Here is a 128,022-nt window from a genome sequence, read left to right as displayed (position 1 = left end):
AGTGAGAAGATTACAAAGAATAACATTCTCCATCATGATTTTGCCTTGGAACACCTGCTGATTTAGGTCAATTCAACAAATATTTATGAGGTATTCTATGTGTGCCATATATATACATATGTGTGTGTCTATATAAATACATACGTGTGTGTGTGTGTGTGTGTGTGTGTGTGTGTGTGTATGCCATCAAACCCATCATGCCGGAGGGGCAGTTAAGGCATAGCTTGTCCAAAGTTGCACGGATGGTTCATGATGGTGCTGGGATTTCAATCCAGGTATGTTGGACTTGAAAACTGCAATCTTCCTACTGTGCTACATAAAACATACCTACTACATGCCAGCACTGGGGACATAAAGGTGATTTAAACATGGCCCCTGCCCTCGAGACGCTCCCAGTGGACTGGGGAGGGGGAGATAGAAAGGAACCAGCTCTCTCAAAATCCTACAAAAAGCTGAGCAACTTCCAGTGAGCTTTGGCATTGTTTTAGTATCTGTGGTCCCTTTTTGCCTACCCCTGAAGCTCAGCAAGTCAGCCTGGCTATGGAAGGCTAGTTGCAGGGAGACTCTGGGCCAGCATGGGCCTTGTCTTCCAAGAGCCACAGAATCACAAGTGGGCAGTCTTTCAGAAAAGGGGTGTGACCAGGGTGCTGTGGGAGCAGCGGAGAGGGTGCCAGTGCATCATGCTGTGAGTGAAGGCATCACAGACACAGAGACAACTGATCAACCCATGACACCCAGAGAACTTGCTCAGATGTCAGATGGACTCTGATTTTTATGGCAGCCAAAGTCTGAGAGGAATTTCCCAAAGGACCACCCGGATTTGGCCAGAGCTGCTTACACTACTCCTTGCCTTCTTTAGTCTTTCATTTCTACACTTATGAGCCAGACACTGACTCCCTCCCATCCCACCCCTTAAATGCAAATGCAGAGCTTCACCAGGAAGTGAGAGCAGTAGGCATGCTCTAGCCCACCCATTGTAAAGCCTCTGCTTGAGCCCAATTACTCAAACCAGCCCCACTTCATTTGCAGCCCAACACCTACCACTGACACCTGTTGGCCACAGCCTGGAACCGATGAAGCACTCAGGAGGAAAAGCCTATCTCAGAGATGCGCAGCCTTACAAAAGGTCGAGAAAGGAGGGTAGGGAAGGCAAGGCAGTGGCCATGGACCAGGGCAGCTCATTTACTGGCTGCAGACTTTATACTAGGTCTTGTATTGAATATTTTGCCAGTTTCTTCAGGAAACAGAAAGGCATCACCCAGCCCTAAGACACACACACACACACACACACACACACACACACACACACACACACAAGCACACACACCCTGGAGAGATACCTCAAACAAACTACAAAAACTGCTGTGGCATCCACATGGCCTGGCAGCCAGGAAACTGCCTCGAGTGAAACTGGGCACAGCCCTGAGGGGCTCCTGGGTACAAGAACTTTTCTGTGTCCCCCATTTCTTGTTCTTAGGAAATGGGCCTCATTCAGCCACCATGACCTTCTCTGGGTTCCTAAGGACAGGTTCAGGCAGTTGCTGATCTGGGAAGGTAGGAACAGTTAAGCAACAATAGTACAGCCTTAGGGCAGGATCCTGGGTCCCTCTCAAGGAATCCACATAATAACATGGGCATCTTATACACTTACGAGAAAAGCTATATTTGTTATGCTTCTTTTAGAAACGAATACTTTAAAACTGAACAGCTTAGAGTCCTTCCTTGTCCTTCTCCCTGGCTTAATTGCACCCTTTAGCTTAATTGTAAGCTAAAGATTAGGCACCCCACGCATAATTGCCTGTGGGTTAAAATTATTAGCACATGATGTTTTTCAGGAACTTTCCCAGTTCGTTCTAATCTCTGATCAACATGCCCTTTTCGCAAGCACTCTTGTTCTAGGCAATAACCCAGAAGATTACCGTCATGATCATACTGAGACTCCCTGACTCCAGCTTTGGTGGCTAAGAGTCCACCAAAGAAAAAGGAACGCATGTTTATTCCAATCCTGATTCCTATCTGAAAACCTGCTTTTCTCCTTTGTACTGTAAAACTCCTTGCAATTCTTTCCAACATTGGTGCGGGGGGCGGGGGGGAGGCACAGTTTTTAAGGCATTCACCTGCTGTGGCCCCCCTTTGCCTGGCAAAGCAATAAAGCTATTTTTTCTCCTTTACCCAAAACTCTGTCTCTGCATTTCAATTTGGCACCTGCAGACAGAGGCCAAATTCTGGCAACAGCAGAAACTTCATTTGCTTCTGGCTATGGCCATGGGGATTGGCCATGCCCTAGCTGACTTGACTACTTTGAGTTGCTCTCCAAGTTTTCAACACTTGCCAGGCTAGAAGGGTCCTGGGCAGAGATAGAGAAGCAGGCCCTCTGCCATTTTGTCACCTGGGCCCCAAGGCTAAAGGCATCCTATCAGCTTCTGCTGGTAGCATCCACCTTCCAGGTGGCCTTAAAATCAGCCCAGGACACCTGGACATGAACCTTCTGCACTTCATCCTCCTTCATGATTCTCTTTGCCAGGCTTTGCCTTTCTTCCACTCTCCCCTTCATTGGTACTTAGATGCAAGCATCCATGCTTATGAAAGAGACAAACAGGTAGGGAAGGAGGTACAGAGAGAAGAGTAAGGATTGTCTCAAAAAACAAGCAACTGCTGTTCAGAATTCCTAGTTGAGGATATATTTCCTAGTTTCCTCTACAGTTCTCTAATCCTATCCTGACAGGTATTATTTCATCAATTTTACAGACGAAGAAACTGAGGCTAGGAAAAATGACTGGTCAATGGTGTTCTTTCCATTCTAGCAAAATGCCTCCATTTGCCTTGGATGTGCAGAATTTTTATCTGTCTGCACTGAGCAACCTGCAGGCCCAGCATAGGGGGAATGTGGTCTAGAGCTTCTGAAGCTTTTCAGAGAGCACAGATAGGGCTGTCACAGTCTGGGCCAACACAGGCTATTTTCCACTCTGAGGCCATAACTCACAGGCTGATTTAGATAGTGGAAAGTGTTTCCCAGAGACAAGCTATGTGTTTGCAAAATGAATTGCCCTCTCACTCTCTATTCTACATGGTATTTTATGACTATCTATCTTTGATAACAGAATGCTACAATTAAGGTGAAATCCGCATATGCAAACTTAACAATTTTTTGGCGTTTCCCATTCATCTTAGAACATTTTGGCTGAAAGCAGATGAGTGCCCTGCCCCCATCTCTCTCTCTCTCTCTCTCTCTCTCACACACACACACACACACACACACAAACACACATGCACACATTCCCTCCCTGTCTCTCATGTGCTCACTCACTTAGTCATAGAGGCAGGGAATGATCCCATTTGACTTGCCTTCTCTATTGATTCTATGCTGTTACTCTCTCTCCATTCATTTTATTTTGCTATCTTTGTCCCCCAGAAGTGATAGTCATTCTCTGAGCTAAGGTGTAATAAACAGAGAACCAAACTTGGAGCTAGAAGACTCAGGCATTAGTCCTGATAACACTGCTTAATAGTTGTTTGACAAACCAAAAACAATCTCAGGGAGTTTCCGTCATGGCTCAGTGCAAACTAATCTGACTAGCATCCATGAGGATGCAGGTTTGATCCTTGGCCTCAGTCAGTGTGTTAAGGATCTGGCATTGCCATGAGCTATGGTGTAGGTTGCAGATGTGGCTTGGATCCTGTGTTGCTGTGGCTATAGCTATAGCCTCAACTGTAGCTCTGATTTGACCCCTGGCCTGGGAACTTCCATATGCTGCAGGTGTGGCCCTAAAAAAAAGAAAAGAAAAGAAAAAAAAACAAGGAAATCTAGAAACAAACTTACACATTTAAAAATAAATAAAGCTATGACTCTGAAATTCACCAGCTGTGTAACTGCAAACAAATTACTCAACTACTCTGAAACTCAATATCCTCATTTTCAAAACAGCACTATTATTTCTGGTCTTGTAGGATCACCATGATGATTAAATATATTAAAAAAATATTTTTTAAAAACATGAAAAGTGGCAGGCGTAGGGCCTGGTACTCTCTATATATTCTTCCATTTTCGATCTTAATCAGTCTCTCTGACCCTCAGGATTCCCTTCAGAACAATGATATTTATCTCACAAGGTTATTTTGAGAATTAAATGAGAAATAAACCTGAAACTATTATGACATTGTAAAGTATTTTTAGTCCTTTGCTCATTCACTCTATCAACCAATATTTCATAGTGAAGTCAGGGTCAAGGGATAGAAGTGAGCATAAAGAAGAAGCAGACATTGAATTTACCCTCAAGAAACTTTCATTCTGAAAACCTGCCTACTCCGTTGGAAGAATATAACATGAAGCAAAAATGAAAATTGCTGGGGATGTGCTCATAAGGTTCAAAGATAAAAAAGAGACATCTCCCCAATGGGGCCATCAAGCCAAGGCTCCAAGATGGACCTGCTCTTTGAGAGGAGGGTAGCAGCTCGTGGATAAAAGTAGTTCATGTTCAGCATGAACAAGATCCCAGCAGTGAGAAAGTGTGAGCAAGGTAAGTGGAATCTAGCCTATAAGGTGGGGAATAATTAGAGGAGTGTGGCTGATAAGCTTGCAAAGATGGGGCGGGACCCATTTCTGGTGGAATTTGGACTTCTAATCTTACAGGAAATGGGGGAACTGAGGAAGGTTTCTGCACTGGAGAGTGATGTTTTCATAGCCAGCTTTCCTGAAGACAAATCTCCAGAGAGGTTTGGAGTGGGGATAAATAGAAGCCCCCTAGGAGTCTGTTATAAAAGTTTCAGAGAGAGAGTTGAGGCCCTGAAAGTGATCCAAGGGTGAGAATGAAGGAGAGAAGCTTGAAGAAAAAACATTACAGAAGAAAAATGATAGCATTTAAATGACCAAGTTGGGGAGAGGTGAGTGAGAGAGGTGAGCAGAGGTTAAGGAGGAGTCCTGCCTGCCACTGACATCTTGGATGAGAAGAGGCACCTCAAGAAGAGATGGTCTCAGAGTTCCCATCGTGGCTCAGTGGTTAACGAATCCGACTAGGAACCATGAGGTTGCAGGTTTGATCCCTGGCCTCGCTCAGTGGGTTAAGGATCCAGCATTGACATGAGCTGTGGTGTAGGTCGCAGATGCGGCTTGGACCCACATTGCTGTGGCTGTGGCGTAGGCTGGTGACTACAGCTCCAATTAGACCCCGTAGCCTGGGAACCTCCATATGCCACAGGTGCCATCCTAGAAAAGACAAAAAGACAAGAGAAAAAAAGAAGAGATGGTCTAAGGAAGGCTGCCTATACATAAAAAGAAGAAGAAAAATAATTCACCAGAATTCCAGGGGGCAGGGAAGACAGACCAGTCTTTCTGTGATCTTTCCCAGTCTTGGCACTACTACACTTGGGGCCAGGTAAGTCTTTGTTGGGAGAGCTGTCCTATGCATTTCAGGTTGTTTAGCATCCACTGGATGCCAGCAACCCAACCTCCCAAGTTGTCTCTGGACATTTCCAAATGTCCCCTGAGGGGCAAAGTCATCCCCCGTTGAGACCCCTGTTGTAGGGAGAGGCCTGGTCCCCATAAGAAGAACCACGGAAATGCCAAAGGAAAATCTGAGCTATACTCCCTTTGCAGGAGGCGGGGGGCAATGGACCTGTGTCGGAAACTTGGACTTTGGATGAAACAAGGAGGGAGCTGGCTAAGGAGCTTGTGGAAAGAAGTGGGTTCCAGTTGTGCCACCCTGAGCTTCCTCAAAGGTGTCCCGATATCACCCCCATCACATCCGTATCTTCAGTAAAAGCATTAGGAGGGATCAGTCATGACTGGATTACTTGTGGCGAAAGGAAAAAAGAGAGTTTTTCAAATGGGTCAGACAGAATGTAAAACTGCAGCCACGAGAGAACCCAGACATCAAAAGCCAAAGCAAAAGGGAGGAAGAGAGACTCAGCAATCCGGGGCTGAAGGGGCTTTCCAGGACCTGGAATGGGTATTGACTTCTGTCGACTCTCCCCTCACTCTAGAAGAAATGAAGACCACAATGACTGGCTGCCACGTTTGCATTTGTACACATTTCTAGCGTGCACAAGTTATCCAGTACCTTTTTTTCATAACTTTGAGATTGATAAGGCCAATCCTGCTAATGAGAGAATCTAACTACTGACAAAGGCATCAAGATGGCTCCATTCTCGGGCAAGTTAGCTGACCTCTCTGGATCTTCATTTCTTCAACTGCAAAATGAAACGAATCCTTTCCATTTCATAGACTTGTTGTGAGGAGTAAATAAAACAAGACATGTGAAACGTCTGCCACATGTGCAGTGATTGTCTAGCCACCTCTCCTTATTTAATTAATTTGTGGCCATGTCCGGAACAGTAAGAGAATGGATGTAGATATGGTTTCATTGGTCCCATGATTGGTTGTTATTAAAGCTCTAGAGAATGCTTCTGGAGGTGTTCATTTAAGGCATCTGGTTTCCTGAAGACACAAATATTCTAGATGGTAATGATACTGCAAGTCTGGATGAGAAGTAGAAAGTCCATTTCAATTACCCACACTTCTCAGGCTCCAGGTGTTTGGCAATAAATTGCAGAACTTCTCCATTTGATGGTTAGTGTTTTCGATATTTTGCTGGAAGTTTATGGTTGAGTCAGTATTAGCTTTGTTTCAGCCAAGCAAAACAAACTCATCTGAGCTCAGAAGTCCCACGAGCCTGTAAAAAGGGCCACAAACTCTGGAGATATATGTTGGTTTGTCTTTTGCCTCATTCTGAAAATAAGATCCCTTTGCTTAGCTGAAATAAGTTAAATATCCTCCTCTCCTCAACCCTATGGATATTGCTTTTCAAAAGGTCTGAAGGACAGTGGCCTTTGGTGTCTAGAATTTTAGGGTGTTTGGCTAATCAATATCCTAGTAAGTAATTAACCACATCTGAATGAGAATCAAACAAGTTCTGTTAGTTTCAAACATTAGATAGATCTTCTAGGTCCTGGTCTGTAGACACCTCTTACTTCAACTCCCTAAGTAGTTTTAGTCCTTCTTTGTAATATAGGGTAGTGGCTTCTGGATGAGATGTTGGCTGTTGCTTTTTTCATCTTGTCTTTGATGACTTGTCAGCCTGGGGTAACCATACAGGAGAAGGTGAACCGGTGAGTTGGCCAAAAGACTCTGAAAAATGTGCACTTAGGGATTACCTGGTGGGGAACTAAGATACTCTCATGTTTGATACAGGCTATTTTAGGATGGAATGTGGCCTCTTTCCGTGTTATTACTAGTCCAGGAAGCAGTCCAGACCAGTGAAAAGAGCATCCACTTAGAGTCAGATGGGCCTGTGTGCAAATCATAGCTCTAATACTTAGGAGCTGGGTCATCTGGAGGAAATTGGTCTCTTGGAGCCTTAGTGTCTCAATATGTAAAATGAGAATAAAAATGCCTCTTCCATAAGAGTTAATGAACCTGAAAAAAGACCCTAGGTATAAAATATACTCAAAAAATAATAGTTCTCTTGAATGATATTAGACAATTAACCTCTGCTTATTTATTTGTGAATTATAAGAATACTCATCTCATGTTTTGGGAAGATACAATTAGATAATACATGTAAAATCATCTTGGGAAAGGCAAGATGCTGGGTCATTTCCTTCTAGAAATGAATTTTACCTTTTGTTATGGAGTAATGAATGAAAGTTATATTTTCATATGTACAGTGCATTTTACCCATTCCGTTTCCTTGAATATCCCAAACTGCCTTCATGCTTTTTTTTGTTTTTTTTTTTAATCTTAACATCAAGTATTTTGTGGTACTTATATAGCCCCTTATTTTGCCTTAGGGATAGTTTTAAAGTACTCCTTCTCTCCCAAACATTGCCAATTTTAAGTAGAGTTATTTCATTCAAATTCCTGTTGGATGATTCAATTTTGAATCATTATTGCCTTTTTTTTTTTTTTTTGACTTTTTAGGGCTACACCAGCAGCATGTGGAGGTTTCTAGGCTAGGGTCAAATTGGAGCCACAGCTGCAAGCCTATGCCATAGCAATGCAGGATCTGAGCCGTGTCTGTAACCTACATCATAGCTCACAGCAACGCCAGATCCTTAACCCACTGATTGAGGCCAGGGATGGAACCTGCAACCTCATGGTTCCTAGTCAGATTCGTTTCCGCTGTGCCACGAAGGGAACTCCCATTATTGCTTTTGAATGCTGGAGCAAGAGATGTTTCCTCTAAGCAACAGTTCAGAAGGGGGGAAAGGCATTTTTACAAGCAGTTAATTTTCAACTTGTATTTAAAGCAAATACAATTTTGAAAAATCAGAAAAGTCATCTCTAATAATTAGAAACTGTGGTAAAGGAAATCTCTGCTGAGATACTCTTAATTATAAAAGCTTATCATTGTAATCCTTTTTGAAAATGAACAAAGAGTCTTGATGTTTGATGAACTTATCAAATAAGACAGACCAGTGAAGAGGCAAATTTGAAGTCAAGGCAAAAGAGAACCAATTAAATAGGTTACAAAGTGCTGAAGTAGGCAATCACGAGATCTTTGTGTCTAATGCCTGTGTGTCTGACCCTGGCTTTGCAAATGCAACGCTACATGGTGAAGTAATATTACTGGGCTCAAGTTCTGGCACTAGCATTTATTATTTGTGTGATCTTAGGCATGTTAGGTTTTCTGAGCTGTAAAACAGGAGGCAAGTAAGAGGAAGAATTAAATGCACAAAAAAGTGTGTAGAACAATGCCTGATACTTAGTAAGCATTCACTGAAAGCTGTTGCCAGTGGTGTCATGTGAGTGTTGTCATTTTTGGATACTCGTGTTTTCTCTGATGGTTGACAAAAATTAGAATAAACTTGCAATGCGCCAAATAGTTTGGATCTTTTGGATTAGTCTTTAATTTCAAACTTTAAAAAATTTAACAATGGTACTTATTTTTCCCAAATAAAACCTTGTATAAACTCTAACAGATGAAAACAGATGATATACATTTACATTTTAATGGTATACATTTAGTTTTATAAGCTTATGTTTACTATTATGATAAAGTATATTGTCGGCGTGTTATTATACCATTAGTATAAAATCTTAGAAAAACGGGGTTGTTTGAGAAAAATATTTTAAAACAATGTTGAAGAGGAGAAGTTATATTATTCAGCCTCCAAAGTCAATGGATCTCTCTTATGTGCCTTATAGAAATAATACATTTTAGTATGTGCGTTGCTTTAAAAAGTTTAAAACATTTTCCCAACCTTCACATTTACTGAGATTGGTTTTATGGCAAAGACTATGATGTGTCTTAGTGAATAGTTCACATGCACTTCAAGGTGGGTATTCATCTGTTGTTGGGTGTAGCTCTAAAACATTAAGTCAAGTTGGTTGTCAGTGTGGCACAAGTTTTCACCTCCTTGTTCTATCAGTTATGGAGGGAGGGATGTTGCAATCCCCAACTATATTTGTGGATTTGTCTATTTCTCCTATTAGTCCGATCAGTTTTTGCTCCATGTATTTTGAAGCTCTGTTATTATCTATCCATCTATCTATCAATCTATCCACCTATCTATCATCTATCTATCAATCTATCCACTTATCTATCTATCTACCTCTATTATAGAGGTTTGTTGCCCCTCTATGAAAGGCTTTCATTATCCCTGGTATGTGCATGGTGAGTTTTTTTTCCAAGATTTTATTTTGGAAATAAAATCTGACTCCATATTTTAAACATGCTTCATGTAGATGGCATATAGATGAGTCTTACTTCATTATCTAGTCTAAAAATCTCTGTCTTTCAATCACAGAATTTATACTACTTATATAAGGTATTATTACCGATACATGTGGGTTTGGATCTATTTGTTTACTACTTGTCTAGTATTCATTTTTCTATTTGTTTACTATTTATCCCATTTATTCTTTGTTTCCGTTTTTCTTTTTTGTCATCTTTTGGGTTTCATGTTCTTTTCTAATTCTAAATAATGTGTTAGCAATTTTACTTTGTTTACTCATTTATTTTGGTTGTCACCCTAAGATTTGCAACATTCATAATTAATTCATCATAGCCTACTTTCACATAATATCATAATGCTTCTGATATCATTTAGATTCTTCTTGAATAAATATGGTGCAGAATGAATTTTGGTGAGGGAATTATCCATTTTTGTTAGTCTGAAAAATTCTTTATTTTACCTTTATTTTGAAGGATAGCTTTGAAAAATACAAAATTCTAAGTGAATAGTTTTCTCTTTTTTTCCCACATCACTTTGAAGATGCCCTTCCATTATCCTCAGCCTGCACAATCTTTGAGGATAAATCTATTTTGTTATTCTCTGTGTGTTATATTTTTAAAAAATCGACTGCCTTTAATTTCCAGCCGTTTGATTATGATGCGCCTTGGTGTGGTTGGTTCTATGGATTTATAGTCCTCATCAAATTTGGTTAAAATTTTTGCCATTATTAATTCAAATATGCTTTCTGCCCCTATTCTCTCCTTTCCTTCTGATAGTCCAGTTGCAGAGACATTAGATCACTGATGTTATCCCCACAGATCATTGCAGCTCTGGTTTTTGTTTGTTTACTTGTTTTTGGCAGAATTTTTCTGTTTCATTTGCTAAAGCTTCTATCACTATACCTTCAAGTTTACTATTTTTTTCTTCTGCAATGTTTAATCTGTTTTTTAGCCCAGCCAATGAATCTTTCATTTTGGTTCTTATAATTTTTCAGCTTCAAAATTTCATTTGGTGCTTTTTATATCTTTCACTTCTCATCATGGTCACAGTTTCTCTTATTTTAATATACTTTAAAAAACTCTTTTAAAATCCTTGTTTGCTACTTCTGCTACTTTTATTTCCTAGGTCTTTAGAATTACAAAGGATTCTGGTATCTACTTTAATCCACTCATGTTACAGATAAGGAAACTGAGTCCCAGAAAGACAAGGGAGTATTAAATAGCAAACAGGCCACTCCTCTAGGTATTTTATGAATATTGATCAATTTAATCTTCATTCTATCCCTCTAAGATTATTGCAATTATTATCCTTCCAGTTGAGGACCTGAGAGGAAGCAAAGCATTTTGATACGTAAATCACTCAGCGACCTAGAGGCACAGTCAGGTCTTCTAATTCCCACATCTGTATTATTACCACCATGACTGCTACTCACACATACCAGAAAAACCATCTTCCAAACAGAGCACCCATTTGAGTAAGCAAAACAAATATTTAACTTGGAATTAGGATACCTACACATTTTTCAAATAACGTTTCCAACCAAACATTTCCACTGATGAAGGACAAACAAAACTCAGGGGAATTAAAGAAATATGAGTGAAGACCTCAAATGTAGAGGAAAACCACAGGGTCTGTTTGTTTGTTTCTTTAAATAGGCCATATAGGCAGTGGCTCCTAATGAAATTTAAATCACAATCCTTTTTTTATTTTCTTGTTTTCATGGGCATCAGAGTGTATCCTGGGCCAAGGCCATGTGAATATTTTCTATAGTTGTCTACATGACTGTAAATCAATATGCATTCAGGCCACATGAAATTTTAGCTAATATAAACAACTGAATTAGTGGATGTGACTCAAAGTGAATCCTGTAAATACAGGCACTTATATTTGGGGTAATTAATCTTTAGCTATACTTCAGGCAATTCTGGGTGTGGACTTTGGTGTGAGATCAACCAGGGCTTAAGTCCTGGCTTCACCACTTGTGCCTGTGGAACTTGGGTAAGTTACTTAAAATCTCCAAGACTCAACTTTCTCATTTATAAAACAGAAATAATTCATATTTCATAGAGTTCCTGTCAGGAGTTAAAAGAGTTATTATATAGCACTGAGCACAGAACCTGGCACATAATAAGCTTTTTAGAAAATTATAGATTCAGTGCAATTCCTATCAAATTACCAATGACATTCTTCACAGAGCTAGATCAAAATATTTTAAAATTTGTGTGGAAACACAAAAGATTCTGAATAGCCAAAGCAATATTGCAAAATAAAAATGGAACTGGCAGAATCAGGCTCTTGGACTTCAGCCTATACTACAAAGCTACAATCATCAAAACAGTATGGTACTGACACAAAAACAGAAATATAGATAAATGGAAAAGGATACAAAGCCCATAAGTAAACCCAAGCACCTATGGTCAATTAATCTATGACAGAGGAGGCAAGAACATACAGTGGAAGAAAGACAGTCTCTTCAATAAGCAGTGCTGGGAAAACTGGACAGCTACATGTAAAAGAATGAAATTATAACATTCTGTAACACCATGTACAAAAATAAACTCAAAAGGAATTAAAAACCAAATGTAAGGCCTGATACTATAAAACTCCTAGAAGAAAACATAGGCAGAATGGTCTTTGACATAAATCACAGCAACACAGCAACATCTTGTTTGATCCACCTCTTAGGATAATGACAATAAAAACAAACTAATGGGAGCTAATTAAACTCAAAGTTTTTTGTGCAGAAAAGGAAACATTAAAAAAACAAAAAGACAACACACAGAGTGGGAGAAAATCTTTGCAAACAATGCAACTGATAAGGGCCTAGTCTCCAAAATATACACACAACTCTTACAACTTAACAACCAAAAAACCAAACAACCCAATCAAAAAATGGGCCAAAGACCTAAACAGACATTTCTCCAAAGAAGATACAGAGATTGCCAGTAGGCACAGGAAAAAAATGTTCAACATCACTAATTATTAGGGAAACTCAAGTCAAAACCACCTCACACCAGTCAGAATGGCCATCATTAACTTGTCTACAAGTAACAAATGCTGGAGAGGATGTGGAGAAAAGGAAACTTTCCCACAATGTTGGTGGGAATGTAATTGGTACAAGTACTGTGGAAAACACAGTATGGAGGTTCCTCAGAAAAGTAAATATAGAACTACCACATGATACAGCAATCCCACTCCTGGGCATATATCTGGACAAAACTTTCATTCAAAAAGTTCATAGAAGCACTATTCACACTATCCAAGGCATGGAAACAACCTAAATGTCCATCAACAGATGAGTGGATTAAGATGTGGTATATATATACAATGGAATACTACTCAGTCATAAAAAAGAACAAAATAATGCCATTTGCAGCAACATGGATGCAACTAGAAATTCTCATGCTGTGTGAAGTAAGTCAGAAAGAGGAAGACAAATACCATATAATATCCATATAATATGTGGAATATAAAATATGGGACAGATGAACCTATCTACAAAACAAAAATATACTTGCAGTCATAGAGAACAGACTTATGGTTGCCAAGGATGGGGGAGGAAGTGGGATGGATGGGGCACTTGGGGATAGTAGATGCAAACTATTACATTTAGAATGGATAAGCAATGAGGTCCTGCTGTACAGCACAGGGAACTATATCCATGATGGAAGATATTATAAGAAAAAGAATCTATATGTATGTATTGCTGGATCACTATGCTGTACAGCAGAAGTGCCACAACACTGTAAAATCAAGTATAATCTAATAAAAATAAAATTAATGAAAACAAATAAAAGGGTGGAAAAAATTACTTTTATTACTCTATTTCCCTTCTGTCTGATATCCTTTATAGTATATCGTGGAATGCTTTTAAAAATGCATAGATTTTGGACTCAAAAGAGCTGTGGTTTGAATTCTTGCTTTACTACTAACTAACTATGTAACTTTAAGTGCATTATTTTACCTTCCTATGAATATATTTTACCAATCCATAAAATAGGTATAACAATTTCTACCTCACAGGGGTCTAGTGAAATTTAAATTATATAACATAAGATTAAACGAGATAATATATTCATGCAAAAGTTTTTTTTTGGGGGGGGGTTCCCACTCTATGCCAGGTACTGTGCGTAGCACTAGGGGACCATGGTAATAAATATAGTTATGACTTCTGCCCTGAAGAACTTGCAGTCTAGGAGTGGAAATAAAGTGGGAGAGGCTCTACAGATGTGGGGTTATATTAATACAGGGCAGGTAGGTCAAGGAAATCCCTTTGGAGGAAATGACACTTAACTGAACTGAGAAGGTTTGGCCAGATGAATGAGATGTGATTACTCGGTGTGGAGGAGACAGCACTATGCATACACTTCAGGAGAGCCTGGCACATGTTCAAAACTAGAATTTCAGTGTGGAATTCTATGTGTACTTGGAACAGAGCAAATAATTCTTTTCATTCATTCCTTCATTCATTCCTCTTCATTCATTCATTCAATGCATATTTCATGTATGATAGATGCTAGGTGGTGAACAAAACAGATAATGTCGCGACTCTCATGGAACTTACCATGTAGTGATGGAATAGTCAAGAAACATGTGAACCAAATGTTTCACTCAAAATTGTGATAATAGTATGAATGAAACAAATTGGGTCCTCGGATAAAGAATATCAGAGCAATCTAAAGATACATAGTTTGGAAGAAGGTTCTCTGTGGAGGTGAATTTAAGCTGAAATACGAAGGATAGTGAGGAGAAACCCTAGGAAGAGCAAAGGCCTGGACAGGATCATACTAAGTAAGCCAGACAGAGAAAGACAAATATTATATGCTATCACCCGTATGTGGAATCTAAAAAAAAAAAAAAAAAAAAAGTGATACCAATTATTTTATTTACAAAACAGAAATAGACCCACAGACATGGAAAGCAAACTCAAGGTCACCAAAGTGAAAGGTGGAGGGGAGGGATAAATTAGGAGTTTGAACGTGCACCCGCATGTTCATTGCAGCACTATTCACAATAGCCAGGACATGGAAACAATCCAAATGTCCATCGACAGATGATTGGATTCGGAAGATGTGGTATATATACGCAATGGAATACTACTCAGCCATAAAAAAGAATGACATAATGCCATTTGCAGCAACATGGATGGAACTAGAGAATCTCATACTGAGTGAAATGAGCCAGAAAGACAAAGACAAATACCATATGATATCACTTATAACTGGAATCTAATATCCAGCACAAATGAACATCTCCTCAGAAAAGAAAATCATGGACTTGGAGAAGAGACTTGTGGCTGCCTGACGGGAGGGGGAGGGAGTGGGAGGGATCGGGAGCTTGGGCTTATCAGACACAACTTAGAATAGATTTACAAGGAGATCCTGCTGAATAGCATTGAGAACTTTGTCTAGATACTCATGTTGCAACAGAACAAAGGGTGGGGGAAAAACTGTAATTGTAATGTATACATGTAAGGATAACCTGACCCCCTTGCTGTACAGTGGGAAAAAAAAAAATTAGAAGTTTGAGATTGACAGATACCCACTACTATATATAAAATAGATAACCAATAAGGACCTACTGTATAGCACAGGAACTACACTCAATATTTTATAATAACCTATAATGGAAAGTAATCTAAAAAAGATACATATATATAAAGTATGCTACTATGTACAAAAATATATATCATATATATATATGATATATATATACACAAGCATATAACTGAATCACTGCGCTGTACGCCTGAAAAAACACAACATTGTAAATCAACTATACTTCAATAATAATTTCTTTTTTAAAGCAAGGGGGAGTTCCCATTGTGGCTCAGTGGTAATGAACCTGACTAGCATTCATGAGGACATGGGTTTGATTCCTGGCCTTGCTCAGTGGGTTAAGGATCTGATGTTTCTGTGAGCTGTGGTGTAGGTTGCAGATGCAGCACAGATCCCACATCGTCGCTGTGGCTCTGGTAGGCCAGGAGCTGTAGCTCCAATTCAACTCCTGGCCTGGGAATTTCCATAAGCTATGGGTGTGGCCCTAAAAAGCAAAAAAAAAGCAAGGAAAGTGGAGAGGTGAGCACCTGATAGGACCCTCTTGTGGGAAATGGCTCATCCTATTCATGGACCTGCAGGATGGGAGCAGTATGAGAACAAGGGATTGTGTCCTGAGAAGTCATCAGAAAGGAGGCCAGAGGCCAGATCACAGAGTACCTCAGGTGCCATGATGAGGAGTTTGGATTTTAGCCTATGTGCAGTGAAAAATAATAACAACAACAACAAAATCACTGGAGGGTCTTATAAAGAGGGGTATGATCGGTTTTCTGATTTTAAAAAATCATCCTGGCATTCCCGTCGTGGTGCAGCAGAAATGAATCTGACTAGGAACCATGAGGTTGCAGGTTTGATCCCTGGCCTCACTCAGTGGGTTAAGGATCCGGCGTTGCTGTGAGCTGTGGTGTAGGCTGCAGACGTGGCTCGGTCTGGCGTTGCTGTGGTTGTGGTGTAGGCCAGCAGCCGTAGCTCTGATTAGACCCTTAGACTGGGAACCTCCATAGGCCATGGGTGTGCCCCCCCCAAAAAAAGAAAAAAAAAACATCCTGGTGTATTTGCTGAGAAGGGGTTGGAAGAAGATGTAGTGGAACATCTTGGGCAATAGGAGCCATAGCAATTATCTGCGTGAGAGATAATGGTGCCTAAAATTGGATGGGGGCAGTTGAGACAGGTAGAAGGGAAGATATTTGAGGTATATCTTGAAAGCAAAATTGAGAGCGATTTCTAAAGGACTGGATATGGAGGCAAGTGGAAAGGAATGAAAGACCACTCTTAGGTATTTGGTTCGATCAACTGTGTTAGGTTGGTTTCACTTGCTGCTGTGGGTAAAATTGAGAGAGGAACAGGTTGAAAGGAGAAAATCAAGAGTTTAGATTTGGAGCCATTAAGTTGCTCATGCCTGAGAGGCACTTAGTGAAGATATCAAATGGGGCAGGTGCATAAACAAGGCAGGATTTCTGGGGAGCGGTCCCAGTTGAAGATCTGGATCTGGGAGGTATGAGCATAGGTGGTATGTGAAGACCAAGAAATGGATCTCACCTCTTAAGAGTGAGAAAAGCAGAAAGACAGAGAGGCAAGACTGTATCCTGAAGAGTTCTAGTTTTCAAAGACGTCAGGAGTTCCCGTCGTGGCGCAGTGGTTAATGAATCCGACTAAGAACCATGAGGTTGCGGGTTCGGTCCCTGCCCTTGCTCAGTGGGTTAACGATCCGGCGTTGCCATGAGCTGTGGTGTAGGTTGCAGACGTGGCTCGGATCCCGTGTTGCTGTGGCTCTGGCGTAGGCTGGTGGCTACCACTCCGATTGGACCCCTAGCCTGGGAACCTCTGTATGCCGCGGGAGCGGCCCAAGAAATAGCAACAACAACAACAATAACAACAACAACAAAAAAGACAAAAAAAAAAAAAAAAAAAAAAAAGATGTCAAAGAAAACTGGCCATGGAGGTCGGAAGGAAGCAAGAATGTGTGTTGCAGAAGTGTGAGAGAAGGAAGATTTCAAGAAGGAAATAGTGGTTAACAGAGGGCAATTAAGACCAAGCCGGAAAACTTCCTATTGGATTTAGCGACATGGAGGGTCCTTGGAGACTCAGTGCTTTCAAAGTCAAATTTTAAATACCTCCGTTTCATGATATAAAGTCCATGTAACTGAATGGGAGTGGCTCGAGGTTGTGTAATGATGACAATCAGCCTTGAAAATAAGCTGGGCCAATTTATTAGGATCACCCACTTGAAACAGTCAGGGTTGGGCCTTCTGACTCTCTAGTCCAGAATGGGTAGCTAATTAATAAATTGCTGAAGTGGGAGTTCCTGTCGTGGCTCAGAGGTTAATGAATCTGGCTGGCATCCAGGAGGACACAGGTTTGATCCCTGGCCTTGCTCAGTGGGTTAAGGATCGGCGTTGCTGTGAGCTGTGGTGTAGGTCACAGACGCAGCTGGGATCCTGCGTCACTGTGGCTGTGGCTGTGGCTGTGGCTGTAGCCAGCAGCTACAGCTCTGATTTGATGCCCTAGCCTGGGAACCTCCATATGCTGTGGGTGAGGCCCTAAAAAGCATAAATACATGACAGCTAGCTAGCTGAAGTGGCCACATTCTGGGTTCAAGCATTTGATTCACAGATTACATGTTCAACTCCAGGTCCTTTGTCTAAGACGCCACCCTATCTAAACAGGCAGATGGGCAGTGCCTCCCTAGATTGCAGCCCTTTGTGGCACAGGCATTCAACACATTCTTGATGCAGATGGAGAGGTCTGATGCGCATGTCTGGGGTTGAGAAGCCTGGAGGGAAGAAACTGACATGTATGTGAGGCCGTTGCCTGGGGCTTTACATACATAATCTCACTCCATATTCAAAACGGTCTCACAACGTATTATTCTCCTTGTTGTTTGGCTCTACGAAAATGGAAATTCAGTAAGTAGCAGAAACTGGATTTAAATGCATGCTTGGCGGACTCCAGACCCTTTTTCTGTTACATCGGTGTTTCCTCAGCTGTGTTACATAGTCTTACAGATATTATGTGAAAAAAGAAATGTCATGGCTCAGTAGTAATGAACCCGACTAGTATCCATGAGGATGTGGGTTCGATCCCTGGCCTCGCTTCGTGGGTTAAGGATCTAGTGTTGCCATGAGCTGTGGTGTAGGTCGCAGATGTGGCTTGGATTCTGTTTTGCTATAGGCCAGTGATTTGACCCCTAGACTGGGAAATTCCATACGCTACGGGTGTGGCCATTTAAACAAAAAAAAAGAAAAAAATGACCTGTGGTCAAAAAATTGGGTAAATGCTGGGCTAAGTAAATTAAAATGCAAAACTTCTCAGAGCCTCCAATGTGTCGAGCATTTTAAATCTCCAAGAGCAGTATGTTGTATGCAATTTTGTCCAAAAGTATTCAACCAGGTAACTTTACTTCTTTTCCTCCTCCACCTCTGGTGCATATCTCAGGAACTAGTAATCCACAGAGCACATTTTGAGAACCCTGCCCACAGCATGGTATTCCCTTATGGTGATTCTACAGATGAAAAACTTAAAAGCCAGGGAGTTAAAAGAAACTTGCTCAGTGACATAGTGAGGTGGCCACAAACTAAAGACTAGACTCAAAAGAATCCTGAATCCTAACGCTCTACATGAAAGGTCTTACTGCTTGAGTAAATTTTCAGTAGCTGGGAGATGCTTTAAAACTATTTGCTAAGATTTCTGAGGCCAGAGATTTATTACAGGTTCCTTAAGTAACTGAAAAATTGATACAGTTCTTTAGGAAAGCCACTTGGCCATATGTGTCATAAACTTTAAAATCATTTGTATCTTTCAACTTGGACATCCTATTCTACAAGATACATCTTCAGAAAGTAACTTAGAATCGAGAAACCCTGGGCACCCAACATTCTAGCTGTGTGATGTTAGGGGAATGGAACAATGCACAGTCATCACAGATAGTTTACATTTCTGCTCTAGTATTGAATGGAAACATAAGAATATAAAATGCACTATGGGTATGATCTCAATGATGCTGTGAAAATAAAGAGTGAAAGGAAATACAACAAAGTATTAATGGTGGTAGAATTGGGGGCACCTGTTTTCTTTTATAATCTTTCCTGTGTTCTCTTTAGGAGAACGCATGACTTTGACAATCAGCCCAAATCAAACTACATTTAAAAATTCATTGGAATGATAAGAGAAAATGCTGCCCATATTGATATTGGCTAATAGGTTGGAGCCCTGTAATGACTTAATGAATGGGCCCTGTGTACCTTCTGTACTTCTGCTTCAGTGATACCATTACTGTGTGTGCTTCTGTCTAGACATCATGTCACAAAGCTTTTAAAACTACAGCAACACAGAGCTGTTCTGTCGAAGCTTTGCTTCCCTCCATTAATACTGTTTCCTTCCATTTTGACATCATAATGCAGTCTCTGTGGGCTTACAATGACATTATCTTGACAATTCGACAGTGAGATGCAAAGCTAACACTAGAGTCATTTTCTGCTCCCACACTTCGCCCCGTACCTTCTCCCCCACCTTTTGATGATCAGAATCCTTGTTTTTTTCCATGTCCCTGTGCTTCAAACTTTTATTATTAGGACAGTCTATCAGCAGAGTGACACATGGACCAAATCTTGAGCCATTTGAATGTCTAGACACCAGGATTATTTAATAAGATGCTAACTGGAAATTAGGTTCAAAGAGATTTCTAAACAATGTCATTCTATTTTGCATAAATTGGTTTCATTCTTTCCATCCCCTTCTGATCCTTCCTTATTCCTTTCTTCATTCCTCCCCCCCCCCACTGTCTTTTCCTCCTTCCTTTCCTTCCCTTATTGTTTTCTTCTTTTCCTAAATATTTACTGCGCATCTTCCTTGGGTCTGGCACCAGGATAAATGCTGAGAGTCTAGCAGCAAACATATGAACAGTACGAGTACCTGCCTTTATACAGCTTATGATCTGGTGGACAAGGCAGAAATTATACAAATATTACAAGTGTGATAATTGTTCAGAAATACGTGCCGAGATTGACCAAATCATATGAAAGATGGTATCTAAGTCTGGGTATTAAGGAATATTTCTCTAAGGAAGTGATGTTTATGATGGGACTAAAAGATACCTAGGAGTTAACCAGGTGAAGAGAAAGATAGTGGGATTTTTTCAGGATTGGGTCTTATAGGTAGGAGTGATCAAGAGATCAGTGGGTTCCAAGAATTCAGGATGATGGATCATGAAATCAAAACTGATGATAACAGAAAATGAAGGTAGGAAAGAGAGTTCTTATAGCTAGAGAGAAAGTTCAGGTGTCAGTGGGGGCCCCATTGAGGTCCAACAAACGTGCATGGGAATCCTTGAGCTTGTAGAAATAGAAGAGACTTTGGGGCCCCAAAGAATGATTCGCAGGTGATTCATGAATTAGTGATTTGGAGGAAAAACTCTCATAGAGTGAGAAAGTTCAGGATATAACCACAGAAGATAATAGAGTCAAGAAAAAGGTCATTCGAGAGGAGGAAAAGGAGCAAATGAGAACACAGAACATTGGATGGTCCATTCATAGGATGCTGAAGTCTCCTAGGGTGATGAGAGGAACTGGAGTAGAAGGGAAGATGGTGAGCCGAGCGCTGAAGTTTTCTTTGAAGGGATAACAGGGCTGGTGCTCCATACTAGCATCATTTTATAGATCAGAGTTTTCTAAGGTGTGGAGTGCAGATTCCAAGGAGTCCCAAGATATTTTCAAGGTAGTCTGGAGTTCAGAACAATTTTGTAGTAATACTTAGACATTACCTGCTCTTTTCACAGTGTTTATGTTTGCACTGATAGGATAAAAGAAATGAGGAAGAAAACTACTGTAGCCTTGGTACAAATCAAGGCACTGTCATAAAACTCATAGGAAAGAAATTGTTTTACTTAGAAAAGTCCTTCTCAAAAGAGTAAAAAGTGTTAATTTTATTAAACTTCAATCTTTGAATATATGTTATTTAAATACTATTTGTGGTGAAATGGGAAGAATGCATAAAGAACTTTTACTGTCCCTAGGTATGACTGTTATCTTGAGAAGAAGCAATTGTTTGAACTGCGAGTCAATATTGATGCTTTTTTCCTGGAACATCGTTTTTACTTGACAGAATAACTGCCAGAGAGACTCTGGTTATTCAGGCTAAGATACTTGGCAGACATTGTCTCAAAAAATGAGCAGAGGGCCTATTACTTCAAGGAAACAAATAGCATTATTTGTTACCAATGACAAAATCTGAGCTTTCAAATGAAAATTAAAATTTTGGAAAACATATTCATTACTGAGAGCTTGAGATCACTGTTAATATTAATGCATTTGACTTTTTAATATTTTTTAGTTAAATGTGTGAATATTTTTAAGCTATGCACACTCAGTGAACCATTATTTCCTGAATTACCAATTTCTGATGTTATAAAAGTTATTTATGGGTTCCAAATCCATGGATTTTAATGTAACAATATAAAAAATTTCATTTATAGGCCTTCAGATTGCAATTGCAACTAACTTAAATCACCATTTGTCAAGTTTTGGTAGAGGATGAAAGAATATCCACAGTTATCTCAGAAGACTGCTAAAACACTCCTTAACCAAATATTTTTTCATTTACATAACTGCATGAGGCTGGAGTTTCTTCATAGATTTCAACCAAAGCAACACAAAGCAACACATTGAATAAAGAGGCAGAAACGGCAATCTATCTGCTTTCTACAAAACCAACACCAAAGTGATTTGCAAAAAAATGTAAAACAACAGCACTCTTTTCTATCATTATTTATCTTAGAAATACATTTTTAAATAAACTTATATATGGTAACATGTAATGGTCTTATTGTAATTGTAATCACATAAAATAAGTATTTTTTTCATTTCTCAATTTTGATTTTGGATTCAGTGAATATTAGTAGACCTAGTCCCCTTAAATAAAACTCTTTGGAGTCCTCCATAGTATGTTAAAGTACAAAAGGTTTGCAGGACCAAAGTTTGAGAACCAGGTTAAAGGTAAACAGTCCTTTCCTCCCAATCCCAGGGGGCATCATTCATCTTGAGTAGTAGCTGATGGCATAATTAGCACGAGATCTGAAGCACTCCAGCAGCAGCATCCCTGCCATTCTTGCATATGGTAGAGGCACAATACATGTTTATTCTTCATTTTTAAAACTGTGGTTGAATGTGTGTGTGTGTGTGTGTATATATATATATATATATAGAGAGAGAGAGAGAGAGAGAGAGAGACAAAGAGAGAGAGAGAATAATTAAACATTTATAATTTAAAAACCTATGTGACTGAAGGAGAACATGCACAGATTTTTTTTTTTTTTGCTTAAATTTTATCACTCGAAATTGATGCAGGGAAAGGAAAAGAGTTATGAAAACCAGTGATGGTGGCACAACAATATCAAGGTATTTAATGCCACTGAACTTAAAAATGGTTAAGGTAAAATGTAAATTACATTGTTATGTATATTTTACCACAATAAAATATTGGGAGAAAAGAAAGACCAATAGGGCATATATCTTTTATTTTAAAAATAACTCGTGAAATTCTTAAGGTGAAAAACAGAATCATTCACATATTGAAAGTACTTGTACAGTCAGACATTCCAAGTAAAAGTAACTGTGCATTTAAGAATGTTCCTTTCCTTTCCTGCTCCATCCCCACTCCCCCCTCCAAATAAACTGAAGGTTAAAGGAATTTATATTGTGGTACTGCTTCATATTCTGCAGCCACATGGACCCAGATATCCAAGTCAATGGGGAACCCTTTACAAATTAAAAAATTAAGCACCTATTCAGCCATACAACAGAAGAAAATCCTACCATTTATGACAACAGGAATGCCCCAGAACACTGTGCTAAGTGAAGTAAGCTAGATGAAGACAATACTGCATGGTCTCACTTTGATATGGAATATTAAAAAGTCAAACTAGCAGAACCAGAGTAGAATGATGGTTCCAAGGGGCTGTGGGTGGGAGACAGGGAGAAGGTTGGTCACAGGATGCAAACTTTCAATTGTAAGATGAAAAAGTTCTGAGGTTCTAATGCATGGCATGGTGACTGCAGTTAGGAACTGTGCATTGTACACCTGGAATGCGCTAGAAGCATAAATCTTAGGTGCTGTTAACACACACACACAAAAGGTAACTATGGGAGGCAATGGATATGTTCAGCTCTTGATTGTGATAATCATGTCACACTATGCATATTAAACCATCATGCTGTGCATCTTAAATATACTGTACAATTAATTGTTGGTCAATTAGGGCTCCATAAAACTGGGGAAAATTCAGCATCTGTTTTCATATTACTAAGATACTTTCACGTTAAAAGACCTTTTTGAAGTTATAATTACAAAAATGAAAATGATCACAATAAAAATGTTAAAAATCGAAGCAGGAGTCTTTTCTTTTTTTAGGAGAGTCAGTCGGGCTGTTCTGAGCTCCACCCCCACAGCCGTTTCCTGCCAGCTAAGCAACTGGGCAGAGTGGACAGAATGCTTCCCATGCCAGGACAAAAAGGTGAGACATTTATGACCAGTACTGGAGCACTGAACATTTGAATTGGGCATGCAGCATTCAACTGGAGATAAGAAATTGGGTCTATAAATCTAGAGTTCTGGGGAGAAAGTGAGTTCAGATATAGGTATTCAGAAGCCAGGTGCTCATGGGCAGCGGAACTTATTTCTGCCTCTTCTGATTTTGTTTATAAGGCATTTAGATGAGGCTGCAAAAGATGTGTATGTCACCATTGAGATGCGGAAAAGTTGCCCACCAGACATGGATGAACCGACCCCCTCTGGCCTCTGCAGGTCCTGGCTAATCTATTATCCTCTAGTGAGGGCCATTTGGAGGGAATAATGGCTTTGGAACAAAATGCCAAGCTTTCTGTGATCTATAGGGAGCTGAGATAAACCAAAGCATGCTACCCAGGTTGTTCCTGAGGATTTCACGTCCATGCATAGAGAAGGTGGACACACCCAATGAACAGATATGTGTCTCTCTCACCCATCCAAGTAGTTTTCATCGGTCCAAAATGATCACTAAACTCAGAGGCATAAGAAGGTTGGGAGCTCTCTGCTCTGGCAGGGAGGAGTATTAAAATTCTCCATGTTCAGAATCACTGGCTCATGGTGAGAACAAAAAGAAGGCTAACTTCTATTCTGCCTTATTATTTTATTTATTTTTTATTTTTTTGTCTTTTTTTTTTTGCTATTTCTTGGGCCGCCCCTGTGGCATATGGAGGTTCCCAGGCTAGGGGTCAAATCGGAGCTGTAGCCACCAGCCTACGCCAGAGCCACAGCAACACGGGATCCAAGCCGCGTCTGCAACCTACACCACAGCTCACGGCAACGCCGGATCGTTAACCCACTGAGCAAGGGCAGGGACCGAACCCGCAACCTCATGGTTCCTAGTCGGATTCGTTAACCACTGCGCCACGACGGGAACTCCCCTGCCTTACTATTTTAAAATCTCCTCAGACAACACATGCCTTCGCTGGATGCACCCAGGGTGGGATGTCTTGAGGCTCCCGCCTTCCCTACGTGGTCCACCACTGCCTGAACCTTGTCTACAAGCCCATTGCTGTCAAGTCGGTGTTTCGGCTTTGACTCTGCAGTTTAGATTCTGGCTTTGCACCTTCTTTGCTGTATTACTTTGGATATATCTTTTATCCTCTCAGTGCCTCTGATTCCTAATCTCTAAGTGGGAGTAGAAACAGCACTTACATCACAGTTTCTGAGAGCATTAAATGCATAATGCCTGCAAAACATTTTTCAGGGCATCTGGCACATAGTCAGTATATATTAGCTGTTTCTGTACTTCCTTTTTGTGCCCTGCTCTCCAACTGCACTCCCATTTTCTTGAATCAAGCCCTGTTCTTGTCTCACTGGAGCTGTCGCAGAGTCTGCTGCTGTTCCTTCTGCCTCTAGACCCCTTCCTCAGTGAGACAAGAAAAAGCGCCTTGTAAGAACCACACAGCTTGGACCTAGGTTAGTCAGCTTCCAAGGCAGAAATTCATGATTTTGCCTCTCCCATCTTTGGGATATGCCAAAGAATCTTAGATGTCCTGGTTTAAAAATATCTGGCCCCCCAATTCTCATTCTGCTTTGACATCGTGGATTAGTGTCCTGAATCTGCTGTAACAAATGGCCACACACTGGGTGGCTTAGAGCAGCAGAAATGCATGGAGGCCAGAGGTCTGAAATCAAGGTGTCGGTAGGTTCAGGTGCTCTCTGGAAGCTCTAGGGGAGAATCTTCCAGCTTCTGGTGGCTGCCTTTCCCTAGTCTCTGCTTCTGCACCTGCAAAGCCCCTTCCCCTCTGTGTGACTCCTTGCTGCCTCTATGTGAAGCCTCCCTCTGCTTCCTCCTGCAAGGACATAGTAATGGCATTTAGTGCCCACTGGGGTCATCCAGAGTAATTTCTCAAAATGAATGATGTCTGCAAAGATCCTTTTTCCAAAGAAGGTAACATTTAACAACGTTCTAGGACAAGGACTTTATTTCTTTGCATGGCCCTTATTCCACCTATTATACATTTAAGGTACATCCTAAAGCTACATTTTTTTTTCTCTTGGGTTGCAGTTTAGATAGCAGACACCACAGGTGAATGATTTACAGTTTAAAACAACATCGATGACCTCCTTAGTGACTCGAAAAGACATGTGTCTTTAAAGTAATCTTTAAAATGATTAAATTCTGTTAATTATATAATTGAAAGACCATCTGAGTTTTTTATTAATTTGTTTCTTCCTCTCAAAATTACCCAAACAAAGATGTGCATTTCTGGAAAGAAACATTATCTACTAGCTAGAAAAGAAAATTATGTCTTAATGATACCAACCACAGGCAATGGCACGGAGAAGTAAGTCCCTAGGGGAGTATCCTTACCAACCTTTCTACAACACAATGTCTTCATTATTTGATAACGACCTAGAAAATAGGGAGCTGGTGGGAATGAACCCCATGTCTGACCTATCATGCCAAGTATAGAAACCGCAGGAAGGATGATAATGGCAATAGCAGTCCCCATTTATTAAATGATTTCTATATACCAAGGACTGTGCTAATGCTTTAAGTAAATCATCTTCTTATTTGATTTCTGTGGCCAGGAGTAAGTGATAGATTCTATGCCTAGGTTGCCCATTAAGAATGTGACTGAGGCTCAGTTTAAAATTCCGTCAGTCTGATTCCAACAGGCCCATGAGCCTGACCACTTCACTCTACCGCCTCTCCCTGAACTTTATGGAGAGTAGTAAATGATATGAGCTGTCCTAATCTAATTCCCACCCAGTCATAATCCTTCTAGAGTAGCCCAACAGCTGGCTGCAAGAAGGATGACGATGTTGACAACTGTTATTACTACGTGCATACTGGGACCACTCTGAGTGCTGATGTCTTTATACACATGTTATCACTAACCTTCAGAACCCTCAGACCTCACTCCTCTTAGAGATGAGAAAGCTGTGGGTCAGAGACGTTAAGTAACCTACCCAGGGACACAAATACCAAAAGGGGCAGAACTGGAACTCTAACCCAGCTTAAAATGGGGTGGTTAACAGCACCTAACACCCTAGACTTGTAAGGATTCAATGAGATGAAGAGTGTAAGGTGTTTAGCCCATAGTAAGCCCTCAATAGTTGGTAGCTATCATCACCATCACCATCACGCTGGTGATAGCAAGTCTTATAACTGATGTAATTTTTTAAGGGTGAGAAAGAGAATTGGCTCTACCTTGGCATGAGGAGCTCGCCTTTATTTACTGCATTGTGAGGTGAAAGTGTGGATAGGAAATTAAAATATGCCAGATACTCTCATATTCTCAAATTGATCATTAATTATAATCTCTTCTCACTAAGGTTACAAACCTCTTACTGCCATTATTACCTGAGAGGCAGGGAAGGCAGATGGACAAATTTGATCCTCACCTCTTTTTGCTACCTCTTTGCTAATGAGCAGTTAAGTAATGAGCAGTGAAGTGGGTAGAAGTAGGCAAGAGGAAAGAGAGGGGGCACAACACTGCTCCATGGTTACCCACTGGAAGCATCTGGAAAAGGCCGCATTAATAATGATAATGATGTGGAAACCATTTCTGTTTTTGAAGCACCAACGATAGGCCAGGCACAGGGCTATGTGTGTCCTCATACCTTCTCTCACTTAGTTCTCACAAAACCCTCTCGAGGTAAGGTGTCATCACACCCACTTTACATGTTAGACAACAGATACTCAGAAAAGATAAGTGACTTGCTCATGGGCAGTTGGTACATGAATCTAGGGTTTGGACCCCAGTGGGTCTAATTTTCATGATTGTGCTTGTCCCACTCTAGGACACAGGTGGAGGACTCATTCATAATTGTGATTGAGGAGGTCTATCTGGCCAACCACTTCATTTTACAGGTTTGGAAACCGAGGCACAACCAGGCACTGATACTTTATACAGCAAATATGAGATAGATTCAGGTCAGGAGCTCGATTCTTTGGCTTCTCAAATCATTGCTTTTCTACTTACTTATTAACAGTCTTGAAGGAAGGGCCTGTCAGCTGAGCCAAAGTAAGAGGCAGCCGAAAACATGGCACTGATTGACTCCCTGCATGCAGCTCTTTGCACAGCATGTCCTATTGTCATATATACATATATTTTTATCTCCTCAACTACACTCTAAGCTTTTTGAAGACAGGGATGGAAACTCAATTTCTTGGAATATCTTAGTGTTCAGCTTCCTCCTTATACACTAGGGCCTAACACTGTACGCCCTATAGAAAACAGCATCATAAACATATTGAAACCAAGAATGGGAGGCATTTTTACTCTTTCTTCCTTCAACAAGTATTTATTCATCTGCAGTCAAAGCTGAGCTCAGGGCCTTAGCTGAGGCCTTCAGAGCTCTCTTTGTCTTTCTATCTTTTGGATGGGCTTTTTCTACATAGTAGGAAAATGATCACTTGCTACCTGCAATTTCCTATAACTTCAGCTAAAAAGAAAATATTTTTCCAATAGTTCTGAGAGAAGATTCCCAGCGAAGACTACCGTTGCCCCAGGGTTGAGTCCTGAACCAATCATAGTAACTTGGCAGATGCAGTCTCTGGTTGCCCCGCTTGCTTCATACCCACACATCCCTGTGACTTAAGGGGGGACATCACCCCGCCTAAACTACATGAGATATGTCACAGGGGAAGAGGGGAAGTCATAACCAGAAGAAATTCTGCAAAGGAGAAGCAACAAACATCTAAAACTGCCTTCCATGTATCTGATCACAGATGAAGTGCCAAGTGTAGGAAGCATAATAAGACATGGTCCTCCCCTTGGCAACTCTAACCCCTAGGCAAACTGTTTATAGTGAGAAAGGCAAACAAGTAGACAATCAATCACAACCTTATGTGACAAGTGCTAGGAGAGAAGGTACAGAGGGAATTGGGAATATATTATGTAGGGAAGCTTTTTCCCAAGGAGGTAAACCATGAGTCTTGAAAGATGAATAGGTACTTACTGGTTTCAGAAAAGGGAGATAGATGTCCTTGATAGAAAGTAGGAAGACCCTAGAAATATCTTGTCCAAACCTCTCATTTGATTTTAGAGGCCCTATTCAATATTCCAGCTGGTGATGGTGCCACCTCTGTTTGAGCACTACCATTTATAACACGCATCCCCTCAAAAGACAGCTTTGCAGGCAGCTCTCAATCATCAGACAGTGATTCCTTATGTTGAGCAGAGACCTGATTGCACACATCTTGGTTGATTGATAGACAATGAATGTGTCTGGTTCCAAATCTGATTTAGTACAGATACCGGAGCCTCCTGCAGCCAAACAAGTTTGGGGGAGCCATCTGCAGTGGGAACGTCTGGGACCAAGCCAGCTGTCACAGCCCCACAGAGTGTCTGAGGCAAGCACAGTGTGGACAGGATTTCCAGTGTAAGGAGACAGGTGAGTAGCATTTCAGCAGGATAACAGCTGGGCCTGTCAAACTTAATGTGCAAGACGGTTATCTAGGAATTTAAAATGCAGACTCCTGAGCCCTTTTTCTAGACGCTCTCATTCTGGAGGTTTGAGATGGGGTCCAAGAATCTGAATTTTAAGCCAAGCCAGCAGCCCAAGTAATCCTGACACAAGTTTGTAGAAACATCTGTTGATTTAGAAAAGGTACAATTGACTCATCCATCCATTTGTGGAATAAATACTGAAATAAAAATAAATACATGTTATGACCAGGCAATGTAGTACCTGCTGGTGATGTAGAGATGAAAAACTCATGTGCCTGATCTCAGAGTACTCCTAGCGTCTTTGGGAGACAGATCTACAAGGAATCGGTGACAACATCCTGTGATAGCAAATGTAATGGGTATACGTACAGTGTCCAATGTACAGGCTCTCTGGCAGGGGTGTTCATATCTGCTATGGGGTGTCAGGGCAGGATGCAAAATGGTACTTGAGCTAAGACTTAGAAACTGAAAGAGTCTGCTAGGAGACAGAATGTGCAAAAGCACAGGGATTAAGGGACTTGTAATCAGTCCAGAATAAGTGCTTTGGGAAGAGAGGCAGGGGATGGGCCAAGCAGATGACCAGCGGCCAGACGGTGACATCTGGAAGCAGAGGAATGGGAGGCTCTGAAAGATGCAGAGTGGGGGATGACACAGCCAGGTCAGTATTTTAGAAAGACCCCAAGGGCTGTGATGTGGAAACTGAATTAGAGAGAGGGAACCTGGGGCAGGGTGCAAGTGCAAGCTGTGGAGGTGGGATGGAGACAGCGAGGCTGGGAGGAGGGTGGAGGCAGTGCGGATGGAACAGGATGGAGAGGACCGAGGGGCTGTTTCAGAGGTGGAAGGACTTGGTGACCACAGACGCAGGCCCTAGGGGAGAGGGAGGGGTCTTGGAGGCTCCAGAAACACCTACCACACTTCCTCCCTCAGGGCGCTGCCTGAAACGCCACCTCGTGTGTAACGGAGACAGGGACTGCCTGGATGGCTCTGACGAGGATGACTGTGAAGATGTCAGGATCTTCGAAGATGACTGCAGCCAGTATGACCCGATTCCAGGATCGGAGAGGGCGACCTTGGGGTGAGTCCCTGCCTGCTGGCCGTTTGGGGGCACAGGATGATTTCAATCATGAGTATTAGTTTCAGGGGAAGAAAAGGGTCTTTGGGGGAGCATTCTCTGGAGGGCATCCATCCTGCGAGGCAGCCTTCACCATCCCCCTAAGTGCCACAGTTTGTTTGAGCTACTCTAACAAAATACCATACGCTGGTGGCTTATAAACAACAGAAATTCCTTTCTCACAGTTCTGAGGCTGGATGTCTGACACTAGGGTGCCTACCTGTTCAGGGGAGGATGTTCTTTCAGGTTTCAGACTTCTCGTGTCATCATATGGTAGATGGAGCTAAGGAGCTCTGTGGGGTCTCCTTTATAAGGGCACTAATCCTGTTCCTGAGGGGTCCACCCTCATGACTTAAGCACCTCCCAAAGTTCTCCCTCTAAATACCACTACATCAGGGGTTTCAACATGTGAATTATGGGGGGATATATTCAGCCCATAACAGGTGCCTTGTCCGGTCCTATCTACATGGCATAGCTCACGTTTTCCCCTCTATGCCTCTGCCCAAGTGTCCTTTCACCCCTTCCCTCTCTACTGCTCATTCCTCTTGTCCCAATTCAATTTCCAAATCCCACTGAAGAAGCTACATCTTCCTTGAAGGCTTCCCTGATAGCCCCAAAGACAGCTCTTCTCTGACCCAAGTGCCCCAGTAGCCCTATTCATATTCTGCTTTGCACTGGAGTTGCTGACATAACCAAGGCTGACACTGCGACTCAAGCAAAGTAAATGGCTTGAGCATGAACAGGGTGGGGCTTGACGGTCCACTCTGCCATGGTTGACATACCCTCTCAGGCCACAGTTTCTTTATCTGTTGAGACTCAATTAACCTTGATTGTAACGTTAGCTCATTGTGTACCTTATGTTCAGGTGCAGTCCCTTGTACACAGAACACTCTTTTCTTCTGATCCCTAATAAAGTTAGTTCCGTCTTTCTGGAATATTCTTCCCCATATTCTTAACTAACTTTTTACCTAGTGTTACGTGCTGAATCATATCCCCCCAAAACTTGTATGTTGAAGCTCTAACCCCAAAAGTGACTATATTTGGAGATGGGGCCTTTAGAGGGATAACTAAAGTCAAATGAGGTCATACAGGTGGGGCCCTAATCCAATAGGACTGGCTTCTTCTAAGAAGAGGAAGAGACACCAGAGAGTGCTTACTCACCTCTCACCATGTACACAGAGAAGGGATCATGTGAGGACACAGTGAGAAGATGCCTGTCTGAAACCCAGGAAGAGAGGCCTCATCAGAAACCAAGCCTGGTGGCACCTTGACCTTAAGACTTCCAGCCTCCAGAACTATGAGAACATAAATGTCTATTCTTCGAGTCACCCAGGCGCTGGCATTTTGCTATGATAGCCCAGCTAAGACACCTAGGCATCCCCTCCTCACCTCCTCTCCACAGTGTCTAGCCTCCTCCCACCACCCCCAGCATCCCTGTGTGTCCTCCTCTTCCAGCACTTATCCAAAGGGCATAGACCTCTGTTCCCCAGGCTAAGGGGTCCTCATCATCTCTGCTTCTCCAGCATCCAGCAGAGAGCCAAGCACATCCTCACACATGGTGTTGTTAGTTCCATGACACTTTGTCTTTGCTTTCGGCCTTGTCCTCTAACTTGAATATAAACTCTTAGAGGGCAGAAGCTGCTCTACCTCATCTCTTTCATCTCCTCAGCCCCTAGGTCGGAGCTTTTCCTAGAATAGCCTCTTTCTGAGTATTGGTTGATGCGAAACAAATCAGTATGACCAGGTGGATCTTCAGAGATGAGGAAACAAAGAGAGGTGGCAGCCATCACACAGTAACCAGGCCACATGCAGCCCACTCAAGGTCAGGTGTAGGTTCTGTGAAATGTAGCTTGCATTCATTACGGTTTAATTACATTGATTTCACAGCCCACCTACCACATAGGGCAGAAGCCTATAAGTGCATATGAAAAGATGATCAAAGTTGTATTCTTTTAGACCAAAAATACCAGTTTTCTTAGACCGCCATAACCAAGTGCCACAAATGAGGTGGCTTAAGCAATAGAAATTTATTCTCTCAGGAAGCTAGAAGTCTGAAATGAAAGTGTCACCAAAACACTGTCAAATTCTGAGGTTTTAGGAGTCAGAACTTCAACAGGTAAATATTAGGAGGACAGAAATCAGCCTCTAACACCAATCAAAGGGGAGTCTTGTGGATTTTGAAAGTGACTGTGGGATGAACAGAGTACAAGCATGAAATGCTGACATGTTGGTTTCAAAAAAGTTTCCCTCCTCATTGACAAAAAGATCACAGACCATGACCCTGCTTTCAAGTGATGCAATCAGGAGCATTTCAAATATACTTGTGGGTCGTGTGTTTTGCCCACGCTGACCACTGGAATCAGCAGAATGGACCCACCTGCACTCCCAACAGCGGACATGAGGGTAGTTTTTCCATTCATCTGAAGATCTCAGAAGCCTTTCCTGATATGTTTTTCCTAACTGAGGCATTTCCTAGTTTTTAACTTTTATTTATTGTTACATAAAGAACATATGTTTTAGGTAAAAACTGAAAGTCCTCCTTCACTGTCCCCTCTGCTCCCATCCACTCACCCTCTCTCACTTTCCTCTGTGGAGCTGATCCTTGTTAACAGTTGGGTAGAGGTACTTCCAGATCATGGTAAAATGCATTGATGATCTTCACTGTATGGCAAGATACATATATGTACTGAGCATTATAGATATAAGTATATTTTACATAAATGGAATCATACTATACATATCATCTGTGACTTATTTTTTTTTTTTTGCTTAATACATTTTGGAAACTCCCTCCCCCAATATCTTCTACCATCTTCTTCTAAGCAACACAGTGTTGCATAACAGGGGTTAGCAAACAATGGCCCAAAAGGCAACTTCAGCCTGCTGTCTGTTTTAAAGTAACGTTTCATTGAACACAGCTTTTGCTCTATAATGGAAGAGTTGAACAGTTGCAACAGAAACCTATATAGCCTGCAAGGTCTAAAGCTCTTACTATGTAGCCCTTTGTGAGAAAAATGTATTCCAAATCTTTTTCCTATTGTACAACTATGTGATAATTTATTTACTTACTTCCTACTGAAAGATAATTAGATTCTTTCCCATTTTTTTCCTCTTATAAGGAGTGCTGCAATGACCATTCTTATACATATATTTTTGGACATGTGTGTGAATATTTCTGCATAGCACATTTCCAAAAAGTGGTAGTTCTCTCTTTTTATTGTCTCTGGGGCTTCTGCAATCAGATTTTCCAAATTTATGTAGGTTTTACTTAGGGTTAGAGGTTACAGTATAGTTTTAGGGCTTACTGGTTTTTTCCCCTTTGGCCCATTAGAGAGACTATACTTATAAGCTATAGGCAGAAATACATTCCACAGGGAGAAAGATAGAAGCTGCAGGGTAAAGAGAAAGAACCCAGATTGCAGTGTCGAAAAAATGATCTAGGAAAAAAAATCCAGCTGTGACTATAGGCAAATTACTTAATTTTTCTGAGCTTCAGTTTTTTGCATTTGCAAAATTGTCATGAGGTTGAAAGCTAATGTATGCTAAATGTCTGGTAGAGTGTGTATTTAATTCATCATTGCTATTATTACATCACTTCCACTAATATGAAGAAAGAGATGGAGAAAGAAAGAGCAGAAGGAACTTAACTTACATCGAATTTCGACTATGTGCCAGGTGCTCTATAATTATCCATTTATTCCTTCAAAATAGATTTTATTCACAATTATTCCCCTGCTCATCTGTCTTTGTGCCTTTTCACAGAGGACATAAACAAACATGACAAATGCTATGCCACAGGCAGTCTGAATGTCATGGGAATACAGAGAAGGGACAACTGTCTTTCCAGGATAATCAAAGAAGGCGGTACAGGGGAGGCAACATTTGACTTGGGTCTTAAAGGCTGAACAGGAGTTTGGGAGGCAAAGACATGCAATCATTTATTATCTACAACATCAGAGGCTTGGATTGTTAGGTCTTAGACCTCTTAGCCAACATTAAATGTTTGTGTTCTGTTAACTTTCTCTTTTTAGGAAAGAGAAGTTATCTTTCACCTGTATAACATTCTTTTTACCTAAATACAGTCAAACCATTCATGACCTAAAACAGAGACCTTGGGCAGCTAGATATGAAATACCCCAGAGAGGGACGTATTGGAAAATCTTTCAGGAAAGGTATTGGGCAAAGGGAAGTGAAGTATCATTGCTGAGTGCCTAATACGCAGTATCAACTCTACTTCTGTCTTACTTTAATACTCCCATTTAGACTTCACAAAACCCACCAGAGGTAGCTGTAGGATGTCTGTTCTCCAAATGAGGAAAATGAATTTCAGAACATTTCTAGACTGTGTCCAAAATCATGCAGCTAGTAAAAGAGGGCTGGGAAGGAAGCAGAAGTCACCCTGACTTCACACTGTGCTCCCTCTGACACCCCACACTGTCTAGATGACAATGACTTTTCCAAGGATTAGATCCTCAGCTTAGTGCTATAAACTACACCCAATATTTCAATTTTTTTTTAGCAGCAGAGTCCTTTTCTGAAATAATACTAGCAGAAACAACAACAGCAATATTTCTCTAGTACTTTGTACATGCTAAGCACTGTTATGATTCCCTTACGTGATTTATCTTATGTTTCACTCTGTGAGGGCAGTAGTATTTGATGCTTTTTTTTATACATAACTAAACTGAGGCACAGAGATGTTAAATGGGCTGCCCAAGGTCACACAGTTACATGTGGCAGAGATGGGAAACAGGTCCAGACTGTCTGGTTCCTGTGCTTAGACTCTTGATAATTATGCATATTTTTCTTTAGTTTATTCAACAAATATTTAGGGGTGCCTCCTATATGGGAGAACTCAGATGCTGAATGGAACTGTCTGGCTGATCTGGTTTAAGGGAAACTGGGGGCCCCAGCCCAGTCCACTCAGTCTCCCAGTGTTAGCCAAAGTGATCCTTAAGGTACTTCGAGGAACCCTAGGACTCCACAAACCACAGTTGGAGAAACCACTGCCCAGTCCCCCAGCCATGTCGTCTTCCAGAGGATATTTGGGACATCTTTGCCTTTTCAATGTGCTCTCCCAGAAGCTGCTTGCCTTTTCCACCCAGGTACAATATTCTGACCCAGGAAGAAACGCAGAGTGTGTATGATGCCAGGTATTATGGGGGCCAGTGTGAGACTGTCTACAACGGGGAGTGGAGGGAGCTTCGGTATGACTCTGCCTGTGAGCGTCTCTACTATGGAGATGATGAGAAGTACTTCCGGAAACCCTACAATTTCCTGAAGTACCACTTCGAAGTAAGTCTCAACAGGGGATGTTCCTAGGCTGCTGGGTGATGGCAAGGACGGGGAGCCTGTGGGTGGAGATGGATGCCTCACTCTGGAAGATTTCCCATGAGGCTTGCTGGTGGCTGAAGGTCCCGTTGCACCTGCCCCCACACATGCTCAGTGCAGAAGAGACAAGGATGGGGCCAGAGGGCTGCATACTATACATAGGACCCCCACAATCTGCTAGATCTGGGCCAAAATCAGTAAAAGAGATCAGGGCCCTATTTTCTGGGTTGCTGGTCAGAAGCGCTATTTCCAGGCTGTGGCTCTATTAGAATAGAAATATGTCAGGGAGTTCCCGTCATGGCAAAGTGGAAACGAATCCGACGAGGAGCCATGAGGTTGCGCGTTCAATCCCTGGCCTCACTCAGTGGATTAGAGATCCAGTGTTGCCGTGAGCTATGGTGTAGGTCGCAGACACGGCTCGGATCTGGCACTGCTGTGGCTCTGGCATAGGCCGGCAACTACAGCTCCAGTTAGACCCTAGCCTGGGAACATCCATATGCTGCAGGTGCGGCCCTAAAAGGACAAAAAGACAAAAAAAAAAAAAAAAAAAAAAAGTATGTCAGACCACGAGCAGCTCACTGCCCCTCCTGGGCGCAGTTTCCTAAGATGTAAAGTGGGGCAGGATAGGAGGGGGCTGAGGGCCCTCAGACCGGTGGCCCTGTGTTCTCAGAGCAGGTGCTCACTGATCACCTTCATCTCTCGGCCTTCTGCACATGATTTTATTTGAAGAAAGGGTTCTGCTCTTGAAAAGGGCTTGCACACTGCTCATGATCCCCAAGATTCTCCCCATCTCTAAAATGTCATGGTCTCTTGGCCACCGAGTAGCTCACGACCAGCTCCAGAGCCTGCTCCTGACCATTCATTTCCTTACCCTTCCCCCTCTGGGTGAGCCGTCCACACAGCAAAGGTCACCAGATACTTGCCACGCTCCAGATCTTCTATTTTCACAGAAGTTGTCCCACTTGAATCCTCATCACAGGACAATGGGATAGATATTATCATTGGCCCATTGCAGACATTAAAAACCCCCAGAGACTTAGAGGAATAAAGTGTCAGGTCCAAAAGGTGGCAGAGACAACATTCAAATCCAGATCTGTCTGAACTGAGCCTGGCTATGAGTCATTTAGAAGGGAGGATAGATGATGCAAATTATATCTATGTAGCATACACATCCCACCTACATTCTATCTATAGACAGAGATGATAGGATTCCAGGATTCTGAAAAATTATCCAGTTACATCCCTCTCCCCCAAGTTCCGCAAGAGAAAAGTATTGACAGAGGACAAGGCCAGGCTTATAGAGTCTGTTTTTTAAAAGTTGGCTCTCACTATTCACAGTAGCCAAGACATGGAAGCAACCTAAATGCCACTCAGTAGATAAATGGATAAGGAAGATGTGATACACACACACGCACAAACAATGTAATATTAACCATAGAAAAGAATGAAAGAATGCCATTTGCAGCAACATGGATAGACCTAGAGAATATTCTACTTAGTGAAATAAGTCAGAGAGAGATAAATACTGTATGCTATCACTTATATGTGGAATCTAAAAAATAATGCAAAAAACAAAAATTAAAAATAATGCAAATGAATATATATACAAAACAAACTCACAGACATAGAAAACAAACTTATGGTACCAAAGGAAAGGGGAGGAGAGAGGGATAAATTAGGAATATGGGAGTAACAAATACACACCACTCTACAGAAAATAGATCAGCAGCAAGTGTATACTGTATAACACAGGGAACTATATTCAATATCTTGTAATAACTTAGAAAAGACTCTGAAGCTGCACACCTGAAACTAACACAATATTGTAAATCAACTATAGTTAAATTGAAAAAAAAAAAGAAGAAGAAGAAGCTGGATCTCCCTGCCCCCCACCCACTGTCACCTCTGCAATCAGGCCAAGAGTAACCTGAGCTGGAAGATGTAGACGACACCATTTTCCTAACCTCAGAGACAGTCCAGGGCCTACCTGCCAGGCAGGATAGACTAGGCTATGCTGTGGCAACCAAGGATTCTGAAACCTCAGTGCTTTAAAGCAGCAAAGCCCTGCTTATACTACTCGCCTGTCCTAAGGTGGAAAGGAAACTCTCATCATCACAGACACTCAGGACCAAAACTAATGGAGCCTCCATCTCAACACATGCTCCTGTAATGGCAACGCAGACTAACACACCAGGCACAGGCCCCTAACCCTTGCTTCCTCGGCTCAAGCAAGGCCCAAGACCACACCTCAGGTCAAGCTGGTAGAAACATGTAATCCTATGGTGTGCCTGGAATGAAATAACCAAGCATGAGTGGGTAGCATCTGAATTTACCTCTGCCTAGAACCTTCACCACCTGCATGCCTTCCTCTGACCCTTTGCTCCCAGGTCCATGCCCTTTGACCCTTTCCTCCCAGGTCCATGCCTAGACATGGCTTTATGCATCTCTCCACTGCAGAGCCAAGTGACCCTTTCTATAGGAAGGATAAGCCTGCGGGAAAGAAATCCACATTCAGGACAATCCAGCATTTTATCAGAGTCATGTGTGTGTCTCTAAACATTTTTATCAGTACTACTCAACACTAAATATTATGTATTTCTATATATTAATAAGTATCAATTTAGAATAGCCTTTTAAAAGAATTATTTCTAATAGTCTGAAACTTTAGATAGTTTACAGAGCAAAGATTTAAACATTAAATATAGATTGCACTTCTGTGTACACACAGGCTAACATCTGTGTTTCCTTTCAGGCCCTGGCAGACAGTAAATTTTCCTCAGAGTCATACGATGATGCAAATGACCTTCTTAAAAAAGTAAAAAATGAGAAGTCTGTGTCAGCTGGAGTGACCGTTGGTATAGGCCCTACAGGTAGCCCATTTACAGCAAATGTGGGCTTATCAGGGTCACGAGAGTCTGCGTTCTTGAACAAGCTAAGCAAGTATAACGAGAAGGTACTGAAACACAATGCCCATGCATTCCGTAATCTACGCCAAGCACGTATTACCTTAACTGCATTAAAAAGTACAGTAGTAATTGAACCTTTATTTGCTCATGTAATTGGAAATGTCTGATCAGTGGTAATCATGTTTGTTTTTCGTATTACGCTTCTGCGCACAGAATCATCACAAAGGGAATAAAACTGCACGATAAGACTAGTACTCTTATCACTTTCCCCATCCTTTTTCATGGTTACCTGGAGCATATAGGGAAAGACTGAGAATGGTAATGTCTTAAAGAGAAACAGCCGAGCCCTATAAACTAGACTTAGAAAAATTCTATAGCATGCCTTGCTTTTCCAAATAGATTGGCGGGCTGCCCCGCTCAATGAATCTCTCCTTTAGTCATCATACATTTACTGTTAACTGCCTATTGTCTTGACAGGTCAGGCACTGCTTCCTTGAGGAAGTTAGGAAGTCTGTCTAAACTCAGATCTGAAGACTAGTGCAATATGTCTGGATGAAGGGAGGCACAAGCTCACAGAAGGTGGTTCTAGACCTGGGAAACACTTGTGCAAAGGCCTGGAGATGAGATACTTCCTCATACACATTGGGGATTGAAAGTACTTCTGCTGAAGCACAAGATGGGCAGGGAAAGCAGGGAGTTATGAGGATGGAGAGATAATCAGGAACCAGCGAAATATTTACCAAATTGATCAGAAATTTACCAAAAAGCCTCAATACATTAATATCAGAACTGGGAATTTAGCTAGGGCTCAAAAATTATTTTGGATGAAAAAAAATACAGTTATAAAAATTAACTTACTCAACCAACATAAATTACATTCTGAACCATAAATAAGCTATTGATCTGAAAGTATCGTTCTGAGATCTGGCTATCCCAGATTCAGGTGGACTTTTCTAAAAGGAGGTGGCCTCTTCCATTTTTCACTGTTACCTTGGGTCAAGGTTTACATTCCCTGCAAATAAAGGCTCATACCTGACCTTTTCCTCTTAACTCTCCTCTTAAGTCAACCCAGACTCAACCTGGTCCTGTTTCTTTTTTACTACACCAGGACTCTGCTTTCCTCGGTTACTTAACAGTAAAAGATTACCACTAGAAGGTCAGCTCCATGAGAGCAGAGGCCGATCTCATTCAAGATCATGTCCTCTGCACTTAGTGAAATGCATGTGACGAGAGGCACTGATAGGTACTTGTTCAATAAATCCAATATTGGCATTTTTCCATGTCATCACAAATATTTCTAAGCCTAATTTTGAATGGATACCTAATACTTGTGTAGGAGGGTGCATAATCCAGAGCTTTAATTAGAGCAGGGAGAGATGTGGAGGTGAGAATGGGCTAGGGCTGGGATAGAGGCAAGGAACATGGTGAAACACGTTGTAGCAACGAACCCAGTGAGAGCTGATGAGAACTTACCCTGGACAGGGGCCATGGGAACAGAGGTCAAGGTGTGGGAGAAGAAGCCAGCCACACACAGGTATCTAATATCTGCTTGCAAAATGTAAATGTAATAATACCCCATTATATGTATTTATGTTCACACAGTTATAGGTAAATATAGATACATTTCCCACAGGTACTAAATGCTGACCTTTTGCATTAGCCTATGTGGTAAAATGTATCCTCTCTTCGTTCTTTTCTCTCATTCAATGGCGGTGGTTGATGCTGGCAGAAATACAGCTTCATCAGGATTTTCACAAAGGTACAGACTGCTAGTTTTAAGATGAGGAGGGACAATATTATGCTGGATGAAGTTATGCTGCAGTCATTAATGGAGCTTCCGGAGCAGTACAATTACGGCATGTACGCCAAGTTCATTGATGACTACGGCACCCATTATATCACGTCTGGATCGATGGGTGGTGTTTATGAATATATCCTGGTGCTTAACAAAGAAAATATGACAAAATCTGGTAAGTAGAACAGACCCTTGATGCACACAGGGGTCCATGCATATACCACACATGGTTTTCTATTTTCCAGGCACTGACTGGAAGCCATACCTGATCTCATTCAGTCTCCATGACAACTCAATAAGGTAGCATTAGTATTATTATTTACAGGGACTTGTGGCCCAAAAGGGTGAAAGGACTTGCCAGGAAGCACCACAAAGAGAATTTGAACTCAGACTTACCTGCTTTACAAACCACATTTTGTTTTTTTTTTTTAACCAGTTGCCTCTTTAATAATAAAGGATCTCTGGGGGTTTGCTATTCAAAATGTTAAGGAAATGGAACTGCCATCCAAAGAGTCAGTGTTGGCAGAAACCTGGAGTCACCCCAGATCCCTCCTTCCCCTCCACCCCTGTGGATATCTAAGACCCTTCAGTTCCCTCTCCTGAATAGTCTCATCCACCCCTCCTTCTGCAGTGGTAGGCTGGATTCTCCTCTTTCACTCATTACTGCGTCTGCTCCCTAGTTCTCTCACAGAGAAGACTTACCCCTTCTGATCCATTTTCAACAAGGGCCACCAGAAGGATCTTTCTATTTCACAAATCGAATGATATCACCAATCAGTGAATGGCTAAGAGTAAAGTCTAAACTCCTTAGATTGACATCAAGAGCCATTATGGTCTCACTCCAAAGGGCTAGAGCAGTTCTTAAGGTGTGGACACCAGCATCAGCATAACCTGGGAACCTGTTAGAGATGCAAATCCTCATGCTCCCACCCCAAATCAGCTAAACCAGAAATTCTGGGAGTGAGCCTAGCAGTCTGTGTTTTGTTCTTTTTTGTTTTTGTTTTTTGTCTTTTTTGCCTTTTCTAGGGCCACTCCCTGGGCATATAGAGTTCCCAAGCGAGGGGTTGAATCAGAGCTGTAGCTGCCGGCCTACACCAGAGCCACAGCAACGCGGGATCCAAGCCGTGTCTGCAACCTACACCACAGCTCACGGCAACCCCGGATCCTTAACCCACCGAGCAAGGCCAGGGATCGAACATGCAACCTCATAGTTTCCAATCGGATTTGTTAACCACTGCGCCACGACAGAAATGTCCATAGCAGTCTGTGTTTTGATGAGCACTCCAGGTGATTCCGGCACTCAATACAATCTGCAAACCACTGACCCAGTCAATGAGAAGTATAGTGTAAGAGATGTGTATCCGTATTTCAAAGCCAAGTTCAACTTCCAGGTTTCAGGAAGTTTCTTTGGTTCCACCAGCCCAGACTGGCCACTTCCTCCCTTCAACATATTTATAGAATTGACACTGTTTAGTCTTTCAAAAACGATTTTCCAAATGTTAGTTTTCCTCTTCTCATCTAGATAGCAAGATCCTTGAAAGTAAGCAACGTGTCTGATACTTTTCTGACTCTTCAACACTCAACAGAGAGTTGAGTACATAGTGAATGAGCAAAACAAGACATGGCATTTGAAAGCAAGCATTAATTTAGATTCCTGGCTAGCATCATTCTTTAATTCATCCATCTATCCATATATTCATTATTTCATAGTTCAGATATCTACTGAGTATCTATTATGTGTTCATGCTGGGAACACAAAGGTGAGCCAAGCTAAATAAAGTCTCCATCCTCTTGCAGCACAATACTTTGCAAACTGCATATTGAAACCCAATGATAGGTCTTAAAATCAATGTACAGATCACAAACATTTCAGACAACAACAATACAGACCAGAATGGAAAATACCTTAGTGGGTTGTAGGCAGTGAAGATAAGGCATTGCTTCCAGAAACTTTTTCCAGTTAAAGATATGTAGGTGTAGACAGAGTCAGGATATAAAATAAACAGTTCAGGATGGATAAGTATAAAAAAAGAGTTAGAAAACTTAATTCAAGTGGATCTTTTTAGAGTCATCCAAAACCATGAGGGAGGACAAAGATCTAACATTTGTTAAGTACGTACTAAATTCTAGGTACTCTGCGTATATTCTCATTTAATTTTCTGGACGATATTTGGAGGTTGGTGTTATCAAAGTGTTAGCCCCCGCAATGAGGCTCCTCAGGGAAGTTAATTACTTGGCTGGGGGCTGCAGGAAGCTGGCATCAGAGCCCTGGACCTATGGTCTTTCCACCATGTGGTCATGGTAGAGCCTTTCATTTGGGCTCTGTCTTTGGTGTTGGATTACTAATTAATTGCCTGGGGTATCTGGAGCCCCTCCTCTTTAAAATCTGTGAGGCAGAAATGGGCTTCCAATGTGGTTAATATTCAAAAGGAACCCACCAACGAATTGTCCCAGGAATAATTACCTCAGCTCTGTTTATAGAAAACCATATGTCGATAATAGCACAATTTGCTATTTGTGAAGAGCTGATTTTCTATAAATCTGGAAAGTTAGTGTTGCTTTTCTATAAATATGGAAATGTGCTAATCATCACCTCATCTGCTGGAGACCGCTAATAAATCAGAATGCCATTTACATATTAACCTACAAAGAACAAAAACATCTACCTTCCTCCCCTTTGACAAACAGAATCATGCACCCCCTCACTCCATGTTTGATGTGTGTCTAATTTTCTCTCTGTCTCGTTCTCATCCTCTCTCCCACTCCCTTTCTTTCTAGGTGTTTCTCTCTCTCCTCTTTTTCAGTGTCTTTTTCTCTCTGTGTATCTTTGATCTATATGACTTTAACAATATTTATATTCTATTAAGTGCTTGTTTCTAAGAAACACCCCGTGTAGTACCCTTTCAGGTCCTCAAAGAGCAAAGCTTGGAATGGAATGATTTAAGCACACACACTGGCTGGTTTGCTCTGGGGGAATCTTTTGTCCTTCGGTTCGCCTCAGATCCTCTGTGGGTTTGTCCCAGAGGATGTGTGCAAGGCTGTTTTCTTCTAATGTATCCTTTAGATAAAATGCTTTTCCCCCAAACACGGTGTGAAACCATGCATCAAAAATCAAGGGACATCTTGGATGTTGGGGAGGTGACGCTAGACTTCAGTGGGACCCTAGACTTTCCTCAAGGGCTGCTGCTGACAGCTTTCTACCTCCTACAGGAATCAGTATGGTTTGGGGCTTGAATTTCTAGATTTAGATTTTTTTTTTCCTTCATCCCTTCTTTGGAGCTCCTATTATTCATCTTTGTATAAAGATAGGACAGAGAGAATAGAGCATTCTCCATCTGGCTTCTCTGGAGTCTGGCCCTATTACAGAGCTGATAATTTACCCAGGGCAGGTCAAGTACTTCAGTGATACTGTTCCATTCATGTGTGTTTCCTGCCTTCTTTTGTGTGTGCTGTGCCGTCAGCCTCTGAAGCGCCTTCCTATCTTGCCAACCTGATAGATTTCAAGTTATCTTTCTGATCCCTGCATTCCCACCTCTGTGAAACCTACCCTGATGTCCCTCTGCCCATCCTTCCATCGTTTTGTTCATTCAGACATGCGTTCATCGACCCTGCTTATTGAGTATATACAACATGCCCTGTAAACAAAATTAATGTGGTTCTCATAATGGCGAAGCTTACTAGTGGAGGAAACTAAATAAACAGCCCAAACTCCAGAAATCACCCTTGGTTCCGCCTTTACTTCCTGCCCCTCATCAGCGGGTTCTGTTATCTTTACGTCTAAAGCATCTGTAGCTTCTGTCTTCATCTCCATTACCATCTAACTAGTCCAAATCACTAGCATCTTTCATTTGACCACTGCTAGAGTGTTATGACTTTTCTTTTTTCTTTTCTTTTTTTTTCCTGTTTTCCTTTCCATTCTTTTTTGTTCTTTCTTTCTATTCTTGTCTTATTATTGTCAGCATTGCTCTTCTGCTTACACTCTAACACACCAAGCTTATTTTTCACCTACATTCTCTCTGCCTGGGCTCCCTGTCCTTCTGATGTTTGCACAGATGTATGCTAACCATTCAGATCTCAACTTAAATGCCCCCTTTTCAGAAAGGCCTTTTCGGACCATGTAGCAAATCCCTCTTTGTGATAGCACCCTATTTTAACTCTCAGAATATCACTACCTATTTAGTAATTACTATGTTACCATGCTTGTTTATTGTCTATCTCCTCCTTCTTGTATGCAAGTTCCGTGAGCGTGGGGACCACATATGGTTTGTTCCCTGCTGTATATTCATTTTCTAGAACAGTGTTTGGCACATGGTAGGGCCTTCATAACTTTTGTTGAGTGAGGGAATGAATGGATAAATATATAATTGCAAATTGTGATTAGAGTCATGTGGGAAATGAACAGGTTGCAGAAACAGAATACCTATGGAAGGAGAGGAGACATTCACCAAGTTTAGGATGATCTGGGACACTCTCTTAAAGGGATGAAATTCAAACAGAGATGGGATCCAAAGGAAGGAAGGAGACTCCAAAGATAAGAGGGAAGATGTCCCGGGCAGAGCAGACAGGCTGGCATGTTTGACAACTGAAATAAGGACTGTGTGGCTGTGTGGATAAGGGAGCGTGGCAGGAGGTGAGGTTGGAAGACGACGTGGTAGGTCTTGCTGGCCATGGTAAAAAGCATGGACCGTGTCTGCAGGGACATGGGAAGCCACTGAAGGGTTATTAGCAGGGCAGTGCCATGGTCTAATCTCTGCATCAGTAGATCATTCCACTGCTATGCAGAGCACTGATTACAGGGTGTGAGACTGGGCTCTGGGAATGTAGTTGGAAGACTCTTGCTGATATCCAGGTAAGGAATAAAGAATGGAGATGAAAGATTATGATGGATATGAGATATATTTTGAAAGCAGAGTTTAGATAATTTGCAGCTGGCTTGAGTGTGAGTGAATTTTGAAGTGTAAATACTCCTAAATTATATGTCTACCACACACACACACACATGCACACACACACACACACACACACACACATTAGAGCAAGAAGAACATGATGACTTTGCCTGGGAGGACCAGCTTCCTGGAAGGGATGCCTCCAGGTATTTGGAAAGATGTCAGGGATTCTGGAGCCAAGAGAAGAATCCAGTATATGTGGACTATATGTATAATTCATACACTATACTAATTGTAATTACCCGTGTTTGTCTCATCTACTAGACGATGAACTAGATCCACCCCCTTTTTTTGGCTAATGTAGATAGGTCCTGACATATTTGGCTCAGCTTATGTGAGCTTTGCCTCTTAAAATGCAACATGAAACAGCCTTTCTTATAGGTTAAAGAATCTAAGAAGTCTGAGAGAATATCTCCATCAGGGATGCTGGGATAGAAACCATGCATGGAATAGAAGGTAAACAAATAGTCCTCAATGCTCTAAACACTCCTGATTCTACAGTTTGGGGCAATATTGAAAGGGCTCTGGAAAGACCTTACAGGAAATGACTTCTGTTGACCCTCTGCTTACGAAGAAAGCCAGTAACATTGTGTGGCCCCCATAAGAGCCAGCAGGCAGTGTGGTAGTAGAAAGAGTTCTTTTTACAAAGATATCTTTGCTTTTCAGGTAGGTTCTGCCACTTAAAAGCTAATACTTTGGAAAAAAATAAAATAAAAGCTAATATATCACATCTCTGAGTCTCAGTTTTCCCATAACTAATAGACTACTTCAAAAGGCTGTTGTGAGAATTAACCAAGAATTCTTACAAAAAGCACCGTGATAAATAAAACATAGTCTAAGCAATAGCTACTATTATGGATTACCATTTTAAGTGGGGTCAGCAAGCAGCAAAATCATGTGATCAAAGTCTGTGGAATGAAGAAATATGCTGATGACCTGGTAGCAAGGAATCCACACTTCAGAGTCAGACACATCTGGGTGGGGATCTTGATTCCACCATTTAGTAGTCACATGACCTTGATCAGCACATTCATTTCTCTGAACCTCAGTCTTTTCAAGACCCAAATAGGAATGATAACAAGGATTTGTTTGAGAGTAACTCCAAGTACATCTTGCATGGGAAGTGTTTAAATAGATATGTTTTCCCTTTAACATATTAGGGAAAGGTATTAGTATAAATATAGCTAAGGTATTAATATAGCTTAGGGTTTGGAAACATAGGTTCTGTCACTTATTAGACATGCGATTACTGGCAGATTATTTAAGCATTTTAGGTCTTAATTTCTTCATCTGTTAAGCTGGAAGTATTTTTTTTTTTTTACATTTTATTTATTTATTTATTTATTTATTTAGGCTGCACCTGCATCATGTAGAAGTTCCTGGGCCAGGGATCAAACTTGAGCAGTGACAATGCTGGATCCTTAACCTGCTAGGCCACTAGGGAACTCCATGGGATTTACTTTTTTTTTTTTTTTAATTTTCCCACTGTACAGCAAGGGAGTCAGGTTATCCTTAGATGTATACATTGCAATTACAGTTTTCCCCCCACCCTTTCTTCTGTTGCGACATGAGTATCTAGACATAGTTCTCAATGCTATTCAGCAGGATCTCCTTGTAAGTCTATTCTAGGTTGTATCTGATAAGCCCAAAGCTGGAAGTATTAATGACATTCAACCCATAGAGTAATTGTGAGGAATAAGTGAATTTATCCACATAAAATATTATAGCGTAATACTCAGATTCTAGTGAGAACTCAGTAAGTATCTATTGCTGAAAGAGGTTCTAATTCAGATTCCTTGGCTTCAAATCTCATCTCCACCACTTATCAACCATGTGACCCTCCGGCAAATTAACCTCTTCACGCCTCAGTTTCCTGTTCCTCAAAATGAGACAATGACAGTAGATCCTTCGTAGAATCGTTATGAATAGTTAATGAAACAATCTATGTGATCAGGTGGCCCAGTGCCTGGTAAGTTTTTAAATGGTACCTATTTTTTTTTTTTTTGTCTTTCTGTCTTTTCTAGGGCCACACCTGAGGCATGTGGAGGTTCCCAGGCTAGGGGGTCTAATCAGAGCTGTAGCCACCAGCTTAAGCCAGAGCCACAGCAACGCCAGATCCGAGCCGTGTCTGCGACCTACACCACTGCTCACGGCAACGCCGGATCCTTAACCCACTGAGCGAGGCCAGGGATCGAACCTGCAACCTCATGGTTCCTAGTCGAATTTGTTAACCACTGAGCCATGACGGGAACTCCTTAAATGGTACCTATTAGTGCTGTACTATGTTGACACTATTATCACCACATGTTTATTATTCCCAGCTTTCAAGTTTTTAACTCTATAATGTTAACTCTCCTCTCATCTGTAAATTGGAGATAATAAGACATCCTATCTCATAGTGCCCTGCAATTACTCAGCTCTGAAACACTGTTTAAATGGAAGAGAAATTATTATCATTGTGTCCAGCCTGCAGTAGCCAGAATTTTTGCTGTAGACGTGGAGTCTCAGCAATCATGCCTCCTCCCCCATCTGCCCATTTTTTAAATCAAGGTCATTCATTTCTGTCCCTAGAACTTCATCCAGTTTTGGAGGGACCATTCCTCCCTTTGGTCAAGGTCACTGTGAATTCTCATCACTGTCTCAAAGTGCCTGTATTCCATCATTCCTCCCTGTGATGGATGCCAGATAACAGTGACCCTTGTAAAGACCCTTCCAGTGAGAAGACAGTACATTCAGCCCATCATTGATCATCACCCTCCAGCTATGGTCCTTGGACCAACTGGTCTACCACCTAAAACAATGGGTAGAAAAGGCCACAGGGATACGACTGATATCTCACAAAAGTTAATGTCAGTTATAGTTCTACATTCTGTTCCTCCATCTTCCTTCCCTCTATTTATTCATCCCTTTAGCTTTTTATTCAACAAATATTAAGTAAGCACACATAACATGGTAAGAACTGTCTAGAGTCTATCATGGGTCCTCTTACCTCATATGGAAGGTAATGGGGTTTCTGTCATTACCAAATTATAATCTCTACATAGATTATATCTATAGTCTATAGATTATAGATTTTACAAATGAGGAAAACTAGTCACTGAAAGATAAAAATGACACATCCAAGGTGACACCACTAGTTAGAAGCAGAAGGAGCTTTGAAATGAGGATTTCTAATTCCCAGTTCAATGCTTCTTGTGGATATTGATTTCATTATTTTTTTAAACTATGAAACTGCTTGTGATAACTTTAAGTGATTAAATTAGGTTTTAAAAATAATTACGGAAGTATTATACTCACTATTCACTCTAAAGGACAGTATTGGGTCAGTTTGGCCATTGATTGGGAATTGTAGCAGAGAATTGTTAAAGGTTAAACTGACCAGCTTCCGATGTTCTGTTCTGAAACTCAGGTACATTCCCAGAGCCAGGAACAAACATGGTGTGCTGGCCTTCAGGGCACTTAAGGATGCAAACTCATAGACTAGGAAAAGTATGTAAGTCAGCAATGGCAGGTGGTTTTTTGTTTGTTTGGTCTTTTTGTCTTTTTAGGGCTGCACTCGCAGCATATGGAGGTTCCCAGGCTAGGGGTCCAATTGGAGCTGTAGCTGCTAGCCTACGCCATAGCCACAGCAACCTGGGATGCAAGCCATGTCTGTGACCTACACCACAGCTCACGGCAACACGGGATCCTTAACACACTGAGTGAGGCCAGGGATTGAACCCACATCCTCATGGATGCCAGTTGGTTGGGTTCGATAACTGCTGAGCTACGACAGGAACTCCCAGATGGTTTTAATAGCAAATGCTACCAGGACCGCTGAGCTGAGGATTGTGACACCGGATACAGGTCAGCCAGAAAGCACTGTGGTCAATTAGTGATGTCTGTTAGAGGCAGAGGTTGACCCACAGTAGAACCTCAGTGTCTTTCTAGCTGGGGTAATAAAGAATCCTCAGTCCCAAGCATCCCCTGGAGCTTTTCCTTACACTCTGCAGATCCAGGTGGATTCCTAAAAGGTCTGAGCTGGGATTGAGAGCCCCTGGGCTGCAGCATGCGGAAGTTGCTATAGGGATAGAATTGGAGCTACCAGATGCCTGTCTACACCACAGCCACAGCAATGCAGGATCTGAGCCATGTCTATGACCTACACCACAGCTCATGGCAACACCAGATCCTTTAACCACTGAGCGAGGCCAGGAATTGAACCCGCATCCTCATGAGGACTAGTCGGATTTGTTTCTACTGAGCCACAATGGGAACTCCCTGGGCTATGTCTTTTCTATTCCCTTCCTAGACTGAGACAGAAGCTGCCCAGATGATTAAGCTATGTATAGAGAATAATTGGGGTGAGATAGGTGTATAATTTAAGTCCCTCAATTTTTTTTCATATGTTCCATCACATTTATCTATTATTGCTGTTATTTGCTTAAAATTCTCTTTCAGGAAGATTCTGAGTGGAGCATTTTCCCTTATTAGCCAAAGCTGGAGTCAGAAAACAATCTCCAAGGAAAATCCTGATGATAATCTAATCTCCAACCATTTATCCATCCACCTGGTAAACACAGAGAGTCCATGATTTCCAGGGACACAAGGGTGAAATACATAGATCCCCATGCTGGAGAAATGTGTAGTCAGTTGGGAGCTAAGAATAATACAGTGAGATAAATGCTTGAATAGAAATAAAAACAGTAGATGCACAAAGGAGAGAGCCATCCTCTTTCTGCTTCTCACATTTTCTAGTCTCTAGATACATTCAGACCTGGTCTTCTGAAGTTAGTACTAGCAGGAGCTTGGCCGGTGGAGAATGGACCTGAAGCTTTCTAAGAGGAGAGAGCTGCATGGGAGCAGCTAAAGCAGCAGGTGGGTGAGGACAGGTAGTGGGAGATGAGTGATTCATCCAAAGGCCAAACTCTTTGTGGAAGGCTTGCCCCTGAGCCCGGTGCCTAAATGATAACCATCCGTGGGAGTTCCTGTTGTGGCTCAGTGGTAATGAACCTGACTAGCATCTATGAGGACATGGGTTTGATCCCTGGCCCCGCTCAGTGGGTTAAGGATCCAGTGTTGCTGTGAACCGTGGTAGAGGTCGCAGACACCACTCAGATCCATCATTGCTGTGGCTGTGGCATAGGCCAGCAGCTATGGCTCCAATTTGACCCTAAGCTTGGGAACTTCCATATGCCATGGATGTGGCCCTAAAAGACAAATAGGAGAGAGGGAACCATCCTGTCGCTGGATTATGGCAGAAAGAGTGATGGTCTCACTAAACTGGAAAGGGCATCAGTGTTGGCCTCCTGGGAGCCACAGAGGATGACAAGCTGCAGAATGGCCAGCTGCTAGAGCCATGCAAAGGCGAACACTGAGATAAGAGGGTCTCTGCCACTGAACAAGATGGCCAGCATTCAAGGGAGCATGTGCTGGCCCTGCTCAGCGCCCCCGCTCTGCTTACCATGAGGCTATGTTGTAATGAGCTACTTGCTGGTCCCTTGACTTAATCATACTCACTTTTTTCTTTGTGCTGTTCCTTCTACCTGGAACTCTGCTCCCCTCCCCTCTCCCCTTCTTCTTCACCTGGCTAGTGCTTATTCATCCTTGGTCTCTTCCTAGGTAGATTTTCTAGGCAGTCTTTCTGTTTCTCCAGTTCTGGGCTGGGAGCCTGTCTTAGGTACTTGAGTGTAGCCAGGATGGAGTTCTATGTATCACACTCTTGGAACCATCTGTTTCCATGGTGCCTCTTGGGACTGATATGGTGCTGGCGTTTTTCCCATAGGCTGAGGCTGACTCACAGCACAGGCTCAGTGTCTTTCCAGCAGGGGTGGTTCAGAATCCAAACCCACAGAGACTTGGTATCCTCTGGAGCTTTCTTGACACTCTGCAGAGTCAGGGGTGGATTCCTAAAGAGTCTGAGCTGGACTGAACCACAGTAATGGTGAGGTGGACAGGAACATGATTGTGAAGGGTCTTACATTCAGGGCTGAGTGGTCTGGGCTGGCCCCAAAGGTCTTTTGCTATGTCTGCTACCCAACCAATTATCCTGAACAGACAGGCACTAGACTCTAACAAGCTCCAGGCCTTATCCCCCAGTTACCATGACAACCAGGCTTCACAGTGATGGATGGTATTGATTGACTGACAGACTCCTGGTGTCTTGGCTCTGTCCCCAACCCCCTTTAAGTCATTTGCATACACATGGAACTGAGGCTCTCAGCACCATCCTCCTGATTTTGTCCTGATTCTGACTTTCCACCTCTATCACTGAAAACAGCCTCAGCCTGAAGGGAGAAAAAGGTGTGATGGTGTCAAAATTACTCCCAGGGCCACCCTTAGCTCCCTGTCTCCCAATATATAATTTATAATGTGATAGCACGTGGCAAGGAGAAAATGGTCTTTGGACACAGACCTTGGTTCAATCCCGGTTCTACTCTTTACTTACTGTGTAGCTTTGGACAAGTCACCTAAACTATCTAAGCCTTGATTGGCCCATCTCTAAAATGGGCATAGTTGTATGCATTGTGGAGGGATACGTGAATGTTTAAGAACATGTGGAAAATCTGCCCAGCACATTACGTGGGTGTTTCCTCCATCCTCTGCCTTCACTCCCTCTCAGCTTATAATTCAGCTTACTTATACTGCAGAGACATTAAGAAAACTGGGGCTCATAAATTCCTCATCCTCCCCCATTCTCTGATTTTCTAGTTCAGAATCAGGAACCAACAGCTCAGTCTATGTCTGCGGTGGCTGTTCTGGCAGCAGTAATAATAGTAATGCTGGACAGTCATCGTTAGCTACAAGCCAGGCACTATTCTAAGGGCAATACATGGCACAGGCTAACTCACTTACACTTCACAGAAGCCCTATGAGGTAGCCAGTGTTAAAATCCTCACCTTACAGATGAGATAACCGTGGCACAGATAATAGGTGCACATGGAGATCTCCAGCTCTGCCAGTGTCCTTTTCAGAGCCTGGCCCTCAGCTATACATACTACTGCCTCTTGTCTTGGCCAAAATCATCTGGAAGGGCCAGGATCCCTGCAGGCAGCCCCTTATTGGGGCAGGTGGAGGGTGGGGGAGTGGAACCTGAGACCGTGGTCCCAACATTGCCCATTGGGAGCGTGGATTCCTTTTCTGAGCAGCTTCATAGAATAAGGCAGTCATGGAATGAGGAGCCTGGTGAGGCCACTTATGCCCAATGAAGAAGCTCTTTCTGCAGAGTAAGACTGGTTGGATCAGGTGGAGTGGGCACTAAGTTTGGGGAGAGTGCACCTTGCATCAAAGCCTGATCCTTGGGCTTATTAGTCATGGAACTTTGGGCCAGTTACCTAACATTCATAGCAACAGCTAGCAAGATTTGTTGAATGCTTAATGGTAGCAGTCACTGTTTTCATAGACTCATGTTTAGAAACCACTTTCATCTCCATTGTCAAGTGGGGGAAATGAAGCACAAAGAGGTTCAAAAACTCACCCACAGCCACACTCCAGTGAAGGCTGGAACTCTGACTCCAGAGCTCACATCCTTAACCCCCAAAGTCATTGCCTTTTCCAACCCCAGGGAGCCTATAAAAAAGTAAATTCTTTTATGTGCCATAAGATGAGAAGGCAGGTCTGCTCCCCATTATGCTACCAAAGCATGCTGGTCCCATCAGCTTGTTGTGAGCCTTCAATGAGGTAATGCAGATGTAAGAGCTTTATAAAATATCAACTCTTAATCAAGCATGAGATATTACAAAGATGTGATTTGCATCATTAGCCAAAAATAAGACCTGGGAATCTCAAAATACTTTAGAGGTATTGTCTAGATGGGCTGGACTCAGTCCCTCCCCGAGCCCTTCTTAGGGAGCTGTCACATGCCAGGCTCTGTGCCAAGCCTTGTAAACCCAAGAGATGACTTTGGAAGTTTGCAGGATAATTGGAAGAACAGACTAAAAAATTAACAATTAGTATGATGTGCTAAATCCTATGCTGGGGGAAGGCATGGGGGTACCAGGAGGGACACACGAGAATATCATGAGGACACGGATAAGGGATCCTGGATAGTGAGGGAATGCCTTCTAGAACTGAGTGGGAGAAACTCAGTGAAGGAGCTAAGGGGACTTTCAGAGGGAACAGCATGTGCAAAGGCACGGCTGTGCTTGCACTATTATTCTCAGGTGGTTGGGAAGAAACAGGTATTTTAATAGAGAAACAGAAACTCAGAGGGAGAAGGTGAGCTAGCCAACACTTCCCAGCTCCTACAGCCACAGACCAAACCATCATGTTTTCCAATGTTACGACATGAAATAGACCCTAGGGTTCTTCCTTTCCCTTCTGAGGCTATCTTTGGGGGAAACCAGTGTAGCAAAGCCACACAGCACAGAGATCACAGTAATCTGAATGGCATTTGTTGGTTGCACAGAGATAAATAATGCATTACGCCTACTGTTTTCCACCTGATGATTTTAATCTGAGGATCGACAGAGAATCGCTGATTCTGGCACCTCAGGAGTCAAGCTGCCTGTTTCTGCCTTGGAGCCACACGGATGCAGCACCTCCACGGAGGTGCGAGGCCAGCTCTCACACCTGCACCAGAGCCAAGACTAGGTGTGAAACCAGCAGTAGACATGGTGGTGAGAGGCATGTCCCCTGGGCTTCTGGTCTGACAAGAGGGCACAACCACAGCTCCTCTTGGGACCAGACTAGAGTGGGAAAGAACCCAAGCATCTCCCAGTACTTCTTTGACTGATTTGCATCTTAGCTCCCTCTTTTCTACTCTTGAATTTAGACCGACTCAGCCATTCCTGAGCAGGATCCTGCTGCTGGGGACACAAGCTCTCTGCAGGCTTCTCCCTCTGCTCTCAAGAGCCTCCTTGCTTCGTCTGGCCAATCCCTACTCCTCCTTTTACACCTGCCACTGGTATTTTTCCCCTGACCCCCAAGGAAGACCACCCTGATCCTGCTGCCTTCTTTCAAAGTCTTCATCACACAGAACAAGAATTGTCTGCTTTCCTGTCCATGTCTTCACACTCAACTGTAAACTCACTGACAGCAAACACTCCTCGTGGCCCTCTCTTTCTCAGATGCTCAGCACACAGTAAGAAACCATTCAGTATGTACCCAAGTTATCTTAAATATTCCTCATGTGTTCTAGTGTGTTTTTTTTCTTTTTTAATTGTTTTGTTTTGTTTTGTTTTTAGAGCCGCACCCGCAGCACATGGAGGTTCCCAGCCTAGAGGTCAAATCAGAGCTACGGCTGCCGGCCTACGCCACAGCCACAGCAATGCAGGATCCAAGCCGCATCTGCAACCTACACCACAGCTCACTGCCACGCCAGATCCTTAACCCACTGAGCGAGGTCAGGGATCAAACCTGCAACCTCATGGTTCCTAGTGGGATTGGTTTCCGCTGTGCCACAATGAGAACTCTGTTTTTTGTTGTTGTTGTTGTTGTTTTTAAAGCTCCCCCTGTGGAAGTTTGCAGGCTAGGGGTTGAATCAGACCTACAGTTGCCAGCCTATGCCACAGCCACAGCAATGCTGGATCCGAGCCACATCTGCAACCTTACACCACAGCTTGTGATCCTTAACCCCCTGAGCGAGGCCAGGGATTGAACTCTTATCTTCCCAGGGTTCTTGACTCCTGTTGCATTCTTAACATTTCAAAATCATGACTTTCGAGGACACCTTAAAAGACCACTGGTCAAGTCCTAAACCCTTCTATTCACAGGCCAATGACCAGCTTCTGCATGGCATTCTCCAGGTAGGGGTGCTCACTGCCTCATGAGACAACTCCCATCTCCTTGGCCTCTGAGTGTTGTGGTGATTTATGTCAGGCTGGGCCTACACTTGTCTCCCTGTAGTATCTGCCCTTTTGATCCTAATTCTTGCCCTTGTGACCACACAAACAAGCCTAAGTCTTCTTCCTCAGGACAACCCTCGACAAAGCTGAATCTAGTTCTACTGGTCTCTCTCTCTCTTTTTTTTAGGGCCACACTTGTGGCATATGGAAGTTCCTAGGCCAGGGGCTGAATCAGAGCTATAGCTGCCAGCCTACACCACAGCCACAGCAACACTGGATCCTTAACCCACGGAGTGAGGTCAGGGATCGAACCCACATCCTCATGCATCTAGTTAGATTCATCACCACTGAGCCACAGTGGGAACTTCTCTCCGGGCCTCGTGGAGGTAAACGTCCTATGTCCCCTCAAACATTCCCAGTTTCATCTTTACTGTGGTAAGAACAACATGGGATCTACTCTTGTAATGAACGTTTGTGTATAATACAGAATTCTTAACTACAGCAACAGTGTTGTACAGCAGGTCCCCAGAAATTATTCATCTTGCAGAGTTGAGATTTTATGCCCATCAATGAGCCACTCCTCATTTTCCCAACCCTTCCCCCCAAAGCACAATTCTATGCTCTGCTTCTATAAGTTTCCCTACTTTCCATACCTCAGATTAAGTGGAATCATGCAGTCTTTGTCCTTCCGTGACTGGCTTATCCCACTTAGCATAATGTCCGTTGTTGCAGATGGCAGGATTTCCTCATTTTCAAAGGCTGAATCATGTCCAGTGAATACCCTCTCTTATTACTTCCTTTTACAAGTGTGGCTCCCAGAACGTAGCACCAGGTTCTGGGCTTCTCTGGCGTCAGAGGGGCTGAGCCCAACCCCTCCTTTACTTTATTCATTACAGTTTCCACCTGGTTCCATTGCCCTGCTGAGCTAGAAGTCCTCAAAGACTCTTGGGCCTTTTCTCTCATTCTCCTGCTAAATTGAGTCTATTCTTACTGTGCTCAAGCACGTGGTACACTGTCCCAGGACGAGATGCTACGTACGACTTTCCCAACTGAGTCTCATTCTGCTGTGTCTACCCATCAGCCTTCTGAGGGGCTTTGGGATCCTGATTCTTTTTCTCATTTCTTCCTCTGTGTAGGTTCAGTGAGCCTGGATACTAAGTCCGTGCTCAAGACATTGACAAAGACACTGACTTGGACGGAACAGAGGAAGGACAGGACAGAGCTCTCTGTAGGAGCATAGTATGCAATATCTGAACCTAGATGCACTCCATACGCTTCATCTGGGAGACTTGTTTAAAAAGATTGTTGACATCTTAGAAAGGCAGAATCAGAATGGATAGAGGTGGGGCCCAGGAACCTGTATTTTTAATGAGCATTCCAGATGACCTCCATATGTGGCCGGGTGTGGCAAACATCAACTCCAGTTTACTGAGTTCAAAAGCCTGAAACAAATGCCGGTTTGATTTGGTCCGAAGTGGATACCTAAGGAGGCAGCTTGATGAGATGGGGTGGGGCCTTGGCAGAGTATCACCTGGTTCTATAATCTGTCCCCCATGCTGTGTGCCTACCTGGGCAAGAGCTACACAATTGCTGCAGTCCTTTTTCTGCTCCTTCCCTCACCCCCGCCTCTGCTCTTTGCAGCTGTCTCTCTGGTTCTCTGTCTTGGCTTCTAATACCAGCTTCAACACCTGGATTTTGCTACCACCTTTGATCTCTTCCATCCCCACCCCAGCTGGCTGGTCTTGGCTCCCCATGGATGCTTTGTAGAGAGCTCTGATTTGGCAATTCCCACCACTTCTGGTGAGTGAGTCCTAGCCTTGGCGTGCTGAAACAAGCAACTCTAGGATCCAAATGAGCTTTCATTTAATGTATTGCCCCACACCTGCTGGCTTCTCAGGGCCCAGACCTTACTTATTCAGATTTGCATCTCATTCATTTATTTTTCTATTTTGGCTACCCTCACAACATACGGAAGTTCAAAGGGGTCGAATCCAAGCCAGAGCTGCGATCTACACCAGAGCTGCACCAAACCCAGATCTAAGGCACTGCACTGGGCTGGCGATCAAACCGGCACCTCCACAGGGTCAAGTCAGGTCATTAACTCACTTCACCAGAGTGGGAACTCCTTATTCATGTTATTTCTATTTTCACGGTGTCCACCTTGTCCACCACACAGGGTGCTGGGGGTGGTACATAGTAGGTGCTTACTAAATTTTTCAGCAGAATTTTTTTCTGATGTAATAACTTGAATTAGTGAAAGTACCACTAATTCTTCTAAGCAAGACAGACTTGTGTTTGAATCTCAGCGCCACTGGTCTTTTCAGCTGTGGCCTCAGACATAATGATCGACCTCTAAGAACCAAGGGCATCTCAATTAAACAGGAGAAGAGTGAGGTAGGCATCTAAGGACACTTTTAGCCCTCAAGTTGTATGGTTTTTAAGTCACCACACCCACCTTGCTGGCTGGTACCCTCCTTCAGGGTCCTTGGGAGGCAATTCTTTGCAGCCAAGTCGTGCTGCTCATATCAAGCTGGAATTATCTGCTCCCAGCAGCACATGGCAGGCTGTCAGCAGACCCTTCATGAGCCTAATCACTCCACAGGCATCCTTCGCCCCCACAAATCAGCCCATCCCATCACTGATTCAGCAGCGCTCCACCACTCACCTAAGTGATCGCTCTGGCTTCTGCCTGTGAATTCCTTTCATCCACTTTTGTTTATCACTGTTGAAGCATTTTTTAATCAAAACAATTAAATATGCTAAATCTTCCTCAATTAGTAATGCATTACAAATTAAAAGTGCTTGAACGGAAACAGCAGAAGCAGCCCCGTGCTTGGTGCTGAGTGCTGGGGGTTCCCAGGCACTGTCGGCTTGGAGTTATTCTGAAACTGCGGGGCAGAGTCACGGAGGGCTGTGGGCAGGAGGGCCTTGGGATGAACAGCCAGTCCAAACCTTTCTCTCCGTAAGTGGGAAATTGAGGACCAGTGAGATTATAGGCCCTTTCTAAGTTCACACAGGATGTCAGGGACTGAGATTGTTTTAACTTTACCTATCTATCTATCTATTTATTTTAGGGCCACACCCGAGGCATATGGAGGTCCCCAGGCTAGGTGTTGAACTGGAGCTTCAGCTGCTGCCCTACACCATAGCCACAGCAACGCCAGATCCTTAATCCACTGAGTGACGCCAGGGATCGAACCTGTGTCCTCATGGATGCTAGTCAGATTCGTTTCCACTTAGCCATAATGGGAACTCCTATTTTGTTTTACTTTAAAAAATGTTGTATATATTTAAGATAATTTGCTATCTATAGATATATAGAGATAGATATCAGATATATACACACAGTGAAAATGACTATTATAGTCAAGCTAATTAACATAACTTCTCACACAGATATGTGTGTGATGAGAGCACCTGCAATCTACTCTCTTTGCAAATTTGCAATATTCAACACAATATTATTAAGGAGAGTTGTCAGGCTGTACATTAGATTTTTTTCTTTCTTTTTTTTTGGGGGGGGGAGCTTTTAGGGCCTCACTTGCAGCATATGGAAGTTCCTGGGCTAGGGGTCTGATCAGAACTACAGCTGCTGGCCAATACCAAAGCCATGGCAATGTGGGATCTGAGATGCATCTGTGACCTACACCACAGCTCACAGCAACGCCAGATCCTTAACTCACCGAGAAAGGCCAGGGATTGAACCCACGTCTTCATGGATACTAGTCAGATTCATCTCTGCTGAGCCACAAGGGGAACTCCCATGTACATTAGATTTTTATGCTGATTCATCCTACATAACAGCAACTTTATGCCCTCTGACCAGCACCTCCCCATTTCCCTCACCTCCCCACCCCAGCAACCCCCTCTCTACTTCTGCTTCCATGTATTTGACTTTTTCAGTGTTCACATGTAAGTAAGATCACAAAGTTTTTTTTTTTTTTCTTTTTAGGTATGGCTTATTTCACTTAGCATAATGTCCTCTAATTTCATCCACATTGTTGCAAATGGCAAGATCTCTTTATGTTTTAAGGCTAAATAATTATTTTAAAATATATATATGGGATATATATAGCATATAGACATATACACACACATATAATATACAATAATTATATACTGTTATTATAGATTTATTTTATATATTTAGATAATAATTATTTATATATAATTATAATTGCATATATTTAATAACTTATCCATTCACCTGAGTGACTGGGATTTGAAGTCAGGACTTCTGACTTCTACAATTTCCATCAGAAGCCCTTACAAAAGGACTCGTGGCATTCATTTAAGCACTCATTTTTTTTCATTCATCAATTATTTATTCTGAAAATAGTTACTGAACTCCTCCTCCATGGAAGACATCATGCTGCGAGGCTGAGGAGAGTGTGAATGAGATGCCAGTCCTTGACCTCAAAGAGTCTGCAGCTTAATGCAAATGCAGGCGAGTAAACTTGCTGCTCGATACTCCCTTGAAAATATTGACTCTAATCCTTTGCTCAATTGAATTACAACCTAAATTATTTTTCCTTTGTGCTTGCCAGAATAATACACTGATTGGTAATAATTATTGTATACATGCAGTTAAAAGTAATGACATTGGAGTTCCCGTCGTGGCGCAGTGGTTAACGAATCTGACTAGGAACCATAAGGTTGCGGGTTCGGTCCCTGCCCTTGCTCAGTGGGTTAACGATCCAGCGTTGCTGTGAGCTGTGGTGTAGGTTGCAGACGCAGCTCGGATCCCGTGTTGCTGTGGCTCTGGTGTAGGCCGGTGGCTACAGCTCCGATTCGACCCCAGCCTGGGAATCTCCATATGCCGCGGGAGCAGCCCAAAGAAATAGCAAAAAGACAAAAAAAAAAAAAAAAAAAAAGTAATGACATGGTGAAAATGCAAACTCCAGTTTACAACCTTCAGAAGGCTTTGGCTAAAGAGGAACTTGAACTCTGCAGCAATGGTCACTAACTTGCTCCAGTCTACTTTTCTAGCCTTATCTTGCCAGCTGACCAAGGGTTAGAAAATCAGCTCTGTTTACCTACAGATTATGGGATCAAGGCAAAATGACATCACGGCTTTGAGCATTATGTTCCTCAGCTGCAAAATGCAGATTCCACAGTGACTTCTTAGATATAGGCAAATGCAGAGACAGCTAATGTGCAACTCACAGTTCTCAAAGGGTCAGAAGTCAGGCAGCTTCTCCATGGAGATCCATCCATCTTCTGACAGCACTCTGGCCCCTCTGGGGTGCAAAGAGGACCTGGGCAAAAATAACTGGGGACAAATATGATCACTCAGGCAAACAAAGCATATGAGTAGCTCTGAAGAAAGAAATGTTCTGATCCAAAAATGCTTCATGGAACTAGAGACTCTCACACTAAGTAAAGTAAGGCAGAAAGAGAAAGACAAATACCATGTGATAGCATTTACATCTGGAGTCTAATATACGGCACAAATGAAACTTTCCACAGAAAAGAAACTTATGGACCAGGAGAACAGACTTGTGGTTGCCAAGGGGGAAGGGGAGGGGGAGGGAGTGGGTTGGACTGGGAGTCTGCGGTTAATAGATGCAAACTATGGCATTTAGAGTGGATAAGCAATGAGATCCTGCTGTGTAGCACAGGGAACTATATCTAGTCACTCCTGATGGAGCATGATGGAGGATAATGTGAGCCAAAGAATGTATATATGTGTGTGTGTGTGTGTGTGTGTGTGTGTGTGTGTGTGTGACTGGTTCACTTTGCTATACAGTAAAACCAGCCATTGTAAACCAACCATAATGGAAAAAATAAAAATCATTTAAAAATTAAAGAAAAACCAATGGAGTTCCTGTTATGGCTCAGGGGAAACGAATCTGAGTAGCATCCATGAGGACGCAGGTTTGATCCCTGGACTTGCTTAATGGGTTAAGGATCCGGTGTTGCCGTGAACTGTGGTGTAGGTTGCAGATGTGGCTCGGATCCTGTGGAGCCGTGGCTGTGGCATAGGTCAGAAGCTACAGCTCTGATTGGACCCCTAGCCTGGGAACCTCCATATACCGTGGGTGTGGCCCTAAAAAGACAAAAAATAAAAAAAGAAACACACACAAAAATGCTTTGTGGAATAAATGGTATTTGAATTGGAACTTAAAGAGACTTTAGAAAGACAGTGGAAAAGGAGCGAGGAAGGGGCAACATGTGCAAAAGTGGTGCTGGTCATGGGCCAGGCACTATGCCAGGCACAGGGGTACATGGAGATGCATGAGGTAGAATCACTGTCTCGGAGTTCCCATCATGGCTCAGTGGTTAATGAATCCGATTAGGAACCATGAGGTTGCAGGTTCAATCCCTGGCCTTGCTCAGTGGGTTAAAGATCCGGCGTTACCATGAGTTGTGGTGTAGGTTGAAGATGCAGCTTGAATCTAGCTTTGCTGTGGCTATGGTGTAAGCCGGTGGCTACAGCTCCAATTTGACCCCTAGCCTGGGAACCTCCATATGCTGCGGAAGTAGCCCAAGACATGGCAAAAAGATAAAAAAAAAAAAGAATCACTGTCTCAAGGAGGGTCAGTGGAGAACATGCAAAGGAGAGGGGATTAGCACTTTTGACCAGCTAAGTGTGTGCAATACATATTTCTTCTCATTTCAAGACTCTGTGCCCTGGAATAATACAGAAGAGAACAATGAATTTGGGTTAAAGAATTGGGATTTCAATCCAGATCTCTTAGACTGCAAAATCAAAGCTGGCTCACACTACTGTAAACTAGCGAGCTATGAGCTACCACCACGAACTGGTTGCCTATAGTCACTGTCTTTCAGCGTCTCAGTGTTCTGTGTTTCTCTGCTTCCTGATGCAGGTGTTACCAGCGATGATGTCACATCATGCTTTGGAGGGTCTTTTGGCATCGACTATGACTATACAGATAACTTACAAATTACAGGAAGTTTATCAGGAAAACATTGTAAAAAACTTGGAGGTGGCCACAGAGGCAAGTACTGCATAATGTGTTTCCCAAAAAGAGAAGCCAGATTTTCCCTTGGACACATGATCCGGGCATGTCCACTATCCCCTCCTCCCTCAATTGATTCCACTTTGGTCAATGGTCATACTGCATATCTGCTGAATACCCCTATCCACTGACCTTCAGTGGTCCAATTTTGAATTCTCCATGGGCTGAGATCACCTTAGAAATGCATGACTTCATATGGTGCAACCCTCCTAAATTTCAAACTAGACTAAGTAAGAACTGGGATGAAAGGAAGGTGCAGATGGCACTGGGAAAGTCAACTGCTGAGATGAAGGCCCATCAGGTACAGTCCAGAGGGAGGAGATGAGTTTGCCAAGAGAGAAGAACGTGGTTACCAAGGCCAAGCTCCAAGAATAGTCATTAGAGAAAGATTGTACAAAAACATTTTGTGGTATATAAACAGGTCATGATGAGTGTTCATGCATTCATTCATTCATTCATTCATGCAACATGTATTGAGTATTTTTTCCCAGGTGGGAGACACAGAGGATGCAGGGATGATGAAATAGTTTATAGTATAGTGGAAGAGCAGATGAGGTTCAAGTTATCCCCCTTGCATTAGGCTGCTCATGCATGAGGTCCTTAAGTCAAATCCTTCTTCTCTCTAATGCCCTTCCCTCCTAGCTCCATTTACCTGCCACAATGTATCCACTCTTCCAGACAGCACATCTTTTTTCCTTACCACTTCCCCACCCATGCTATAGATCTGACCACATATTTCTCTGGACCACTACTGAGTCCCATAGAGAAATCTGTCATAGCACCCACAAGATTTGATTGAAACTATTTGGCATAGAGCAGGCACTGAATAAACATTTGACATGTGAATGAATGAATAAATGTATGAGTGAACCTTCATGTATTTTTTAATTACTTAATGAATTTTTTTACATTTATCGGCGTACAACAATCATCACAACCAAATTTTTACAGCATTTCCATCCCAAACACTCAGTGCATCCCCTCATCCCCCAACCTGTCTCATTTGGAAACCACAAGTTTTTCAAAGTCTGTGCAACAGTATCCGTTCTGCAAAGAAGTTCATTGTATCCCTTTTTTAGATTCCACAAGTCAGTGATAGCATTTGATGTTGGTGCCTCATTGTCTAACTGACTTCACTTAGCATGATAATTTCTAGGTCCATCCATGTTGCCAAAAATGCCGATATTTTGTTCCTTTCATGAACCATCATGTATTTTCCCATCTTCTCCCTCTTCCCTGTTGGGCTGGATGGTCTTCCGTTGTCTCCTCTAATCCAGAGAATGGTCTGTTTCCCAGTCTTGGTGCTTCTTTTCTGCCTTGTCCTGTTAGTTAACTGAAAGGTACAAGAATGGGAGACAACTCTAAGGAGAGCACTTGAACTTTGCTTCAAATCTCAGTAGTGGGGCTTGTCAGCCAGTCCTTTGGCTTTTGAGAAAATGAGCTAATGTGGTTATTCTCTCAATGGCAGAAGACGAAGAGAGCAACATGGCTGTGGAAGACATCATTTCTCGGGTGCGAGGTGGCAGTTCTGGCTGGGGCGGTGGCTTGACGCAAAACGGCAGCATCATTACATACCGTGCCTGGGGGAGGTCATTAAAGTATAATCCTGCTGTTATTGATTTTGAGGTAAGTCTTTTCGCAGTTGAAGAAACTCTACGTCCACGAGGAATGAAAGTGAAGCAGACCAGATCATTTCATATTTCTTATTATGAGCCCATCAAAGAACAAGATTAAATGTAACGGCACACTGAACTGGTGGCCTTCCCCATGCTTGCCTGGAGGTGGGACTCGAGACCCGGGCCTCAGGAAAGCTGGGGTCACATGCTTACTATCTGGTCAGTGCCTAGTTTTTCACTAGTACTCCCAGAATTTCTGCAGGATTAGGCTACCTTATAAAAATAGGAGCTTACCTTTATGTACAGAAGGCTCTTAAAAATCACCTCTGTTAAGTTGGAGGTTGGCAAACTTTTTCTGTAAAGGAGCAGAGAGTAAATGTTTTAGGCCTTGTGGGCTACGTTCAGTCTCCATCATATAAGTTCTCCTACCTTTTTTTTTTTTTTTTTGCAACATTCTAAAAATGTAAAAATCATTCTTAGTTCAAAGGCCATACAAAAACAAGCTGTGCGCTGAATGTGATCCCAAATTAAATTGGCTGCTCAAAATGATCTCATTACAATGAACCTCTAGCACAGACTGATTTCCCCATTGAAAAGATTAAGAAACTGAGGTGCCAAGTAATCAAATGAACAGTTTCAGGTCACAGAGCTTAGATGTGGCAGTACCTGGATCCAAGACCTTTGGCCTTCAGGTCTGGTTCTCACGACCCTTTGTCTTCCACTTCCTTAAAGCCATGGTTCTCAGCCACTGGGGGCCATGTCTGGAGACACTTGGGGTTGTAACACTCAGGAAAGTGCTACTGGCATCTAGTGGGCAGAGGTCAGGGATGCTGCTAAATATCCCACCTCACACAGGACAGCCCCACAGCACAGACACATCTGGTCTCAGATGTCAATAGTGACAAAGTTAAGAGAGCTTGCCTTAAATCTCTAACCCCAGCAAAAGAAGTCAAGTTGTATTCAAACTGCAAAGAAAGTGGATTGTTCTATCAGTACTAACACACTATCCTAGTCATATGCAAGCATAGTTCATTAGAAGAAAAGAGTTGAATTTTGGACTTTTAAATATTATTGTTTTCCTTGCCCGTTTTCCCAACTCTTGCTCATTTTCTACATCTTGTTAAAATTCCAGGTGTGCATACATTCCTTCTCTTAAAATATATACCAATACTTAAACCCAAAAATCTATTATAACAGCCTCTTCTCTACGAAGAAAGAGGTCAGATGGATTAACTCTGATTTCATCTCTTCTCCAATAAGTAAGGGACCATTTTCACGCACCTGTAATTCACACAGGGTCTGAAAATTGCTATCACCAAGCTATTAGTGATTTGGGCAAAACTGTAAAATTGATATCAGGAGCAATATATAAACTTTCATGGGCAAGAGGTGAACTCTTTGTTTGCTTGGAGCAAAACGTCCAAGGCGACAGAATGACATACATGATTTGAAGAAGACCCAATACTGTCTTCTGGGAAAGAGAATCTGGGTTTGGGGTGAGAAAGGTATTGTTTGGCTTGGGTCAGTCACCTTCTTGATGTGTGACCTTGAACGAATGCCTTCATTTTCTGAGCCATGGTTTTCTGCTTTATAGCTCGGGAATAATAAAATGCTACATCCCAAGGTTAGGGAGAGAGGATTGAGTACTTAGTAAATGTCAGTTGAGGAAACAGGTTTGTGGAGGTTAAGTAAGCTGTGCTGGTGAATGGCACAGCCCAGCTGGGGCCAAGATGGACTGACTCTAATAATCATGATCTCTTCACAACCCTGATGCTCCCTGAGAAATCTGGATTTGCTGCATGAATCTATCAGCGGGTCACAGAGCAGGAGACCGACACAGCTAGAGCTGCACTTTGAAAAGAAAATGCTGGGAGTTCCCATAGTGGCTCAGCAGGTTACAAACCCAGCTAGAATACAGGAGGATGGCTTCTATCCGTGCGTTAAGGATCCAGCATTGCCGTGAGCTGGATCCAGATGTGGCTCAGATACTGCATTGCTGTGGCTGTGGTATATAGGCTGGCAGCTGCAGCTCTAATTCAACCGCCAGCCTGGGAATGTCCATACGCTGCAGGTGTGGCCCTGAAAAGAAAAAATAAAAGAATAAAAAAGAAAAAGAGAAAGAAAATGTTCACAGAGGTATGAAGGATGAAAGAAAGAGAGAGATAGAGACGGACTTGAGCATGGAGAAGAGGCCATTCAGGTGTTATCTGGAACCTGATGCTCAGATTTGAAAGAGTGTCTTATTCACCTGTATATTCCCAGAGCTTAGCCCTGCTTATTTATGGCAGGTCCTGGATTGAGTGAACCTAGGAATCACGCTCTGAGGCTGCATATATTATTACACAATAGGTTATGTTAGAGTGTGCTGATATGTCACACTACCTGCCTTCTCTGACTGTTCTCTCATTTGTAAAGTGGAAACAAGATTATTGCCAGTATCATTTCAAGCTCTAACATCCTAAGAATCTTTTTCTCCATCCCTCTTCCCTTCGTAAGCCCTACCACCCCTTCCCGAAGAGAGCTCCCTTTCTTCCTGCTGAGGGTCTGGGTGCTGAGCCCCATTGGAAGGTCAAAGGCAAGGTGCCCGATGCTCCTGGCCTTCTCTGGAACTAAGAGTTGGCTTTAACTAGGGCAGCTTCATGCTGCACTGATTTCCTAATCATGGGGCCAAATTCCCTGAACGGTCAGGAATGGTTTTTTCCCCCTGGCTGGGGGCCCAGCCAGTCCTGACATGGCCAGCCTGGTGACCTCAGCCACAGCCCCTGATCACAGATCAAGGTTTGTTTGCCACAGGTCCCTGTGTACGCATTTCCAGGAAGGCACTGCACGTGTCCTTGCTGACTTCTGATTCTCAAGAAGTGGGTTTGCTGTCGTGGGGCTCAGTCCCATCTCTGAATGGCTCTGTGACCTTCACAGACCTCCCTTCTCAGAGACCCCTGTAAAATGAAAGCTCTGGAAAAGAGTTTTCATTTTGTGATTATGTGTTAAAACATATAGCTTTATAAGCATGCTAAAGATAATCATATATAGATGCAATTTTAAAAATATAGGCTTTTCGCTTTCACTACCATCACATCTCATAAAAATGGTGCCTTATTTTACACTGTTCTTCCTCTTTGCAGCTGTATTTCACATTCATTGCTTCCTTAGATTCTCATATGAATTTTGAGAAGAATTTTCTATCTTATAGAAAACAGGGCTCAGGCTTAGAGAGGGGCAGTTATGAGTTCTGGCCATACAGCTGGGAAGTGAGCAGCATTTATTTAGCTTTGACTATGTGACGGGCCTTCTGCATCTCAACTTTAATTCTCAGAAGAAACCTGGAGTGTAGGACTGTAATTCTCAGTTTACAGGTGAGGAAGGCAGGCTCCATGTGTGATGTGACAGAGATCACACAGCTAGAAGAAGCAGAGCTGGGTTTGAAACCAGATTTTCCAGTTCCAGATTCAGTGTTCTCTGCTTATATCTACAACCTCCCAACCAGAGGTCAACTTTGCCTGGGGACTTTTGGCAATGTCGGGAGATAGTTTTGGTTGTCATGTATAGAAGGTACTACTGGCCTCCAGTGGTTGGAGGCCAGCAATGCCGCTAGACAGCTTGCAATGCACACCCCTGCCCACAAAGAACCGTCCAGCTGGAAATGCAATAGTGCTGAGGCTGAGAAGCCCTGGACTAGTCCTGCCTAGAATGGGTTGCCACAAATGTAAATGACTCCACTGATATCCACCCCCCATACACACACTCAGGCAAACACCATACTCACATCATTAGGGGTGGTGCTCAGCAATGCAACACAACTGTCTATCAAGGACTTTATCAATTCCTGGAGTTCCTGTTGTGGCTCAGCAGTAAGGAACCCGAGTAGGATTCATGAGGATGTGGGTTCAATCCCTGGCCTCGCTCAATGGGTTAAGGATCCAGCATTGCTGTGAGCTATGGTGTAGGTCACAGACATAGCTCAGATCTGGCATTGCTGTGGCTGTGGTATAGGTCAGCAGCTGTAGCTCCAATTCAACCCCTAGCCCAGGAACTTCCATAAACTGACGGTGCAGCCCTAAAAAGCCAAAAAAAAAAAGACCTTATCAATTCCTGCATTAAAAAAAAAACCAAAAAACCATAAACACAAACACACATACCTACAAATACTTCATACTCTTCCCACTTCCTAACAGTGCTGGAAGGGGCAGATGAGTTGGCACAGCTTCTGAGCTCTCATATTCCTCTGGGGTGTGGGAACCACAGGTTTCCAAGTTAAGTAGGTCCATGTTCAGTGTGATCTGTTGTGTGGTCCTGAGCTGGTCACTCAAACACTCTGAGCCTCCACCTCTTCATCCATGGACTGGGGAGTTTAGTGCCTGCTTCACAGAGAGGCGGTGAGGATCCAGTGTGGTGGTGGGTAAAGCTGAGTGTCTGGCTCTCTGCCTGGCATGTAGCAGGACTTCCAGAAGCTTGATGGCCAGTCCTAGGGCCTTGGGAAGCTGGACAGAGCCCAGGGAGGGGCCCTATGCTCTTTCTGTGTCCACAGATGAAGCCCATTTACGAGATACTGCGCCACACAAACCTGGGGCCCCTGGAGGCCAAGTGCCAGAACCTGCGACGGGCCTTGGATCAGTACCTGATGGAATTCAACGCCTGCCGCTGTGGGCCCTGCTTCAACAATGGCGAGCCCATCCTCGTGGGTACCAGCTGCCGGTGTCAGTGCCCTGTGGGTTACCAGGGCCTTGCCTGTGAGCAAATGAAGTCAGAGGGTAAGGCCCGTGCATCTTCCCACGAAGGTTCAAGCCTATCCCGGTTTGGAGGGGCCAGCACAGAAGGGACCACTGGGGTCCCCAGCTTCTCTGTTCTGTGCCCTCTTGTCCACCACTCTAAGAACCCACATTCTGAGCTTTACGGTTGACACTTCCCCCCACATTTAATGGCTTTTATGCTTTCTCCCTGCCATGAGGATCCTCTCTCAGAGCACTGGTTTTTACCACGGTGTATATGGACACCGGACTCATTTCTGGAGGGATATATTAGTGTCCTTGCACGGCCACAACAGATTATCCAAAGCTGGGGGGGCTGAAAGCAATGGGAATGTGTCGTCTCCCACTGGGAAATTAGAAATCCCAAATTCAGATGTCTCGGCGAGGTTGATTTCTTCTGGAGTTTCCGCTGGGGAATCTGCTTTGTTCTTCCCTTCCAGCAACCCCTGGCCTTCCTTGGCCTCTGGCTTCACCATTCCTGCCTCTGCCTCTGTCTTCATATGGTGTTGTCCACCCTACATCTGTTTTCTCTTCTTATGAAAACACTAGTCACTGAATTAGGACCTACCTTCATCCAACATGACATCATCTTAACCTGATTTCATCTGCAAAGTCACTATTTCCAAATAAGGTCACCTTCACAGATAATGAGGTTGGGCCTTGAACATATCTTTGGGCAGAGGGGGAGGAGGCACACAATTCAGACCACTGCAAGGATAAGTAAGTTGTCATTATAGTACAAGGAATTACAACTAAAAACAATGTTGGACAAGTAACATAACATTTAACATTTAAACCGTTAAACATATATGGCTGCAGCACAAACCATCTGGCACCAGAAAAGAAAGTTCTCAAACAAGGGTTAGAAATCCATATCTCTTGAAGAAGAAGAAGTCTAGAGACCTGACTGACTTACTGAGAGACACGGGTCAATTGTTTCTTCTTTCTGGGGCCCCTCTTTCTCATCTATGTTTCCTCTGAGCTCCAAGAATCTCTCTGCATGTGCCAGTCCTTCAGTTTCCAATATTCCTTACACATTCGGTACATGGAATGATGGCAAAAAATAAGGGCTACCAAATCACTGCAAAAATCAATCTCAATGGGCAACTGCAATGAAGAAAATGTAAAAGAAGCCTAGATGGGAATAGCTAAGGGACTACATAGAACAACCTGTTGAAGCACAGAGTGGATGGGATGGGAGCCTCGTTTTAAAATGAGATGATGGTGGATTGCAATTTTCTCATTGGGAAAGTCATTCTAAATGGGAAGCAAGGTAGCATAACTTTGGTGTCCAATAGGCCTTTGCATCCCCGTGCTGCCAGCTCTCAGGTGGGTGAGCATCCTCTGCAAAATGGGGATGATAGCGGTCCCCACCTCACAGGTTGTACTGAAGATTAAACTAGCTACCTCATGCGGCAAGCCTAGTCTAGTAAGTAAGAAGGGAGCACACCATCGGTAGAAGATCTGTCCTACCCTGGTGCCATGTCCAAATCCCTCTCTTGGTGGCTGAAAGGAATACACATTGGGTCCCAACAAGCTTCCAGGTGTCCTGTGGGAGGGATTCTGAGAGGGGTGAGCCAAGGTGGTGAGTGCATTCCAGCATCCTTGGGAAGGAGGATGCAGAAAGTAAAAACCAAGCAGAACAACTACCAGGGCCAAGCCTGTAACAGTTTGCTCACATGAATTGAAGAAAAGGACCACCTGTTAGGTGGGGAAATTGGGGGAAACAAAGAAAACCACTCAGGAGGGATTCTGCCCACCTCCAGGGCCCAAGGAGTTTTTGAGCTTTCCAGAAGCATTTGGGCAGGGTTTCAGCCCCTATTTGCCTCATTGGCCAGGGCACTCTCTCAGAGGGTTCCGAGGGTCAGTGAACAGAAAAAGAATGCGTTCTGTACCAGGCACCTAGTGCAACCCCTCTTGTGCACGAACTCCTTTATTCCCCCAAGAATATTATGAGATGAATGCTATTACTGCCCCGATTCACAGATGAGGACAGTGGAGGCAGGAAGAAGGTGAGATAACTTGCTGACTTACCTAGCTGGGGATCATCAGAGTCAGAATTTGGACCCAGGTGGTCTGATGCTAGGACCCAATCTCTCAAGTTTACATTCTACTAATTTGTATCCAAAGAGACAGGAAATGGGAGAAGAGGCCAGAGAATCTGAGAGTATTGTACTGACTATCCTTTTGGGGAGTGGAGAGGGAGGGTATGGCCCAGGTCATGGTTATCAGGCTGAGCTGGCAGACATGAGCCCCACCTGGGTAAGTGTAACATGTAAGGAAGGGCCCTCAGAGCCAGGGACTTGCTTGGACCCCTGTCCATATAGCACCGAGCAAAGTGAACTAGATATGCCTCTTCAGTGATCCAGTGCCAGGCTTGGTTGTGGCCATGCTGAGTCACATATAAGCATGATGGGCACTGGCGAAGAAGGACATGATGCCAGTGATCTGGGGGGGTGGCAGGGCGCAGAGGGCTGGGTCCTCCCTCAAGCCCACTCCTCCTGCAAGCTTACAATCAGTTGCAGGCAGTTCCCAGCTGTGCCATTAACCTTGCTCCAGGCACGGTTTAGATGACAGGTGGCCTTGAGGCCATCGAACTGAACTTTCAGCTTGACAGAGATCGATCTGGCAAGGAAATCTAAGGCTGGGGACTCGGCCACCATGGAGCCCCGTTGACATAGGTCCCCAGGGATTTTCCCAGCAAATTTTTGCCTGTGGGGACCCAGGAGGAGAGGTGGGAGGAAATAGAGAACCCTGCTGTGGCCGCCCCACGAGGGAGTGTAATTACAGAGCTGGAAGGGACTTGAAGATAATCTAATCCAATGACATTCACACTGGGATCTGAGGAAACTTGGGGTCTTACAGGGGCTGCCCCAGGGGAGCAGGGCAAACCTGATAGACACCCCAGCTTCAAACAGAACAGCTCCACTTTCATTTGCTTCCATGTTGAGGCCCATATAAGATTTCATTTAAGCAAAAAAAAAAAAAAAAAAAAAAAAAGTAATGAAAAAAAAAAGTGATTGAAAAACCCTACTGGATTAGTCCATCCTTCTCCTCTACAGAGGTGAAAACTAGGCCGAGAGAGGAGATGGGCTGGCTCAAAGGCACAGGACCAGCATGAGGCAGCAGCCCCAGGCTAGACGGATTGCAAGTGCTGGATGTCCAGAGACAGCCCATGGTCAGTGCACATGTTCTGATGCTCTGGGCAGAGAATCTGTCACCCACCGTGGCCCTATCGTTGGAGTCTGAGGGTGCTTGGTATGCAAACCCTCATTTAAAAGCCCAGCAATCCTTGCCATGGGGTTGACTGGCTGGCCTTTGTCTGTGAAGCCCTGCTGGGGTGTGTTGCCTGTTTTTGACACCCTCCACTGGCTTGGCGTCATTCTTCCAGAAAAGCATGCCTCCCTGACTAGCTCTGCCATCCATCTTTCATGGAACTGTGGGTTCCAATTTCATGAAATGGGCTCCCAGTGGCCTCTTCTCACTCCATCTAGAGTTTCAAATTAAGTGCAAGGCGGCGAGCACAGAGGTCTTGGTTGGCTACACCGAGACATTCTCCCCATGGAGAGACTGCAGACCACTCTAGGGCAGTGGGACAGGCCTCCCTCCTAACCCAGCTGCTGCTTAGATGCTAACCGCCTGCTCCTCTGGGAATTTATCTGTGCAGGAGCCAAGGCTGATGGTCGCTGGAGCTGCTGGAGCTCCTGGTCTGCTTGCAGATTGGGCACCCAGGAAAGGAGGAGAGAGTGTAACAACCCTGCACCCCAGAATGGAGGTGCCTCGTGTTCAGGCCACATAGTGCAGACCCAGGCATGCTGAGGGCCTCTGGGCACAGGCTGGAACCCACCCAGCAGACGTCACCGCCGGCACCGACCACTGGATACAGACCTCACTCCGCTGAGAGAAGATGCCAATCAACGTGGACTTTTTCTCTGTCCTGCCAGCTTCCAGGCTGAAGACTGGGGGTTGAGAGTTAACTAGTGCTAACTGCTCGCGACACTTTGGATCATTAAAGAAAAGAAAAGAAAAGAGAAAAAGGAAAAATCTCAGTCCATGTGTTAGAGGAACTTATAGGATGTTACAAGCACAAGGCAGGCAGATGATCTTGAAACCATCAATGGCCAATAAAACAAAGTATGATGAGAATGATCTCAGTTCTTTGCTAACAATATTTGCTCATTTGTAGAACCACCGTTAGTTGGTAAGACAAGCAGACATACTCACTGCTCTGGCTCTGGTTACAGCTGTGGTACGGATTCGATCCCTGCCTCCCTGGCTGCAAACTTCTGCACGCAGGGCACAGCCAAAAAAATATATATATATATACACACACACACATATATATATATATGTGTGTGTGTGTATATATATGCAGACAAACTGAAATGAGGAGAGAAAACTTGACTTCAGTTTCTTCAGGACAGAAAAGATTAAGTTCAATTCTTTCAACTTCCCTTCAGTGGGACTCAGCATTTTCTTGTATTCCTTCAATTGGTCTCTCTTGTTTGCTTGAGTTCCCTTCCACAAACCTGATCTTTCTCACAGTTATTTCCTCACAGCATGCTATTCTTTTCCTCCACTGCATGTTCACATTAGTAATTATATATTGGGTCCCACACCTCCCGTGACTATATAACCTGCATCCCAGGGACGGTAATCTTGAAAGCAGGATTCAGGGTTGTCTGGTTCAGAACTGCATCCCCAGAGGTCGGGGCTGTGCCATGGATTGGTGGGACTTAACAAGCCTCTGCGGATGAAGTGAGAGGATGAACTCAAAAGTCAGTTCAAAAATGTGGTCCCTCAGTCAACCTCCCAGAGTGGACAGCAGATCTGGAGGGACCAATGAGTGCACCTGCTCTGACTCACCCGTGGGAGACCCAGTCACACCAGCCTGCCCAGCGTCCCCACAGCACTCCAGCCAGGCCTCAGAGAATGTGTGTGTTACACAGGATTTTCTATTGACCCATAAGTTTCCTGTATAGACTGTGAGGTCCCTGAAGGTGGAATCTGCACTACCAGTTGGTACAGGAAACATCTGTTGACTAACATATATATTGGTGCTCCCAACCCTTCCAGAATCCTCAGTCTTTTTAGGATGAAAATAAGATATCTATATCTATACACATAAAGACACACATACACACATACACACATACATGTATATAAGCATATGCGCACGCACGTGTGGGTGTATAAATAAATGTATACACACAAGAAACAACTAGAAGCAGCTTTAGGGCCACAGGAAATGAACTGCTGAGTTAATGCAAAATGTATGACACGTAAAATAAGCGCCAAAGGAGGCCAGGTGGGAGAGAGTTACTTTTACTTGTGTGTATTTTATATATAAAATGGGGGTTGACCCAGACCTTGAGGGGGTTTTGAGCTAAGAGGAGATGTTTAAGACAGAAAGTCAGCATGCCACAAAGTTTGAACTTGAGAAAGAATATTAGGGGTGTGTGGAAGTGTTTATGTTTTGGAAATGGGGCATGGGGAATAAAATAAGTTATCTAAAATACCTAGCACAATGCCTGTCACACACAAAATTATTAGATTCACTCTTATGGCTATTGTTGTTATTATTAATTAAGCTTATAGCTTAGAAGTTTATTTCTGAACTCTTTAGCTCTATCTAAGAGAAGGAAAAAAAAAGTCTCCCATCTTGCTTCCCATCTTGTCATTAATTTACCTTTTACTTTTTAAATTAATTTCCATTAATAATTAACTTCTATTCATTATTTACTGTGGAGCAGTAGCTACATGTTAGAAAGTAACAAGAGACTGAACTGGCCAGGCCAAGTGGGCAATTTACAGAGGACACTCAAGCTTGATATAAAGTGGCAGTTCTTAGGGCTTAATCTCCAAAATATAAAAACAACTCATACAATTCAACAATAAAAAACAAACAACCCAATCAAAAAATGGGCAGAAGACCTAAACAGACATTTCTCCAAAAAAAGACATATCGATGTCCAGCAGGTACATGAAAAAATGCTCAATATCACTAATTATTAGAAAAATGAAAATCAAAACTACAATGAGGTGCCACCTCACAGCAGTCAGAATGGCCACCATGAATTAGTAAGTCTACGAATAACAAATGCTGGAGAGGGTGTGGAGAAAAGGGAACCCTCCTGCACTGTTGGTGGGAATGTAAATTGGTACAACCACTCTGGAAAACAGTATGGAGATTCCTTAGGAAACTAAATATTGAACTACCACGTGATACAGCAATCCCACTCCTAGGCATATCTAGACAAAACTTTCATTCGAGAAGATACATGCACCCCAATGTTCATAGCAGCACAATTCACAATAATCAAGGCATGGATATAAACTAAATGTCCATTGACAAAAGAACGGATCAAGAAGATGTGGTACACCTACACAATGGAATACTACTCAGCCATAAAAAGAACAAAATAATGCCATTTGCAGCAACCTGGATGCAACTAGAGATTCTCATACTAAGTGAAGGAACTCAGACAGAAAAAGACAAATACCATAGGTACCACTCATATGTGGAATCTAAAATATGTCACAAATAAACCTATCTACAGAACAAAAACAGACTCACAGACATGGAGAACAGACTTGTGGCTGCTGGGGTGGGGAGAGTTGGATGGACTGGAAGTTTGGGGTTAGTAGATTCAAACTATGACATTTAGAATGGGTAAGCCGTGAGGTTCTGCTGTACAGCACAGGGAACTATATCCAATTACTTGTGACAGAACATGATGGAAGATAGTATGAGAAAAAGAATGTATAACTCTGTATGACTGGGTCACTTTGCTGTAGAGCAGGAATTGACAGAGCATTGTTAATCAACTATGCTTTAATAAAAAAAAAATTTTGTTTAAAGCACCCATTCTCAGCCGAGATTGTCCCTGAGAATCACCTGGGGAGTTTTAAAATCCCTGAATTCCAGAAGCTATTCCTCAAACCCATTTAATCTGGACTTCTGGAGATGAGAGCCAGAGATGAGTAGTTTCCTATACTCAGAACCCGGTCATAACTTACAATGGAAAAGGATCTGCAGAAGAAGTTATATATACAAATACGTGTGTATACGTGTGTGTGTATCAATCACGTTGCTGTACACCTGAAACTAACACATTGGACATTGACTACACTTTAATTAAAAAATAAAATCAAAATTAAAAAATAAAAACTAAAAAAATAAAATAAACGCTTCCCAGGTGATTCTGACGCAGCCAAGGCTGAGAATCCAAGAGCGGAGGTATCATTACACGTTCACAGAACCAAAGGGCCCCACAGCAACGTTGACCTGTGCACTGTATCTAGTCTTAACACGTGTCTATTAGGTTTTCTGAGTCCCATTTTACAGCTAAGGAAACTGAGTCTTGGAGAGGCCGACCCGGGTTCGAATGCTGTCCATCAAGCACATGCCCCACCCCCACCTTTGCTCTGTGCTGTCAGCCAGTGAGGGGTTTGGTATGAGGGGCACAGGAGGGAGAGGGAAGAAGCCAGAGGCCAGGAAGCTCATTAGGAAGTTAAGTGTAGTCACCTAGGTGAGAGGTAAGAGCATTGGGGTTAAACAAGTGCCTGGATCACCTGTGAGCCAGACCCAGCAGCTGAGCAATGGCATCCTCCTGTCGTCTGAGTCCCAGAACCAAGGCGAGGTCTGTCCGGCTGCGCTGAAGATCCTGCTCCCCCAGCAGTTTTAGAAATATAGCACAGGAGTTCCTGCTGTGACTCAGCAGGTTAAGGACTGGATGTTGTCTCTCAGGATGTGGGTTTGATTCCTGGCCTGTCTCAGTGGGTTAAGGATGGGGCGATGCCACAAGCTGCAGCACAGTTCACGGATGCGGCTCAGATAGGGCGTTGCTGTGGCTGTGGTGCAGGCTGGCAGCTGCAGTTCCACTTCAACCCCTAGCCTATGGGAACTTCCATATGCCCAGGTGTGGCCTTTAGAAAGAAAAAAAGAAAGAAAGAAAGAAGAAAAAAAAAAAAGAAAGAAAGAAAAAAGAAATTACGGCACAGCAGCAGTGGCAGACTCAGCCTCAGCCACAGCCTCCTTTCACCAGATCGGCCCCTCTCTCTCCTAAGCACGGCGGGCTCTCACCACGCAAAAGGCATCAAACTCATCAAATGCATTCTCCCTCAGGTCCTTTCAGGAGATCTATAATCTACGGTTTTATAGGTAGTGGATGTAAAAACACGGTTTAAAGATATAATCTTCAGCTTGACAAGGTGTCTTTTGAAAAGTAAATTAATGACAGAATGAGAAGCAATAAGGGGAGGCTTTTCTCTTTTTTTCTGCTTTGAGACAGAGGAAGATCTAAAGAGTTCAGCACTCAATGAATCTCTTCTGAACTACATGCCTTCAGGGTGAAGAAAATGGAAGGAGAGAAAGGGTAGGCTTAAAAAACCACAGTGCAGAAGAGAGAGATGGCAGAGGGGAGCCGTCAGGTGCCACCAGAGGAAGGGTGCGTGACACAGATTAGCAGAGGGATGCTTCTCTCATGAAATCGGTGAGCGCTCTGGGCTGGGTGCTGGGGAGCCAGAAATGGATCAGACACAAGTCTGCTCTGTGAAGGAGGCCCTAGGTCCCAAATTAGCAGGAAGGCCAACCTGGGGAGCAGGAGGCATCCCGGATAGGATAGGAGGTGATGGCCTCTAGGAAATAAGCAGAGGTGGGGTATGGGCTGGACATGGCACAGGAAACTGCCTGTGCAGAGTTGCAGAGCTGGGAAACCACGACAGAAGGGGGAGGAGGGCAGTTAAGCGTTCGGCTCCCGGCGGGGATGGGGGGCGATGCTGGTCCCCCTCAGGCTGGGGACAGCTGGGTTTGGCCCTTTGGTTTGACCATCGCCTTTCCTGAGAGCAGAAGTCCCTTCCCAGCCACATCCCTGCGCTCCCGGGGAGCTCCCAGTGGTTCAGCATTCCACAGCCCTTGCTATAAAGCTCAACTTTTAACTTGGATTCACAAAGTTCACTCTGGTCTGACGTCAAGGTACGCCTCCATTTTTATTTCCCTTTGCAGACTTTACGAACCAACATACTAAAAATCTGTTGTCCCTAACAGGACAACAAAGCCTTATATGCCCAGCCCTCAGCTCTCTCTGATGTCATTTCCTTCCATCTGCTCCCCCATAGCCACGCTGCTCCAGCCATGGAAGTCTTTTTGCTGTTTCTCACACATGCCAGGCTCCCCCATGCCTCAGGACCTTTGCACCTGCTTTCTTCTCCACCTGAAATTCTCATCCTCTAAATGAGCTCAGCCAAGACTTACACCCTTGCTTTACTCATATCTCTGCTCAAACCATACCCCTCCAACAACCTTACCATCATTTATTTTTCTCATAGGCATTTATTTTTCTCATATAATCACTATCTGAGGTTATAGAATTTTTTTCTTGGTGTACCTCCCCTCATTTATATGCATGTTTTTTCATGGCTGGAGCTCCAGTACCCAGAACAGTATTTGACCTTAGTAGAAGATTCAATAAATATTTGTTGTATGAATGAGCTATTTCCAACTTCATTCCTCAAATAGGTGAGGCAATGTGTCCCCTCCAGGCCTTTGTACCTAGTCCCCTAAGAAGTATCCCCACCTGCCAGCCCCCATCCCACCCAGCTTTTCACCAGCAACCTGGAGGGTATAGATTAAGTGTCCATTCACCCAGAAAGCCAACTCTGACCCCTTCTGCTACCCCATACCTCCTCAGATGCCACTCCCTCCTTATTCCAGCACTTTCCATATCATCTCACTGTAGCCAACTCACTCTGTCACTGAAGTCTGCCCCAGCCAGTGACACCTTGCAGGGCAAATGGGGACTTTCGAAGCCTCAGTACCCAGCATTGTGCTCAGGCACCTAGGAGCTTCCCAGCAAAAGACTGGAAGCTATTCTCTCTCCTGGTCTGTGCTAGAGGCAAAGGCTCTGACACAGCCTGGGCAGGTAGCAGGTAGGAGTGGGTGAGAGAAATCCACATGGAAGACATTTGCACAGCACTCCCAGGTCCTGCAACCTTCCTGGTACATCAGAGGGGAGTCCACGCCCCTTTAGAGGCTGCCTACATTAAAAGAGAGCCCACCTTTTCCACCTTAGCGAAGGAAAGCCCATCAAATCGAGTTAAAAAATCCTGCATTCCCCACCTCCCCTCAGGAGAGATAAAGGAAAATGTGTTTCCCTTCTATATTAACAGCTTAAAATGTGAGATAAATCCTCCCATCCTAACCTGTTTTTAACAAATGGACTTTGCTGTCCAGTGGCAGGATACATGTCTGATGGATCTATTTATCCATTCTATTTCTTTAGAGATAGCTGCGAAGAAGTTTTATCTATTATTTGCCTCCCTCCCCCATGCCCATTTTCCTAACCAGGCAGGTGGAGCAAGCAGTTGATGGATGGATGGTGTTTGGGATAAAAGGGGCCAGAATCAGATAGTTTTCAGGATCAGAACAAACTGGCTTATTAACAAGGAAGCCCCTCGGGCAGGAGGGGATGGGGGAAGGAGGAGTGGGTACCAGACAATGGCCAGTGATGGATGAAGGAGCACCTGGGGTTGCAAGGTGTAGACGCAAGATAACTGGTGGCCACGGCCTCTGATAACAGCAGTGCTGGGGCTCCGGAGCAGCCTCCTGAACAGAGGTGAATGTCAGACCAGCCACTTGACTTCTTTTGACAATCCTCCAAGAATTCCCCGCTGCAAAGGCAAGTCCTGATTCCTCTCCTCTTCCTTTCTGTAAAATGCAATCTCCATGCTCAACAAGAGACAGCTGCCAGGCAGGGCTGGTCCAGCATCCAAGAATAGGAAGGCACCTGAGTGTCGCCAAGTGCCAGGCACGCTGGGGTGAGAGCAGTCCCTCTGCATATACCGCATCATTCCAGCTTCACACTTGTGCTATTGGGACTAATCTATATTCTGATGAGGACACTGAGGCACAGAGAGGATTTAGGGACAAGATCAAGGTTGCTGAACTAGGAAGTGGGGCATGGGGTCTGACCCCTTGTCTGTCTGCCTCAAAGCCTTCTAAACGGCTTTGCTTCTCCGCTTCTGAGATGCCAGACCAGGGACCTTTCTGTGCTTTCTATGCAAGCGGGCACGTGGGCAGGCACCTGCCAGATGGTGAAAGTGCATTCGCTTTGGTTGCAATGGGAAGTTGGGGGGCCCAGTGGCTGCATACCCGGACTGAGACAGTTCTGCCACTTTCGAGCTGTGTGGTCTTAGGCAAATCGCTCAGTCTCTCCGAGGCTCCGTCTCATCACCTGTCAACGGCAGATAATAAATCCTTCCTCTTGTAGGCATTGAGAGGATTAAGCTGGATTAGGTATGTGAAAGTTCTTTGTAACTGGTAATGCCCTCTGCAAATATTAGTTATTATGCCAGTACATTTTCTCCTAATAACCCAGAGCTTGGGATATAAAAGCCTTCCATGTCCTTTATTAAGACATCTCCTAGGAGCTAAGCTATTTTATGTCTTTCTTGTTCTCCTGTGTTATAATGGGGTTTAGTACCAAAATGTATTCAACCAGTTTAAAGCAGTTTTAAACAACTTAAAAAATAAACAAATAACATACAAACCATCATTCTTTTCGATGTTTTGAGAATCCCCAGAAGCAATGATGCCAAGGATACCATGAAGTGCAGACTGTCCCGGGCACTCCTCTGAGTACGGTCAATTCGCATCCTCCCACACCCCAAGAGGACGCTGCTGTCACCATCCCCATCTGGAAGATGAGGAAACAGGCACGGAGGGTATAAGGCATGTGGAAGGCAGGCAAAGCCACAGTGCCAGGCAGGGCCACAGCTGCAGCAGCATGGCACCAGGGCACACACTCCCAAGCATGGTGCCACTTCACTGCTTGTCACCTGTGTTTCCCACTTTGCTGGAGAGCCTGAGCTCCTCCCCTCACCCCAAGGAACTATAGCAAGCCCACCTGAGTTTCTGAATCCCTCACCCCTCAATGCTGGAATGAACAGTCCAGAAAGACCACTCAAAGAGGAAGACACCATACAGAAAAATCTGATTTCCTGACAGTAGTCAATAAACAAAGCCGTTCAAGATGTAAAGTGTGCTATTCCAGTGTGTGCTGCTGTCAGGGGTTCCTTGGGCATACTAGGTTTAAAGGGAACCTACAAATGAGAAAATGAGATGAAGGCAGAACGTTAGAAGACATTTTTTTCCTAAGTTTTTTCCTTTATTTGTATCCTATTTCTGCCATACACTGGGCAGGCTTTTTGTCTTTTTTTTTTTTTTTTGGTCTTTTTAGCTCCGCATCTGTGGCATGTGGAGGTTCCCAGGCTAGGGGTCTAATCAGAGCTGTAGCTACTCGTCTATGCCAGAGCCACAGCAATGCAGGATCTAAGCTGCATCTTCGAGCTACACCACAGCTCACAGCAACGCCGGATCCTTGACTCACTGAGCGAGGCCAGGGATCAAACCCACAACTTCATGGTTCCTAGTCGGATTCGTTTCTGCTGAGCCACAACGGGAACTCCTGGGCAGGCTTTTTTTTTTTTTTTTTTTTTTGGCCTCCCCAAGGCATATGGAGTTCCCGGACCAGGGATCAGATCTGAGCCACATTTATAAGCTACACCACGGCTGCACCAATGCTTTCACTCACTGTGCCAGACCAGGGATCGAACCAGCGTCCTGGAGCTGCAGAGACGCCCATGATTACCAACCCTCTGCACCACAGCAGGAACTCCTGGGCAGGCTGTTTAATCCTCTTGAGTCTTGGCTTCTTCCTCAACCTGGAAATGTACTCCTCGGCTTTACCTCATCAACAATGAGTTTTCTCTTCCGATCCTCTGAGCGTTTCCTTGGAGATTTCCGGTGGTCCCTAGGGGGTGTCGGCAACTTCCCTAACAAGTACTTTCAGCCCCTACCTGCCATCAGCTATTTTTCTGCCTCTTTTGCTTCACTCTTCTTTTGCACACTGCCCACCCAGCTGGCTCAAGGCATCACCCCGGGTCAGTGCTGTGTGTTTGTCCCATCTCAGGGTTACCCCAAATTTCATGATGCTCCCATCCTGTATTCCTAATTCTCTGAAGTTTCTCTCTGGCCTGGGATGGGTCTGCCCTCGGCCCCCTTCACATTCCTTGTCATTAGCTCATTAATTCAGGCAACAATGATTTACTGTTGCCTCTTTGTACTGGGTACCTGGGATATGTGAGGGCAGTAGACAGACACTATATTTGCCTTCAGGGATACGATATTTGAGAAGGAATAGGAGACGATAAACAAGTAAATAGTAATTCAGTAGACCCTGGAAACATTGGTAAATAGACACACCGTCCCGAAGGACATCTTCAAAAAGTATCTGTAAAACAAAATATTTGCCCATCAAGATGCTAATCACGAAGGTCCCCAAGGAGACCTGGCCAGTGTCCCAAGGGCTTTCTGCTCCAGCCCCATTCTCTCCAGAGGGCTTTTTATCCAAGCACCTGGGAAGAGGCCAGAGGTCTCGCCTTTAAAACAAAGATGGCATTTCTCTCCGGATTCTCTGCCAGCCGATACTCCTCCTCCCGGCATCCCCTCTTGATTTTCACGGCCATCACATCCTTAGTAAAAATCACGTTTCCCTTTGAAGCTTTCCTTACATGTCACCTGATAATTGTATTAATATCTCCCTCATCAAATTCAAATAAGATTAAGTGAGATAATGCAGGTTGAATGACTTCATAAACCGAGAAGCAGTCTATAATTGGCAGCTATTATTATTGTTACTATTGTTAAAACAGTTATAATGCTGATCATTCCCACAGAAGTCAAGTTATTACCCCAAGGTCACTCAGGGAGGAAGTACAGACACAGAGCTCCCGGCTCAGACATCAAGTGCATGGCGGAGCTCCCAGCTCTTGGATGCAAAAGCCTCCCCCATCCAGGTATCCTGTCCTATGTTCAAGCTTCCAGGATCACCGCCAAGCTGCACTGCCTGTCCCGTGCCCCATGGATAGTGCAGCTCCTTCACCAGTACACCAGTGCAAGTTACACTTGCCAAGGTTTTCCAAAAGCACAGTTTGCATTTATTTCGTCTAATTCTTACATTATGTCTCAGACTCCTCCTAAATGCATTTATTTGCAAAAAGAGCCACGAGGGGAAGTTCAGCCCACAAATAAGAATATAATTATTACACAGTTTAGCAGTGCCTGGGCGTCACCCGGGTATTCACCGGTGCTCTGCAATTCAATTGTCTCTCCTTCAAGACCGTATTTAATAGGATAAACAATTTCTGCTAAATGCAATAAACGTGAACCTGGACTGTCATCTCCATAATCAACTCAAATTTCCCATTAGAAGTAGTGGCTGTGATTGAGAATCAGAATTTAATTTGGCGGCGCTGGCTTTGACGTGCCCGTGTCGGCTGCACAGGAGCCTCCCATCAACCGAAGATAGAGCTGCTCTTCCCCATCTCTGGGGAAACTTAAAAGAAGACAGATTATAACGCAAGAAAATTATACGGCCTCGGTATAATGAAAGAGATAAAACATGATTGGATTAGCCTGTTGAAATAACAGCAGACAGCAAAGCAATAATATTAAGCCAAACAAGGGCCTGGACCCATCAGCTCAACTGCAGAGACCTGGGGGTGCAGGAAGACAGTCAGAGTCGCCACGCTTGCCGCAGCAACCCCTGAGCAAGAAGCATCGGCTCCTTCTGTGGTTGCTCTAGTAGCTCAATTCCAAAGACCTGGGTGGCCAGACTGGTGGGTATTGGTGACCCATGCTTCCATGTCATGGATGGTTCTGGGTCTGGGGTCCTAGCACCTAGCCCAGCATCAAACTTAAAGCAGATGATGTGGCTGAAAACAAATTGGTTGAAAATGAATAGGATGGGGTTCCTGTCATGGCTCAGTGGAAATGAATCTGACTAGTACCCATGAGGATGCAGGTTCGATCCCTGGCCTCACTTAGTGGGTTAAGGATCTGGTGTTGCTGTGAGCTGTGGTGTAAGCAGGCAGCTACAGCTCCGATTGTACCCCTAGACGGAGAATCTCCATATGCTGCGGATGCGGCCCTAAAAAGACAAATGACAAAAAGAAAAAGAAATAGAATGAACCAATATGCCTTCAACTGTTTTTCTCCCCCACCAATGTGATTTCAACATATCCATGTGAAGTTATGCAACCAGACAAGAAGTGCTTAAAAGCAAAGAAAATATTGAGGGATGTTTTGAGGAGATGGAAGGAATGAAAATAAAGCTTAAACCATCACCTGACTCAGTCTAAAAATAAAAATGTTTTGGTGTTTAGTAACATAAAGACCAACTGCCTTCCTGTCTCTTCTTTAAGCACCTCCCTCCCCCAAAGGAGATTTACACAAAAGCATGAGAGCAAAGTAGGATGTACAGAGGTAGGGAAGATTTGCCCATTGCCCCACGGACACCAGCTTGAATGTCTCCTGATACGTTTCCTCTTCCAGCCACTACAACGTCTCCTCTTTTTTTTTCTTTCTTTTTAAACTATCTCTCATTCAGTGATCAGTTTCCATGGCTCTTTTCTCCACCTCGGTGTCTTTTCTGGGCACCCACTCATGTCATAACAATTCAGCTCTGCCCCAGAACTGTTTCTGACACACATGACCACTCCCTCCCTGTGCTCAGTATCAAAAGGAGTTGAGGAACCAGGACTCGCTCTCTTCAGCATGCAGTGGGTGGAGACTGTCAATCACACACACACAACACACACCCATACACATGCAGCACCTACTTCGACATTTTATTTCATAAAAAATTCTTTGTTGGAGTTTCCGTTGTGGCTCAGCAGAAATGAGCCTGACTAGTATCCATGAGGATGCCGGTTTGGTCCCTGGCCCCATTCAGTGGGTTAAGGATCTGGCCTTGCTGTGAGCTGTGGCGTAGGCTGCAGATAGGGCTTGGATCCTGCATTGCTGTGGCTGTGGTGTAGGCTGGCAGCTGCAGCTCTGATTCAACCCCTAGCTTGGGAACTTCCATATGCTGCACCTGCACTCCTAAAAAATAAAAAATAATAATAAAATAAATTGTTAATCAAGTGCCCATTTATTAAGAGGAAGGGATTATCCTAATTAAGCGTTTAAAACTCTGGAGTCCAAGTGCCCAAGTTCACAGCCCCGCTCCCCAACTCCCTAACTGCATCACCTTAGACAAGTCACTTAACTGTCCTAAACTGGTTCCCCTGCTGTTTCATGGGGCTAAGACAGCATCCACCTTATAAGACTGTCATGAGGATAGAATGAATTCATGCACTGAACACTGTAGCTGGCATGTACTAATCATTCAACAAATATGAACTACCACGGACACTGAATGAGACAGTGTGCCCCTCCAGAGAGAAATAGAAATAAAATTGGAGAGGTAAGCAAAGTGAATATTACTAAGAGGCTTAAGCCCTTCAGGAGACTATAATGAGTATTTAACTTGCTATTTGTTCAAATCCATGTGCATTTTACAAATACCATCTTTATTTCAAATCTGAATGGCACAGCCCTCCCACCCCTGGGCCAGGCCCAGGTGGGAGCTGGTGTGGAGGTGAGCTGGCCTGGGTTCCTAAGGGCTCAGAGCTCTCACTGTGTGCAGCCCACAGTAGCATCACCCGCTAGAAGCTCTCCCTTCCTTAACAGTTAAGTGTTTCTGAAGCAGGACCCAAGCAGGGGCTGCCCCCATTTTGAGGAGGTGGATTGTTGCACTGCCTTCGTCTTGTTTTACGTCCTCCAGAACACGGAGACCAGTCTGACCAGCAATTCCACTTCCCATCAATGGGGACATCTATAAGAAAGAAGGTCAGTGAATATAAATTAGCCCTTATTACACTCCAGTGCCCTGCAGGAGGGGTGAGGTGTATAAACCTTAAGGCTTTGGGAGTTTGAATCACTTATCTCCCAATTCCAATCAATTGTCCTTCTTTCAGGCCACTGGCTCACCATGCTCCCTTCTACCACAGGGCCTTTGCACACACTGTTCTCCTGGCCCGAAAGACTCTTCCCTCGTCTATTCATCTGGTCGAGCCTATTCACCCTTCAGATCTCAGTTTAAGTGTTCTTCCAGAAGGAAAACCCTTCCTGACCCCTAACTCCTATCAATACTTCATATTTTAAGCTCTCAGAGCTTTCTGTAGTAATTACCGCTAAAACTTTAAATGTATTTCTGGGATCTCTGCCTGAGAAAGGCAACCATTTCACCCAATTGTGACTTTCTCTGTGTTACTTGATAAATACCCATTAGAGCAAAAAAGAAAAAAAAAAATGTATTTCTGGGACAATTCAAATGATGTTGCTCTGTCTTTCTAACAGCAATCTCCACAACAGGAATTCTATTTGATTGGCTCACCCCTGAACCCCAGCCCCCAAACTGGCCCGCAGGAGTCCCTGAGTCAGTATTAGTTGAATTGATGAATAGTTTCCAGGCCAGACTTCCCAGCAATGGGAACGCTGATGCATTTCCTTCTTCTCCATGTATAAAGTGGGAGTGATGTTATCTACTGTGATTGTTGTGTGTTTTAAATGAGGTAATAACACTAGGCTCTCTCCTCCCTGACATTTGCCTTTCCCTTGAGGATTTATGGCTGTTGATGAACCTGGCAAATAATCAATCACACCCACCATGAGAGCTCATGTGTCTGGCTGAGCCTCTAACTTGCAGTGTTGCTCTGGGCACATTACTTAATATCTTTGGGCCTCCTTATATTAACGTCAGTCATCTGGCGTGGGAGGCTGACAAGGGCTCCTCCAGCCAGTGGAAACCCTGTGACTGTGCCATTACGCTCTTACAGGGCAGGTCCCTTTGGGGGCCTGGTTGGGATGCAAGAGGAAGTGAAGGCATCCCTGAGCACTTCTCTGAGGAGGGGAGAGGTGCAGGCATCCAGAGCAAAGGCTATAGATTCAAGCCCACTTGGACCTGAACCTGCGGCCCTGTACCTACTCACTGTGTGACCACTGGGCAAGTTAGTTAGCCACCCACTGAACCTCAGTTTCTTCATCTATAAAATGGGGGTGTTCACAGCATCTACTGCAGGATGTTGTGGTGAGGATTAAAGGATTTAATATATGTAAAATATAAAAGAGTTCCATTTATTTTTCTCTAAAATAAATGAACTGATATTTATTTTGCTCTTATAATGCATTAGGCATCTTCCTAAATGCTTCATGTGTCTCAGGAGAAACTCAAGACAATTCTATGAGGTAGTGAATATCATCACCTCCATTCTACAGATGAGAAAACTGAGGCACAAAGAGGTCAAGTAATTTGCTCAAGATCACAGTTATGAAAGATGGAGATGGAATCTGAACCCCTGCTGAGTTCAAGCCCACAGCAAGTTGCCTAGGACACAGTACATAGCAGAATACTTAATAGATGTTTGGTGTTTTTATTGGGTATGCCATTTCCTTTTTTAATGGTATCCCCAGGAAAGTCACAGAAAGGAAAAGAAAGGGGAGGAGTGTGGGGATATTAAGAATTCTTAGATAATAAATTGGCTAAAGAATCTGAGAGCTGGCAGAAATCTTTATGATATAATCTAGTCTTTCAGTGATTATTCCAACAGCAGCAACTGTGTGGGACCCTGAGGGCCCAGAGGGAAATGGGACATGAGCCCTACTCACAGACACAGGGACACAGACACACACAACCCAGAACAGAGTGTGCCAAGAGCTACAATGGATACATGTTCAAAGACTATGGGGTCCTACAGGAGAAATGGAGTGGAGTTTGAAGAATTTTTATAGAAGAAGGGGCGTCTGTGTTGGATTTTGAGGGATGAATAGGAGTTCACTAAATAAGAAAAAGAAGATCAACATTCCAGAATGAGCCAAAGAAATGACTCACAGATGCTATGCATTAGTCATCCTGTAACATGAAGCAATCACAATTGGGAAAATAATAAAATATAAAATTAGAAGTCAGGATAGATCTCAAGTTTCATAGTGTCCAGCTCCCTTACCCCACACCCCCGACTTTGCCCTTGCTCTTTTGAATTATTCTCTGGACTACCCTAGACTCCCCTTTGCCAACCAACTCTCAAAGTCTCCTTACTTTTCCGATTGGTGACCTCACAGGCTGAGCCTTGGAATCCAGCAGGACAGATGCAGTCACAGCGTGATTCTGGGAAGACAATATAAAAAGAATATGAATCATACCATGTGACACAAAGAGCTCCTGGAGTTTAGCCCTCCTTTCACATCACTGTTTTTCCATGAGGTTAAATAGGGCATTCATTTGAGTGGTTTGAAATAAGAAGGTTCGGTGCCAAGAATACCCACTCCTGTTGTAAGAGTCCTTTGCTCATAAAGGAATGTTTATTCTACTGCAGGGAATGAGGTGGCGTTGAGGAAAATTAATCATTAATTGACCTTTGACCTAGACTTATATGTTTTTATATGTTTTACTGAGGTCATGGGGGTCAATGGTCACTGATACTCAATTTCATCACAAGTAATTGTCTAGCTTCTGCTTGGATACCTCTAGTGATGGGGAACTCATGACCCTCCAATGTCTCATCTTACCTTTGGCCAGTTCTGACACTTTGAAAGTTATTCCTTAGGTTAATTGGTCACATGTCACCCTGAAGCTTCTCTCACCTGGATTCATGAAATCTCTTCACATGACAGTCCTTTACAGACCAGGCCCCGTGAGTATCCTGGTCTCTGGCTTCATTTACTCCCTCGCCTCCAGTGGGTCTCAGTCTCTAGGCCCAAATTTCACATGAGGCGAGGGGGATTTCAGCAACCCTAAATCAAAACCTGGAGTCAGGAGTTCCTGTCATGGCACAGCAGAAATGAATTCAACTAGGAACCATGAAGATGCGGGTTCAATCCCTGGCCTCACTCAGTGGGTTAAGGATCTAGCGCTGCTATGAGCTGTGGTATACTTTGCAGACTACGCTTGGATCTGGCATTGCTGTGGCTGGTTGCTGCAGCTCCAATTTGACCCCTAGCCTGGGAACCTCCATATGCCACAGGTGTGGCCCTAAAAAACAAAACAAAACAAAACAAAAACTGAAAACCGAAAAAAAAACCTGGAGCCAGTGAACTGACCCACTTCATGCTGGACAGACCCTCACTGATGGGTTCTGGTTCTGAAGGCAGTACTTCCCATCCTTAGGCTGTCACTTGCTTTGCTCTTCTTCATCCCACCTGAGAAGCCACCCCCCGACCCCCTCTGTCTCAGCTGGGCAGCTGGACTCTTTCTCCCAGAGAACAGGTCTTTACTCATGTCTTCTCTGGTGAGCTCGCTTCATCCACATGGGTCCTGCTATGGGTCCTGCTTGCTCCCTGGGCCAACAACTGCTGTACCAATGTTCCTGATGCCCTGTATTGGCCTCCTGCTGGACTGAACTCTTCCTCAACCCATCACAACAAGAGCAGAAGATCCCAGGCCTCAGCCTCCCCTAACTTTTCCCTGCCCACTGTGGTGATCCTGGATGTGAGCCTGGAAGTTAGCAATCAAGTTCTACTGGCCCATCCATGCTGCCAACCCATCCCCCAATCTTTTCGCCATTCAAGCTCTGCCCAAGGCATTTCCTTGTGCTCAGCCCAGGGTGGGCCCCTTCTTTGCCCAGGAGAGAGCCTCTGCGTCTACCCTCCTCCCTGTTACAGACCGCACAGTCGCAGCCTGCTCCTGCCTTCAGCTTAACGCCACTCACCCACGTGTTCCCTATAGTTGGAACCTAGGTATCCTGACAGCCAGAGCAGCCTGTTCTGGTTGTCTGCATTCTGACCTGCTGGGAGACTAACTACCACTGGTACCTTTTGATGCAACTCTTTGGTCAAGCCTACCTCTCCCGCCAGTCTGAAAAGCTCAGCAAAAGCATGGATCCTGTCTGCCAGTGAATTGAGCTATGGAATGGCTGCCCAGATCTCCCTTACAACAGCCGATAGGCTTTTTCCAAAGGCCAGTCTCCACGATTCCCTTCAACTCTTTTAGGCTGAGGCCCCAGGCTTAGTGTTTGTGAAAAGCTCCATGGTGGATGCAGGAGCTTTGCCATAATCAGCCGCTGAGCATGGGGCTGGGGGCAGGGTAGCATGGGGGTAGCATTTCCTGGGTCTAACCCCATGTCACTGTGCTCCAGGGAGGTGGGGACCTCAGCAGTAGTGAGTCATAATCCCGCTGCAGATTTGAACTAGCCAGAGAGGAGTGACTTTAGCCGACCTGCGGAGGGCCTCTTTTCTATAGTGTCACGTAATCCTCCAGGTTGGGGCAAAAGCATCAATAGCTCTAAAGATCCCAAGTGATTCTCATGCCCAATCTGGGTGAAGAAGCTCATTTTTTAAGAGGGTCCAAATGGCCAGGGGGCCCATATTTTTTCACCTGAGAAAAAGAAGGGAGTTTTATGATAGTCCCTAGAGCCTGCGGCAGAGGACTGGGGATTGACCTAGAAACTCCCCTGGAGATACACTCCCTGACCCTGACCCTGACCTAGAGACACACCTCTGAGGGTGTGTGGATTTGATAACGTGTTCTGGTCTGGAACCAGCCCCTCCAGGGACACCAGCTGCCCAGAAATGGTACCTTTCAGGACAGGGACTCCATTCCCCTGGCAGGGAGCACAGTGGCAGGAGCTGATTTCCTTCTCGAACTCCTCCAGGGCTCGCTTCATGTTCTGCTTCACTGTGCTGGAATAGGCAAAGTCCGCGGCTGTCACCAGTTCATAGAGAGGCTCTGCCTGGGAAGGGATCAAAGGCGTTTACGTCGGCAGAAAACACTCATCCCACAGAAGCAAAAGCGAGGCCCCACAGGCACGGGCAGGGTCAGGGCATACAGACCACAGTGGATCCGTATGGAATTGGATGGAGGCCACGGCATGCAGATGGATGCCCCCTCCTCTCTCTTTCCTGCCCACCCAATATCCACAAGCAAGCTCATTCAAGTTCAGATTGCTGAACACCATCTAAGTGCCAGGCATGAAGCATTAAGGAATGAGTAGGATAAAATCCCCACCCTCAAGAAACTTAGAATCTGGAGACAGAGACAAACATACTAACAAATACTTATAGCACAGTGGCTACAGGTCACAGCGGGTAACTGTAATGGGCAGAGAGGAGGAGCTGGTTAATCTGTCTTTGGTTGGGGAAGGGAGGTGACTGGTAAGCAGCTCTTTGAAAGGTTACAGGAACACTGTCGCCATATCACTCCCTCCTTCAAAGCCTGTGTGAATCCTTCATGTCACGCAAGAGCCACCATTAGGGAGCCTTCCCCACCTCCAGTGTGTTCCCTGAACACCTTTCCACCATGAAAGGCTCAGAAAATTGTCTACACCACTCATCCGATGCAAATTCTACCTCTCTGCTCCTTGGTGGTTAACCAATGTTTTGTGTTGAAGTCCCTTTTTCTTCTTCCCTAATTAGATGGTAAACTCCTGGAGCTTAGATCCATATCCTGCCCTGCTGCTGCGTCTCCTGGGTCCAGCCCCAAGCTTATGGAGAACTGCTAATAACAGTGGATGAAAGAATGAAAGGGGGATGGGAGGCCTCATTAGGGCAATAGCAGCTGGCCTGGAGGCAAAGGTGCGGGGAGCAGAGAGAGCCACATGGGTGGGAAAGGTGGTGTTTCAGAGCAGGAAGCTGCAGATGAATGTGGTGGTGCTCGTGGGCTGGGAAAAACCAGAGGCAAAGTCCAAAGAGGTAGTTAAATAAACGCGGTCAGAGCCTCTTGGCTCTAGTCTCAGCTCCAGGGCCAGGTTCCTCTCCGGATTTTGTTTGTGATCCTGCCCTAATCCAGCCCTGGAGAGTTTAGGGTCTGTCTAAATGCAGGCAATCATGCCTAATAGATGCCTCCAGTGGGAAGAAAATTGCTTCCATTTCTTAATGCATCTGATGCTGACCTTCACTCCAGTGGGCAAAGCATGGCTCCTTGGTGGTCCCATTGTCTAACCGTTTTGTGGTCAATGAATTGATCCAGAGACTGTTTGCAGAACAGTCCGGCCTGCTGGCCACACGTGGGGGGAGGGGGGTGGGGGGGGGGTTGCTGTACACCTAGGATGAGCTCCTCCAGTGGCCTCCTCTCCCTGCCAGAGTAACTTGAAAGGCTGCCTGTAACTTCCCAGGCATTTTTCCAGCAGTACTGAGATCTGCTCCAGCACATAAAGTCAGTGGCAGAACCGGAGTAAACCATATATATATATATTCTGTGTGCCAGGAGCGGTGCTGGCGGTTACACATACAATCCCACTTCATCCTCGCAAGGGCGCAATCAATAGCCCCATGTCAGGTGAGGTTAAGTAACCCGAACAGTCAAAGAACTCATAAAACAGCATTGTCAGGATTTTAACCCCAAATCGATGTTTTTCCTACTCGTTCATGATGACTGTTGGGAAAAATGGCTTGATTATTCCCATTTCCAACCCCTATCCTCTGTTCCATGACGGTCTGCCTTGGAACTTAGCAGCAACCCCTCAGGATTCCTTCCATAGCTCCCTTTTTAACTGAATATGCCTCATTTGTCCTTGTATTGATTCACTGGTCCTTTTTTTCCCCATCTTTTTCTCTTTTGTCTTCTTCCCTCCCTCCCCCCTCCCCTCCTTTCCTTCCTCCCTCTTTTTTCCTCCTCATCTCTCCCCCAAATACACAATCGAAATGACTCGCATTGATCACTGGGTCCTTACCACACCCGCCCTTGTGAAAATTTTATTTATCAAATTGCTGCACAGAGATGGTGGCTGCTGTCTAATAAACTCCATGCAGTTCTCTGTAAGGGACCCTGGTGATGCCCATTCTTAATGATACAAAGTACTTATTGCCACAGCTAGCATTTATTAGGTGCCAGCCTAAATTCATAGTTATCTAACTTAATCTGCATGACAACAAGTCAAGTAAACATCTGTATCCCCACTTTATAGATGGTAAAGCTGAGGCACAGAAAAGTTAAGTAGACTGGCCAGAGTCAGAGTCAGTAAATGGCAGAGGAAGAAGATTTGAATTGTTGCCATCATGGCTTGTGTCCTTTCTGTATATATTTTTGGACAGGCAGATGGACAGATGTTTATGCCTGATTGCTGGCATAGGAAAAGAACAATTCTGGAGTTCCTGTTGTGGTGCAGCAGAAACGAATCTGACTAGTAACCATGAGGTTGCAGGTTCGATCCCTGGCCTTGCTCAGTGGGTTAAGGATCCAGCATTGCCATGAGCTGTGGTATAGGTCGTAGACATGGCTTGGATCCCACGTTGCTGTGGCTGTGGCAAAGGCCGACAGCTGCAGCTCCTATTGGACCCCTAGCCTGTGAACCTTCATATGCCGTGGGTGTGGCCCTAAAAGATAAAAAGACCAAAAAAAAAAAAAAAAAAGATTTCTTTAGTTGATTCTTGCACGTAGGGTTATTGGATTGAAAGCTATAAATATTCTTAATGTGTTGGATATACACAGTTAAATTCTTTTCCTGTAAGTGTTGTACCAATTAATACTCCTTTTTTATTTTATAAAAGTTCCCATTGCCTCACTCCCAATGGCACTGAGTATTACAGATTTTTAATCACTGTCAACTTGATAGGTAAAAAACTATATTGCCTTGTTACTTTAATTTTCATTTTTATTCCTAGAGAAGTTAAAATTTTAATTTATCATCTGAGTTCTGAGCATTGTCTATTTCCTTCAAGATGTGTTTCTCATAAATTTTATCATTCCTTACACATGAAAGAGTTCATGTGGGGCAAAAGTATTTCGTTGTCGTGATATCTTCCGTTTAATTATATTTATGGTTTCCTTATTTGAAACTTTTTTTTTTTTTTTTTTTTTTTTTTTTTTTTTTTTAGTGGGAGCCCACAGTCTAAGTGTGACATTATCTCATCGGAGGATGCTACCACGACATCTGTATTTTAAACCTCCTCTTGATCAGAGCGATTTGCTTTAGGAGACTCTTTGAGCAAGCTGCTGTAGGAAGGCGTGATGGTCGTTATCACTGTTTACCAAATGTATCAGCTTCTTTCCCTCTGGGCACTTGGCAAGGTTGCATTTCCCCTAACCATCCTTAAGGGCAGGTTTGCCATGTGACTTGTTTTGAGCAGCGAAAGGTGAGCAGAGGGAGCATCCCTTCCAGGTTGAAGCTTTCTGAGGAGCAGGGGGATGTGACTTTTCCCATTCCCTTATCACTGCTGTGGCGGTCTTGAGAGCATGTGACAAGTGAAAAGCCTCCCTTGCCTGAATGACACCAAGAAAAGCCTCCTCCCCAATATACTTTGGACAGGTGTGATGAAACAAGAAAATTTTGTTATACTAAGTCACTGAGATCCAGGGGCTGTTTCACTAGGCATAACCTAGGCTCTCCTGACCTCAAGGTAAATGATTCACTACAGTATTTCTTCTACGCTTGGCCACACCAAGCTCTGCACCATGGCTTCTCCATCAGGCTGGATCCCAGATCACAACCTAATCATCCCAACCTATACAGATGTACATCAATGACAGGCTTTGTGACTAGGGTTGCCAATCAAATACAGAATGCCTAGCTAAAATTGAATTTCAAATTTAACAACAAATAATGTTTTAGTATAAGTCCTATGAAACATCTGAAAGATGCTTATATTAAAAAATTATACCTTATTTGAACTTCCCACATTTTCATGTGCTAGATCTGGAAATTCTCTCTATGACTCTTTTAATATCTCAGAATGTCCTGGGGATATTTTCACCCATTGACGATCATCTTACTGGGCCACATATATCTTTGCTTCAAGATTTTGTGACATGATGTTTAGGCATTCAGCATTACAAAGAATTCTAAGACCAGTAAGAGTTTTATTTTTGTAGCATCTATTTGTTCTTTAAAGTCAGAAATTTCACCACAATGTGTTTCAGTACTGGTTTTTTGTTTACTTTTCGGTTTTTGTTTGTTTGTTTGTTTGTTTGTTTTTTTGCTGCACCTGTAGCATATGGAAATTCCCGGGCCAGGGATCAAATCTGAGTTGCAGCTGCAACCTACCCCACAGCAGTAGCAATGCCAGGTCCTTAACTCACTGTGTCACAGCAGAACTCCCAGTATTGTTTTATCTTGAGTACTTTTGCCTCCTTTTCAATGAGCTGTTCATTTTGCATTACCAGCTCAGGGAAGTTTTCTTTTTTAGGTGATAGATAAATACATCTTCACTTTTTTTTTTTTTTTTTTTTTTTTTTGTCTTTTTGCTATTTCTTTGGGCCGCTCCCTCGGCATATGGAGGTTCCGAGGCTAGGGGTCCAATCGGAGCTGTAGCCTCCAGCCTACGCCAGAGCCACAGCAACGCGGGATCCTAGCCGCGTCTGCAATCTACACCACAGCTCACGGCAACGCCGGATCGTTAACCCACTGAGCAAGGGCAGGGACCGAACCCGCAACCTCATGGTTCCTAGTCGGATTCGTTAACCACTGCGCCACGACGGGAACTCCCATCTTCACTTTTAATTCTATCTTTTTTGTGAGAAGAAGTCTCTGGGTTTTAGATTTCCACTTCCATAATCTCCGTCCATCATATTTCCTTTATATCACTGTTTTATTCTCTTTGTCTTTTGCTTCTGCATTATAGGAACATCTTTATAGCACCTTCCATACCACTGACTCAATTTTCTGCAGTGTCAATTCTGTTCTTTAGAGTTTCCAATGTAGGTTTTGAGTCTACTATTGTGCTTTTGGTTTCCTACATTCAGTCATTTCCCTTTTCACCTGATTAGTGTCTAAACATCTCAGCTTCTATTTTTTATTTCATAAATTCCTTATTTTCTTGGATTTTATTAGAATCACAAAGCAAATATATTCTAAATTTTCCCTCTAGTTTTAGATGTATGCTGTTCTTCTTCATCTTGAATGTGATTTCCATCTTCTGTGTTTAAAATTCTCTTTATGTGTCCATAGCTTTTTCTTACCTCTCCTTTGAACAAAGGGCCCATCTCTCTGTATCTAAAGTTCACCCATTAACAATGTGAACAGGCTCATTTATGGTCTTCTTTCCTGCCTACCCTGCTCCTGTAGGAACTGTGTTTTCAGATCTTGATCTTCAAGACTGGTTTATGGACACAAGCCTTGGCCAACAATCTGTGTCTAGGAATTCCTTATTTAGTGGTTTCTGTTCTCCTGGAAAGCAACTGCTATTCCAAATACCTGACAAACTGACTCTGCAGAGAATTACTTTGAGAGCATGTGAAGTCATGCACAGTTCTCTCTTGCCAGAAGGAGTCCATGCCCACAACAGATGTTTCCAACTCAGTTAGAGATATACAGAGGAAGTATGTAAAAACCAACAAACCCACCTCCTCCACTCCTGAAAACATCTCTGATTCTCTAATCTCTTTCACCGTTAAGCCCCCACAGCCCTTCAGAAGACTGTACTGATAATGGGTATGATACTTTCCATGGCATCACATACATGTTGTGCCTTCAGTAAAGTGCTACACCTCCAGGTTATTGGCAGCCCTGTTTGAGATGCTTAGCAGGGTAACATGAGTGCTCTCCCCACCAGCCCCACAACCCCACACAAACCCCTACATCTCATATCATACCACCTGCTGCTTGACACTTGACATTCCCAATGCTCAGGCTGGCACATCCAGTCTATTTAGGTAAGTAACCAAGGCCAAGGCCATCTATTAATTCTAAGTTTAAAAAATTCACATAAGATATAAGTAAAAAACGAAGACCATGGATCTATTTTCCCATGAACTCTGTGCTCTCCCATGCCTGTCTGTCATACCAACCAATGTCACCAGGCCATCAGCCAATGCAAGATTTCTCTGGAGCTGCCTGCAAGCTAAGGCTGACTTTTTTGCTCCTGTGTGATGCTTGCCCACAAATGTACCCTAAGTGTCACTACTGAATAAATGGCACAGGAAAAGATTTGAATGGCAGCCTTCTTGTTCTTCAGAAACTATGTATTTGACATACAAATAAAGACACTGTGGGGAAATGCCAGGGTCAGGAACTGCAGAGCCTCCCATCAGAGCTCCAGCCCCTTAACTCCTCTCCGTAGAGACAAGAGTGAATCTCTGGAGGGTGGATGCTAGACCATCAATGACTGTACAGACAATGGCAAGAAGAAGACAGTGTAAGACGTGACATGGACACTGTGCTGAAGTCCCCACAGGCAAGGACCTACCACTGCTGATGTGTATGACAGTCCTGTTCTAGCAAATGTCTTTTTAGTTTAAGGTTGCAAAACTGCTGTTGTTTGGGTGACAGGTGGTTGGGATCATTATTTTCTATTTATGAAACCCACAGGAAAGTCTAGAGGAGAGGTAAGAGGTCAGATTCGCAGGTCTGAACCTAATAGATTCCTGAACAGTTATAGATGGATGCCACCTCTGTGACCTTGATTTCTATCCATCATAAAGTGGAGATAAACACACTTAATTTCCAAACTCATGAGGATTAGATGAGTCCTTGGCAGAGTGTCATGAATATAGTAGGTGCCCAAAACATGTTAGTGATTAACCATGATGTATTATGCTGTCCTGTAGGATAGTAATGTATGTGTGTAGCTCATTCTGCAGCATAGACTGTATTTTTCAAAATCTTTGGACTCTCCTCTGTATTCCTCCAGTTCCTTAGATCCATCACAGGAACTTAGTGACTATTTATTTGTTGGTTGCACTAAGAAATGCTTAAACGGACAAATAACTGAATGAGTGATTCTTTGATGAAATGGAAATACTATTAATTCAAGAAGGCTTGAATTAGAAGTTGATGGTTAATTTCCTTTAGCAACCAGGGGGCCGAAGTAAGAGGGAGTCAGGGACTGTAGCTGGTGCAGAACAGTGTATAATAAATGGTTCAATTCAGATATATTTTCCACCATAGTGTATGTGCCTCAAGATTAGGGCTTATGTCTTACTGAACTCTCTATTCCATACCCTTGCTTATATAAGAAACTGTTTTCTGCATAGAGTGAAGGATGGGTAGGACAGTTGCATGTACCTTAATTTTGATGATGTCTGGGTTGTACTGCACTGCATCTCCCCATTCCTGCATCAGGTCCGCTGTTGGCAGATCCTTATATGCCAGGGCAGTGATGTGTTCACTTGCACCTCCCCGCACAAGGACCACCAAGTCATTCACCATGCTGCTTCTCTTGTTTCTGTCTGGAATGGACACGGAGACCAGGCATGTCAGGGGATCCATTGTCACACACTGGAATTACTGCAATTCAACTGACAATCTTGTTACCATAACATTTAATCAGCTTGCCCTGGAGATGTGGGTGGACAAGATACATCTCTGCGATGTGAAAGGGGAAAAAAGGAGCTCACCCAACCATATATGATACAAGCTGGGGACAGGACAAGAACGCGACATTTGATTTGAGCATCTGGAAGTGCTAGTCATTAAGTGAGTCCATGAAAGATAGCTGATAGATAAATAGATACATACATACACAGGAACAGATTAATAGATCATAGGTAAACAGATTGGTAGGTAGATAGATTGATAGATTATTAGTCATTTATGTGTCACTCACTAATCTAATGCTGATCATGTATTAACTCACCTAATCTTCATTATGAAATAAGAACTATATAATCCTGATTTGCCAATAAGAAACCTTAGGCACTAGGGGTAAAGGAATATAACCACGTAGTCCTGCCCAATCTCTAAGCTGTGTTTCTTCTTTGTCTTGGATGACAAAGGTGGGAAAATTGGTAAAGAGTAAGCATGGAAACTAACAGTAATAGAAATTAAATAGTATTTCCTATAAAGCAATTATTATTTTGATATTCATGGAGTTTCCCAGAAAGTCCAATCATATCAGTGAGTCATTCTTGTTCTAATTTGTCTATGTGCCCAATGTCAAAGGAGCAGGTCTATAGTGACTACTCTACTCTGAACTTGCAACATCTAAGCATAAGAAAAAGGGAGCCTCGTATACTGCTGGTAGGAGTGCAAATTGGTAAAACCACCTCCGAAAACACTTATCTAGTCTAGCAAAAGGACATACTCTACAATCCAACAATTTTACTCCTGGGTGTATTCCCTGGAGAATCCCTTGGGTACATGTGTACCGGATGATTGTGTAAGAATGTTTACAGGAGAATTGATTTACAATTGCTTGACACAGGAAATAACCCAAATTTAACAGTAGGATGAACAAAGCATTACATTCATACAAAAATGTACTCTGCAGCACTGGAAATGAACTAACTATAATTACACACAAAAACATGATATTGAATAACAAAAAAAAAACAGAACTGAAAAGATTGCACTTCATCCACATAGAGTTCAAAACCAAGCAACTCTAAGCCACACTGGTTAGCAAGACCAGGTGGTAAAACTACCATGAAAACGGAGTTCCCCTTGTGGCTCAGCGGAAAGGAATCTGACTGGTAACCATGAGGTTGCAGGTTCCATCCCTGGCCTTATTCAGTAGGTTAAGGATCCAGCGTTGCTGTGGCTGTGGTGTAGGACGGCAGCTACAGCTCTGATTTGCCCCCTAGCCTGGGAACCTCCATATGCTGTGGGTGCAGCCCTAAAACAAACAAACAAACAACCCCTATCATGAAAAGAGGGACCTGTTTAACACAGAAGTCAGGATGGTGTTAGCGGCAAAGAGGGAGGAGTTGTAATTGACAAGGGTCTTGGGTTGCTAGGCAATGCTCTAAATAGCAGCCTGGATGGGGGAGGGGCTTACCCTACAAGTCTTCTTTGAAGGGCACCCTCGTTTTCTGCAAGCCTCCCTGTGTAAGATACATCAGCCAACCCTGTCCCACCAAAATGCACAAACAGTATCCACCAACAGTATCAGTGAAAAGTGTAAGAGACTGTTCTAGACCATCAGTTCAGTTCATTCTGCTGTTGTTTTATTTTGGCTGTGAAACTCTTTCTTCACCCATGATCACACATACAGGGACAAGCTTAGTAAGTAGAGCAGATGAAGGAGAGCCTGGGCTGCAGAAGGGGTCAGGGATTGGACCCCTGCCAATTAGTTCTCTTCCAAGTTGCTCTGTTGATTCCCAACCCCCTTGCACAGCCTCCAAGTCCCTGCTCCCATATACCTGGCTTTGTGTCTTGGCTTTAATACCCAGCTCTGGTCTCTCCTGCCATGTGGGCTCTGCTACATGTTTCTGGCTTTGGCTGCTCTTCTAGTCTCCATCTTGCCCATTGTTTCAATTAAGGACTAGCTGCCTCACCTGTCTCCCCTCCTGCCCCCACCTGACTCCTACCCACTTCAGCTTAGAGGCCACCTCCCAGCCCCCAGGGCAAAATTTCATTGTTACATTTTTCTTTTCCTGCCTAAAAACAACTTTGATACTTTACTCCTCAAGTTGCAACTCAAAGGATCCCTGCCCTAGGAAGCTGGTCCTAATGCTCCAGACTGGGTTTGGTGCCTATCACTGCCTTGTCCTTGCTTCTTCAACTTTTTGCCTACTTCAAGTAAATATCACGAAGACAGAAAGACAACCTTAGTCATTTAACAAACCCGGCACCTAGTAGGAGCTAGGTAGATTTTTTACTGGATGAGTTATTATTTTAATTGAAATGCCCTGGAATATCCAGTCTTTAGCTTAAAGAGCACCTGGGTCTGAGTTGCTAGAGAGGGAAGAGTGATAAGCAGAGAAGTCATGTGCCCTTGCACTCACCTTTTATCTCATTGAGAATGTCCTTGCACTTGTGCACCGACACCCCCAACTTGATGTAGACCTCTTCTATGGCGACACCAATTTTAAAACCATGTTGGGCACAGGCATGGACATCCTTTAGAGAATAATCTGAAAGAAGCAAGAAAAGAAGCTCATGACCCAGAAGGTAACTTGCCCTGGGCTTCTTCCTGTGATCCCATGACCTAAGCCTTCCTGGATGTCATGGAGGGCCCCACAGGGATTCAGATGTAAATTAATGGGTGACCAGCCCGATGATAAGAAATTCAGGGAGTTCCCGTTGTGGCGCAGTGGTTAACGAATCTGACTAGGAACCATGAGGTTGCGGGTTCGATCCCTGGCCTTGCTCAGTGGGTTAACGATCCATTGTTGTGCTGTGGTGTAGGTCGCAGATGCAGCTCAGATCCCACGTTGCTGTGGCTCTGGCGTAGGCCAGTGGCTACAGCTCTGATTAGACCCCTAGCCTGGGAACCTCCATATGCCGTGGGAAGTGGCCTCAGAGAAGACAAAAAAAAAAAAAAAGGAATTCAGGCAGCTCCTGGCACCAGGGCAGAGACAGCATTAGAAATCAGCATCAACTTCCCTTTCCATCTTCTTCAAAGACTCTGAGGGTTTTTGCTGCTTTCCAGAGAGAGGAAGTGTTCAGACTTGCTTTCAAAAAGTGTGGCTCCTTAGCAAATCTCTAGGGATTGATCCAGTCTGCAGTCTGCGCCCCTGCCCCCTTCCATTGACCTTTCTTTCTCTATTCTTTTATATGGAAGAAAGAGCTTGTTAATTGACAAGTTGAGGTAAGGCTTATGAAGTATCTGGTATAGTGCCTGGCAAAGAGAAGGCACCAATTTCCCTTATTTCTTCTTTTGGGGACCATTTCCTATCTGTTCCTCCCCAAGGCATCTTCCTGTCCTGGTCTTGCTGAAGTCTTTGGTGTGACTTGGAAGCAATTTCTGTAGCACCTTGAGGTCAGGGAAAGGAGAATAGGGCAGCTTTGACATCTGGAAGTGTCAGTGTTGGTACAGATCACTTTTCCCCAAAGCGTGTTCCTTAAACCTTGCATCCCATGATGATATCTCAAAACTCTTATGACAGCAAGTATAGCAAGAAACCAGGCTTCTGTGGTCAAGCCAGTGTGACAAACCTTATGTCAAAAGAGGAGGAGAGGTCACTTGATTTCAGGATGCCTGTGAAACTCTAACAGTGGGATCTATTAAATGTTTTCCCAAATTGACTACAGAACCTTTCTGTAGGAAATAGAGTGAGGAACTATGAAAGGTGCTTTTGAAACTTCTGGCAGGGAGGATGGTACCCCTGATCTTGGCAAGGGTACCTGAGGTCACACTGACCTAAATGTACATTCTATACCATACGTCCTCTTTCAGGTACACTGGACTTACAACCAAGCCCTGTCAACTGCATGACCTTGGGCAGGTCACTTAACCTGACAGGTGCCATGTTGTAGGAAAGAATACTGGACTGGGAAGAAGAAATCACATCTTAGACTTGCAGTTGATCCCAAGTGGAAAGGCATGTACATAGAATGGATTGTCAAAGGGGAACGGGAGCTGAATAGGAGTATGGAGACAAGGACGATAAGCTGGAACACTGCTGTGCAAAGTAAGGACCAGCAGTAATGCTATCACCTTAAATCTTGGGAGACAACCAGAATCTTGGGTCTCACTTCAGATTTACTGAATGAAAACCCACCTCTTCCATGGTTTGCAGATAATTCATATTCATATTAAACTCTGAGAAAGGCTGGTTCTGGGGTGAGCATAAGGTGGCAACAGGAAAGAAAGAAAAGATCATTTGCAGGGTAGAGCTGATAGGACTTGCACACAGAGCAGAAGGAAAGAAAAATAACCAAAGCAGACCCTTAGGTATGTGGCTTGAGCCACTGATTGAATTAAGCCATATTCAGAGATGTGGGTGATAACAGGAAAAAAAAAAAAACATGTGCCCAAGTTCTCTTTGGGGGCATGTTAAGTTTGGGGTGGTCGTGAGACGTTCAAATGGAGAAATCAAGGAGGCATGTCCACATGAGCTCTTGGGTGCACAGAAGAGATGCAGGATAGATCTATACACTGGGAATGATCTGTATGTTGAAGGCATTTAGAGCCGGGGGATTAGATGCTATTGTCTAGAGAAAGTTATAGAAAAGAGGACGGCCCAGACAGGGCTTGCAGAGGGGAAACCAACACCACCAGCAAGTTCCAAAAAGGAGGAGGCATCTGCAAAGGAAACTGTGACAGCACAGCCAGGGAGGGAGAATGGAAAGCCAGGTGCACACACTATCAACCCTCCCCCAACAAGGACAAGCCTCTCCCTGTTAACCCACAGTCCCCATGTGCCCCATCAGTAAAGCCGGGGTCCCTTGGGCAGCGTACCTGCTCTCTCCATGGCCTCTTTGTTCATGATGAGTGTGTACTCATAAACACCCCCGAGCACGGCCTCTGTGATGTAGTGGGTCCCAAAATCTCGGAAGAGATCTCTGTACTCCCCGTAGCTGTACTCCAGAGGCAGCTGCTTGACCCTCTGAAGGAACTCGTAATGCAGCATGAGGTTTCTGGATTTCAGCTTGTAACGCGCTACCTCAAGGTCAGAGCGCGCGTGCAGAAATGTGCTTTTCTACATGAAATACCAACGAGGGAAAACCAGACCTTTAAAGTTAGGAAGCTGGAACGAGAGGATGAACTTTCCAAATACCATCCGACATTCTTAGCCGGGGGTCATCAGTCATGACTCCTTTAGGAGACTCAAGGGAAGACGGCCTCTACGACCAGCCTTCATTTCTCATAAATATCCCCATGTCCTTTTCCACTTGGAAGCAGGTGCTCTTGACTCTCTTCCTTATAGTAGCAAGTAAGGAGCGAGAAGGAAGGAAGCAGAAGCAAACATGGCAGGGTGTAACAGGTGCCCATGGACTGCTCTCAGGGGAGACGGGGTTTGCGACCTTCAAAGGCAACTAAGTACTTGGATGATGCTTTTTTAAAAACTGAAAAAAGGCCACTCGAGGAAGAGTAAAAGGGATGCTTTAGGAAAGCTGGATATTACAGTGCTCAGCAAGGGTCAGCAAACCATAGCCTGCACACAGAAGCCAGCGCCTGGTTTTGTAAATCAAGTGTCACTGCAGTGCAGCCACAGCCACTTGTTAACATGTTGTCCATAGCTGCTGTCACCCTGCAATGGCAGAGCCGAGGGTTTGCTACAGAGACCCTACAGCCTTGAAAAGGCTGACATATTTACTATCCAGCCCTTTATAGAAAAAGTTCAGTGACCTCTAGTGTGTGGAAGAGACTGAGAGATGCTGATGCTGGATGAAGGGCAAGGACCCAGGAATGTTTATGTAAGCTGAGCTGAGAGGTGTCTACAGTGCGATGCAGGTTGAGAAAAAGGTGAAATGGTGGGAAATACACATTCTCCCCTCCCTTCCCCTCCATCTGAAAACTCTCACCAGCTTGACCTGTCAGCTCTCTATGCCCACCTGTCAGCTCTGCCCCTGGTCCTGTGCTCCCTCTTCCTGGTCCTGCCCCTGACTCATGACCTCCTTCCTCATCTTTCCAGCCTCAGCAGTCACCAGGTGCTCTGTTCATGATTTTTCTAAATATTTTAGGGTTCATCTTCTGTTTGAGTTATAATAAAGCTTCTCCACTGATCTCCCTCTAGTTCCCCTCAGTGTTTCAGTCAGAGTTGACATCCTAAAACTCAGATGGCATTATTATGGTGCCTCTCCAGGTTTAAATTAAACCCCTGCACTGGCTCCCTATTGTCCGCAACCTGGAGAAGCATCTCAGGTGATATTCTAGAGAGGGATTTCAGTTGACTATTTGGAACAGAAGTCAAATTGATAAGGTCTGAAAATTCTCCAGAGATGATTTAGTTCTGGTAAAGCTATGCTTTTCAGCTTAACGAAAACCAAGGGGAAAGCTTACTAAAAATTGAGTAAGTAGCTACAGAAGTGGCCTCCCTAAAAAGTACGCTGATGTAAGACCAAGCTTTTCAGAGTTCCTGTTGTGGCGCAGTGGGTTAAGAACCTAACATAATCTCCATGAGGATGCAGGTTCAATCTCTGGCCTTGCTCAGTGGATTAAGGATCCAGCTTTGCTGTAAACTACAGTGTAGGTCGCAGATGTGGCTCAAATGTGGTGTTGCTGTGGCTGTGGTGTAGGCCCCAGCTGCAACTCCAATTCAAACCCCAGCCTGAGAACTTCCATATGCCATGGGTGCAGCCATGAAAAAAAAGAGACTAAGCTTTTCAAGATAGCAAATGTAATAAGTTGCCTGAACTAATAGCCATACAGAATGCAGACACATCTGTGGACATGAAAATTCAAATGAATACAGAGAAATGGAAGAGCAACCAAAGGGTACTTACCGTGTGAGAGAATCGCTTGGTTCTGCTAATAAAACGTTTGCCTTTATCACTTGTGCTACTGATGCCAAATTCAAACATTCCAGATATTTTAAAACCGAAGCTGAAACTAGACTTGCTAATTGCTGCAGTTGTGACATTTTGTTCGAAATCTGAGTATGATTCGTATTCTGTCAGTGCAAAGTCATATTTTCCTTGGGTCTGAAGGAAGAAAAAAGAAAATGTTCCTTATGTCCTTTGACTCACATCCATTCAATTCAGCTCAAGAGATGCTCATCATACTCTTATTACGTTTTCTTTTTTGGCTGCATCTGTGGCATACAGAAGTTCCCAGGCTAAGGGTCGAATTGGAGCTGCAGCTATGACCTACAGCACAGCTACAGCAACACCAGATTCGAGCCACATCTGTGACTTATGCCGCAGCTTGTGGCAAGGATACTTAAGCCACTGAGGGAAACCATGGATTGAACCCCCATCCTCATGGACACTATGTTGGGTTCTTAACTCACTCAGCCACAATGGGAACTCCTATACTCTTGCTATCTTTCAAGCACTGGACTAAATGCTCTGGACTCCAAATCTCAGAGGCAAACAATGTCTCTACGCCCAGCGCTCTTGATCCACTAGAAGAAATGCGTCCAATACCAGGGGGGTGATGCTCAGAGGTGGGTGCTTGATTGGATTTCCACAGGCTGAAATGTAGAAGAAGCTTCTGGGTTGTGGACTTGGTATAGGCAAAAGCGTGGTGGTAAGAAGGGGCAGGGTATGGTCCAGAAACCATGGGGATGCTAGTTCGGTTGTATCAGAAGATACAAAAATAAATCAACTATAAATAGAAAAAAATAAAAATCTTAAAAAGAGAGAAAAGAGAGAGCAGGAAAGATACACGAGTGAGAGGAGGACAAAGGGGCTGCAAGAGAGTGTGTTGGTGTCCAGATGCTGAGGCTTTGGGATGACCTGCTGATGTTGACTTAATCCAAAAATGAGCCAACAGAGGAAGCAGCTGAGGATCAGGAAGTCCATGACAAGTAGTTGGGTTGGAAGGGATGAACTTGGGGTCAGAAAGACAAGCCAATGAGGAGGAGCCCAGTGATGGCGGATGTGGGATTAGTCAAAGGCAGTGCAGGGGGGGATGTGGTGGCAGGGCAGCAAAGTGCCTTTGATAACTTAGAGGAGCTGTTGCTCCAAAATCAGTGCTCATTGTGCTGTGCACACGAACTGACTAGGGGCACTGCCTGGGTGGTCCTGGAGTGACCAGTCTCACATCATCTCCACCCCCATGCCTTCAGCTTCCAATGCTTGCAGTTCCCATAATACTTCAGCTTCCAAGGGAGGAAAGAGATGTGATTCTAGCATGGCCTGTGGGAAGGCACCTGAGGTGGAATGCAGATTTTCTCACTGGGTAACCTTTGGCTTAACCGCCCTGTGCCTCAGTTTCTTCATGTGCAAAATGGACATGATAATGACCTTAAAGGGTATAATGCTTTTCCATTTATATAGAGATAAAAAGTTGCAGCACAGAGAATAACTTTTGTTTTGCTGGAGGTTTACAGGAACATCGTGACCTGACCTATGCGGACAGCTGCGAGAACAAAGGATTCCAAAACCAAGAAGTTTGGAACAAGCAACCAAGCCCCTCCTTCACCTTGCCTGTAAAAGTGCTTTGCTAAAAACCTTCGGGGAGCTCAGGGCTTTGGGGGACTGAGATACCTGTCTCCTTGTGTGGCCCCTCAATAAACCTTTCTCTGCTCCAGACTCCAAAGTTTCAGTATGGTTTGGCCTCATCTTGCCTCAGGCACACAAATTTGTATTGGCTAACAGAACAATGCCTGGTTCTAACAAGCAAGGACTTGGTAATAACAAGATTTAACACTTGCTGAGGACTCCTTGTTAGACCAGGTACTGTGAGAGCTAAGCATTCACACATGTCATCTCATTAATCCTCTCCCTGCAGTAGAACATTTATAAATCCAAATCTAAAGATAGGAAAATGAAGGTTCAGAACATCTAACATGCTATGCAAGGTAAGCTACAGAGGCATCTGTGAGACTTGGAATGCTTAGCTACGCTGTTAGGGCTGGTTCCTGTGTGACAGGCACAGTGAGGCCAAACAAATAGAAACTTAGTAGTTTGAAGTAGAGAAAGGTTTATTGCAGGGCCATGCAAGGAGACAGGTGAATCAGCGCCCCCTCCCCAACCCCAAACTTCCAAAGGGTTTCAGCAAAGCATTTTTAAAATATGATACTACTTATATGTGGAATCTTTCAAAAAAGGGATGCAAATGAACTTATTTGCAAAACAGAAGAGACTCACAGACTTTGAAAACAAACTTATGGTTACCAAAGGGTACAGGTGTTGGGGGGTAAGGGATGGAATGGGGGTTTTGCACACTGAGATATATGGTGATTGGCCAACAGTGACCTGCTGTATAACACAGAGAACTCTACCCCATATTCTGTGATACTCTCCATAGGAAAAGAATCTGAAAGAGATGCATATGTGTGTATGTATAACTGAATCACTTTTTTGTACAGCAGAAATTATTCCAACATTGTAAATCAACTATACTTCAATGAAACTTTTTTTGTTGTTGTCTTTTGTTCTTTCAGGGTCGCACCTGTGGTATATGGAGGTTCCCAGGTTAGGGGTCCAATTGGAGCTGTTGCTGCCAGCCTATGCCATAGCCATAGCTGCGTCTGTGACCTACACCACAGCTCACAGCAACACCAGATCCTTAACCCACTGAGTGAGGCCAGGGATCAAACCCGCAACCTCATGGTTCCTAGTTGGATTCATTCCCACTGTGCCACAATGGGAACACCCAATGAAACTTTAAAAAATGATAGAAAAAGAAAAGAGCCAGATAAGGGAGGGATGTGGCAGGGCATATCATCAGCTTGTGCACAGTTCTCTGGTTGGCTGATGGTGAGGTAACAGGGCAGTGTCGCAGGGGTTGACAGGATCAGCTCTCAGGCTCCAGGAGGCCTGGGGGCTATGTGCTAATGGGCATCACGTAGTTAACATCTTCTATTTGGAGGAGGGTTTTCACATTTGTGAACCAACTCAGGAAATGGGCATGGGCTACTTTACAGATCCTAAAGCAGAGAATATGGGGGAGGGGTCTATCCCAGGAAGGCCCCCTAGGGTCCTGCTTGGGTTACAGTGCTTCTATCTTCATGGTTGCTTTTGATATTATTGTTAGCATAATTATGCTACTGCAACTCTGCATTGCCTTTACTCGGACACATCAGCCTCACCACTGGGTCTGCAGTGGGGAGGGGGAAGGGCCCTCCTGGAACAAAGGGAAGGCAACATGTAGCATCAACACCTGTATGCGCATGCACAGTTCTGTAACAGTGTAACAAAACCTGAATCCATGGGTGCAAGCGTATCTATAACTGTCCACTCAGAAATTACAGAATGTATGTTACCTTATAAGGGGGTCAAAACGGACCAAAGCCTAAAAGAAAAAATAGTGGAAGATATATAGGACAGCGCCCCGCTGCATTTGGGGGCTCAGCCTTTGTATATGAATCCACTGAACCATTGCCGGCACGAATAAATACTGCTTCCTGGCAAAAAGGCCTCGGTGTCCTGTCTCCCTGTATGTAAGTCCTGCAACATGTCCCAAGGGAGGACCGATTTTAGGCATGAAGAACTGAAGCTCAGAGAGAAAAGCAGTGTGTCCTAGCTCTCCCGCAGGCTGCCTGATCCCTGCTATTGACTCCTCAGCCAGTGCTCTTGCCATTGCCCCTCACTGGCTTCCGGGCTGGCACGTACCTGTGGGTTGAAGTTTTCCACATTGTATGGTTTCCGAAACCTCGTGTTGAGTATGTAATGGGGGGAGCATGCACCGGCGTAATACCTGTGATCGAGAACTGGGCCCTCCAAGTTGTTCGTGAACAAATTTATCCTGCAGGGAAGGCACAGAAAAGGGGACGAGGTGAGGGTGTGATCCTGACAGACCGACGAAAGGACACCGAAATTCCTTGGCACATCACCCAAGACCCTTGATATCTGGTTGAAACCACTTTCTTTCTTTCTTTTTTTTGCTTTTGCTTTTTAGGGCTGCACACTCCGCCCCCCTGGCATATGGAGGTTCCCAGGCTTGGGTCTAATCAGAGCTATAGCTGCCGGCCTACGCCAGAGCCACAGCAACGCGGGATCCGAGCCCTGTCTGTAACCTACACCACAGCTCACAGCAATGATGGATCCTTAACCCACTGAGCAAGGCCAGGGATCGAACCCGCAACCTCATGGTTCCTAGTCAGATTCGTTTCTGCTGCGCCATGATGGGAACTCCTGAAAGCAGGTTTCTAGTTTCATCTCTGGCCCTTCCCAGCCACAACCACAAACCCAGTGTCCCCCTACTCAGAGGTGTTCTCACTTCAGTGTGCTTTTCTCCTTCTCTTCTGCGTAAGGGCTGTTCCCTATGCCTACATGTCCTTCCAGCCACTCACTGTTTTACCTCATACTTATCTTCCAAGGCTGGGCTCTGTTGTGGCCTGCTGTGGGAAGCCTTTGCTCACTCTTGCATCACACCCATAATAGACCTTGGGCTTGCCCCATTCATGCATTTATTCTTCTGTACTACTGCAGTTGCCTTACAAGAATGGTCTAGCCTAGCAGGTAAGAAACTGGTCTCTGGAGCCAGACACCTCGGGTCAAAGCCTCGTTCTGCCATGTCCGGATTATGTAACCGTGGACATACCAGTTAACCTCTCAGTATCTCGGTCTCCTCATCTGTAAAATGGGAATAAGGAAAATCTTATTTCATGGAGCAGTGGTGAGAAACACACATGTCCATATCTGTTAATTGCTTAGAACACTGCTTAGTCTGCGATAGAGTCTTGCTGCCATTTATGTATCTGTTGTCTCCCCTAGATTGTATGCTCCTTGGGGATGGTGGGTCTCCTCTGGATTTCTGTGCAATCCTGCTCACAAGATACTAAATTTATTCCCATTTACTGAGGGTCTAACTGGAGACAGACACAGTCACCAGTGGCTCACTGCCTCACCTTACAGAGTGTCCCCAAAGCCCTGCATATAGATATCATTAGTATCACCTAGAAAGGGTGAAAAGCCAGTCTCTAATTTGACGTGATTTCTCAGTGCCTCCTAGGGCAGGCCTTTATTCCTGAGCTGCTTTGATAACTAGACAGTGCTGGGGTTTTTTGGGGTTGTTTTTGTTAAAAGGAGTCTATCTCCTTTCAGCTTCTGCCTGTTGGCCTGTTCTCTTCCTACCAGAATTGTCTTGGGTCCTCTTTCCTGTGACAGAGTTTCGTGTAGCATAATAATGTACATTCATTTATGTTCTTTAACACTGTAGACAGTTGACACACACTGGCTCCTTGAATCCACAGGTATTATGATTATCATGCCCATTTAACAGATGAGGACAGTGAGGCACAGGGAGGGAAACCAATCTGCCAAAGGATTCAGTGCCAGCTGCTGGTGGGGCCGGGAATCAAAGTCTGAGCATCTGACTTAAGAACAGAGTCTCTTTCTTCCCACCACACAGGCTTCCTCGCACATATTAGTTTATTACTTGGCATGAACGCAGTTGGTCCTCACAGAACCGGTGTAAAGGGTATTCCTGACTTCCATCTCAAATGACGACACTGAGTCACTGTATAGGTAAGAGCCTCACTCAGGGTCCCGTGGTCTGTGCACCATCCTTTTGCCCCTCCTGCCTCCGCTGCTGGTTCTGAATGTCCACTCTGTCATCGTCTTCACCGTGTGAACCCTGGGAACTCCCTTAACCTTCCAGGGCTCAGTTTCCTTACAGAAGAGGTAGGGCTTAGCATCACTAACATCTAAAGTGGTCCAGAGAGGAAGTCATCCCCATTCAGGGAGTCTGTGTCCCTCGTGACAGCCTTTCAGGAAGGAGATCTGATTTCTGTGTGGGAAGAAGGGAACCCCATGCAGGCCCACTCTCCTCCCCCATCCCATGTCACACACGTGATTTGTGAGGCAGGCAAGGGGAGGCTCTCACTCTTCCCCTGGAGGCTGAGAGGCTGCCGAGTGTGACAGGAAAGCAGCTGAGCACCAGGCCAATTTGGCCTCTTCTGACTTTGTCCCTTCATCTTGCCAGAGCGTTTAGCCCACTTGGAGACCCCCCAGAAGCTTGACGCACTGACTTGGTGCAGAGCCATGCTGGAAATCCACTCCTTCCCTGCTTTATTACTTACCAGCCTCTCCTGGCCAGCCCCTCTGCTAGGATGTCAGGAGAGAGAAACATAAAACCTCTCTTACTGCTGTCAAAGGTAATGCTTAGAAAGTACCTGACACAGTCACAGAGCTGCTGTCAAAGAAACATCCCCCCCCCACACACACAGCTTTGCTCTCTGGGCTCCAGACCCAGCCCTCCCTGCATCTGTGTCCACCCATGGCACCTGTCCCGTGTCTATCCATGGCACATGCTCACGAGCTCCCAGAACTGTCCTCAGAAAAGAGCCATAGAGCTTATCTTCCAGCCCTTTTTCAGAAAGGAAACGCAGAGCCACTCTGCTTCTATCCCTTCCCTCCCTCTCTCTTCTCCAGAATTACCTGCTTTCGTAACCTAGCAGGACCCTACTGGGCCTTCCCCCATATCCTATGCTGAGTTAGCTCCTCTCTGAAGTATATAACATGTATCTTTTGGAGATTTACAGGAACATCCTGACCTGACCTCTGTGGAGAGCTACAGGAACAAAGAACTTCTCCACCAGGAAGTTTGCAACAACCAACCATGCCCCTCTCTCACTTTGCCTTTAAAAATGCTTTGCAATTTTGGTTCAGGGAGTTGGGGATATCTTGGGGGCAAAAGCCACAGGTCTCCTTGCATGGTCCTACAGTAAACCTTTATCTGCTCCAAACTGCGACATTTTGGTTTGTTTTGGCCTCCCTGTGCCCTGGGGACTCCGACTTGAACTAACACCCTTCTAGCTTCACAACAGAAAGAGAGTAACTTACCCACTGGCCAGGCTGCCAATGGCCCAGTACTGGTCCATTTCCTGCTGACACTTTTTATAAATCCTTTTACAGTTTGCCTCATCCGACTGATCTCCACAGTCATTGTCACCATTGCAAAGAAGTCTACGGTTGATGCATCTCCCTGGGATGGAGAAAGGGTGTCACCCATAGTCCTGACGCCAGTAAGAGGGGGATTGGGGGTATGAGACCCACTGTGTGCCTGGCACTTGCTTGGGCCTTTAAGGCTCTGTTTCCATTAGTCCTCATGTATTTCAGGGTGGGTGGGTAATAGAATTCACACTTCCTTTCCCACCAAAGGCCAATGTGTATTTCTGAAAGCACTTGTGGGGTGGGGAAGGGAAAGTGCCTGCTAGCTAGGAGTCACGTGGTCAGACCGGAAGGAAGGTTGGATGCTCCTGCTTGGGGCTGGCAAGAGGAGGTAGGTTTGATGGATTCTGCAAGGAGTATTAGCTGTGGAACCTTCCATGCATTACCTGACCCCCTGCCTCAATCTACTCATCTAAAAAAAGAGACATCATTGTACCTACACCCTAGGGTGGCTGGGGATTTAAGTGACTGAATGAAACAGCACTGACTCATAGTAAGTACTGGGTATGTATTGTTATAACTATTATTGGTGTTTTGATAGCCCAGATGTAAACTGATGGTAAGTATTGGCAGGAGGATTAGAGCCTAAAGCTTTCTCATTATAACTCTCCCACAAACTAAACCACACTGCCTTCAACACCAGAGCCATCTGGACTATTTTTAGGTAGTAAAAATAGGTGGACTATATGTTTAAAATTATTCGCAGCACCTCTGCTTCCTTTTAATCCTTTTCCCCCATTGACCTGACTTCTCTCATTTGTATTTTCTTGGGGAACAAAGCCCGTAAGACAGGTGACTTTCCTTAGATGTGTCTGGTCATTTTGAACCAATGTTCTTAAGGTATTAAAGGCAGAAGAGTATCTGGTCTTCAAATGTTTCTTACAAGGCATTTAAAGTAAAACCTTGCCGAATAATCATTATGGCTTTGGTCAGAATCATGGAACACTGGTCATAATGAGTCCATGGACACACTGTAAAAGTCCTTCAGATTTATTGCATGGAGTTTTGCATTTGCAATAAGCCCTAGAAATTACTCTTAGAATCCCTAATTCTTTCTGGAAAGATCCCGAAGCCCAATCCACATGGTTACAGTGAATGTAGAGAGTTGCAACTCCCATCTAGATAATTTAGATCAAAATACTCTTATTTTTGCTAGAGCCTTGGAGAAACAGAGAGGCATACATGTTTGCCTAAATTAGCTGGAGAATGAGTTGAAAAGACAAGTGTTTACTTAGTTTTGCAGCTGGTGATTGATTATTCATTTGTGTGCACCTTCCTTCCCTCTGTCTGCCCATCCAGCTGTCCTTTTATTCTTTCCTTTAATCAAAAAAATTTTACCTGGAGTTCCCATTGTGGCTCAGCGGGTTACGAATGAGTTTCCATGAGGATGTGGGTTAGCTCCTTGGTCTTGCTCAGTGGGTTAAGTATCTGGCGTTGCTGTGGCTGTGGCATAGGCTGGCAGCTGCAGCTCTGATTCGACCCCTAGCCTGTGAACTTCCATATGCTGCAGGTGCGGCTGTAATAGCAAAAAAAAAAAAAAAAAAAGTTTTACTGAATTAACGGGTTATGCTGAATCTGGTGATACAGAAATGCACAAGACAGAGACTATCTCACCCAAGACATTTCAGAGATAAATGAATACATACTATATTTAACTGTTGTAGGCTTTGCTACATTGTATTTAGCCCCAAACCTGCAAGAAAACCAGCAGAGCTCAAAGTCTGCAAAGATCTTACATATCAAATCAGAATAAGATGTGACTCGGGATTTCTGGTTCTAGTACGTGTACTTTGGTGTCCTTAATGTCAGTGAATGTAATGGGAACCCTCAAATTCTGAACTGTAGCTCCTCTACTTACCCGCTGTATAATCTTAGGCAGATAACTTCTCCAAGTCTCAATTTCTCAATTTGTAAAATGGAGATACTATTAACATCTACTCTATTGGTTTTTTTTTTTTAATGAAATAATACATGCAAACAAAGGTCAAGGAGGACAAGGAGTCCTCCTAGCCTGGCTCTTGACCCTGATCTTGAGCTCTAGGCAATGGCCAGTCTTCCATCATCATGGGTCACCAACATCACTTGACAGCTTTTCCTTCCCACTCCCTTCATACCTGTCTGCGCACACACAAAGCCTTCACATCGCACTTGACTTCGGCATGGTCTGTTGGAAACACAGTCTTCAACTTCCTTGTCAGAGAAGTTGCACGGTTCCCCATGGAACTGAGAGGGCCGGAGCAAGGAGGCATGTCTGTACTGCAACAGAGAGGAGCAAGGTGAGCCAGGAGCAGAGCCTCACGCACGTGGGGAGCTGAGGGAGACACTTAAGGATCTATATTGCAATTGCCTGTTTGCCTATTTCAACTAGACTGAGAGCTCTCTGAGGCCAGGGACTTTATCTTCGATCTCTGCATCCACAGTGATCAGTAAAGATGCACAGAATGTGGGGAAATCATGGGCTTTGGAGTCCTAAGGTAGTAAATGAGTTGATGTAGCTAGTTCAATAACCCAAAACCACAGTCTCTCAGCTTGATTACTCCAATGTGTTGATTCAAGTATTATCATTTACAGAGTTCCCCTTGTGGTCCCTGTGAGGATGCAGGTTCAATCCTTGGCCTTGCTCAGTGGGTTAAGGATCTGGCAGTGCTGGTAAGCTGCAGCATAGGTTGCAGATGTGTCTCGGATCTGGCATTGATGTGGCTGTGGTGTAGGCCAGCAGCTGCAGCTCTGATTCCACCCCTGGCCCCGGGGAACTTCGATATGCTGCGGGTATAGCTCTAAAAAGAAAAAAAAGTATTCTCACATACTAAGTAGCTTATAATGCAAAAGCATGCACTTTGGAGCCACACTTGACTCTAGCACTTTCTAGTTATGTGATATTGAGTAAATTCCTCAGGCACTGTGATTTCAATTTACGAATCTATAAAATGAGGATAGTAAACTACCTAAATGTACAGTTATGGAGTTTCAATTATATGTGTGGTCTCATTATGTGGTCTGGTATACAGTTAAGTACTCGTTTTCTTGTGCTTATCTTTCTTTTTAATTGTGAATAATTTTTAGCAGCCACTATTTCTCTATTTCTACCTTTATGTTTATTCCAGAAATATTGATTGCATTTCCAAAATATTGATTGAGCCACCCAGTGCTGAAGAAGGTAGTGTTCTTTATCCTTGTCTGTGCTGGAGCATAATCACAGCCTCTCGGCTGCTCACAGCGGGGTGGCAGATGGTGGCAGTGGTGATGCTGGTAAACACCAGGCAGTGACAACACAGTGTGAGGGGTACTGGGACAGGGGAAGGACAAAGTGCTTCATCAACTCAGAGGGAAACCCAGTGCAGACTTAGAAGAAAGGGCAGTGACATCTCAACTGAGCCCCTACGGATGAGGAGAAATATCAGGCAAACATGGAGAGCTGGTGTGAGGAGGGGAGAGAAGGGAAATCCGCAGGGAGGGAATTGTTGTGCCAAAGCCAAGCATCTAGAGAGTGTGTGCCTTGCTCCAGGAAAGAAAAAGAAATTCATCACAGGTGGAATAAAGAGTGACAGAGAGGAGTTCCCATGTGGCGCAGTGGAAATGAATCCTACTAGGAACCATGAGGTTGCGGGTTTAATCCCTGGCCTCGCTCAGTGGTCAGGATCCAGCACTGCCCTGAGCTATGGGGTAGGTCACAGACACGGCTTGGATCCCGTGTTGCTGTGCCTATGGCTAGGCTGGCAGCTGTAGTTCCAATTGGACCCCTAGCCTGGGAACCTCCATACGCCGAGGGTGTGGCCCTAAAACACACACACACACACACACACACACACACAAAAGTGAAGGAGAGAGAATGGGGGGATATATAGCTCACAGCTGGTAAGGCAGGGCTTCTTGTGCCTAAGACTGGATTTCTTAGTTCATTATGGGGCAAAGAGAAACCACTGCAAAGGAAGGAAGTGATCAGACTTGGGTGGCTTCCAAATGCTAGTTTGGTGCCCCCCCTCAGGGGGCAAACCACGATAGTGGCACCTTTGCAGATTGACATGTTAACCAGCCACAGCTATTACTTGCATGGTATCTGGAAATCTAGAATAGAAACAGACAAACATCCACTCATGCTCCTTTGCATTTACTGAGAGTCTTTCTTCCTGGAAAGCAGAGGCTGGCAGGACAGGGATACGGTCTGCAAAGAAGACGCTAGACAAGTGGTCCCAGGCACCAGAGACAAGATGGGTTAGAGGAGTGTGGAGATAATGGGAGGAAGACGTCTCCCAATTTCAGTGGAAAGGTTGACAAACTCCCAGCCACTGACCCTGCAGACGGCAGTGATGCCCACTGAGGGAAAGAATGCAGCAAAGTCTGAGTGGGTCCAGCTGGGTGAGTGGGTGGATGGACAGATAACCCATGCTGAGTCTTCCTGGTTTATGGTGCAGATGAAGCAGTTACCCAGATAACTGGATCAATGTTGATAACGTCAGCAATAAATCCTGCTTGGGGACTGAATGGTCCTGCTTGGCTCTCCAGCGTTGATCCAATTAAGCATTAAGCACATAATTGTTCTGGGCCTACTTCCATTGCCTCTTTAGAGTACCTAGCCCATGGTTGGTTTGGTTTCCCAAGGAGCTGGAGAAATGGGAACCATTCTCTTTTTATGACACTTAAAACTGTTCAGCCGTTCGTAGCGCTGGATCCTGGGTCAGCCTTCTCATGACAAGGGAGCACGAAGAACAAATACTGCAGAGATTGCGTATTTTGTTTGGGAGAATGCTAGACAAGAAGCCAGGGGCCTGAGTTCAAGGTCTGCATTTGCTATTAGATGACCCTGAGGAATCACGTACCTGCTCTGGGTTTCTCTTTACCCACCTGCCTAACAGAGGTGCAACCATTATCCTCCCTTCCTTAGATGTCAGGAAATATAATGAGACCAAACAGCATATATTTATGGAGCACCCCTCCCCTTATAAGCCAGGCATTGGCCTATACACTAAAGAAACAGACTTGAAGAAAAGGTGGTTTTTTTTTTTGTTGTTCGTTTTTTTGTTTTGTTTTGTTTTGTTTTTTCATCTTTTTAGGGCTGCACCTGCAGCATATGGAGCTTCCCAGGCTAGGGGTCAAATCAGAGCCACTGGTCTACACCACAGCTCATGGCAACACTGGATCCTTAACCCACTGAGCAAGGCCAGAGATCAAACCTGCATCCTCAGGGATACTAGTCGGGTTCATTTCTGCTGAGCCACAGCAGGAACTCTTATTGTGCCAATTTTAGAGATTAAAATAGTTGGGTCACTGTCTACTCAAGAGCACCTCATACAGTGGCAAAGGTTGGGCACTGCAAAAGTCCAGTGGGGTGTACTCACATACATTACCATCATTTTTTATTATATTATTCTTTTCAGGTGAGATATCACCATTTAAAACTTTTTTTTTTTCCTTTTTAGGGCTACTCCTGTGGTATATGGAAGTTCCCAGGCTAGGGGTCAAATTAGAGCTGCAGCTGCTGGCCTACACCACAGCCACAGCCATAGCCACACCAGATCCAAGCCTCATCTGTAACCTACACTGCAGCTACCAGTAACGCCGGGTCCTTAACCCACTGAGAGAGGCCAGGGATCGAACCCATGTCCTTAGGGATACCACTTGGGTTAATCACTGAGCCACAATGGGCACTCCTGAATAAGTTTTGAAGCACTCACAGTTTAATGGAAAGACACGTAATAAAAGGAAAGCAAGTGATGAATGCTAGGATACAGGAGGAGTAAGGAATAATTGCAGTTCATAAAAGGGTGTCTACCTAAGGACAAGTGAGAAGTCAGGGCAACGTTCTCAAAAGGGCCTCTCAACAAAGTTTCAGATTATGAGTAGGTGTTAGCTGGTGAAAGAGGTGGGAAGGTTACTCCAGCATGAGAAAGAAGCATGAATAAAGGCAGAGCAAGAGTGTGAAATAGAGAAATACATGAGTGTGGGACGTTCTGTGGAGATGTTGGCCAGGTCTGGGGCATGGGGGGCCTTGAATACCAGGACTCTAGACTTGATCCTAAGGATTATGCATTGACTAAATGATTTCAAGTTGGGGAAAGACCAACCACACGTCTGTTTTCAAGAGCTTCCCTGGTTGCACCATGAAAGATGGATTAAAAGAAAAAGGCTGGAAGCAAGAAGCCCAAATAGGAAGCTACTAAAGGGAGCCAGGACAGACAAGCCTCAAAGAAAGAGTCTGATTGCTCTTTGGAAGCACAGAGGAATAGAATCCATTAGCTAAATCAGCCAACATTTATCAAGGTCCTGGTATGATCTAGGCACTGTCAGTAGTGTCGAAGCCAATCTTGCTGAAGATGAGGGCTCCTGGAAGCCCAGAGGTCTCCCAGGTCCTGCGTACCTACCCTTTTCTTCTGACAGGGATCACACGTGGTCCAGGAGGACCAGCTGGACAGTTCACAATCAATAGGCGTCAAGGTGACATCCACACTCCGCGTCTGTCTACTCTTGCCAAGGCTCTCGTTGACTGCATTTGACTCAAGAGAGTGTGGCCTCTCACCTCTAAAAGGTCATCATAGAGAAGAGAGTCAAGTGTTAGAAGGGAATCAGGCATACATCCAACCACCAATCTGCCCATTCAATAAATAACATATTTGCTCACTTATGCAAGGCTATTGGTTTATCATTCAAATGTGGGTTAATTCATCCAACAAATATCTACTGAACACCCAGCAAGTGCCTGACATTATGGTTTTCTATGGTCAAAAGAGTACTGAACTTTGATCAGAAGACAGTCCATCAGCAGCTGGGTAGTGTGGTCTGGTGTCTCAGCTTGGGTGAGCTTCACTTTTCTTACCTAGGATGAGAAGATCCTATCTACCTCATAAGGCTATGTCTAGGATTAAGTAAGAAAATATGTGTGAAAATACTTTATAAACGGTAAAGTGCTTTAGATATGCAGGGATTACAACCACAGCTAGACGTATGACCTCAAGCAATACCCTCGACATCTCGGGGTTTCTGCTTTATCCTCTGGAAAATGAGCGGTTTGAAGCAGGTTGTATTTAAAGTGTCCTTTCACATTATGAGTCTATGAAACTTTTTCGGAGAACACACCGCATTCAGAATACTGTGCTACAGAGAATACAGAGAAATACAAGACACAGGTTTTGCCTTCTGGAACTCAAAAGTTTGTCCTTGGATAGGAAAAGAGAAACATGCCTTATGTTCTTCTGGACTTTATCTAGTAGGCCAGGGTTTTAAGCAGGACCACTGTGGCTGCAAAGTGAAGGCTGGATGGAGGTGGGGAGAACCCAGGGCAGGAAAGGCAGGTAGGAGACTCATGCTGTGGTACTGATAGGGATGGAGTAGGATGGTTACATGGGTGGTTGTGGGGGTCCCAGTGGGGGACCATGGATGGAGAGGGGGGCCTGGGGAGCTTTGGGAGATCACTGTGGGCTAGTGATTGCTCAGAAGGGCCATCAGAATGAGGCAGGCTTGCTTGACTAGTGGAGGCATGAAATATGCTTCAGGTTATTGGGTGGGAGATGGGGTAAGGCCTGCATTCAGGTTCAGATCACGGGCAGGAGTTTAAGAACCACCCATCTGCTGATTTGAATAAGCACCATGACAGTCCTAGTCTGACCTTATAGGGTCAAATACTCTCTTACCAGATACCAAGGAGGAGCTACTACTCAAGAAAGAGGAAGAGGCAGTCTTTTCCCATCCCTATTTCCCCTGGATTATAAAACTGTAGCCCCACCTAATCCTCGGGGCAGAGCCTTTTTGCCTGCCTGCCTGCATCTTCACAAGCATCTTTTTGTGTGTGTATGTCTTTTTTCTTTTTTTAGGGCCACACCCATGGCATATGGAGGTTCCCAGGCTAGGGGTCGAATCAGAACTGTTGCTGCTGGCTTATGCCACAGCCACAGCAACACCAGATCCAAGCCGTGTCTACAACCTACACCACAGCTCATGGCAACGCCAGATCCTTAACCCACTGAGCATGGCCAGGGATCGAACCCCCAACCTCATGGTTACTAGTTGGGTTTTTTAACCACCAAGCCATGATGGGAACTCCACAAGCATCTTAATAAATCTATTTGTTGCCTATCATTTTGTCTCTCACTGAATTCCTTCTCTGATAAGGCACCAAGAACCTAAGCCTCAGTAAGTTCAGACATTGGCTGAGTGATTCTCATTTTAAAAACCGTGGGTTCAAGTTCCAGTCTGGGTTTTGGCTGAGTTCAAGTCCTGACCTGTGGGTTAAAGTCCCAGTCTGGGTTCTGGTTGGGTTCAAGTCCTAAGTGCTGTCAGTTTCAGTACCAATGAGTGATGTGAGCCTGAGCTACTGCAGTGTTTAGGGGCAAGAGAATGGGGAAAACAGGCTTACGAGACCTTTCTCAGGTGGAATGGGTAGACAGTGATGAGTAATTGGATGGGGTGTGGCTTAGAGAGAGGAAAGGAGTTAGGTTGTTGCTGGTTTCTAGTTTGAGTGTGTGGGTGAGTGGGGGACACAGGAGCGAAGAAACTTGTCCAGGAAGATGTAGTTGGGGCATGTTGAGTTCCAGGTGCCTGTGGAACACTTCTGCAAAGACATTCAATAAATAGTTCCTAGGTGGTTTGGGAACTACAGGAGAGAGATACGAACGGGAGATACACATCTGATTGTGAAAAGCTATGGGAGAGGATAGGATTGGTCTTGAGGGGGGCTGGCCAAGGATAAGCCCCTGGGGAACATCAGCACCACCAGCAGACCAGGAGTGCCTGGCGCCTGCCAGGCCAGGGCCAGGAATATTTAGAGGTAAGTGGGAGATGGGGTGAGGCCAGTGCAGGGGGATGGGCGAGCAGATGATAGCACAACAGCAATCCAGCAACATGAGACCTGAATTCTGTCTACAAGATAGGGCAACAATTTTTGTTGAGTTCCTGGCACTCGCGGGACATTGAATAAAAGAGGGACTAAATGGGCATGTTATTTAATCTGCCTATGCCTCTGGTTACCCCATGTGTAATATGATGGCATATTATAATTTCTATTTTTCTTCCATCTGAGAGTATAGCTGTAAGGGTCTTTGTAATTTGTGTTTCTTTTAAAGGCTAAAAAGGGAGAAGAAAAGAGAAAGAGAATGACGATTTGTTGAGTGCCCAGGGCGTGTCAGACCCTGTGTGAGATGTTTAACTCCTGCCATCTCATCTGATCCTGCCAGCAATGCTAGAAGACAGCGATGGAGCAGTGCCACCTGGACAGACGAGGCAAATGACCAACAGTCATGCAGCTGGTATTTGGTGAGCCGGGGTCTCTTCGACTCTAGTGTCTGTATCGTGTCCATTGTGCCATGCTGCCTGGCAGGGAACCAGGACAGCCTCCAGTCCCCCATCTCCTTGCAGGAACTCCTGCATCTTTGTGTCCAAGATTGAGTCATTAGGGAGAGCGGGCACATTGTTTCCATCGTCTCCCATATATAGTACCTCACTCCAGACAAGGTCATTACCAATACATTCTCACTTGGCAAGAGTCCTAAAAAGAGGATAATATTAACTACAGTGAAATCCATCTCCAGGACCACCCCAGAGACCAGCAAAAATCAATTGCCTAGTAAAGTTGGATCTTTAACAAAAGGTCAGAGACTCTACTGGAAACCACCGATGGATACTTTAAAGTGGTTACTTGAGGGGGGATGCTGCACACTGGTAGGGGGGCGTCAGAATGTGCTCTTATCTACTCATTTGCCCAGGTTTGACAAAACAATACTGTCTGTGATTTGGCTTCTCCTGAGTATGTATTTGACAGCTCTGCAGGGTATCCTCTTCTTGCTTCCACTAAAAAACTGTTACATTGTGTTCTTAGCAACTACCCACCCAATGCACCGGCAGACTGAGTAGATAAGTAATGTGCACACACGCTATATTAAGGGTTGCAATTATTTTCTTCTCCAAGATTGGAGAGCCTGTTAATGGGCAAGATGGTCGCTTGTAGAAGGAACTTGGTAAAAAGTAGTTATAACCACCAGATCTCTCATTTTTGCACCCAATTTTCATTAGGTGGCAATATAATGAAGTCATCAGCTGAATAAATAGTATGTTTGTAAATTACATTGGCTAAGATGTGTGTGGTTTATTAGTACTGTAAAATGCAAATCTGGAAGCAAGGCTAGCATTAAATCGCATCTTTAATTCCTGGGACTAAAATGGACCCGACAGAGAACAGGGGCGGTCGGGCCTCTGTGTATGGTTATTATGATATGTGCCTTCATGCTGTGAATTTACAGAAATAAACCCAATAGATGTTCTAACTAAGTGACTTGACTTCTATCATTCAAAATCCTCGGTATGTTTTTAATGTTGAAAAACTAAACATGTCCAGGGAAGTACAGAAAACAAAATAATAAATACTCATATACACACAACTCAGGACTGGCAATTGTTTGTTAACATTTTGGAGTACTTCCTTCAAGTTTTTTTTAAGTAAAAAATAACCTTATAAATTTGACATCTATGTTTTTCTTACCAGCTCCAGTTCCATTTTCCTCTCCTTTGTTTTTTTGCTTTTTTTTTTTTTGTCTTTTTTGGGGCATATGGAGGTTCCCAGGCTAGGGGTCAAATCGCAGCTGTGGCCGCCAGCCTTACACCATAGCCACAACCACAAAAACGCCAGATCCGAGCCACATCTGTGACCTACACCATGGCTCACGGCAATGCCAGATCCTTAACCCGCTGAGCAAAGCCAGGGATTGAACCTGCGTCCTGATGGATGCTACAGATTCCTTTCCACTGAGCCATGATGGGAACTCCTTCCTCTCCTCTTCTTCAGAGGATACTGTCATGAATTTTGTGTATATCCTTCCAGTCTTTTAAATGTTTTACATACTTTCATACGAACACACTAGTTAGCATTGCCTTTGTGTGCTTCACTCATACTGGACATAGTATTCTGTAACTTGCTTTTGTCAATCTACATTGTTTTCCTGGCCTATCTCTTTTGATTCATAAAGAGATCTTGGAGTTCCCGGGTGGCTTAGTGGATTAAGGATCCAGCGTGGTCACATAAAGAGATCTTGTTCCTTCCTTTCATCTAGATGTTGCATTCTAAGACACACATTGCATGTGATTTATTCTTTTTCTTTTTGAAGGACATTTATATTTTCTCAGTATTTTGCCACTGCAAATAATGCTACAGCAAACACCCTTCCACAAGTCCTTGGCACGTATCCTGCTATGTAAGGACAGGCATGGATGTACCTGCCATTCCTTGAGTTGCATGGAATGCTGTTGCCAGCATAAGGACATATTTCACTGGGGCCCTGGCTCCCACTCTTTCTAACAGGAGTCTCTGATCAAAATAAAGATGGATCCATTGTGGACAGCAGGATTAGGTCAGCAGTAAATTGCAAGCCATCCGCTTAGAGAGACCGGGTGCATCAATATATTTTGGCTTTCTGTAGAAATGCCCTGTCACGACAACTTTCTTGTTACACACTTATTTGTTAGGTAGCTGCATCCTCTTTGCAAATAGCATCCTTCCTCTTTGCTGGAAGGGGCAGCTTCTGGGTAGCGGATTTTCAATTTCTCTTCTCTCTGCCATTCACTGTTGTGGACGTAAAATTTAAAGCAACATCTCAAGGCAACAAAGGTGTGGTCCAGAGATAGAGAAATGGCCCAGGAGTCTAGCAAGGCCGATCTACAATGCAGATGGAGAGGGGAAAATGCATTAGAGAGAGGTGGAAAGATGCAGAGACATACAGGGGCTCTGGAACCAGGGGAAAAAAAAACTGGATTTGAATCCATATTCTGTTATGTATTAAGTGAAGAGACTTGGGATAGTTACATTTTCTCTCCAAATCTCAGTTTCTCTCTCTGTAAACTATAAACAACAGCACTTAACTTCAAAGAGCTGTGAGGACTGGACCTAGTATATATAAGTGCCTGGCACAGAGTAGCAATAAACAAACATAGGTCTTATGATGAGATGGGTATTTCATCTGACGTGGTCAAAAGCTCAACTAAAAATGGAAATCTTACTTAGCTTACACGAAGGGAGTTTCAGCAGTTTTCTGTTGCAGAAGTGAAGGCTAGTCTTCCACTTCTGCAATCCATTTGGATGAAATTCAAATCATGCCATGTTCAGCACTGCCCCATGGGAATCCTGGGTAGAGGCCAGAGCATTAACCTTGATTCAGATAAGGGTTTGAGACTCACAAAATGTGAATGAATCTCTTCTCCTCTCTGAGGACCCATATGCCCTTTCACATCGTATGAGTAGGGATAACACCCATATCCTGACATTGGATTGAGAATTAAGCAAGGTTTCCCAACCTGTTGTCTACACTCACCCACCGACACCTCCACTCCCTACCTCGGAGTGAAATTCCTAATTATAAAAGTGACCGTGTCCATCCTTTGCTTAAAACCCTTCAATGTCTCCTCATTGCCTAGAGGATAAGGTTCAAGCTCCTCAGCAGGTGTATCAGTGCCCTCTCGGCTCCTCCCACAATCTGATTCCTACTTCTACTCTCTCCTGTCTCTGGAAGTTCCCCATCTTGACCTAGATATGCAGCTTCAGGAACAAGCGAGGCTCTCTCATTTCCATGTCCCTGTCTCTGCTGCTTCCTCGGCCAGAATACCCTTCACCCTTTGGCCATTTGGCAAACACCAGTTCCTATGTAAAGATTCAGCTTGACCATCGTCTCTTCCGGAAGCCTTTCCAGACACCATCCCTGGTAAAGCTGATCACTTCCTCTCCTGTTTCCTGCCCGTTCCTGTATCATCTCTTACAACAGTACACAGTCTGTGCTCACGTGTTGCTTTTCTCCAGGAGAACAGGCACCTCTTGTGTCCTATTCACCTCTGTATCCTCAGAGCCTGACCAGGGGCCTCACACAGGGGTCCACGTGCGGGTAGGATTGCTACGATCCCTTTAAACCCTCCTTTCAGACACATTTCCTTGGATTCTAATGGTCACAGAGCACGCACAAGGAAAGTCTTGGCAGCTTCGTTCTTCTCAGGGCCAGGTGGAGATTCTTGATAATTGTAATTAGTCATTGAGTTCCCAGTGGGTAGGGAATACTCATTTCCCTGGTCCAGGGGTGGTGCCCAATGGGGTGGAGGGCTCAACAAAGCCCAATGGGTACAATGAGTACTAGATGCTCCTCCCATCAGAGGCAGTGCTCACCCAGCTTTTATGGAATGAGTAAGAAACAGCCTCAACTAGTCTTTCTTCCCACTAGGAGCCTAGGACAGATGATAGCACCATCCTCTCATGGCAGCAGCTTTTCCCAATTGCTGTGTCACTAGTGCATCTTTCATTGGATCCCAAGTTTGAACTTTTACTCAAATTAATTTTGAGTTTTCAACTCCGATATTTTCTTTAGCTTTTTGCCTCCGATTAACACCAATACCAAAATAATGATGAAATATATCAGTAAGCTTAACTGCCAGGAACATCTGGAATGCCTCTGTGTGTGTGTGTGAGAGAGAGAGAGAGAGAGAGAGAGCGAGAGCGAGAGAGAGAGAGCGAGCCTGAGAACAAAGAGTTTAGGCTGATGAACAGGTAAAGTGGGTCATTCTCATATTAATATCATTGCTATGAATTGGCTTTTTTTCTACATACATAACAAATCATTTGCATAAAGAATCACACCGAGGCTTTGTTCAGAATACAGAACAAGTATCCTATTCTTCTCAGCATGACAGAATACATTTAAACATGTCAGTGTCCTATAGGAACTTTTGTTGAAGTCAGTCGCTGGGTGCCACAATAACCTGAGGAGTTAGTGATATCATTTTATCAGATGCATGCAAATTGCATCAAGAGATGCTCGTTATTCAAAAGGCATGTGACAAGGAGAGGGCCAGAATTACGTGGCTTCATATTGCCTGTCCTATTATTGATGAGGGGATCACTTGGAACTGCCACCTACCTGGAGCCAGGTAAACTGAGACACCCCAGGGCAGCACAGAGAAGAAACAGCTTTGCCGGCATCCTCCAAGCCCACGTCCCAGAGGTCTTCATTTTTTCTATGCGACAGGAGATCTGACTGAGGCTCATGGATCCATGAAGAACCTGCACAGGGAATGCTACCGTCAGCTTCTGTCCCCAGAGAGCAAACAGTTTGGCAGAGTAAACAAAACCACCAGTGATCAGAAATGCCTTATTAGACTTTGCACAGACAGAAAACTTATCAGTGACTCCAGAAAGCAATGAGAATGACGGAAAGCTCTATCACAATTTTTTTGTTTTTGTTTTCTAAAAAATAACATTTTCTTCTCTTTTCCTTTTTTTTTTTTTTTGATGGAAAGCTCTGTCATAATAATTTTTTTTTTTATTTTTGTCTTTTAAAGATAATGTTTTCTTTTCTTTCTTTTTTTTTCCCCCACCCTGCAGCATATGGAAGTTCCCTGGCCAGGGATGGGATTCCAGGATGGGACCTATGCCACAGCTGCAGCAACTCCAGATCCTTAATCCAGTGCAACAGGCTGGGGATCCAACCTCTGTCCCAGCACTCCAGAGAGGCGTTTCCCCACGTCAGGAACTCTGCAGCTTATCTTGCATTCATGCGTAACAGAGTTTTGAGTGAGCAGCTGAAAGGATGGGCAGTTAGTGAGGTAATAAGGATTGTGGGCTCCAGGTCCAGACTGCCTAGGTTCAAATCCTTTCTCGACCACTTGCCAGCTTTGGGACCTCAGGCAAGTCACTTTACCTCTATGCCTCAGTTTCCTCACTTGGCAAGTGCTGACCTTCAAATGATGCGCATAAGCAGAGTGCTTAGAACAGGCTCCTTTGGGCACGGAGACATGTGCTATTATTACTAAGCAGAATGCAGGGTCTGGAGTCAGACAGGCCAGGCTCTGAATAACAGTTTGCTCCTTCTAGCTCTGTGATTTTGAGTAAGTCAGTTAGATGCTAAGAGTTCTAGAGCCTGTTGACCTGAGATCGAATTCTCTCTGTATCTTTAACCAGCTGTGTGATCCAGGGCAAATTATTAACCTCTCTGGGCCTGAGTTTCTTTATCTACAAAATAGAGATAATAAAAGTACCACCCCACCTCAGAGGGCTGTCATGAAAATTAGATAAATCTAAATATTTGAAACACTTTGAACAGTACCTGCCATATACTATGTGGTCTTTCTGTAAGTGAGCTATATTTTATTGACTGTTTCTGATTCTGTTTCCTCCTATGTAAAATCGAGAGGGCTATGCCTCCCTAATTCTCAGGGTCAGGAAGGTCAGATAAGATAGTTAAGTGTGAAAATGTTTCACAAATAGGCATCATAAAAATGATAACTGTAAGAGATCACTTTACCAAAATGTGTTGTTATTATTATATACCTTATGTAGGACTTTATTATATTTAGGGAGCAATAGATGGCTGCCCTGACCTTGTTGAGAAGTGAAATATAATAGATGATTGGTACCAGATAGATGTAACATTTGTCTCCAGTATTTGCTGATAAATCCTGAGAGCCACAGTGATAGATAGCAGCACATGAAAAATAGCTCAATAAATACCTTTGCCCTTCACCTTTCACCTCTCCCATGTTAAAGGTTATAGGACTTTCCTCTGGGGCTGAGCATAGCAAAGGCAGGAGCACTCACGTAGGGTGAGCCAACATTGTTTTAGTTGAGCTTGGAAGAGTGATTCCCCTTTATCTTTTCATTATTCTGAAGAGCATGCCAATTGCTATCTTGTTTCTGTGTGGCTGCACCATGGAACTGCAAGAAAGAAAAATGTGATTCTAGGGTCTCTTGAAGTGGTAAATCCCAGCAGATGTTCACCCTGATAACTCTAGAAACGATTCCCAGATTGCCTATGACCAGATGTGGGGTGGCCGTCTTCACATTTTTCAGTTCCATCGTGGACACAGAGTGTCAGCCCCCATTCCCAGCCTGCAGATGTTATCCACCCTGCCTGTGGTGAGAAGCACAGGAGTTTGGTGAGAAAGAGGCATGGTGCCAACTCACAGACAAATGCCCCAGGCTCTCAAATGCACCCTCATCACTGACTCCTTAGAATCAACAAGGTAAAGTATAAATTGCACGAATCTGGCATTTACAAAACCAATCTGCAGCCCATAAAGAGCTGGAGGAACATGGCCAATGACTGCCCGGTCTGTGTTGATCTTGCAGGTGTAGGTGAGGGCTCTTGGAGGGGAGAGGCAGCAGGTGACTTGAGGGTGAGCTGGTAGGAAGACCACTGACTGGATCTGATTTCCTTGAATAAGCCGCCTAATTACCCTGAGACTATTTTTCATCTGCAAAGTGGGGACCATAATTCATGAATCTACAGCATAAGGTTGTTTTGAAGTTTGACTATATAAAACATTAAGCCCTTCCCTTACCTCCTGACACAGGTTGCAAGTGCCAGTCTCCTCCCCATCCTGCCCTGTCTGCAGAAGAAGCTGGGCTGGAGGTGAGAGTGCAAATGAGGAAGAGTAGCAAGGGGATTGGATGAAAAGCCACATAGGGCACAAGACCCTTCACATTAATTGTGCCCAGAACACAGAACACAGCTCTGCTCTCAGACTATTCTATGCGTGCTCCAATTATCACTATCCTAAGCTCAAGGCACCATCTCATCGTTGTCCCAAAGGATGCAGTGACCTGAACTTTGACATAATTGATTGTGGTAGTTAATCATTTGTAAACAAGCAGAAAATTGCTTTTCAAGAAAGATCCACGTCCTCTCATGCATGCCTGCATTTAAGAGAAGCCACATCCTTACAAGATAGGGTTCTTTTTCTACCTCCTAAACCTGAAGG

At 44.1% G+C, this 128,022-nt stretch overlaps 2 protein-coding genes across 3 annotated transcripts; one reads left to right on the top strand and one right to left on the bottom strand.

Moving 5' to 3' along the window:
• On the top strand, positions 6,919 to 72,537 carry C8A (complement C8 alpha chain). 2 transcript variants are annotated; one of them, NM_001097450.2, is made up of 11 exons: positions 6,925 to 7,104; positions 23,631 to 23,733; positions 28,988 to 29,132; positions 30,116 to 30,263; positions 35,405 to 35,594; positions 38,383 to 38,583; positions 40,266 to 40,506; positions 61,875 to 62,006; positions 63,496 to 63,653; positions 68,169 to 68,391; positions 72,056 to 72,534. In NM_001097450.2, exons 1-11 carry the CDS (start codon positions 7,028 to 7,030, stop codon positions 72,205 to 72,207), a joined length of 1,770 nt encoding a protein of 589 aa, NP_001090919.2. In that variant the 5' UTR covers positions 6,925 to 7,027; the 3' UTR covers positions 72,208 to 72,534. The 2 variants fall into 2 exon arrangements, with proteins under 2 accessions (XP_020948834.1, NP_001090919.2); XM_021093175.1 differs by lacking the exon at positions 68,169 to 68,391 and having other exon boundaries at positions 6,919 to 7,104; positions 72,056 to 72,537.
• On the bottom strand, positions 84,358 to 125,410 carry C8B (complement C8 beta chain). Its single transcript, NM_001097451.2, is given in 12 exon segments — positions 84,358 to 85,106; positions 87,369 to 87,437; positions 89,844 to 89,997; positions 97,204 to 97,367; positions 99,864 to 99,992; positions 102,263 to 102,503; positions 104,251 to 104,448; positions 108,028 to 108,160; positions 111,202 to 111,343; positions 113,424 to 113,565; positions 117,669 to 117,825; positions 125,184 to 125,410. Coding segments are annotated over 12 exon segments (1,773 nt in total). The 5' UTR covers positions 125,276 to 125,410; the 3' UTR covers positions 84,358 to 84,954.

Source organism: Sus scrofa, chromosome 6 (assembly GCF_000003025.6).
Source record: "Sus scrofa isolate TJ Tabasco breed Duroc chromosome 6, Sscrofa11.1, whole genome shotgun sequence".
Taxonomy (NCBI): domain Eukaryota; kingdom Metazoa; phylum Chordata; class Mammalia; order Artiodactyla; family Suidae; genus Sus; species Sus scrofa.
The sequence above is the reverse complement of the archived record's forward strand: the minus strand, read 5'-3'. Positions and strand labels throughout refer to the sequence as shown.

Coding starts and splice junctions, on each gene's coding strand:
- C8A (NM_001097450.2), top strand. CDS start 7,028: ATGTTGGCTGTTGCTTTTTTCATCTTGTCTTTGATGACTTGTCAGCCT. Junction 29,133..30,115: donor TTTCCAGTGTAAGGAGACAG/GTGAGTAGCATT, acceptor TTCCTCCCTCAG/GGCGCTGCCTGAAACGCCAC. Junction 35,595..38,382: donor TCCTGAAGTACCACTTCGAA/GTAAGTCTCAAC, acceptor GTTTCCTTTCAG/GCCCTGGCAGACAGTAAATT.